Below are 144,179 nucleotides of genomic sequence, written 5' to 3'. Positions count from 1 at the left end.
GAGATGCTGTTTTCGTTTTGCTTTGATTGTTCACTTTTGTGTGTCTTGATCTAAAGGTCTGTTATGGTGGTTGATGCGTTTCTTCCTTTGATTATAGCTCTGCTGTCTTTCGGATTCTGCTTTCTGGCTTCACTTAGTGGACTAGGTCAGAATAAGGTTATCTTCTGTGCGCGCGATTTTTCCTTATGAACTGTTCCTTTTCAGATGATGACTAAATTGTTGCATAGTTCTCTTACATATTGCCTCGTATTTCTTCGCGAGGTAAAGTTGTTAGTCCGCGTTTGTTTGTGCCTCTTAGTTCTTTTATCAGCAGCGTAGCGTTATTTGTAAAAAAAAAAAAGTGTTTCAGCTGTTGATGGCGAAATGAGACTTTTACTTCACCTTTGTAAATTCCCGTAAGGCTTTTTTGTGGGTAGGACCATGTCAAAGATATTTTTTACGAGTCGGCATGCCAGTCTGGCTAAAAACGTGGGACTGAAAAATCTTGTAAGTCCCCTTCACGAGTGAGCTGGAATTGACGAGAAAATGAGGCGAGCAGACAGCGTGGCAAGAAAGAGCTGGCTTCACCTCCGTCTCTAATATGCGAATGCTTGCGAAAAAGAAAAATCTAATATCCTCATACTCAACATTGGGGATGACGCCTCCTTTCTGTGAGGATTGGGCCTAGCTAATTCTAAAGATTCGTGAGTGGAATTTTAGCAAATGTGGAAAGAGAAGTTACGCAATTCGGCGAATGCAAATTGTGATTCAGGGTACTTTCGGAAACACCAACATTATCTCGAGGATGGATTAAGACGCTCATACAATCAGCAGGAAGTGATTCGGTCTGCTGAGCAATGCTGAAACCGAAAACGGTCTGCTGCTGTTATTGGCTTCACTTGGAATTTAAAAGATTCTGATGAACAGTGAGTTGCCTTCCAGACACACCACAGGGGAGCCGCTCCGGCCAACAGTCAGCCTCGGGAAGAATTCCGTTGCGTGTGAGCTGTGCAAGGGTCTTGGGAATGCTATGACCGAGCGTGAAGGCGCAGGCCAGCAGAAAAGACGAATTATCGAAATACGGCAACATTTAATGCACCAGCAACATTCGCGTGACCAACACTGGTCCCGTGCTAAAGAGAAGAATGTGGCACTAGTTCGTACTATATATCGTGGTCAACCGCGCCACAGCGAATACATTTTTTGCTATTTTGTCTGCGTGGTTGAAGAAGGACTGGCGAAGCCCAAACTTTATAAAAGTCGCAGCAGTCTCCAAATTACGAATACGCACTACCCTTTCAGTACGTTGCCCTGCCCCGGTGTTGCAGTGGTTGGGGTTCTCGACTATTGTGCCCAGGGATGCGGCGTCGAATCCGTAGCAGAGCTCACGGGCGCATGGTTTTCGCCTCCATTGAAAAGCGGTCGCGGCCACCGCTTTTCGATGGAGGCGAAAAGTAATGCTCCCGTGAGCTGTGTGATGTCAGTGCACGTTAGGGAACCTTAAGTGATCGAAATTTCTGGACCCTCCACTTTTTATATTATTATTGCCACGCTTTAACAGGCCTCAAAATACATACATCAAAATACATCTCTGAAAAAAAAAAAAAAAAAAAATTGCCCGCCAAATGCTACGAGTATGGCTTTTAGACAATAAAATTGTCTAAGCGCAACCAAGGGCTCTAACCTTGGTAAGCAGTTCGGGACACATGTTTCAGATTTCAAAACCTCCATAAACCTGCAAATACTTTCACGAAAGTACAGGCATGCTGGCCGGACATCAATATCACGGTAATACCAGGCAATTTGGGTGCGGACGTATACAATGAATCCCCACGAGCATAACTAAATCAAAAGGACAACCATTCTCATTATCTGTAAACCCCACAAACCAAAACCCTTCAGCATGTGGACAGCTTTATTGACGCAGTTCTCCAACCCCCAAAATCGATGTGGTAAGCGCTCTGTACACCTTAGCAATGTGGTTAAAATTGCAGTTGACATCGTCTAAGAAGCAACACTTTATTCTCAACATCCTTTCTTTAGGTCGACGCCTGCTTACACCCACTCTCAATGAGAAGAAATGCGAATATACATTTTTACTGTGCTTCTTTAGCGTGCCTTTCGAATACGTGCTCCTACAAAAGTTCTGTATCTCCTGCTTATTCGAAATAGAGCAATTTAGGGCATTGCAGATAAATACATGCTGTGTTGTAATTCCACACAAACTGATTAAGATGTCCAAAACACTGTTTCGTATGGCTTAGCTTGGTGGTTTAGCATTGAGACAGTGGAACAAAACACGGAAAACTGTGCCTTCCCGAAAGTGAAAAATTTGTTTGCTTTGAAGATAGGAAAAACGCATTGTCTTTCTCATTTATGGGTGAAGACCTCTTGCATATTTAAAAATTGGAGGTGTATATGTCGTCGGTTCAAATCCCTATCACAAATTAGCCATCAAGTTGACTAGAAGATGGATGCTAATTGCAATGCGAAATGTCATGGCTCCGCCCCGAACGCTGCTCAATAAACAATTTATCCCGACGCGTATTTTGGTATTGCCTCCCGTTTAAGCCACTCACGAAGCAAGTAAGGGTCCCAGCTTAAAAAAGTAAAAATAGTTATAACCCCAGGAAGACTAGCGTGCTTTGCCTCACAATGTCTCTTTGTGTGGCAAAGCACGCTTTACAGGCAAAGTCAGGTATTTTTTCGTCTCAGACGGACCTGACTTAGCAGTTGGCCATCCACGGTTTTTAAAGCTCTACTGCTTTCATTTGCGACTTTGCATTATTCCGGTACATAGTACCTCATATGTTCCACAGATGGTGCCACGTACGCGCGCTCCGCACACTGTTTCATTTGGCGCTGAAAGCAGGGATCCTTTTCGTCATCGTGTCCAGGTACGAGAACACTATGGTGTTGCCGCAGCCGATTACGCCTAGTGTAAAGCGCATTTTCACATTTTCGTGCTGAGTCGTAACCCTCTTTGTTTTTGTCAAGTTGCAGCTGTAAAAGCATCATCGTGCTCCGCACTGAACATCGTAGTCTTCGTTAAGTTTCAGACACTCCGTTCCTTCATTTAAGTTTGGTAAATACGCCATAAACATGCGCCATCAAGCTAAAAACAGATACAGGCTGTCGAGACTACTGAACAACGATAAGCTAGATTAGCCCTTTCCTGAGAATCTTACCAAGCGTGGAAGCTAGTAAAGATAGAAGCGGCAGCAGCGGCTGCGGCCGATAGCTAAAGCCTACGAAACTTGTTTGAAATATAGTTGAACCTCTACTGCTTTATTTCAATACGTTAGCCCGATGCCGGATGTTTTTTCGTGGAATATTTTTGGGAAAAGTTTCAAGATGTGTGACACTTTTGAATTTTCATCAAGAGGTAAAATCTAGGGCTCCCTAAATTTGGAATAAGGATAGTGGCTTTCCTACGCGATAAAGTTAAATTTAACGCTTAAAAGCGCTATGCTTGAGTATCAGGCATGAATAAATTGCAAGAACAAGTTGGCTGTGGTTTACCTCTTGTTAACCCTAGTTGAATTGCGAATGCAACGGCTGCATTGCTACGCTTGTGGCCAAATGAAGAGTCGGATGCATAAGTTCGCTCATCGGTGTTGGATCACTTTTATGCCACAGCCGGTCGCACACAGAACAACCACTTGCAAAGAGGTTGTTCGTGAAGCGGCGCTGAAACTCTCGTGGCCGACTTGTGCTCGCTCACTCTTTGTGCAAAATCTGCGCTCCGACCACCTTCGACGTCTCCAAGCTCAACGATTAAACCGGCCAAAGCCCTTTTCCTTCTTTTCTCGAGACGTGCAGCGCGCTTCTTCTTCACGCCGTCTCCTGAGGGTTTCTTTGCGTCTGCCATTTGTGGCTACGGCATACGAGTGTGGAGCGAAAGCTTTGGCTGCGGGCCACCGAGCGTTGCATCGAACACAACCAGCGTTCCATTGAACGCATCAAATTTCACCGGCGGTATAGGTGGGGGTATTGGTAAAGGCGTTTATTGCATCTAAATATGGGGACACTTAAGCTCTGTCTTTTAAGCGCATGACGCGATAGCGTAGGCTACCAGCCCACATATAAAGCCCGCTTTAACCAAGCCGTATGAACGTGCCTTAGTGGCCTGTAGGAGTAACGTGAATGCCAGTGTCCTGGCAGCCTGATTCTGACATAACCGTCCTATGTGAAACGAGAGACCCAAGTTGGCAGCTCCTGCCATTCGCTGCTACGGCATACGAGCATACGCGACGAGCCGAGCTGGCTGGCGTAGTGTTACTTTCGCAACAAAAACTGTTTTGTAAATGTAAATTGTAATTATTTACTTGCAACACGAAAGGAACGACTTTTCGGAAAACGCTCATTAAATTCGCGAACACTATAACACGCTTCACTGGCTGCTCGGGACCAGAACCAGCCAGTTTAAATGGTTGGATTCGAGTAGAACAAACTACGCTAATGACACATTTTCAATTAGTAGTAATCGTGATTATCATGTGCGCAGCATTAGATTCCACCCTATTACAGCCCATGTGAAATACAAAGTGAAAATCTCTACATTGTCGTTATGATGGCAATAACATTCAGGTATTTTATTGGACGATTTTTTAACTGAGCAGCTTAATACGCCGCACTTTTCATTCTGTGTAAATAAATATTTTCCTTTTATGGAGTTTGTTTAATGCTTATTAAGAACAATTTGTTCATTAAATAGCTGAAAGTACCAACGGTTACAGTTTTTCAGCAAAGGGCATAATTTCAGACCATTCAACCGCATAAAAGCTGTGATTAGAATACAAAGCTCTCTTTGATGCGCAAACGTGTTTGAAATGAGTAAATTATAGTTAGCGGCAACATGTAGCCAAGGAACCACAAATCACGATGATCAATGAACAGGGCCGTACAAAGCCGTGACAGCCTTCTGCGGACGCATAGAAGAAACGTCTTGTGCCGCATTCAGAAAGTCGCGAATCTGACATCATCTAAATTTTACATATATAGATCGCATCTTAAAAGCCGTCTACTGTACAGCCGCATGTGCATGCAGCAATTGCAACAACTTTTGGCACCACTCACGCTGCTTTTAAGCTAAAGAAACAGCCTTCGATAAATTACGCGAAAATAGCCAGTTGCCTAGATGTTTACTAATGCCGGGTGTATTCAAAGCTCCGTAAACTCGTAAGATCTGTGTTGAAAACGCTTTCTTGATCGACAATAGCGCTAATTAGTAGAGCATAAAAAAGTTTAGATGCTATTGGAAGTTCGACAATATTCATATTTTTAAACACTTACCAGAGATTTTGCTTTATTTACTTGAGGTTTTGACGAAATAGGTTCTAAGCTAAGCGACTCAGAGGACACCACCAGGACAAAGGCCTTCAAAGTTTTCTTTTGTCAGATGACGGTTTGCTTTGTAGAAATGCGGACAATATAGCTTGGATACACTGTTATTCTCGCCGACTAAGCCTGCAGTCAGGTAGGCAGATAGACGAATTCTTGAATGTTAAACAGAGGAAGAAAAACACGAACTAATCAGCACAACCATACGTTTCTCTGCGTAACCTAAAAAATAGCTGGAAGCGAGACAAATTTCTCCGCAATAATGAACTCCGACTTCCCCCATTTGTTCAAAGGAACTCAATCGACGACGTAGCTGATAAATAAATAAAACGAAATAAACGCTCGGAAGATAGTCTAGGAAGTTATATTAGTATGTTATCTTCCTATGTCTGTTTCTAGGAACTCTCCCTGGAGCCGAAGTTTCAAAAGCCTAATGCCATAAGAGCTCACGTTTCTCTAAAATCAATTTCATTATTATATTGTTTGTTTGGTTCAGCGCGGCTCTTTATAATTCTTCTGCGTCACACAGATGTTTTGACGCCGGGAAGCGCTGGGGAGAAATAAAGTTCCGAGTCTGTGCATTGTTGATGAGAAAACCTAACATTGAGAAGACTCTGTTTACATTTATTCCGCGCGCGAGTTTAGGCAGCAAGGATATCAGCATGAGCGGGAGCGATTGGGCATAGAGAAAATGAGAAATGGGCACGCCAGCGGATGAAAATGCTATCTTATGGGGCTAGATAAGTCGTCTTTTTTTTTCCATTTCGCCCGTTTTCGTCTTGCATAGGCGGGCAATGTGTTGCAATATATCAAATTTGAACTTGCGTCCTATTTTCGCTATGAGGATTGTGAGGGCCTCAAACATTCATCACTTCAGTCAGGCTGAAAATGTTCTTTATCTTCAAAGAAAGGCAACAATTCGGCGAATTTCCAGTACGTCCCTCTATCGGGTTTTCTGGGCAGAACTTATTCTTCGCCGTTATGCCTAAAGTTGACATTTTTGAAGATATTGCGAGACCGAATATTTCGACTTTTCTAAGCAAAGGAATAGGCTACCAGAGGAGAACATGCATTTGAGCAATGTGATAGGCAGATTGAAATGAAGCTGTTAGTCTTTGGTGATCAGACTATCAGACACAACTGGTGAGCTGACTACAAGGCTTGCTTTGAAACAAGAGAGGATAGATACTAAAATTGTGGTGCCTGGAGCAGCGTTATGCTAGTTCATTCACTAACATATCTCAACCAGAAAACTCAGTTTTATTAAACGCGGTAAAAAGTACAAAACATTTAGGTCACCAAAGCGATCATTGTCAGTGAATATTGTTTGGAAAAATAATAAATCATAATGGGTGAATTATTGTTTTGGGTGATAGATTCCACCTGCAATGGTGGAAGCAATTGTTCATAGTGTGCGCTATTTACTGATCCTTTGCCTTTTTTTCAGTTATCAGGATATAAAATTTGTTTTGGTGGCATGCATGTTTCTCTCATACGCCTGTACCTATTCTATAAACTCAAATTATCTGGAAATCCGTATCGTCAAGGCACAGCTACTTTGTTATATCTGCACATTTCCGGCAGGCTGTGCACAATTTCATGCATATACCAAATCATAGTAAACATAATACCACTTCATTATCGTCGCTTCATCATAGAAAATTTCAGGTCACCGCTCGTTCGTTATTCATGCATATCTTACGATGCTTTTTCACCGGCTTTGCGTTCGCTGATAGCTCGGGGTTGTCGCTCCTTCACTGCGCAGGTAGAGTGGGACCGGCAGCCTAATCTGCATACATATAATGGCCAATAACCCCAAGATATAACAAAACAGTGTAAACAGCGTAATTTTAGCAAAATGATTTTTTTTTTGTTTTCAAATTGGTAGTAGTAACTTCGCTGAACCCAAAACAGTCATTCAAAAAAGCAGGTGGTTGAGTTGTAGTGAATGGAACAGCTGGTGTAAATATAGCGTAGGAGTGTTCTAAGCACACTGTAGAACGAGAGGAAGAAGATGGCTTACATGGTGTGAAAGAGCACTGAACACGGGTAGAGGAGGGGGGGGGGGGGGGGAGCCTCAGTTTGCAGGTCGAGCCAACGTTTCGACAAGTGTTGGCTCGACCTGCTAATAACGACCTATTTCTGTCGACTCTTAGCAGTGACCGTTTAATCTGGTCAGCTGGTTAAAAATACCGAAAAGTAAAATTTGGCAGACGCGTGACTTAGAAGACATTGCTAATATTCAGTGTTATGCACATACTTGCGATTATTTTTTTTCCCTAAAAGCTCTCTTCCACGGAAGTAACTTAGCCGTTTGTTCCTCATCTGCACATATCGCTAGCCGGCCTTAGCTTGTAATCACAGCTTCTCAAGTTTTGAAAACTTCCGCTCCAGCATTTACACATACAGCACATGCGAAAATGACACATGGGTGATGCCTTACTGTCTACAGAGTACTCTCTCCAATGCGCATCCCACTATGCTCATATTCCTAAATATAGCCTTGCACTCGTCGATATCTGCTCGGAAAATATGTCAGCACATTTTTTTAAGGCCAACCTCTATTTATTTTGTGTGCTGGTGAGTAATTTTTGGTGTTCTTGGTTGCCATATTATTCTATACTCATATTGAAGATGCGTCTTGTGTTGCCATGAAATTCTTTGCCTTAAAGTTCATATTTTTCAGCCTGATTTTCAAACTTTTCTGCGTTAACGTAATGTTTGTAAATGTTTGTATGTTTGAGCTTAATTTGTTTCAGAATAATTGCGTTTCTAATGTATTTCAAGCTGAAAATGATTTTGTCCGTTTTGCTTCTATGTCTAAAATTCTGATTTCGGCATATCAACTGAAGTGTGAAATGAAGGCGACTTTTACCCAGCACCCCCTGATCTGTAATTTCATAGGGTGGTAGTGATCATAATATTGAATCGGGCGCAGCGGTTTTAAGTACAGAGCTCGAATGGATATGATGGCCTTCATAATCAGCCGGAGTGCGCACAAATCTGGAGCTCCTCACGTATGCCACTCAACGCTCATTTTTCGTGATAATGAAGTGCTTACTTTGGTCAAGCATGTTCATATGCGGAACTGCTAACATTATACGTGTGCAGTACAGGCAACATTGGGAAGAATATTTACGGACCGAACTAGGAGACAAAAAGAAAGCAGTCTGGGTAGGGAACAAATACGTTTCACTGCAGTTCGGCTATATCATGATATAGCCGAAACCAAGAAGAGGACATTCACATAGGCAAGGTATCTAGCGCAGAGAGAGATAGAGAGCACAGGCAGAGCACAAAGCCTTTTAGATATCCAAAACGTAATTCGAGGTAGAAGATTGAGAACGCGAGGATGCTTGCAGTACTTGCAGTGACTATGAGTTCGCACGTGGCCGAGAAACGAACTATTTGCTCATAGTTCGGGGATTCTGAGGATGCTTGGTCCTGCAGTAAAATTTTTCGAGAGGGTTGAGCTGGGGGGGGGGGGGGGAAGGGACGATAACTGTGGAAGTAGTAATCAAGTTAATGATGGAGGGGACGTTATGTTGTTTATGGTTGTAAAAAGCACAGGAATATTTTGAAAATGGGTATTAGTTTGACATTGATGAATTGTTTTGAAGGCATGGTGAGTCTGAATTAACTGCATTAGTTCATATGTCGTTGGTGCAACACTTTAATTATCTTACGTATGGCGCTACACTGTCGCGATAACGGTGGCTCTTGATCGCAGTCACAAGATTTCATCGTGAATAATCTTTTTCATGTAAGCTGGAATGAGAGCTTGCAGCTTTCGTAGTATGCACGCAGCGGCGGGGCACATTCAAACGCATATTTCTTCACCTGGCGTCGAATAACTTTTTCTTCTTACCATCGTCATTTGGTGCCATGGCAGGTCACGTTCAGAATGCATAACTCTTAGCAACAATCATCATGTATAGTAATAACCACAATGCTTATGCAATTCCGGAATATTACTGAGCGAACAACCTTTTACTTCTTGACTTGCGCACCCAGACCTACCTATCTATATGAATGACACGCCTCTATATAATTTTCCATTGTTTACCAGGTTTCATCATTACATCGGCTTTTAATAAGCAAGAGCCTAGCATTGATTTTCATGATTTGATTTGCAGTTTTCACGTGTACACATATTTTGAAGAACTGAATACAGAAAAATATATATGGATACACTTCGAAAAAAGAAGTGATGACAGAAAAAATAAATTAATTTTGACGGAGTCACTCAAAAACTTTCCAAAAACTTTCACTAGGCCCACAGGTTAACTGACGCGGCTTATTTCGAGAACAGTAAACAATGCTGCCCAAAGGTTGCTTTTTTATCCTTGAAATACGTTCTAATACAGAATGGGTTCCAATGTGTTCATGTAGAGCATCCTGTAACTAAAAGCGAAACGCTTTCTAACGCTTCGTTTGAAACATTATGCAAAAGAAGCTAGCCTGGTTAAAAAACAAAACAAAAAAACTTACTGGGCGTGTTTTTAATGCGTTATGAACACCGAAAAAGTTAGGTTTATCTTGTAACCAGTTTTCGGACGCCCTAGCTTCTTCGCGGCTTGATAGAGCCAACAGCATAAAAAAAAGTGAGAGTACCTTATAGATTGACTAAATCTTTTTAGGGACGGGATAAGATAGAAGTCGCGGATGGATTTAGGTCGTCGTTTTATTTTATATAAGCGGGAGAGAATAGAACTGCAATGTGAACGACCGTCTTTTCTGTTGAGTAACGTCAAGAACTCGGAGGAAATGAATACTATCTCCTTATATAAGTTGAACAAAGTATAAAGTTTAAAACCGGAAAGCATGCCATTATATCGTGAATTAAGTCGCGCACCGAAATATGTTATATTTCTTGAGGTAATCTTTTCTGGTCGCAGGCGCACAGGGTAAACGCATTAAAGTTTAGAAATCGCATCAGACCAGGGTTTGGTAGAGGAGCATAGAGAAATCCGGGAGATTAGTCTATGAAAAAAGGGGTAGACAACCAAAGGTAGTGCTTAAATAAAATCAGACACATAAGAGATTGACCAAAGCATGAAACAGAAGCAAAGAAAGCTCACGTTCCTGAGATCTCTTTCATAAGGCTTCCATAAACTTCCATCACTGAAACTACTAAAATAGCTATCGATAACCCGATTCGCCATGAATCTAGGTGAGCTTTTATTCTTTCTTTGTGCTTTATTTTACCAATACCACAGTCCGACAAAAAAGTCGTAACTCGCATGGTATGCTCCATATATTTATGTCCGTCAGTTCTGCTTCAAATCTTTCTTCAATGAGGGTTGAAGGAAGAGTCCGTAAAAATTTAGTAAGTATTTAGAAAAGTATAAAAAACACTGTTTAAATCATCCCCAATAAAATGGGTGCCTATTGGAGACCGCCATCTTGGCTACTCATACAAAACAGGCTCTCGGACGCGGATTTTTGTTTTTTCAGTCCGAAGCGCCGGTGGCTGCTTTACAACTGGCTCACTGGAGTTCAGCAAGACGTTTGTGCAATTTCTCTATACCTCAGACGGTGGCTCGTTGAAGTGGTTTTCGACTTCTGTGCCATGTTGCAGCAATGCGCAAAATACAATGACCTATGCGTGCATGCGTGAGTACGGCGAAGGGTTGGAGGCGCGACTGGGTCCTGCAAAGTGGTTTTGCCTCATCGAAGCTAAAGCTTACCACTGGAGCTCCGGCTGCTGCGCGTGTACATTGCTTCTGCGTATGCGTAGCCTGATCACCGACTGTGCACTTTCAGAACACTTTTACAGCCGCTGTGCAATAAAAAGGGGGAGGCAAAAAAAAAAAAAAGGAGGGATGGGGGATGTGTTATGCGTGTATGGTGCGCTTTGGTAGTACAGGCGAGTTTTTCCGCTTCGGAAAGGCGGTTTTGTAAAAGGAGCAGCTGCGCAGCTGCTTTCTCTGAAGAATATAAAAAATACGCTTTGATAGTGGGTGCATTTTTTGCTTTTAAACCTCGTGCTTGAGACAATGTGACATTGTTTTTTTGTCAGGCGACAATGTTCTTCGCAAACAAACCAGAGCAGCAGTGCATGCTACCGGACTGCAAACACATTTTCTGCATGAAAATGTCCGAGAATCATTATAACATGACTAAACCTCTATGCATAAATCACTGTGTGTAATGAATTGGTGATTAAGGTTTGACGGCAAAGTACCCGCCGCGGGTAATGCTATTTTGTTTTACTACTTTATAACTTCCTGATCTCCTTTTTTTTTTTTTTTTTTTTTTATGGCCGTGGATAAAGCAAAGAAAATGACAATTTCAGTTTCTGTAACTTGCTTGATGTCTCACCATCTCATACTGTTTTTTTTTAAGACTTTTCATTACAGTCAACCGAACAAAATTCACAGAATTTGTGAGTCAGTGAAGGGGGGTCCTTTCACTGATAAGAAACAAACATCGAAACTACTGGACGCTAGTGCTGGGAACTACGAGGCGCAGTAAACAAACTAGCTTCTCATATTACATTCGGGGTGAAGGAGCAATGGCAGGTATGATGCAAATGCATGCTAAGGAAACATCTGTCATCTGTCAGTTGAGAGTAACTTGGTATTTGCGCCGTATAAGACGGGACCGTTAGAATCTGCCTTTTCTTCTTTATACAAAAAAATCAGAATAATAGTTCAGAACGATTAAGAAAAAGGAAAACTGCAATACTGTGCAAATATTTCATACCTCAACAAATTTTTGTTTGTTAGCCTCAAGTTTTCTTTCTTCAGCTACAAAACGTTACGTCAAAATATGGTTTGAAAATTTGGAAAATATTGTCTTGTTTTCTTTTTGTCTAGCAAAAGAAAATTAGCAGCGAAAGATTCTCCTAACTGTACCGACGTATCAGAAACTTTGCAGCTTTCCAAACGTCACAACCATTTTGACAGTGCAGTGAAGAGGACAAATCAAAGCTTGCCAAGGCCGCAGTGTTAGTGTTTGTGCGACTGCCAGCAAAGAAGAAAAATCATAGGCTACTAATGAGATTTGTGCTGTATACACGGTAAAGCGTTACTTGCCTACAGCATTCTAAATCTTTATGCTATCGCCTAAGTAAAGAAGCTAGCGAGACAATATTGCTCGTTTCTGAATCACCTATTGAGCAGTGGCAATTTTATTTCACGTGATGTCCACCGCATGCATGCGATGTTCGGCCGCCGTAGGCTTTTCTTTGGGGTTATGGTTTTGAGCGGAGTGGGATCACCAATCATATTTGTGGTCAGATAAGTGAAAACCCCCCGCCACCGCCCACAGACATTCTGGCGATTTTACTTGGCTTCAAACGGTGGGTGCAAAAGGTCTCGTGACAGATTTCTACCCAACCCTTTCATATATAAGGTGCTGCCCAAGTTGTCAGCATCTTCGGACTTGTCAGCACCTTCCGACTCGAACGTACTATCTGGATTCGTGACGTCACTAAACCCACCGATCAGCTACACATCCGGCGACTAAACACGAGGAAAAATAAATGAGTGCTGGAGCGCCATGGCACCTGCCACCTGCCAAAGGCGTGCTCATAATTTTCAAGGCTTCGAGATTTCAAACACTCGGTGCAAGGAAGGGCCCGGGACTTGATCACCAACTAAAACATGTCGTATACATTATCGTGATATTTCGAGGCTGCAATACTTTAAGCGGGAGTGCAAAGTTGCCTGATTTGGTAACCTGCCTAGAAATGCCCATTAGCCAGAGGCGTGCTGGTAGTTTTTCGAGGCTGGGGGGCTTCAAACTTCCGACACCATTGCCAGCGGAAATTTCTTTGTTCGACATGCTCGTTACTGACGCCCTCGCACTGAAAGCTTGCGATATGTTCAGTGTTTTTCTTCCGGTACTCCGAGATATCTTCAAATGTCATGGCAGGCTGATTTTTGCAGCGAAAGCTACACTGCGGTAGGTTTTCAAGACCTCGGGTGGCAGTAGCTACGTCGTGAAGAGGCGTAGATATGGTCTGCTTATACAAAAATCGGGCTGCCATGACATTTGAATTCACGTTACCCATATGCCACGGGCAGGAGCTGCCAACTCGGGTCGCTCCTTTCATATGGGAGGCTGATATCAGAATCAGCTTACCAGAACCGTTTCCATTCTCGTTACCCCTACGACACGCAGGCACGTCCATACGGCTTGTTTGAAGCGTGACTTTATTTGTGGGTTGGTAGCTTACGCTCTCGCGTCATACCCCTAAATGATGAGCTTAAGTGTCCACAATAATGTAACACCTTACACTGACCGAGCGTGATACGGGAATAATTTAGCAGGTAAAAGAAGCTTCCGCCTTTGCTTTCGCAATTGAAGTAGGGTTAACCAGAGCTAAACCACAACTAATATTTTTTTTTATGAGGAGACCGTAGCTACGCCTCTTCACGACGTAGCGGCTGATACCCGAGGTCTTGAAAACCTACCGCAGTGTAGCTTTCTCTACAAAAAACTGCTCACAAAGTGTCCTTTCGCAACACTTGAATTTTACAGCGTCCTGTTGGTATGGCCAAACATGCCAAATGATGAGCAACTGAAGTCACTCGTTCAAAGGTTGATGGGCCACCAAACAAGGACGAAACTGCCTCTTCTCGCCCACCACCTCGAGCCGCGAACGGTGGTACTACAATCCGTTCGCAATCACCTCAAAGACATAAGAGAAAAGCAGCGAATCTTTGCAACCGGACGGCCAAGAATATACTAAAGCTTCGCAGCTGGTGACCAGTGTCTGTTTACAACTCTATGCGCGAAACCCGGTCTCTAGCTGTGGTAGTAGGGTCCTGCAGGCACACCACGGTCGTACAATCGTACAACGTACACCCAGATAGTGGACAACAGTTGCGGTGCACCAGGGAGCATCTCAGCTCCAAGTAAATGCAACACACACCCGACCTTGAAGCGACCGTTTCTGCCGAGCCTGTATCCCAGCGTGACGAAATGGCAGATCAACAACCTGAGGGCACACTTCGTAGAAGGAACTGTCTGCGTAGACCACCACAACGTAATACAAGGCCACTAGCACCCTGATATGCGCATTTATTTTGTTTTGTTTTTGTTGATCTTGAAAGGAAGGAAGATGTAAGCAGGCGCATTGTCATGTTGACACATGCCCTTGTGGTACTGAGTGTGCACGCTTATGATTCTATCAGCCTTTATAAAAGCAGCCCCTCGTCTGATAATAAACACACTTCATTCATTGCGTCCCGGCCGTTCACAAGAATAAACACGGGACTCTTATATCCCGAGTAAGGCATGAAAACTTGTCTCGCAGGCATTTTCATATGACTTGGTTATAGCAGGACTATTTATTTATGCCGGATTGTGTTTCATAGCGTGGTGGCTTGCCACCATATGTTAATATGTGTGCGATAATACGTACACAAGACGGGGATTACTGGTTAAGGGATTAATGGTAATCCCTGAACAACGTACATGACTTTACGGGAAAGAGGATTTGCAAAGAGACGCCGCAGACGACAGCGATACGCACAGTCGCGTCATACTCGTAAACGCGAAGCTTGGGTGTCCCCCTCAATTCCATTGCCCTTCCCTTTTTCTAGTTGAGCTTTGGTTCCAGTTAGGGGGCCTTTAGCGTGTGAAGTGATTGTTGGTAGTGAAACAAGACCGGAACACAAACACAGACAAAAGCAGCTAGCCAGCCCATAATCTCCTTGGCACTGGTCTCTTCATTTTCAATTCTCGTGTGTCCCTATTCGTTTTTGTGCCCCCAAGAATAGATTATTATTATTTATATCATGATTTCAATTACGTTCCCCACAAACCTAACTTATAGCGCAAGCGCAACAATCTTACGAATCTCTTCACGCAAAAGAATAATTCAAGTATAACTCATGAGCCCCTTCAGGGAAGAGCCTTTACTAGCGCTGAGATACAACAGGCCGCGGAGGCCGTCTTATGCTCGCTGTGGCAGCTTTTTGCTGCTAACACAGCGTGCACCGCATGTTATTTCTGACCTCCGTAGGAAGCTTTGTAACTTGTGTACTTTACATATGGTGGGCTATTTGACCTAGTCAGGACTTCTGGGCAAGCTGCCAGTGGAAGGGTTACTGTGTAGACTATGTTGCAGTATGTGCGCATTCTGCGTGTTGGGCGCGTGGAGTTATGGAATGGCTTTTCCTTCGAGGTGCTTTTCGTCGCCAAAATACAGTGCAGGTTTGCTCTCGACCGCTACTTTCTTCCATGCGGAGCAGAGCCAACGACTCCCTGCTCTACATGCCTTTTTACAGCCACGTGGTACTAGAGAGGAAATGCGTGTGTTTTAGACTGGGTGTAAAGAAGTTTGTTTCCATTTCACAAGGAACGGCACCCGAGAGAGACCACGCAATGCAAGTTACTACGGTGGACAAGTAAAATTGACGATAACAGGCACTGCTTTTGTGCATACACGTGCATTCGTTTACGACTCGTGTAGTTTGAAACACTTGATCGCTTTTTATTTTCCTTAGGTCCCTCAGCAAGTCTTGCCCAATGGATCTTTATATCCAACGAACCACATTATATTGATGCTTGCGTTAAAGCTGTACACTTCGGTGGATCATGAAACGGATCAGCCTAGCCAGTTTCTACATAAGGCCATTTCCGGTGTTAGATTTTAACTTTTCGAGAATATAGAGCTTCTTTACTATTAGTTCTCACGCAATTTTCACGAGGCCTGGTAAATAACGAAGCCTATTAGCTACTAACAACCACAGTACAAGCGGCATCTGCTTGCAAGAAAGGGACGTTGCAATAAACCTAATGTGAAAGCACAGATAATTAAAATAAAATTTTTAAAAACCTCGTCTTTTCGCGTTAAAGCTAAAATTATTCAATCGGTGGTTTGGTTGTGCCTCTTGAAGCTTCTTGCCTTGCGGCTCGAAAACTGATTTTGGTGACGGAGACGTACAAAAATTCATTATTACTCGCAGTGAGGGGCTTTGGGATCAATTTGTGCTTCGTTGCGATGGGGCGTGCAACGCTGCGCAGTTGCCGTGTCCTGTTCTTCCTAATCAGAGTGCCCTCCACCTTCTAAATCTTTCCTGGACTCATCTTTTTGAAGGAACGAGATAAATAAACTTACTATTGTCATTTTATTATATTACATCCTGTTGAATATTACAAATGCAATGTCTACTTTTTGATTTGCTATGAATACATGCCCGGTTGTACTCAACTTCTGCGTGTTATTTTATTTCCTCCTATATATTAACCCCGCCCTGTAGTGGTTTCATTTGAGGTCAACAGTATCTTAAAATAAATTAATTAGTCTGCTGGTGAGCTTAAAAGGCTAATCTGATATTTTTTCAGGAAAAAAGGTTTCCATTGCAAGTTTTCGTCGCACTGTTCCTGTTGTTAATCTGCATTAGAAGCTACCATAGTGCAAAAGTGTCTCCTTGCTTACCCTAGTCTTTTAGAATTACTTTATGGTGCCTGGACACGATCAGCTGCTATTTAAAGCGGACTATCATAATTATTTCAATAAAGATTTGTTTAAGAGAAAAGAAAGCTTCGTGTTTTCCGCCTGGCCGAAACCTAGTAAACAGGAAAGGCAAATAGAAATATTATATGTATAAGCTTGGTACTGCTCCGCTTTCTCTCCACTTGTTTCCGAAATTTCAGGTGCGCACTTAAAGCATTTAAACCAGCCTAAAATTGATACGTTCACGGTTAGAAATCGCTATTGCCTTGAAAAATCAATAGTGGCGCATAGCGCATTATTAGACTACTTATAAAGCAAAATGTATGTATGTATGTATGTATGTATGTATGTATGTATGTATGTATGTATGTATGTATGTATGTATGTATGTATGTATGTATGTATGTATGTATGTATGTATGTATGTATGTATGTATGTATGTATGTATGTATGTATGTATGTATGTATGTATGTATGTATGTATGTATGTATGTATGTATGTATGTATGTATGTATGTATGTATGTATGTATGTATGTATGTATGTATGTATGTATGTATGTATGTATGTATGTATGTATGTATGTATGTATGTATGCATGCATGCATGCATGCATGCATGCATGCATGCATGCATGTATGTATGTATGTATGTATGTATGTATGTATGTATGTATGTATGTATGTATGTATGTATGTATGTATGTATGTATGTATGTATGTATGTATGTATGTATGTATGTATGTATGTATGTATGTATGTATGTATGTATGTATGTATGTATGTATGTATGTATGTATGTATGTATGTATGTATGTATGTATGTATGTATGTATGTATGTATGTATAACGCCGGGATGGCGCCGTGGTTAGGGTGCTCGAGCTCGACTACTGTGCCCAAGGATGCGGGTCGCTTTTCGGTAGAGGCGACAAGCTGGGCGCAAGTATGCGATGTCAGTGCACGCTAAAGAATCCTTGGTGTTGCCATTTCCGGAGTCCTCCACTACCGCGAGTCGTTTTCGGACATTAAACTCCAAAACAAAATAACCCCTCCCCCCCCCCCTTACACACACACGCGCGCGCGCGCACACAGGCACACACTAAACTAGCAGTGAATTTCATTTTGCTGTTTAAGGGATGCAAACATAGACGAACTATGATATTCATCATGATGAAGAACCAGAGCGCTCTAATGAAATAAATACACCTTTGCGCAGCTAGTAGCACAATGCTTGGCTAAACATGGAAAAGAAGCGAGTGTAAACGACTACAGCCAACCCATTTTCAACGCAGAAGACTTACAGCGAACGTGATGGGCACATGCATTGCTGACTAGCAATGACTTATTCACCAGGAAATGTCTGGCTATGTCTTTTGCCAATCGTTGAGGCTTCAGGGCCATTGTGCCCAGAGTTTCGTCCTTTTAGAGGAAAAAAAAATATACGAATGCATCGGGGCACACTTTTCTGTCTGAAACAGTTGTCAGCTCAGCACCTTGGGAGATTTGCGGTAATTATGCCATGAGCTCTGCGCCTTAGCACGACATTGTGAGAGGTAGAAACTTCTGGTGCTCATCAGGAAGCCCGTCATTTGATCTCCATCGCTTCATGCTTGAGCGGTAGGTAATGTTTTCCCATGGTGGCTTGCGGCCCCTGTTAATCTAAGCATGCTACGGTGCGCTTGTGAAGTTTGCTCAAGTGACTCACGTGAAGGCGTGCGCTAGCGTTCTTGAGTTCTTGAGAGGCCGGGATGGCGAAGACCGAAATTAGAGGTAGGTCTCAAGAGAGAGCTCGGAGGCGGGATGATACACTCCCAATGAAGGAGCGGTTTAGTTGCGTCGCCAGAAGCTTTCTTCTGGTGCCATTGTTTGGCGATAGTCAACGGAGCTTTGCTAGGTAGAGACACCGGTTTATGACCGTGATTCCCCCGTTTCCTTCCCAGCTTTGGGCTCTTAATAGGTATCTCGCGGTCCGCTTTCATCTCGACTATACTATTTCCAAAGATATTATTATTCCTGTTAGGGCAGTACCTCGTTGTGCTATTTAATACCCCCGTTAAGGGATGAATCGTCACAACAGGGAATAGATAATTAGCACATTGTTACAAAGCAGAGAACCAGAAGCGTGGGTGCTAATACTTCCGCGGAGTTAACTGTTGACCTTGTCCAAAAGTTGACCTTGTCCAAAAGTTTGGCATTAAAGATCAGCTTACACAAGCTGTCTCGAACGGAACCTCACGCATTTAAGAGTAGCTTCTGAACATAATTTTTTTAGAACTCGATGAGGCAACCTTCCACGGTTCTCACTATGGACACGGTACCACATGAGGTTGAACGCAGCTCCTGTTTCTGGCATGTTGTGGACTGCGTACCATAGGGGAGAAACCCCAAAGGCGGCTGTAAATGCAGCTACATGTTAAATTTACCCGGTCGTAGCCGGCAAAGGTTCGCAAAGGACACCGTTATGACCGGAACATGTGCTCTTCCGCAAGATTGATATTGTCACAAGGTGGTAACAAGGCCGATGACACGAATGAAGAGTCTGGGAGTGCACTGAAGATACTCTTTATTGGGATGACTTGCGCTCGCAAAGGAACTAAGAGATTCGGCGGCGACGATAGCAACGGTCGTGCTCGGCGGTCATCCAACAAAGAATGACCGTTTCACTCGTCAGCGCTCAATTTAAAAGCGGCGTAGAAACATCTAGATAAAACCACGTACAATGACTAGCATAACCGGGAACATTGTAGAAAGAAAAGCACGTGATTGGAATCCTTCAAGATACATCTCGAATCATCTGCCGCAACAAAGGAAATGATAAAGCAGCGTTTCGTGACAACGAGCATGAACAAACAAAAAATACAGCAGTGATCTGCGCGTTAGATTCACAGTGATAAATAAGGCCGCATGCCTGCGGCTGTCTAAAGAGAACAAATAAACATCTGAATAGTTCGCGGGAATATTGCGGAAGGCTTAGCAAAGCTTTCGCTTTAAGCGAATGCTTCACTAGCCTCGTCGAGCCAACGTCGTTGGCATGGTAAATTTTACTTCAGGTGCTGCGCGAAGACGCCGGCATCTTGTTGTTGTTGTCCTCATAAAAATGGCGCATACCCAAAAGGTGGATCGGCACTTTCTTTTCACGTACGGCACGCAGAACTCGCAACCCGCTTGCTGCTGCTTCTCCTTGGCACACCTGGCAAACGTTACGCGTACCGGGACACATCTCTATAAATATACGACACTGCCTGACTGCCACACAGACTTCAGTCCCCTCACTATCTTTTTCTTCCACCGCTGCCCACCTGGCTCTCCTCGGCAGACTTCCCCCTTCAAAATACCCTCGACAACTTCGTGTCCTCTAGAGCAGGCTGCGCTGTCTCTTCGAGGCTCGCAAACAGCCATGGAGGAGTCGCGTGCTTGAACCAGAGCTTTGGGTGCGTTTCCTTGGAGACGCTGGAAATTTAATAAAAAGAGTGCGAATGTTGTGTAGGTCTATGAGATAAAATGTGTGTGTATGGGTGCGCTGATCTTGTGCAGACAGCTGTGGTCTGGTGGAATGTTAATGCTAGCTTGCAGTTGCCTAATCTGGCCTTGAGGGTGGGGCATACTTTCTATTACCGATTATTTTAGCGAGAGAAGAGTGCATACCGGCACGTCTCCATGGTGCTTGTGCCTGCTTCAGTTTATAAGCTCAGAGCCTTAATGTGTAACCAGACGCTTTTTGTAGAAATTTGCTATGGTTCCATCACTGGGCTGTTTATTTTTGTTCAGCTTTGTACCACACTTCTATATATACAGCTTCTTTGAACTTCATCGTTTACCAAAGCAGAAGAAGCATTAAGAAATATAAGGTATCGTCACATGACACAATAAACCAAAAATTGTCGCTATATGCATATACAAATGGTTTTGTAATATTGGTGTATAACCTTGGCCATAAATATGCAAATTTGTCGGCAATCGGGACATTTAAAAAATAAAATGCTTGCGCGTCATCCGTAAAATGACAGTAACTCTGTCACATATGCGTTAAAATAGTATTCAGTTTGCACGCCACGTACCCTTTTTGGCGTTATTCTGCATGTTGTCTTATTCAGCCATCAGAACTTAGAGTCGTCTGGGGCATAAGCCGTCAGGCCCCTTATCTATATTCTCTAAGCTGTTGTATCTGCTTTTTCTTCTGTATACCGCTAAAACATCTGAGCAAAGGTCGTAACAAAAAGCTGCCGCCTCAAACATAATCACATTATATACTGCGGTAAGCACTGATTGCTGAGTTGTATTGCGGTTGAAGGCACATAAGAAACTGTGGCTATTATGCGCTGCACATGCAGCAAAGGTGAACACTGAGGCTGCTTCGCACCTTCATTTGGTATCCTATTTCATCGACGAGGAGGCCGATCAGAATTCATTTACATTTTCACAGCAGTAATTTATCCTACGTCCTGCTCGCTCTCTTCCTTGGGATATCCTGCTGGCTTTTCTTTCATTAGGCATTATTGTATTAGATCAGCCTGTCAAAAAGTTATGGATATTTCGTTCCGTGTCATAGTATATACACGTTCTAGCGCGCGATGAACTGTACATGCGGAATAGTGAAATGAAGCATTATTTCCTTTTTGCCTTTCTGCAGTCTACGTTATCCGCCCTATTTTATTTGCGAAGGAAGACTAATGGGGTTAAAAATTATCACATTTATGCACCTCTCTTGTGGTTCTGACTATATTTTCCTTTGCCGAAGTAGTCACGGAATAATACTTAACTTACCAAAATACAGAAGCGAGGACAAGAAAACCAGAAATTCTTCGTGAACAGAAATGAACCCACAGGTTAACAAGAAAGATACTAAAGGAAACACCTTGGAATTGTGTGAGCAAGCGACTCTTATCTACGCGAATAAAGTAACGTACTAAAATCACAGCAGGAGAAACAATGCAGAGACTTTAGCCTAAAAATTTAATATTATCCGATAGTGGTGTTGCACCAGATTTGTCGCCAAGCATGGTGCAGTTGGCTGGAATGCGGCTCACATTTGCTACTAATTACTTCTGAGGTTATAGTTGTTGTTGTGACATCTAAAAATAATGTTGGTGACCTCTAAACCAGCAAATAATGAAACAAGCTTGAAATGTAAAATCAATCACCCCTACTGAATATGGACTGAAATGAACACAGTTCAGTCTGGCTAGCAACCGCCCGGCTTTATAAACGATCAACATTACAGTTTTGTATGAGTTCATTAGCAAACAAATATTTTTTCTAAAAAATAAAGTATACATGTCGAGGTAAGGGACAAAATTACTTCCATGAACGGCTCTATCTTGGCTTATCTCCTGTCCTCAATATCGCTCATTCGACGTGACACATCTTTCTTCGGGAGGTTGTTACTAAGCGAAAGTAGAAAGGCGAGCAGTAATCACTGTTGGCTGAACTGCGGCGAACAAATACTTGGGCTCATTTACGGTAGCCTTTTCTGCTTTTTCTTTGCTCTAATGTTACGCTGTAATGCTTCCGCAAACAGGTTTCCGAGGTCAATGAGCAACGTTTGTTCTCACATCTAGCCGATTCCATTGTGTAAAAGTTGCAAAGCTGTGTTACTGGACAATGGGTAGAGATTGGCCCGCGCCTTCAGCGGGCAAAAGTGTGGTTCGAATCAGCTCTTGTAAGTCCACCTTCCTGTGAACGTTTTTTGGCAGAGCTGAAAAATTACCGCCGTCGAACACATAACTTCTGCCTCTTTAAATCTCCTCATGCCGATCAAGTACAGGTAGAAATCACCGTTAGCTAGTCTCTAGCATATAGGTGGTCTTATTTATTCCCTCAAGGCTCGTCTCTAGGGGTAGGATTGATAGAAAGGCTTAAAAAAAAGAAGTGAGGCAAATGAAATGAATGGAACAACACGGGTGTATTGCAGACAGACAGCGCGGTGCAAGGATGCGGATACCTACTGAGATCTGCTACGACTCACTGTTATCCTTGACCCGGTCTTTTAAAAACGCTATCCCATTTCTTAATGAAATTTCGGCAGCTCACCGCCGTGCTTAGATAAACAGGTTCTTGCCTCCGCCGGAAAGCACTGCTACCGCACAGGCTTGGCGCGATGAAGGCAAGGTGATGGTAAATTGTTCGCTATAGTTTATTGCGCTGTACCAAGTGTTTCTTGAGGTGTTAATCCGAATTCATCGCATTCAAGGCGTAAATGCTTCAAGTTTCATAGGCACAGATCTGTAAACTTGATTAAAGTGCCGAAGAATAACTTCATCGAGAGACAGTTTACGATCCTTCCTGTTACGAGGCCAGATGCTGCTGACAGCGGCGCCTAAAAGGAAAATTTGTAGGGGGAGAATTTCCCCGATGCTGGTGATCTTTTCGTGGATACATTTGCTGCTTAAGAGCTGAGTACGCAGCTAGAAAGCTGCCGTCACACCTTTTAGTTTCCTCTGATTTTGTGGTTGAGTATTGTAGATGGCTAGCATCTCGAGCATTTGTTATGCCTTCGCTAAAAAATAATTTTGCTTCTGCGAACAGTCCGGTTCAATAAGGCCTTCATTTGAAGCAAAGAAAGTGGTCGGTGTCCTATGAAGCCTTCACATTCACGAGCACATGCGTGCGAATAGAACACTAGCCACTGTTTTTGGAATAACAGCAAAGAGAAAGCAGAATAGCACGGCACTTTCCCCAGAAGTAAGAGGAAATTTGATGCCTGTGCTGAAAGTAAGCAGAAAGATGCCTCCACGAAGCATGTTTAGGTAGCATAAACGTCACTTAATGTCAAGCTAAGCCTGTCGATAACCAGCACCAGAAACCGTTACGCAGAAGACAAATCGTCAACAGGCTACTCTTGTTATGTGCAAATTTTTAAGCTTGTCTCTGCTCCAGTTTCTTGAAACATGTGCCAAACAACACGTTGTATGCTGAGTAAGCAGCGATTTGTGCTACCGTTCGTCGAATTTCTCAAAGCCAGTGCTTCTAGACTGAGAATCGTTGGTACTTCCTCTTGTATTTGCATTTGTTTTGACTACCTCCACCGCCCCTGTAATTTCAAACGCCATCAGGGTAAAAAGAATAAAAAATGAAATAAATCCAGTGATGAGACCCTGCGAAAAGAAAGCAAGAATCACGACACTGAGTTGCGGCAACGACGACATGTACCCGCGCCGTATTCCAGCGCATGTGCGGTCATATAGCGAGATGGGTAATGGTAGTTGTATCTAAAAACGCCCCGTCAGAATGCGAACTTAGGTATCGGTGTTTATTATTTTCTGACTCCTTTTCCATGAATAAACGTTTTCACCTACAAATACTACTATAGCACACCTTTATTCAAAATGCACCGCTTCTCATTTGCAGTTATTTACTGTGGGCATGTTTAGGGACAAATATGTATTCGAATATATCATCATTGCCCAATTATGTGAACTGCACTTGTACAAACACAGAACAGATAAAGCCCCGTCTGATATTAGACGTCTCTCCAACGGTGGTGACAAATGTGTCTTATGTAGTCGTGATCGCTTAAACGAAATTAAACGTTGTTGAACACTGTTATCGTCATACAGTATATCACAGTGACTTCCAAGGAAGGCAATCTGCCGTTAAAGAAAGCATGCCCAGTGACGCGCTTTACGGTACTTTCACTTCCTTCATATTTATTTTTTAGAATGTAGCGCCTAACACGTTCATATACTCCCTGAGTTTATCGGCGCGATTATTGTTTATTGTTCGGTGTGCACTAAGGCCATCGTCCTCAGCCAAAACTGAATATTTGTTCCTGTGCGGAGGCACTCAATTGTCCAGTTTCCCTCTTAAAACGTAATTGTTGAGGGCCTTCTTTCTTGCTTGCTTGATGTCTAGGCTGATTTGATACCCCACTACATTTCATCATGCCGTCGGCCTCGTCTCCCCGTCCTGTACAATGTCCGTATGAGGGCACAGTATGTAGCATATTTCATTTTTAGCCTTCTCAAAGGGCTCTCTCACGTCTATTCCACATTTTTCTTGTGTTTTCATGAGATATTGGCAATTTGCACTGTATCTTCACGAAAACACGGCCTTTCGCAGAGCCCTTGTCACTCTGTCTGCCGTAGAAGTAAGCACTCTGTAAGAGTGAGTGAGTGAGTGAGTGAGTGAGTGAGTGAGTGAGTGAGTGAGTGAGTGCATGTAAAACCTCAATGAAAAAATTGAAACGTTGTTGCCTGCTACCGTAAGTGAGGCTATGTCAAGCAGGTTAAGTTCACTTAAAATGCGCCGCCTAAATACTTGCCTTCTTGTCTTGTTTCACTTGTTAGATCGGTCGATCAGTGAGACAATCAGCCACTCGCTTCATTTTTTTTTTGTAGCTGATTAATACATGACGGGTGTATGTAGCATGTATATTTGCTAGATTGCAAAATTTTCAAGCGCCAATATGCGAGTGATTTTATTCTGTTCCGCGGAGCCTCTTTGAAGCACTTATGTCGAGCAGGTTTTATTAAATTACAGCTGCAGTCCTGAAACTTACGATTGAAGGCGGCAATGGGACTGGCTGGAGAGCAGGGCCATAGTGAGGGCAGCCACTTATCGAGTTAGGTCCGAAGTGCACCTCTCGACAGCGGCATGTCCTTCGCTGGGGACCCTAATTGGAAAATATCCCTGGCAATGTGCGCGGAATCCCAATTATTCGCTGCCTGTTTGAATCATATCGTGTGGGCCCTCACGTTCACCGACATAATTACTTACAAATTCTAATTAGATTCGACAGGCTCTCTGCCCATATTTTCTTAGTGAATTTAATATAGCGTTTTTTGCCTTAAACCAAGGAAACCGAAATCGGTATGCAGAGTACATATATCGATTCCGAATAAAATATAATATTTACGCTCGCCCATGAGCATTGCCTCTTAAGTGAGGTAGTCAAGAAACACAAATAGCTAGCAGTTTCTGAAAAGAATTCTAGATCCTAAGCTTACTACGTCCAATCCAGCGTGTTGAAAAGGTTGTATAACCTCTTTAAAACTGGGAATAACGGCTGCTTGTACCCCGGCGATCTTTGATGGTCTTCCCAAGATTCAAAATATGTACAAAACGCTTTGACAAGTAAAGCATTAGCGCCGTCACATTTCCCGGGCATTCTTTAATTGTGAGTAAAAAGAGTAACGCAAATGGTACGTAATTAGAAAAAAAAAAAAAAACTGGCTCGGTTCCTTCTTAACCCTCTCCCGCTCCGTTCTTCACAAGTTTATAGTTAATACTTGACCCTCAAAAGGATATAATAATTGTTCCATACTGCATTGTAACCATTTGGCTAGTTGTTTTGCTTACAAAATATTCTGCGGAGTGCCACACGGTGGCATACATTGTGCCATTGCGCCCAGACGTGTGCCCTGCTTTTAGAACGACACCTATAATATAACTCCAGGTGCGAACCCATAGGCGTAGTCTGAATCTGCCGATGACCTTCAAAGTCGGCCAAGGTAAAACAGTGACTTAGCTTCCTTAGCGGCGTCTTGCTTATTATAATGAGCCAGCGGTTGACACTGAATGATGGCGGGAACCAAGCTCCATCAGTTGCCCAAACTGTTCCGCGGTTCAGGACTGCTAGAAGTTCAGACGCCGAAGAAGAAGACATACATTTGCTTCTTTCCTTTCCTTGCAGGCTGGGCCATCATCATCATCATCATCATCATCATCATCATCATCATCATCATCATCATCATCATCATCATCATCATCCTGACTATACCCACTGCAGGGCGAATGCCTCTCCCATATTTCTCCACTTAACCCGGTTCTGTGCTAGCTGCATCCCCTGCGAACGTCTTAACTTCATCCGCCCACCTAACTTTCTGCTGCCCCCTGCTACGCTTTCCTTCCCTTGGAATCCAGTTTGTTACCCTAAGTGACCATCGGTCATCCTCTCTTCGCACTACATGTCCTGCCCATGTGCATTTCTTCTTCTTAATTTCCGCTAGAATGTCGGTAACTTGAGTTATTTCTCTGACCCACTCTGCACGCTTCCTATCTCTTAATGTTACCCCTACCATGCTTCGTTCCATAGCCCTCTGGGTTGCCCTCAACTTAAGGCTGGGCCACTGAGGCTGTAATGAGCTAGAATGACGACGACGTGCTTGGCCGATTCGAGGATTCCTGTGGGAGTAGTTTGCTCCGGCTTTCGCAGGACTCATTGACAAGTCGGCACGTCGGAAAATATATGTGCATCGCAGTTTTGCGGACTTGTTATCCAGTTTTGCGGAAGGGAGCATCGAAACATTGCCCTTGCCCCAAGGTCGCACGTGTAACTTTTTTTTTTGCTTATTATTAATTTGTGGCCTTTGTACTTTTTTTTCTTAATATTTGTACTTACCTATTTTCTGTATGCTCACCCTGCGAAAATCCCTTCCTGGGATTGCAGTATTAATAAATAAATAAATAAATAAATAAATAAATAAATAAATAAATAAATAAATAAATAAATAAATAAATAAATAAATAAATAAATAAATAAATAAATAAATAAATAAATAAATAAATAAATAAATAAATAAATAAATAAATAAATAAATAAATAAATAAATAAATAAATAAATAAATAAATAAATAAATAAATAAATAAATAAATAAATAAATAAATAAAACTGTGGAGGTGCGTTTCATACGGGTGTCGTTTCAGGTTAGGGATGACTTGCAGAGCCCTGATCGGGCCGTGACATAGGGGCATTTGTTCAGAACTTTACTTGTTTTGCTATGAGCTGAACGCAAGCAATAATTAATAGCTGCTGGGTTACAGAGGCTTTCGCCAGGCGACTTGCACTTGTAAAAGTTTTCCGCGGCTTCTGGTCAGAACGCTAGCTGTTTACTTTTGTTGCGTGTTTCTGTGCACACAATTCCCGCAAATGTATGTACAAAGCAAGTGGGTAACTAACTAGTTTAAAGGTGTTTTTAATAAGGATAAATTATCTGGTTTCATCAGAATAAATACTGATCCTTAGGGAATCTAACTACTCACATTTTGTGTCCGCCTAAACAACACCTGAATACAAATAGCGTAGTTGCTTATGGTTTCATTCGCAATGCTATTCGGGAAGCCGGAGGGTCAATCATTGTCTTCTAGGTTTTTAAAAGGTTAGTGGATAGAGTAATTCTAGGGAAAAAAAAGGTACCGAGGGTTCATTTGGCTTTGTTACAAAGAAGTCGGTGCTCAGCGGACAATGTTTTCAGCAGTAGCCACAAAATCAATGTCAACATATTACATTATCAAACAGAAAGCAGCTATGTGGTTCACCTGTACCTACTAGATGACTTTATAGCAATGCAAAATGCGGTTTTCTTGTTTATGATGAAATACGCGTGCTAGATGAAATGCATGAGTCCGACTTCTGACTGCGTATGTTATTGGGTGTATAAAAGGTTGTCTTGATCTTCTTGAAAGTAGAGAAGTAGAGACCAAAGAGTCTTTAAACCCTAACAGAGCATTCTTTGTTCTCCATTTTAACCTCTTTGAAGAAAAAATTTGCCGCAACTTGTACCAATGATCAGATATACAAAATACCAATTGGTTACATAGAAGATCGAACGTTAGCTGTACTACAGTACAGCTAACGCTCGATCTTCTATGTAACCAATTGATATTTTGTATATGTATTATATTTTTGGATTTTGCTCCTCGAAACCTCCTCCATGATGTATGACTTGACGTTGCAGTATAATGTTCAATTTGCACTCACAGTTAAATATTTGACGGTAAGTAGCTAATACATTAATTTAGTGTATTACAATCATACTGGTTATGAGTTATTCAATGAGATATGGGTCGATGCTGTAGCATAGGGTCAAATTTTTATTCGCAATAAACTATCTAACTGTAATTAATTGCGATGCGTAATTAGTAATGTGGCCAGTTTTCTGGTCGTAGAGGGTCAGCAAATGATGTGATGGTGCACCAATTCACCACAGTACAGCATGATAAACGAGATGTCGCTAAGGAGGCTAACTTCCAGTTTGATCTTTGTTGACATTGAAGATCATCCGGGGATACCAAGTGGTTTACGCGTTTGCACCTGAAGTATAGTAGAGCTGTCGGTCTAAAAGGAGTATACACAGGTCAGTACAATGTAGCATCGTCGTCTTGGGACGCTCCGTGTAATATTTTATAAGCAGCACAACATGCCAAAACATCTGTTGAAGCATGACCAGTTTTTAATTTAGAACAATAAATATGAAGTATGAACAATTTTGATCCCCACTTTAGGGCTAACTGCGTTTTGTAAATTTGTTATGGAGGGGGGTGGAGAGTGCTAAGAATGAACAGAATTCTACCTACGTGCCTCCTGCGTGGTCCTTTTTACTCATTTAAAGAACGCCCAAGAAATGTAACTGCGCTCAGGCTTTACTTACTAAGGTATTTTGTGAACGTTTTCAAACCTGTAAAGACGATCAGATATCAGCACGGCACGAGTAGCCACCGTTCCGAGCTTTTAAAGAGGTCAGACACCAATTTCAACAAGCAGGATGGGATATCGGAAGGTTTGTATACAGAACTTTATTAGGGAATGGTTATCTGTTGTGGCTCCTTGAATACCACACTAAATTCCGGGAAAATCAAACCGCACAAACGATGTCGATCTCGTTAGAGGACAAATTCCTAATGTGTTGGTTTGGTTTGCATGGTTTCTAGGGTTTGACGTCCCAAAGCTACTCAGGCTATGAGAGACGCCGGAGTTGAGGATTCCGGAACTTTTGACCACATTCACTGACATTGCACAGCACACGGGCATGTAGCTTTTCGCCTACATGGAAAAGCGGCTCCCGCATTCTTGGGCACGATAGTGGAGCGTCTAACTACCACGCCACCCTGCGGGGCAAATGTTCAGAGAAGCCGGATAAAAAAATAATGATAAAATAGGTCTTCGAGGTACGAAGGCTTCTGTGGTACCGTAAGACCAGTGTTGAAGGACACCAGAGGAAAGGCCATGCTCTTAACTAGCAAGCTCGTTAACTAATGCCTAAAAATTAACATTTTAACTATAACGTTTTTTCGTGAATTTAAGCAGCAGCCCCCCCCCCCCCTTTCCCTCCAAAAAAAGAAGAAATGTTTGAAAAACAGTTTATAATATTCCTTTGACCCTGCATGTTTACCTGTCTTTTTATTTCTTTTTTGCAAGGAAGAGCGCGTATCTAAGACCGCCAAGTGCGCTTGCTCACTCTGTCGTTGAGTAAGAGCTGTAAATTGCCGAGGTGGCGACACTCCCGCATCGTGATCTTCGGCCTCTTTTGTTGCTGGTTCCGACACAACATGACTGTAGGCGGTACAGAACGCCAAAAACAGCCGAGAGCGACCCCGATACATAAATCAGCATGTTGCTACGTGGGCCTGGTATCGGTTTCGCGCGTATCGCCAACGCGCCTTGCTTGGATTATAGTGTTAGTTGTTTGAGAGAAGTGGAGCTTACAACTTTGTAGAGGACTACCTACAGGTTGAACTTTAGGTGAACTGTAATCGCGTTTGCCGAACATGTTTGCATAGTTGGTTTGCGAATTATCTTTTTTTTATTTTTGGCAAGCACTTCATCAATATATTGCCTTGAGAATGGAGGGGGGGAGGGGTAATTTTAAATTGTTTGAATCTAAACAACCCTCTCCCCGCGTTACTTTGGGTATCGCGATCGGCAAAAAAAAAAAAAAAAAGAGGGTGCTTAAAATCCACTAAACAAGGTATATTAATGTTCCATGTTGAAATTACAGACTTCTAGCCTTGCCGCTAGCAATGACCATATAAGCATCTGGAATTTCGGAACGGGATTTACTTTGGCTTTCTGCGTCAGCATATTTTAGTAATCTTGGCCAAAAAGCCCGCGCTACTGAGAACCCTTAACTGTAAGGCATACCCAACAAAAGCAATCAATAGCTCCTATACTATGTAGCTTACGTTGTCTTACTGTGTTGTGCCGTGGTGCTCGCCGGTGTTCGCTGCTCCATCACAGGCGGAACAGAAAAGGTCCCTGGATAGGGCACCATGGACACAAGTCTCCGGGGCGCTGCCCACAGCGCTCGGTTTTCAAAAGCAAGCGCCTTCTGTCGTGTCATAGCCAATTGTTTTCCGTTTTTTGTTTTAGCCAGAGCACTGATGGTAACCGCGTTCTAAAAATTCTAAAAAGTGATAGGGTGATTTCTAACGAGCGGTTACAAGTCTGTAACTCCAACATTTCTGGTACCAACTATGTTTAAAGAGGAAATTATTCTCCTACCAGCTGGGTGGGCCAGAGTGGTCTCAGCTGCTGGGCTTTGGCCCGCTTTCTGCTGCACCAGCAAGTGCTCTGTATGTGTGCACCTGAACCACGTACTGTGGAATTGAGATTCTCAGCGAATTCTCGCGACATTGTGAGCATGCCGCAGCCCACGTAGCCCGTTGCCTGAGGCGGAAGCAAATCCTGAGGTGTTCGAACTAATCGCGTGGAATTCGGTCCAAATGCAGAACAAATTTCTATTCCCCTCGGTGCGAAGAGTGCACATCGCCGAGCCTCATACGCGTTTGTTTCCGATGCCAAAGAGATCGGGTCCTCGTGGAGGCCTCGAGACTTGGGAAAATTCAGCCCAAGTTCTGGGAAACTTACCGCAAGGAACTTGCGCAAACGGTTGACGAAGAAAGCGTCTTGACGACAGGACAGTCCTGTCGTCAAGACTCTTTCTTCGTCAACTTTTTGCGCATGTTTATTCCTTTTGGTAATATGAACTCGCCCAGAAAAAAGTACTTATTGAACTTAGGAAACTTACCTCGGGATAGAAAAAGAGGACAAACACGATGGTAAAGTAGTTTAATAAGGAGGCCAGTATGCCTAAAATTTGGAAACGGGTGCCTGTAGTACTTAGTACCAATGTGTTTTGTACCAAGTAATAGTTAGTGGTAGAACAAAATAGCTGAAAACGCCAGTAAATCATATATTTCAACCTCAGCGTACCTCTTTAATTTTGGCACGATAGTGGATATAACAATTATGGCACATCCAGACACCAGGACTTGCCAACCGGAGACTGTCCATCTTACATACTACGTTCGAGCGAAGCCTGTGAAAGAAAACCACCTTTGCGTAGCAGTGACCCTTCATGTTTGCCCTATTAATTTAGTATAGAGCCGGAAACACCGCAAGACAGCGGAATCCGTCTCTCTAGCACTTCCAGTATTGTCGGAATGACGGAATCTGACGTGGGCAACCGAGACCGTCCAAAGCGGCCTCTATTAGGTGATCTGTGTCAGACATCCGGATACCAGGTAAGCGCAAGGTGGTGATGGGAACGCGCCTGAAGGCTGAGGTCTGCACTTTCGGCTAGAGCAAAGTGCTCGCCTTCTACGGAGTCTTGAAACGGAGCTCTACTCAACTTGATCTTTTAAACAATTTCCACTTTCTGCCCTGTCCCCTCATAGATATCATAACGCATTCTTAACAATACGACCTATTTTCCAAATTCCCATCCCCTTTTGGCACGTCCTGTGGGAGATTATGGGAGTCTATTCGGGTTCCCTGGCGGGGAGTTGCTTAGTAGAGAAAGGTTTTATTTTTACTCTCTCCCCCCCCCCCCCCCCCCCCCCCCCCGGGTAAAAAGACGGTGTCGTCCGCTTGGACTACTGTATTTTTATCTGAATTAAGTCACTCTTTCTCTAGCTACAAGACAATAGTGGAGAGCGGAGAGTCTATGCTTAAAAGACTGGTTCATTGATTTATAGGGTTTAATGTCCGAAAACGACTCAGGCATGAGGGACGCCGTAGTAGAAGGATCCGGAAATGTCAACCAGCTGGGGTTCTTTAACGTGCACTGACATTGCACAGCACACTAGCGCCTGGCGTTCAGCCTCCATACATAATATACTCACTGTCTGCTTAATATGCCTGTTTCTCGAAAGGGACAGGAAGCCACGGATGCCGCAGGATGTGTTATCCTTCCCAATATCTGTTATCTTTCACAGAAGCGTGATTAGCGAGGTCATTGCGGTGTGTAAGTCGAGCCGGGGAGAGCCGCGTGTTACGCTTTGTTGCAAGTTAAAACTGATAACACTTCCATCGGTCCCCTATCCATAGCCTACCTTTAAAAATGCGATAATCTGGTTGGCGATTAGGACGATTCGATGTCGGTGTATTGATCCCTGAAAGGTCGAAATCGATGATAATTTTGTCATTAAAACACAGCAGGCGAAGTTTTGGTTTTATTTGACCCAATGTCATTTGCCTTCATACCGATGAGGAGGTACGAAAGCTCGGTGCATCAGCGATGACAGTTTCAGAATGCAGGGAATAGGTTTTTCATTTACGAGATAGACAGCTTAACATGACTCGCCACAAGTTCGTAGCCGATGGTGGACTCGTGCACATGTGGGAGGCGAAACAGGGGTTGAAAGGCGTCTCAAGAAGCAAAATTTGAATTGAACTCTTCGCGAAAGGTTAGCGAGACATAAAAATTAAATGAACACTACGCATTGAAACTATGCAAGCAAAATTGGGCCGCTAGTGTAGACCGCAAAAAGGTAAAATGAACCTGGCCAAACCATGGAACATTCTCCGACATTTACTAGATCCTGAAGAGCCAGGAGAGCCATAGGCTAGCAAAGGTACCGCATGCATTCGAGGGCGAGGAGGATTTTGTGAAGGTGATATATATAGGTGACACGTCACAGGACACACTCCTACACTAAACCGGGGAGCCAAGCAAAGCAAAGTACTTGACATCCCTATAACAGGAATAGAGGTCAGAGCAGAAATGGCGAAACTCTGCACAAAGTTCACCTCTGGCTGAAATGGGATAATAAACAGAATGCTTAGGAACCTGGACGACGAGCCGATTAAACAACGAACAAACCACATGTCGGATTGCTGTAAGAAAGACGATATGCGGACGTAGTGAAAGCGCCAGACGGGCAAAGCCGGGCAAAGTCGCGGCAGTCGGAAACCTCAGATCCATATAGCTAAAATCGTGCCTGGGAAACCTCAGGGAGCACGTAGTGCAGTAAAGATTATAGTTACATACTTCGACCACGGGGGCCGAATGCCCAACTCTATGATCGGATTCAGACCCAGCCCGTGCATGCTGGGCACAATGCCACAACTAAAGCCCGACATAATAGACTCGCGGTCGGAAGACTGGATGGGAACCCTAGGGCTAGATATCACAAAAGCATTTGCTAATTTCAAACACGAGGCTATCTTGCAGGCCCTTATCAGCGTAAACACCGGAAATAAGACTTTCGGGCTCGTTAATAACTTCCTGTCTAACCGCACAATTCGAATAAAATTTCAATCTGCGTAATATTTTTTTTTTGATGGAAATATTTTTTTTTTGCCCATAATTTTTTGCCCAGCAAACTGGAACAATGTGAGCAGAGGCATTTATGCGGATTGCCCTAGTAAATCACGGAGTGCTTTGAGTGTATTTCATGCGCATACATTGCCGGTACGAAAATGCTCCTTTTTGTCCAATGTTCCTTGTTATTCCTTTGTTGTTTTTTTTTTTTTGTCTTCTAGGATATATTGTACACTGTCTGTGAAATTGTGACTTTTTTTTGCCCACTCCTGTATGAGCCTGTCAGTACAGTATAAATAAAATAAATAAATTGAACCGGGAAGCAACAGTACCCCGCAGGGGTCGGTGCTTTCGCCCTTCTAGTTTAACGTAGCCCTACTGGTGCTCCCGCCGAACTCAGAATATAAATTGGACGAATTGAGTCTATACGTGGATAGAGCGTGTATACGGGGTATGGATAAACCTCTGCGTGATTCAGAAATCAAAGTTAAACTGCAGAAAGCAACTGACACAACAGCCGAAGACCGGCGAAATTGTCCCCTTTTCGCCTGTTTGCCACAGAAGTCCATAATTTTCACAATTATGCCAAAACGCTCAGGTGCAAGACACAAGGAGATATTCGTGTCTACATAGAAGGAGAAGAGATTCCGAAGTTAGAGTAGATAACGGTTGTCGGCATGACACTGCAGACTCACGGCTAAAAAGCTGAAACTATCAAAACACTAGATGATCAGGTGGTGCAGACGCCAAATCTCAACAAAAGAGTAGCGAACAAAGGACGAAAGACTGAAAGAAATGAACTTCACGAGGGTAATGCAGGCCTCAATAGGGTAGTATAAGCTAGGTCGTATATCGACTTAAAGGGGGTGAGAAAGACAAGATAGATGTGTTAATACGTATATGCATAAAGCGAGCGCTAGGACTGCCTGAGTGCACGTCGGCTGAGAGACTTGTCGCTCGGTGTGCACAACTCATGGTCAGAAACGACAGAAGCGGCGTGCGTACCTCAGATACAGAAATTCAGCGATACAAAAACAGGCCAGATGATACTCGACAGAGCTGAGATAGGACCTAGCGGGTGCTTCCCACCGAGGGTCGAACTGGACAATACGATCAGGGAGAACTTGGTAATGCCACCGTTACCAAAGAACATGCATTCAGGAAATAATGGGGCAAGGAGAGAAAACAGGCCGGATGACATTTTCAATGCTAAAACAACATGCACCCCAAACTGGTGGCGTACACAGACGCAACGTGAGAGCGAGGCCGTAAGGCGGTCGCCGCGGTTGTGGACGGATAAAGGGAAGCGATTACAGCTGCTACAATCAGAACCATAGCAGCCTAGGAGATGGAAGAAGTTGCAATAGCACTGGCTTGCGTCAGCACGAAAGCAACATTCATAATTAGCGATAACAAAATTGCCATTCTAAATTTATTTATAAAAAACGATCTCATCCCTAGCGGCGCAGAGTTTAACACAACAGAGGATTACGAGAACAATCAAGTTAATATGGACGACAGCACATGCCTCCGTACGTGGTAATGAGGCGGCACACGAGCTAGCCCGAGGTATTTACCACCGGACTGGTTCCTAACCCTTCGACCAAGGGAGCGGAGAGAATGATAAAATTTGGGAAATTGCACAACTCTACAGACTACAGCGCATGCTGATGCCATCGCCAGACTCATCGCAGGATAATAAGCAGACGATGGCCTGGATGAGATTCTAAATCTATGCATATCCAAATCCACTCCTCGTGAACACAATGTTCCCGAAAATAAGATCGGATCAGTGTTATCACTGCGGTATGAGGGAGTGCCTCGAGCACATTACCTGGAAATGGTCTTTTTTTCGCGGGAAGGGCACTGAACTTCGATAGCAAAGAAGTCTGGGAAGCCCTGTTGTAGAGTTCGGATCTCGAGTCCCAACAGAAACTCGTCCGGCTGGCCGATTAGATGCCGAGGAGAATAGACATCCTGGCCACAACCTAGAGCGGTGGTCCCCCTGGCATCTTCGAGCTTCTCTCTCTTCAGGTTTACACAGGCGAGATAGGCTGCGGCGATAGCATAGTGCTGCAATGTCTGGGTACGACGATGATGTTTGCTGCGCTACGGTGCACTAGTACTTGGCGCCATCTATTGAAAGCATGACGTATTAGGTCCAGGAAAAAGAAGGAATAACGCGAAACCCGTAAATGAACGCAGTGGAGCTAGCGCTCTACAATAATTAGATTAGTGTACAGCAACACCCCGGATGAAAACTGATTATTACGAAGGGAACCATGTCCGACTGTCAGAGATACTCGCGTAATCAAATTATCGTGTTTCGATGGTGAGTTCAAGCGTTCATATAGTACATCACTCCCTGTAAACATTGTCCGCCACTCGAGGTAGGAAGTGTGGCCGGTTAATGCCTAGTGCGTTGTGTTTACGCACTTTCCTTGAAGCGCATACGGGTTCCAATTACCGGCGACCTCGTTTCCCGCCCAACCGAGGCAGCGCGACCAGTACTTTGAGAGAAGAAACTTGCCCCAAACTAACGCCGAAGATGGGATTATTGTGGATAGAGACTCTGGGGCGCACCTACATTATAATTCTAACCAAGTATTTCATTCCGATAGCTATTTCTTTACATCACATTTCAGTGAATTTCTTTTTGCGCAAAATTAGGTAACCTTTTTCAATTACTAGATCGTCGATTTTGAATAACGGCCCAGAAAGGGGGCTACTCACTCGGATATATGCCAATGCATAAGCAAAAAAAAAAAAAAAAAAAAAAAAAAAAAAAAAAAAAAAAACGCACACACACAAAAAAAACAACAACAAAAAATATCAAAACGCAACGAATATTACTTCTCAAACTGTATTTTGTTATCGTCTGTATGCAGGGAAGGTTGTGCCTAATTGGTAAAAAAATTCAAGATAAAAATAACCAGGGGCACGGTGTAACCACAGATAGAGAAATGTTACTTTGTTACATTACCGTCGAATGAAAACCGGATACGCACAAGGATGCGGAGGTAAATCAATAAGAAGTAAGAGGCATTAAAAAAAATACTAAGGGTATGCATCCATTGTTAACATAAACAGCGCGAACAGGAAGACACAGGACTAGATAAAAGGAAGCCACAGGACAAGCGCTGTCCTGTGGCTTCCTTTTATCTAGTCCTGTGTCTTCCTGTTCGCGCTTTTTATATTAACAATGGATGTTTACCAACTCGCCCAACAAAGTATCTTACTAAGGGTATCTCTCTCTAAATGCAGAGAAAAAGAAAATGGCGCTTCAAATCATATATAACGTCTTTTAACACAAAGAAATCTTGTCAGGTAAATATCGTTGAAGCATCGCATTCCATACTTTGCATCGAGGCCCTTGCTATGAAGATTTGATCATTACACTGAGGCCACCATGGGTAATATAAAATATGCGAGTAGCAGGCGGCAAAAAATATAAATAAGCTACATGCGGGATACGAAATTCGTTAAAGAAATGTGAGGAAGGACCACTTCTACTAAAAGGAAGATCAAATATATCAAAAGTATAAGAAAGGAATAAAAAGCACATCCGGCAGGTGACGGTGAGCTGAAACCAATGAGGCAGATTTCATTATGAGCTCTGGAGTAATGTATGAATATGAACAAATTGATGGGAAGAATTGGAGATGGCTCCGATTTCTACCTATGAGAAAACCTCCCTGCCATTTTTTTTATAACATTGGAAAGAAACCAACTTTGCGGATATTGCATGTGACCAACGCAGCACTTTATTTTGAGGCCGGTGCCCACGATAACAGCGTTTCACTACGGTATAATGTCTTGTTCTGCTCTTGCTTCATACAGAGAACATTGTTTGGGTTACTCTCAGTTCTTCCTTGACGATATTCAATCACCAAGGCGTTGTGGACTGGTGTACATGCATGCCCGGCTCGTTTCTTCGTAATGCGTGGAGAAATATTACGGGCAATGGCTGCGATAGGCCTCATGCCTGATTATCTTTCGTGATTTCCAGCCCTTTGGGTATTATTTATATCTCTCTTTTCCCTACAGCACAACTTTGCTGTTATTAATACATATGCTCCCCCATGACGTAGGATATTTTGGTGTGGAGCGTAATTTGCCATTTTTGAACGCTCAACTACGGTTAGTTTCGCATTATTATGAATACTGCTGCTAATATAATTTCAACGCTAATCCGCACCTTTTAATACCAAACACTTAAGCTAGAAATTGAGCCTCTTTTTTTCTCAGCAAATCTGAAACATATAATGTTACACTCAATGCATGCTTTCCTGCTAGGAAAACTCTGCGTTAATTGTTATAGGCGTTCAGGGGCATTTATTTCATTTGCAAAGAATAGCAACTGCAGGGCAATTATTTCAAGAATTAAAGCTTGCTAGTCACCATCTAAGATTAAGCGTACCTTTCTTCGGACAGATGAATAGATTATTCAAATAGGACAGGTGTGATGAATTATGATTTTCTAACACTTTGAATGCGTTAGTTTCGCTAGTGTTCTCGCCCTCTCATCGCCTAGCTCATACAGTACCAAAATCAAGGATCCTACTTTGCGATTCTTCGTTGAATAAGGTGCGGTTCAATTTTTTAAACACGAGATTGTAAGCATGCTCTTGGGTAGATATAAAGAAATGCTGAAATCGTCAAGCTAAAAGAAGATACACTCGGCCAGTCTACTGCGCTTGAGGAAGCAGTCTTCAAAAACAGCGGAAAAGTTCGGCTAAGAAACTACACTAGCAATTAAGGTAGGATTATCGCTTGGCTCATATAGGTGTTTGGAAACCTCACGTTTCAAGAAAGTTTACTTTAGAAAACGCACATTCGCCTTAGAGCTGTAGATTTCATGGGATCTAGTGTATTGTGAAACATTTGCAGGTATGGTAACACATGTTCATATATCAAAGTTTCGTTATCATTACTTCGTTTACATACGGAGACCTTATAACCGGCACAGTTTGCGCAATGCGTGGGGCAACGTCCGAACTGTGCCGAATTAGGATCGATGGTTTTCTCTCTTTAGAAGTTGAGGATGGCAAAATGTGTGCACGCGCGCACTACGACTGAGTCTGCTAGTTTTTTACGCTGAGAAATATAATAAATGATCAGAAAATAGCGAGAGCGATGCTGATGCCAAGAGAAGTTGCGTTCTTGTAATGATATCCTTTTTTTTTTTTTCACTGCTTGTCCTGTAGCAGAACAGCGTTGTAAAAGACATTTCTGTATTAAAAATATGGTTGTAGCATACCTTTACAGCAGTGAGCAAGGAATGGTCTCTCTTTTTTTTTTCTTTCGAAATAATAATTTTTTGTATTGGTCCCTCAGTGGTTTCAGCTGCACGGATTGACCTTCACTGTGCTCAACTGTATCACAAACGTGCCCATACAATTCTACAGTCTTAGCTGAGTTTTCTTCAGAATTATTTCTATGTCTACAATACGCAAGGTACCTTGCCGTGTTTATTCGCTAGCCGAAAGCTTTAATCAGTAAGAGGTCACTGTTTGATATGCAGCAGATACTAACGCATCTTGTCCGGCATGAAAGTCAAAAACGCCTGTCTATTCAGAAGTCGGTCGAACAGACGTCGCATGGAGCTTCAATTAACATAAAATTTTATAGCACAGCGTTGGTCCATAAAATTATTTAAGTTAGCTTGCCATTATGCATGCATAGAGAAATATAACAGGAGTGGATAAGCCTCCGCTTATTGAATAATATAGGCAGATCTAAAGCTGCGAGAAATATCAAAAAGAGCTTACAATTCGCTCACAAATAGCACATCTTTTTTTGCACGTCGGCATCTAACTTCAAAAATAAAGACCATCTGAACCTAGAAGAAAACTGATAAACAAACAACAAATAGGTTGTCACTTTGGACAATTCTGCGCGAATTTCAGTACCTACAAACTTGTGAATGCACGGCTATCTCTCCAGTTATTCATATCCTTGTTTTATTTCAACATAATGTCCTCCTCAGTGGGCTTAGTAGACGAGTGGGCAATACATTGGATTGAAATACATTGCAAAAAAAGGACACTGAACACTAGACCCACATATTGTTAAAAATATGAAAAACAATGAAATGCCTTTTTAGCAAGTTAAAATTTATCAAGGGATGCCTCTGCAGTAATAGATGGATGCAATTCATGCCATCCTCGTGCATATTGCGGAAAGTAGGAGTAAAAGAAAGAATTCTCGTGACATAAAAATTCGTCTAATCTATTCGGGTGATTCTTTTGAGTCTGGAGAGTAGATTTAAACTTTATAAAATCTGAATAATTTAGCTTGAATGAGTTATAGAGTAGTTGGAGTTGCACTTTCGCTCGACTAGGCACAATATGAAGGCATGCATGTTGTAAAAAGTTCAGCGGGTGAGTCGGTACGTTCGCAACAGTTGTAAAGAAGACGAACAGCTTTCCTCTGCACCATTTCGATCGTGAATATGTTACTTCTACGGGGAAACCAGATTATGTATTCCAGAATCGACCAAATAAGTGTGACGTAAGCTAGGTGTTTAGTTTCCAAGGTTGAGGGTTGCAAAGTTCTCCTGAGAAAAACAGGTCGTGCATTGCTTGTCTGGTTATTTTTTGGGCATGCACATTCTAAGTCAAGTTGGAAAAAGTGATTACTCCATGATGACGATGCTCGGTCTCATTTGGAATGGTCGTGTTGTTTGAAAGTAAGAATAATCTATTTGTTTCTTCTAAAACACACATTGGAGCAGTTTTTTTTTAATTGCTTGACTTCTGTCTGTCATTACACTACTGCCAAACTTTCATCAATGTATTGTTAAGTTTGATTTGATCATCAGTATTTTTGATATTATATTAAAGTACGCAGACAGCTGCAAATAGACTGATTTAACGTTAACTTCATGAACGATATTATTTATATAGAGCAAAAAAGGAGTGGAGCAAGGACAGTGCCCTGAGGCACACCGGAAAAAGCTGGAACGAAATTGGAAGAACGGTCCCGAGGCTGTACAAATTGCTTCTTATTGGACAAAGCTTTCCTTAGCCACAGCGTCACCAGTCCATCTCCGGGTGCATTATTAAGCTTGAAAATCTGTTATGTGATACCCGATCAATGACTTTTGATAAATACAGAAAAAGTATATCCATTTGAGACTGGTTATTAAGAGCTTGTAAATAATCGTGAGTTGTCTTTACTAGTTGGGTAACTGTTGGTAAACCATGTCGGAATACATGCTGATCTGGGTGAAAGATATTGTTGGATCCAACAAACCTTGTAATAAATTTCAGGAAAATATGCTGAAGCACTTTACAACACGTACAAGTTTAGGAAATAGGCCGTTAATTTGCTGGGGACGAAACTGCAGCTGATTCATGAACTGGAATTAGACGTAAGAGAATTTACACGTAAGAATTAACCAAGATTTGCATATGATTTCTTAGTTTGTCTTAGCTTCTTGATTCTACGCTTTAGGTTTGTTATAGCCGCGGTGCGGAAGAAAATACTCAATGCAGTCTCTCGATTGGCTGGAGACGTACCCTAGCTTCGACCATGGTGAAAGTTCCTCATGGAATGGACTATAAGGAGGGCTCGTAGGGTGCCTTGTCGAGCTCGTGTCTGGAGGCCCAGGGGGGCCCCGTCCCAGGAAACCCGGGCAGCGGCGACGGCAATGGAATCTCAGAATAAGGGTTGCCACAAAAGAGGTTAGCTGCAGTTCAAACTAACAATTCTGTGTACCCAAAGCGGCGTCTCACTAATGAATCTAGCGGAATCACTGCACATCACGTAGCTCGGAACCCAGATACCTGGTTATTCTCATGCAAAGGAAAGCTGTGTTAATACAATCAAAACCTCGTCGCTGGATCTGCCGTTCATGGTGCGAACACATATAGTATTTTCTCAACTTATCTACCGAGAAAATAAGGTAGCTAAGATGTCTTGCCATTCTGCAAGGAGATAACCAGTAAACTTGAGCAGTTCGTGGGCTACAGTTGATGGAAATATAAGTTCCTTCGGAGCCAGTTTTGGAAGTGGGTAAATTAATCATGCCCTTTTTCTACACGAAGTATTCAAAAGAGTAGGGAATTTTGATCAACAGATATGAAAAGTTTAAACTGATCAAGGCTCCCGAGTAAACTGTTGTTATTATTTGAAAAAGAGGGCCCGCCGAAAGCGCGCATCCCCATTCTTCTATTTATTTTAGTATAATGGTCCTGGTGTGCGGTCATTACTTGCCCTATGTTGACGGAAGTTTCGATAATTTCTTGAACTTCACTATTCCAAACTGCTTTTAGTTCTCGACGCAACTGAACCTTACTTTAATGGCATTCACATATATATTTCAGATTGACCATTCGTTTGCCTCTTTCATAGATCAGGCTTTATTAATGGTAAAAATTCGGTGTAAAAGCTGTCGATATATCACAATAAGTATTGTTTGCTATGGCTGACCTGGAAACGTCATGTAGAGAACTGTACTGTTTTCATCAGCCTTAAGCAGGTGCGTCGCTAAGTTCATCTCGCCTTGCTTTATTACTTTCAACATCAGGGTTTCGTACCACCGTACAATTCGCTTCTCAGAAATGCTGGAAAGAAATCCATGCAGCTGGCACTTTTAAACAATTTGTTCCCTGATGTCATATGTGCAACAGCTCGGTGAAAATTTCGAAGCAGGGATTTGTTCAGAATTTCTCCACCTGCTAAGGACATAATCAGTGTATTACACACTACCAATCACAACAATATTCTTACTTTCTTGACGCTTAAGATAGGCTTAAGATGTTTTTCGACACACTCATGAATTCCATCATCCGATGACACAGTTTTACAAGACAGGAATGGCATGGTTGCATTTTTTTTACTGCGCATTAGATGTTATTGGTGACTGAATCAACTAAAATGTAAAAACGTTGACACCTTATGTGGAAGGCTTTACTAAAAATTTCCAGAAAATTTGAAGGCAAAAGCCACCAAGGCGATGAAGAAGGTGAGTTGGTATTTCATTGCTACGTTTCTTAAATTTTAATGCGTGACAAAAAGAATTAAACGGGGCAACAACTGAATGGAGTGCAACTTACAATCTTTTCATGCTCTCATACGTGTTTCCATTCATCAAATTTAAGCCACGCATCAAATTTAAGAAGAGCAATTATGTAAAATTGTGACTCATAAGGCTCAGTTTTAGGAACATTTTTTCTTGCAGCGGATAAGTTCGTCACGACCAGGTAATACCGAAGTCTTCGGTCATAGGTTCACCTATGTTGCTGATAACCAGAACCTAAAGAGAAGAAATGAAAGGATATAAAAGAACACAAATGAGGCAGCACTTATGTTCCTTGACGTTCATTTGAATTCGCAGAGTAAGATTTAGGGCCAATTCGGATGCCGTGCTATAGTTTCGGAAGCCGTAAAGACTACACACATCAATTTTAGATTTATCACCTGTAACGATGCACAAAGCACTAGAATGAATGCGTCATCACCAGGTATTTGAACTGAACGCTAAATAATTCACATTTTCATTTCTTTTATCTAATACTGTCAGTATCAGTTTCATCAACCGAATGGTGGCTGTAACATTTAAGGTGTGTTAAGGCCACGTGCTCTAGAAAAAAGTTGCAATATAACCGCTGATATATTAATTGTCATTAAAGCTTCTGAAACAGGTTTGTAGTGCAGTGAATTAAAACTGAATATCAAGAATTTTGTGGAAGGTTTTTGATAATTGACGGGATCTAACAACGCCTTCCACTTCACAGCTACCATTTGGTTTTTCAAAGCCCAAACCCAAATTTCAACAAGAGAAAACTCAATCGTCAGATATTTAGAGCTTGTAAAAGAACAACAGGAGATGATGCACATGTATACAAAATCTAATGCAACCTTTGAAATAAAATACATAGATAAAATGTGGTACCATGCTCCTTTAAATACTGCCATGTGACTACGCTTTGAAAAATAGTTCTTGCAAATTATCCGTGGAAATAGGTGCAATAAAAAACGTGGTAGCATATAGTGACACATTATGACGCTTACGAGAACTAACCTGTGCACCGTACTGTGTTAGGGGCCCCTACACTACAGTGCTTTGTGTTTCTTTGATGTCCTAGCGGCTCGTACAGTTACATTAGTTTGAGCAACAACACCACCCGCCCCCTTATTCAGTTAGTTTGTGGTGCGTATTCATCCTAACTGATAAAAAAAAAAAAAAAAAAAAAAAAAAAAAAAACCTTAGGTGCGCTGAAACGAGGGCCTTTGTCTGCATAGGGGCAGTCCTTTTGATCTGGAAAATGTTCATCCTCGCCAACACCTACACAGCTCGCTCAGTACGGTCGTCAAAAGTTCATACTTTAAAAATATCTGTAAACTATAGCTACAGTTTATGCCCAAACGTCAGAGCAAAATGACGCTGCACAACTCAAGCTGACTAAACGCTCTTGCATTCACTCAATCATGAGGACTTGAATAGGTGACTTATTGCACATAGATTTCTACTATTGTAAGCAGGTAGATAATTTGTGAAATCAAATTGTGAATCCTTCTAAATTCGATAAGTTATCGGAGTTGACTTACCTCAAAGGGGGCAATGTAGGTGAAATCTAGTAACCGTCCTCCGACGATGCAGACTGAGTCTGGTCGATCCGCCACACCAAATATGATGGCCTCACCCAGTGTCAGTTTCTCGGGACAACCTCTCTTCACATGACTAATCGAAAGCAGGTCCTGTAACGCAGATAGTTTACTTCAATGTTAATACCTAATATTACGGAACAGCGTAAGAGAGCACGACCGCCCGAGAACCAGGCATCATAACAAAGAAATGCCCTGATTGATAAACACACCAATGACGTTGCAGGCCCGTACGTAATTATTCAACCTTGCGGAGAGTTTGCTAACAGAAAAATTATCACAGATTAGAGAAACCCTACGAGCGAGATATCGATCCACTCTTTTTTCGTTCATAATCCTTGTGCACTACGCCGTTACCACTTAAGAGCGTTCGTTGAGCAACAACACATCAAATTACAGCAAAGGTAAGCTGACCTTAGGACCACTAATTGGCACTACTAATTAGCAGTGCTAATTAAGACAATTAGCCACAAAATGCAATTTTTCATACTGCATTATAGTCACATCAACTCGTATGGATACTTAAACGTCTCCTAATCCTGAGTACATGTTCTCGCGCTAGTTGTGCAGCTCTTCAGGCGTGCTTGTGTGGGTTCTTATCGTGAAACTTTGCCCTGTTTGAAGGAGCTCGGCTCCGAGAAATATCTTTTTAATTGCGAAAGCAATACTACGCCAGGTCTAACCGCTCATCGCGTGGTACGTGGCTTGCTCTTCGAGGATGAGAAGACGACGAAGAAGAAAATGAAGAAGAAGACGACGATGAAGAAGACGAGGAAGAAAAAGAAGACGATGATGACAAAGACAACGAAGAAGAAGAAGAACGCTTGGTCACCCGCATCTAATGCTTTCGCTCCATATTCAGTTCAGCAGCGTTGAACCCTTTTCATTTTTCTCTTTCAGCTTCACAGAGTTGAGTATCCGAGGAAGTAACAGCGTAGAGCTGAACGTAAAGATGCCCAGAGCTTGCCTCTTTTTAATGAGAGCGGAAATAAAGCGCAGCTCAGTCTCAAGATAACTTTAAAACTCGGGCCAGGAATAGCTGGCGTGGCAGGCCGGAAGATAAATGTGTATTTCGTCGGGCCTGAAAAAGCTAAGTTTTTAAGATCTCACAGCCATCCAGGGCTCTCAAGCTGTGGGTCTGTGTGGGGCTCGGACACGCACATAGATGGGCGTGAATCAGGAGCCTTGGACATCGTAGCCGTGGGAAGTACACTGTAGGTTAAATACATTGCACTAGGACACTATAATTCGAAAAAACACTATTGCGACCGAGGTGAAGATTTTGCCGCACAAAACTAACCAATGGGGCTTTTTGATCTCTAAGTACCTGAGATTTCGTTGGAGGCTCAGACATCCCAAGTGACCCCTGCATTTGGAAGCTTATCACGAAAGGTCTTCCCATTATAGGTATGCCGTACAAAAAATTCCCAATCACTGCATGGAAATAGCATTCTGCGGCTCACCTTCGCCAGCGTGAATTCGTACAGACTGTACATTTCCTTCTGTACGGTATCTGCAGAGGAAAGTACGCCATCGTATACGCAAAACTACAAGTCACACTGCGCAAAAATATATGCAAATATGTGTACTCGAAAAAAAAACATTTACCCAAGGATTCTCCATCGTCCCAATACAATCCACCTTCTGCCTTTCCTCGGGGATCTGATGCCACTAAGAGCGATATGTTCCCCTTGCGACTGAAATGCAATAAAACATTTTTAGACATTGTGCGGTTCCTTAACACTCCATGGAGCTTTTTCAACTGAAAGACAAGGAAATTGCAGCAATACTGTGCAAGACAGGGAGCCCGTAAGTTCAGACCTATAGGGTATGATGGGACAACGCTAATGTCTCCCGCGTACGTTTCACCTTCCGGATTCTCTTTCCCGAGTTGGCAGCTCCTACTACCTCGCCCATGTGGTTTCGTGAGTTCACACATTCCAAAGACCAATTGGCGGGTGGTCATGTTACCTGTCTACAATATGCCACCAGCTGAGAGGTGTTTCTCATTTTTCGCTCGGGACTACGCCGGCAATGACGACGCCGACCTCTGATTTTCTGGAAAACGGGCTTTTAAGCTGTCGCATAAATAATGTATGTGGCCTTAACTAGGCGTTTTAACAGTGCGTGCATGTGTGCGTATATTTGCATACCATGCGTGTTGCATGTATTGGTGCCACTGGTTTTACGAGCAAAATAGTGAAGGCCAAAGTAATTTTGTTTTAATTATTTATAGGATCGTTTATAGAGAGTATGAGTCTGAAACTGGCAAAAATATGCGTCAAGTGTTCTGGGAGCCATGCCATACTCGTTTTTCTATTGTTCTCAAAAGCACTTAGAGCCAATCTCTTTACCAAAAGCCTGAAGCTAAGCATGTTCTGGCAGAAGCGGCACTTCTTTTTTACACTGACCTTTCCGTGGTGGTGGCTGCCGGTTCTTGCATAGGCACGATATGTCCTCCGCGAACCAGTATGCTTGCCTTATTCAGCGGCGCTGGGAAGCTCCGGTAACCACCTTTATCCTGCTTGTATGATTGGCCGTTGTAAAAGTCGTACCACGTGCCACTCGGGACGTAGGCCTTCACTTGTTTCTGCGCCTACGTATAAAGACAATCACCTTGACGCCAACTGCTTATTGGACCCAGTTCGCCGCATGGTGAATTGGTTCTTACTAATTGGTATTGACAAAATATTTTTTTGCGGAACGACGTCATGGCCCCAGGAGAAAAAAAGAGCGGGATGAAACAAAGAATTTCGGGCAAGCTTTCCGAGTCCCACACGATAAAAAAACTTGGAGTGAAAATTTAGCGATGAAACATTTCTTTTTCCAAGACAACACTGCACGAATAGTTTGAGGTTCGCAGTCGTGTAGGAATGCCGATTAATCAAGGTTATAATTCTAGAGGGATCCGGAGGAGTTACCCAGTGATCGCTGCGAGTATTATGAACGTTGTGTGTGTAACCAGTATTTGAAAAGATGAACCAGATATATTCTCGCCGGGAGCCGGGAATATAGCTATAAGGAATGAAGGTGGTCAATGATGCAAGATTCAGCAAAATTCCTGGATTTCGAAGGGGTTTGGTGTTGAAGCGGAGAAGCACCGGGTTGCTTTGCATCTTAAGCACTTTGTGGCAACACGAAATTGGGTCAGTGCGGTCAAACTTATCTCTGTTCGCAAATTCCACATACAGTGTCCCCGTCAAGCGGCTACCTCTGGAACCTTTGGGTGCTCGCCCTTTGGACACGCACCAGCAAAAATGTGTCTTCGCTCCTGCCACCCCCATGCATCCTCCAGAAGCTGTACTATCCACGGACGCCCTGTTTCTAGAAAATGTTCACCACCGAGCCTCCAACCTACAAAATTTTTCACCATCCTAAAGCTCAGGGCGGCATCACATTCTGAGATGCATTGACAAGACGATCAGTGACAAAGTGAAACTTGCAAACAGCACAGGTAATATATATTTAACGCCTCCCATTGTATGATCTTTAGTGACGTTTTTCTTACGTCTATCTAAGGCTAAGTTTTTTTGCGCCTTAAAACAGTAATCTGGCTTCACTCACCTCGTACAGAGCCGGGGAAAACAGTAGTGCCGATCCCCACATGAACTGCTCGTCAATGTCGTACGTGTTGGGGTCCTCCGGAAATCTGAACGTGTTCAAGGATGCGCAAAATTAAAAAAAAAAAAAACACTACTTCTTTCCGCGCTTCCATCAACTCACTGAGTAATTCGGCAAATATTACGTATGCTGTAGTGAAAGTAAGGACGGTCAAATATTATCTAGTTTTGCTAAGATGCCTATCATGTCTGATAGCAAAGCATGGACTGCAAGTAATAGTAAAGGCTGAACTTTTATTTCAAGAAAGCCATTGAAGGCTTAAGAACACAACGAGAAGGAAGTGAAAACCTTTTTAGAAGGGATACTATGTTAAAAACTCGAGAATTGTCCGTTCGTCCGCTCATTTCGAGAAGAATTATTGCCAAGATGAGGAAAACAAGAGTTGGAAAGAGTATACTGTTTAAAGACACAGACTTCATGGCCGAAGTTTTCCTGTGACATTTATTTTAGGACCATTGTCGTGTATATTAAGAATTTACCAGGTGTGTTTCATTATTCTAACTCTATTTTGTAGGCGGATTATGCTTTGATGTTTTAGTCTAACAAAACGACTCCTTGTCTGTGCGTAAACATTGCACTGACTTCAGCAAAATCAGTACTTGGTGTTTGATAGCCTGCTGCGTATCAGGCATGCCAAAAAAAAAACATTTCTAATGTGTCAACCGCGTCAAATCGCAATTACTATTCCTTTATCGTGATCACCTAACTGTCACGTCATATCTGTTTTCGACGGCACTAACATTCTCGGTTTCATCCCTAACGATCATCTGAGATTTCACGCTGATGCGCGATATCTTCTTTAAAAACGTTTATTTAGTAATCATATTATTATCGAAGCGCGATATCACTTTTAACCACATATAATTCTATCATTGTACTCTGGCCATATTCACAGCCACTTCTTTGTGGCTTTTCATCATGGGGTAAAATGTATTCTACGCAATTGGGCCACCACCAGCGCCTTCAAATCTAAGAGCTCCGAATTGCAAGATCCAGTCGATTTCGCTCTTTTTCTGCGACACTGTGCATTATCCTAAATATATTCCCGATTCAGCATCTATTCAGTTATAAATTCACACCCACTATGTTCTATCTCATTCAGCAACAAATAATGTTGATGGCTTCAGCATCAGTTATTTCCCCACATGAATAATACTAGCTCGCTGAATGCCTCAATCTTTTTTTTTAGGATACGCAATAAAGACAGAAAGTTCAATGTTTTGTTTGCCGGAATATTGTTACTATATGATATACTTCCTGAATTCAAGCCTACTGAGTTACTTCAGCCATTTCATCTTGTTTTGAAAAATCAATTCCTCGTTCAGTTGGGATGCCCACTTTAAGTCATGCTTAGCACCACATTTTCTTTATTGTACTCCTCTGTAGATTCTTAGATAGCCTTGCCCTAGCAGCTTTTATTGTTACTGTACTGTAGAATTGTAGCGCACCTCTTCTGCCACATATTCTGAATTTATTGAGATCCAGAATTTCATATGCATTTCGTAAACATGCTTAAATGTATGCTTTCCGCGTAGTTCAATTTTTGCGTAAGTTATGCATTTAATTATTTGGAATGCAACATCTTCTTCGTTCTCTGGCATTACTTCAGTAATCGCCATTCTGCTAATTGCATATATTCTACTAAAACCACTAAGCATGTAGTAGGAGGCCCCAGATAGTTTCATACCTTTGCTACCAACGTGTAATGTGCTATATACTATGCGCTAAATTTGTGTACAGCAAGTGTGATAAAATTAAGCGTGAATTTCGTATTTCAACAAGAGTTCAGGACAAATAAATGGCGCTCTTTTGTCTATCGGTAAACTGGATGAGTGTAAAAAACCTAAGTCGCCACGCGATTCAAACTGCACTGACGTAAGCGCACCCATTCTTAGGTGCGAAAGCTGCATCCATCCACAGCAAAAACGCAAAACTGTGTACCCACTCAAAGAAGAGTGCCCTGGCCACTGTTTCGCCGTATACGTGGCTCCTGAAGAAAAGCGTGTAAAGGTAGGGCAGCAGAGCGTAGCGGATGGTCAGAGCAGACCTGGCAGCGTCCACGACTTCGGCTCCCATAGTGTACGGGTCTTGGTCCTGCGGTATCCATTTTCATGCAGTGAGGTTTGAACAAGTGCTTCCTGGCAGTCATATTTGCCAGTGTAGTAAGATAGGCATAAGCATAAGTACGTAACAAATCAATAAGGTTCCGGACCCGCTCTTCCGCACAAGTTACCTTGCAGAAGTGGCCAGCCGATCTCATCTCTCCTCCGCTGACATATTTCTATGCCCTATCACTGACACAAAAAGAAAAGCCAAGAATCCTCAGAAATACATTGAAACTGACGAATCCCTTTCCCGCAGTAGCCATGGATGCAGCTAAGATCACTGTAATGAATAGTATTTATTTATTTCGTATAACTAAATGGACCGAAGGTGTTGCAGAGGGCAGTGGTAAATAAATATAAAAAGTTGAAAAAAAAAAGAAAACCCGGGTAACTCATACACACAGTGCCAACAAAACAATATATACATAGTTGCGACGAAGAAAAGCTCAATACATCGGTAAAGAACGCGAAAAAAATAATAAAATAGAATACGAACACCAAAACGAATAAATTCGCAGAAATAATTGAGAAAGGTTGCAGGTAACCACTAAGAGTATGTACTAGAATGCCACGGTTCGTAGAAGCATATAATACGCAACTAATTACGATGGCAGAATGAAACTAATTAAATTAAAAATATTCAAAACGAACTGAACTAGTTGATGTTATGGTGTATCGTAATATAATAATAACAAAACTCAGCAGCGTCATTTGCAGTTACAATACTGGGTGATAGGTGGTGCCACTCTGACGATGTTTTTGGAATGAAAGAATTTGTGCAGGATGTTGTGCAGCAAGCAGGAACTCCAATTTTATGTGAGGGATCAAAGCGAGATGAAACAAATATTGGTGTTGTGATCAATTGATCCTTACGAGTGAAATACAAGCTTTAAAGTTTTAAAAATAGACACAGGCGTGATACTTCTCTGCTCAGAGCAAGTGGGGTTAATAAAAAACTATTTTATTATTTCTGTAACGCTGGACGAATGATCATAGTTACGCACAGTAAAACGCGCTGTGCTGTTCTCCACACTGAAAGGACGTCAATAAGCGTGTAAGTGAGACGGTTTCATACAGTGTTAGCGTATTCTAGATTTAGGCAGACAAACAACTTGTACAGAAGAGGCTTAACAGGGGCCGGCCCTAAGTAAAAATCCGGTTAAGGTATCTAAGCATGCGGTTAGCAGAAACTATGATGGAGCTGACGTGTGCGTTCCAAGTTAGATTTGATGTTATAATGGCGCTTAGATATTTGTAAGATTTCACAGGCGTCAGCAAGGAAGAAATAATAGTGTAAACAACGGGACCTGAATTTTTGGCGGCGCGAAAAGCGTTTTACTTAGAATTTAATAGCGTTAAGCGTCATTTGTCATTGCGAGTACAAGTTAGAGCTAGTGTTTGTTAGGGCCTTTCTGCAGTAATAAAACGTCATATCTTTTTTTTTTATTTCGCAGTAAGTAGCACATTTTTCCTGAAAGGATTGTACTGAAGATTTTACGCTGTTAGACAAGCTTTTGTTCTACACAAGGAACAGCAAAGAACCAATGGCAGAACCTTGTAGGACGCCGGAGATCACAGGAATCGATTACAAGTTAAAGCTATTTGCTTGTACAGACTGCAGCTGGTTTGACGTAAAGCCCTAGATCCAGCCTAATACATTATGGTCAGTATTTACTTTACTGAGCTTGTAAAGAAGTAAGTTGCGCGCCATAGTGGCAAATGGTTTACAGAAGTCTAAATAAATGCAGTCAGCCTCATTGCCACGATGAAGTATGACGTTAATATTGCCTGTAATGTTTACTGTGTAATGTAATGTAATGTAATGTTGCCTGTAATATTTATAGAAATAGTCTTTAAAATTATTTTTTTTGTACAGTTCAGAAAAGACGATGACTCAAGAAAATCCGCTAGTTGAGACAAGATGATGTGTCCCATTATCTCATAAGAAATACTGGTTAATGATATTGGTCGACAGTTGAACGAAATACGTTTGCCACCTGATTTGTGCAGTGAAATCCTTTTACTTAATTTCTAGTCATCTGGGAGCTCACCGTTTTGTAGGGAGCGCTGAAAGAATTTTCATAGTATTACGGCAGAATGCAGAATATAGTTTGATGTATTCCGGAATTTTACTGCTGTTATTATCCAGGCAGTAAGAAAGGGATAGTTATATGTCATAACTAATATTTATAATGCCTTTAAAAATCGAAATACGTGGGATTCTCTGAAATGTGATACGGCCATCATAATTGGGCAGTGATGAGAAGAGCGAACATCTCAGCTAAGGTTTAATCCAGTACGTTAGCACTGTGGCTAATAGGATATGTTTCTAACCATTCCTAAGAATGGGCTACGTCAGCATTACCGATCCTGCACCGTCTCTCCAACTCACGCTTTCAACACACCGGACACTGCACCCCTACTCCGAAAACCCTCCGCGCGATAGGGAGTAAGGCCTCTCTCTTTCCCTTTCCAGACTACCATTCACTGCAAATCCAAAAAATGCCGTCCGCGAGTATAGGTAGCGGTATAGTTAGCGAGCATAGATAGCTGTATAGTTAGCGAGTATAGACAGGTAGTATAATTAGCGAGTATAGAAAGGTAGGTATTAGTGTGATGCCTTGAAGGGATGACGCGCGTACGAACTATATAGCGCCAGCGACAATCTTTCCAAAAACCAGCTGATTTTTTTATATCTTGGCAATACTAAACTAACGCTAACGGGCAGCGCCATATCATTAGAAACTAGAGAGGAAATTCTGGAGAAACTGAGAATGAGCACAAGCATACCTTGCTGTTGAGGTTGTTGTGGTTCCTTGAAAATGGATAGAACGCTCCAACAACCTGCCATCGGGCGCACAGTTCTACTGTAGTGTTGTCCCTGAAGCCACAAATGTCAGCACCGGCAAGGGGAATGCCGTACAAACCAAAATTGAGGACATCTGTGAAAAATAAAAACAAAGATGTTGAGTGTGTTACTGCGAAGACAGACTATTGCGTTTATAAGCTTTCATTTTCTTATTTCTAGCTCCATAACCTTCAACATGTCTAATGAATGAGTCATTCGGTGCAAATGCAACGGGAAGCGCCCGGTAAAGGCGAGAGGACTGAACGTATTTTTGCGCAGGAATTCTGGTGAACATCACATTGACTCTGCTGCTCCCATTACGTAGGCCACAACAGTGGAACATTGATGATTGCGAAAGTGGTAGGTTGACGGGTGCGATCCCATCACTGCCTCTGAACCCTTTGGCATTCACATTCTCACAAGAGAGCTTTACATTTTCACCTTGTAATGCTCGCAACCTGAGTTCAAATTCAGACGGGAATCTGCATTGCAGAGTATACAGTTTATTAGCACAAAACGTTGACACGGTGTTTCGTCCATGAAACATGATAAATAGCGGTAATATTACGTGTATTAATAGGCTACTCGTTTTCTGTATTATAGGACAACCGTTGCAAGAGTAGCGACGGAGTAAAGCTGACGCCACGACTTGTTCGAACGTACTATTGGGCAGAAGGAAATAGCCTATACGTACTAGGGATGCTGAGCCTGAGGTCTTCCCAGCTAGACAGGATGTCACCGGACCAGTGACCCGACCAGACGCCCTGGCCCGCAGAGGTGGACCGGGAAATTATGAACGGGCGCTTCTGGCGGATCTCAGCCAAGGCTCTGAAAAATCAAGTAACAACTTAAGCAAGATTATCTATATGAAGCGAGACACTACCATATACTTGCCTCACCGCCATACGCGCTACTACCAGGAACAAATGAACAGCTGTCCATAGTAGGACCGACGAAAAAGAGAAGGGTAGAAAAGTGTATAAATGGGGTAACAGCTGGGTTCAAGAATTGTTTGTAAAAATATTGCTTGCCAGCCAACTGCTAACAATCCCCATGCTTAAAACATGGTTGAGCCCTCACTGGTCGGCATCGTCGACTTCACTGAGTGAGAGAGACCCGCACACTACCACCTCTGTCACTGAATCGATTTTTTTTAATGCACTGGTATCTGTATTTAATTTCTTGAAAGCAGCAACGTGTAGTAAACGTCTTGTCATGGCGATTATCCGTTGTGAAAACGTGCCATTGTTTTGAAACAACAAAACCAACACCTCAAAAGAACGTCATGTTCGGTGGTCAACTCACCGGTAAGTGGCTCTGGCCTCCAGCTGGGAGTAGACGCTGTGCACGTTGTAGTGCGTCGAGATATAGTGCTGGTCGCTCATGCACAGCGTGTGAATGGAGAGCGGGTCGCGTCCTGGCACGTACGGCGGCTGCTCAGCTCTCTGTCTGGGCGGGCATCCGTGCTTGTGGCCATTATAGAAGTTAGACGGCTCGTTCATGTCCTGCGGATTGTGCACACAAGCACTATGCGCCTGAAGGCTTGAGTATTTGGTGCAAAACTGTGTCCAAAAAAACAACAACAACAAAAGACGCGTCTGCCAACATTACCAGAGTTGCTTAGCGGCTAAATTCTGCGAGGCACACGCAATGCCACTCACTTTAGCTTTGACGCTAGTGTTCTGAGTGGCCGTTCTCTGACGTGGCTAGCAATAAGGAACTGTTTATTTCATCCACAGGGCATGGTACGTTATTATTCTCGAACTACGTTGGTCTGTTTTCTCACGCTGCTTGCTTTTTGTTTATTTCCTTCTTTGTATCAAAATTAACATCGTTTTTGCTCATGTTCTTTGCTGAAGGTGCAGTATATATTCCATAAAAGAAATGTAGCAGCTTAAGATAGAACAATTCTTACTCTGCCTATTATCAAGCTTCCAGAAAAGTGTGCCTCAATTCTATTTGTCCTCAATACTATTGCGTAACGGGCACCGGCAAGCTTACGTCCATAATAGTTGTTTTGTCTTGGGATTCAGGAGCAGTAGCCTTCTCTTGTGGGCTAGGTGTTGTGCTGAAGAAGCACCACCGGCACATGAGAATATTGAGTGAAGCTGCATTAAGTGGCTGAAACCAAAAGCCAAATGCCTAGATGAGATTGCAAAGTTTTCTTGCGTGCCTTGGTTCCTTTTCTTTCTCCACATGACATAGCGCCACATGCAGTTCGAGGCTTTTAGCACCCCAACTGATTTCGCTCCGCACCTTTTTGAATTATCGCCATAGCCTTCCCTCTCATTGTCTGAATGGTTTACACTGACGTCCAGTTCGGAAGTTTGCCACCTTTTACCTGACTATGTAGCAGTGAGAGGTGGGACCTAAGCAATCATGAGTGAAGAGGTTACCTCCCCTACCCTTCCGATCTTCTTTCATATTTTTGTGAAATTTTTTCGCTTCATTGGGTCATACCAGAAAGCTGTCGCCTTACTGTCCACAGAGCGTATTTGGATGCAACCAACTTAAGGTTATAATTTCTATTTTACAAAATATTCACACGGCCAAAACGTACTATCGCACTCTTTGCTGTGACAACTTACAGTTTTGAAAATGACCATCAGCACAACATCTAAACGTTTTGGTTCAGCTTAGTTTGGTTTGTGGTGTTTAACGTCTCAAAGCGACTCAAGGCTATGAGAGACGCCGTAGTGGAAGATTTTGAAAATTTCGACCATCTGGTGTTCTTTAACGTGCACTGACATCACACAATTCACGGGAGCCTTGCTCTTCGTCTCCATCGAAAAGCGGCCACTGCGGCCGGGATTCGACCCCGCATCCTTGGGCGCAGCCGTCGGGCCCCCTAACCACTGCACCACCGCGGCGGGGCACATCTAGAAGGAACTGGACGGCAATATGCATTACAGTATTCTCCTCTCCAACGTTGCGTCTTTCGAATTCCTCACAATTTGAACAGGTGGCATCGAAACTGTCTACACCGAATCCGCTTGAATGTGTCATACACAAACTACTTCCTACATAAAATAGGCATAGCGAGCAGGCCTCTGTGCTCTACATGTGATGTGTGTGAAAATTTTGAACATTTGGTAACCACCTGTCAACGGTTTACTGCACATCGCAGGACACTGCGCAATAATTTAAGCTTACCTAAAGAAACAACCTTGCGCCTTGAACATGTCCTGGGTCCTTGGTGCGACGGATCGTCTGCTGCGCGAGCTACCAAGGCCTTACTAACTTTTCTGAAGGAGACAGGGTTGATCAATACCCATTAAAACACATCTGGGTGTGATTATGTGCGTGTGAAAGTTAACTTTTCTTAAGGACACAGGGTTGATCAATACCCTTTAAAACTCGTCTGTGTGTGATTATGTGCGTGTGAAAGTGTGCGACACCGATTCTCTTTTTTTCTCATTTATTTCTCCTTCCCCTCCCACACTCTGTCATCCTCATCCCTCAACCCTCATCAGGAGTAGCATGCTAGGCTTACCACCAGGCAGACATCTCCTGTTGCCATTAAAGTATCTCTCTCTCTCTCTCTCTCCAACGTTGAGAATAGACTATGGCATCAACGCTTTGTGTTAAGGCCTTGTTAAATTGCTCACACCGCATGATGAGATAACTCATTGCTCAGCTTTCCACGAGCACTGATTCTTCATGCAAAACTCTATTACTCACGATCCAAGCTCCATCGAAGGGCACCGTGTCATGAAACATTTGGAACTGCTTCTTCCAGTAGTCGGTCGCGTTCGGATGCGTGAAGTCGGGGAACACGGTGCTGACTTTGTTCCACACCTGCGGAGCAGTGAGCAGGGCGGTAACTCTATGCGAAACGTGATTCTTTATTCACCGCATGTTCCGGCTCACAGTTGGGCGAACCCAGGGGCTTAGAGGAATCGTATTTTAGTTTTAGCACAAACGTTGCGTATGGTTCGTGACATTGACTAAAAGTGGTCGGTGTCGCGAACAATGCGCGGGCAATTGAGACTGCCTCGTCGCTTCCCTGCACATACCGATTTTTATTTCAGGTCCAAAATTGAAAAAGAAAAATGCATATATAGCTAACTTTGGATGAATTCCAGGCCTTGGGCTAAGGCAAAGACCACGTAAAACGCAGAAAGCTTCAATGCGTTCGCTAATTACATAAATATGTGAATAACGTTTTAGTTTTTCATTTAGTGGCTATGTTGAATTTGCAGAATTGGAGCACATCCTCCAAATAGTATGACCGCGAAAAAAGATTTTCTTAAAACATTCCAACGGGCTTTACCAGGCCCAGAAATGTGATCTTGATAGGCTATTTTACCCAATAACACTGCACCATGGGTGCATCTGGAGTACATCGCTCGGCTAATTGCATGCTTTAAGCCGGGCAGCAGGCGCAATGACTGCGCGCATTGGGTACCGACGCTGCGGCTATCAGCAAGACTGCGGTCGAAATGAAATTGACAACTACCGCCACGTGCCTGTCTGGCTCTCAGGCGATGCCAGAAGAGTGACAAAATCTCTGGCTGGAGCGATTTACGTCAAAGGTGCTGTGGTATTGTGTCAGACTGCCTATCAAGGGGACATTTGAAAGCCTCGTAATTCAAGCTAGAATTTTGTAAATAAAATCGTTTATCACGGCAGCACTATATATTTGCATGACGAGCACTAATTTTGCAAATAAAACATACACCGTAAAATAAAAATAAAGAAGCTAATTGTAGTGTTTAGTTAATTTCAAATGAAGCAGTTTACCTGTTACCTGGTGTCCGCTGCCGCCTCTAAAAAATCACCAAGGCTAAAATAAATCTAAAGCCGGCTACCTTTGTGTAAAAATTTAAGTTTCTCAAAAAAGACGCGTGGTATATTATCAGTGCGGTAGGCCCAAGCATCCCCTCTGGCATGCTACAACTTCATAGCATTATTGCATATTTTGAAGTTACAGTACTCTTGCTCTCCGTCTTCTTGGCAGTGGGAGCTGCATTTATAAAGGGGAGCAATGCAAGAACTCTCACGCACCGAAATAGCAGTGAACATTATTCCTGCGCTCCGAACCGCTGCCTTCCGTAGAGAATTCTGTAGGTCTGCAACGTGCAAGAACTTCTTCAAAAAATACCCATTTCCCTATTCCTATTGGCATTCAAATTAATGATAGCCACACTATGTCACCGTCAAGACCTTTAACCCGAACGCTCGACAGCTTGGTCTGAATTGACACCAGCACCGCGAAGCCTTTTTCGCTGGAGCTGAGACGATTCCTTAGTATCCTTGATGTGGCTGATGATAGCTGGAGAGCAGTTGGACATGACTTCTATTTCGCCATCGGAATGACAGCCTTGATGAGCCTATGTCACTGCGTTTAATTGTGGCTGCGGCAAGCACATGGGCCCCAAGAAGGAGGAGGAGGAATATGAGGAGGAAAGGCAGGGAGGTTTACCGGTAAAGGAACTGGTTTGCTACCCTGCATGGGGGAGAGGGGTAGGTGGGTATAAAAGTTGTGGGTGAGAGAGGGATGGGTGATGACAGTACAGTCACATCACAGACATGTCACATCACATCACGTCACAGTCATATCACGTAACGTAACATAACAAGAAGTAAACGTTACTGTCTACTTGTGAGTGCTAGTGCGTGTTTGAGTGTGCCTTTCAAGATTGACATCAAATATTGAGAACCAGCTAAAAAAAAAAGAAAAAAGAAAAAAGAAAACTTCTGGTCCTCAGCAAGCTGCAGAACACTAACCAGTATATTTATGGTTAAACTTCCCAAACACCCCGAACCCGAGTTTGTTCTAAGTTTCCAACTCTTTTTTTAAAGTGGCAGTTGTGAGGCGAAATTTGCAAGCCGCAAGAGCAGTTGCACGCCATGTCGGGTTTGATGGCATAAGCAAACTGCAGCGCGTTTTCTGTGCGCTCATGTTTGACCGCATGCCATGAGCGCAACGCAACGACACGGGTCCGTCATTAACGCAATCATTCACATGGCAAAAGACATAGACAACTCAAGTCAGACTGCACTCCAGCTGTGGTCAGCAGCTTCAAACATACCGAAGGATTGTCTCGGCTCCAGCGGCCAACACATATGACGCTGGCATCAGTTCAGACCATGCTGTCGAGCATTTGAGTTAAGGGTGTTGTCGGCGGTATAGTGTCTTCCAGCATCGTCATAGTTCATTGTACCTCACTTGTGCGCATTTAACAGCCATTCTAATTTCATTTGCTGCCCGTGTGCTTTTGTCTCATACTTGTTAGCACCAACTGCAGCCTAGGCCGAGAGCGCAGCGCGAGATCGCTCTTGCGAAATTTCATTTCGCAGAAAAGTGAGTCAGCAAAGCAATGAATCTAAGATCACTCGCACTCACCTTGGCGTACACAATTCCACCGGTAACGTTTTTCACAAAAATATTCATCTTGAGCCCATCGTCAAATGGCGGGTAGGAACCAGGCTTCTCGCTTCCGCTCACGCCCGGGTCCTAGAGGCAAAACCAAAAGAGCAGTAACTCATCATAAATATAACACCCGAGCCCTCACAGTTAAGCAAGAGTTATCGAGTATAAAGGCAGTCCTGAAAAGATTACATCTTCTTAGACATCAGTAGCACTGTAACGAGGCATGCGCTCCTCTGAGTTGAAAAATCTTTACAGAACGTTGCTTCCGTGCGAAAGAACTAGCTAATTTGGAAGCCCCATTTGGTATATGGCGGCTTTGTTTTCTGGAGGCAAGGTAGTCTTTTTTGATCTTTTGTAGACGCCTGAGAGCTTCGCATTCAGTAATGGAGTGCGGCAAGATTTTCCAAGAAAAACCTAAAGAAACGCTATTCTAGGTGCACACTGATATAAAATGCATGTCCTTATCACGAAGGAGAGCATTAACCTCGAAATCGAAGAATGTAAAAAGCCTAAAAATTATGGAAGAAAACAAAGACAGTACGTACAAATATCATGACATAGTGACGTCCTCCCTCATGGACGTCAGCGACAAAGTCAGGCAGCCCGGCAAACGTCTCTTTGTCGTAAGTGAAATCATTCCAGCTGTCCATGTAGTCAATGTCGTTCCACTGCACATCCTGTTCAAGGCGCGTTGAAAAGGTGAACCCCTTATTATGAAGATTTCATTGCTTCGTCACTGCACTTTTCTTTTTTGTCTTCCTATCATTTATTCTTGAACCAATTTTTAAATAATGTTAGAAATATGCGAAGCGTGTGACCCTTACTTGCAATATGTTATCCTTACTGAAGCATAATATGTTAGAAATATGCAAAGCGCGTGACCAATTACTTACAATATGCTACCCTTACTAAAGCATAAGCAGGTCATGTCACATGTTGCTGGACTGACAATAAAGAAGCTAGGTTGTCAATTGAATATATGAGCTGAGCGCATCAGTGCGAACGCATATTCTGCTTTTCCAAGTCTGGTCACAGGGGTGCTGTTATTCGCAAAATGGATTTTAATAGTCGAGGCACTAATTGAATCAATTATTTGCGAACGACCTACTTATAAGCGGATTTTGATGTGGTGTGTGGCACGAAACGCTTCTTACCAGAGGTATGCCGGCTCGGATGTTGTTTTGCATCACCTCTCGAGTCCTGTTGAGCGAGCCGTATCCGTACCGGCACAGGTGGAAGCCGAGGCCCCAGTAGGGCGGCATGGCCGGGAAGCCCACCACGCGCTGGTACTGCTGCACCACGTGACTAGGAGTAGGGCCCGTAAAAACAAAGAAGTCTAGCTGGCCGCCCAGAGCCCGAAAGGTAGCCGCCGGCGTCGGCTGGAGCAGAACCTCTGACAAAACAAATATGCTTGCTTCAGGAATAGGCGGTCACGAGGTGTGTGTTGCGAACGTTCGAAGTTTAGAGCATTTTATATCATTCCCCTAATTAGGCAACTGCGCTCATGGAATATATTTGAGTTTTTTATGTTGTTTCTTAGAACTTGTCGAGTGGGCCGGAGAGCTATGGAGGGGGGGGGGGGGGGGGTGGAGGAGGGGGAAGGAGGGGCTTAAGGCGCAAAGCGGCGCTTTTTAGTATTGAGGCGTCGTTATTCACAGTCTGAGCAGGTGCCAGAGTACCGGAACTATATTGAAAATGCGAAGTATATATACAATATACAGACAGACTGTGCTGAATGCCAAAGCCAAAGTCTGCGGAATATTTACTGAACGAGTCGAAGCTGAACAGTGATCGCCCAAGAAAAAGCCAGTCGCAGACAGCTTGAAATGGTCGCAAACTCGTCTTAGGGATCAGCATAATAAATGACAATAAAGTGACCAATGCCCCTTACAATAAAAAATAATCAATAAACTCATTCCAACGCTCAAATCAGGCTTTAGAGGCTTCTTGCAGGGTTTTACACGGAGGTGAATAAATTAGTGAGCGCGTTCAAAAACTTTCTACGCCTAGTCGTATATCAATTAACTGGCTCAAAAATCCCCCTCCCCCTCCCCCCACAGTGCGCGTGCTTTTATTTTTTGTTCTCCCTTTCACTCATTGCGGTGGGAACGTGGCCAAGAGTGTATATCGTTACAGTGCGGATCCCGTAGCTATATAGGTACATACTTGGAAGATGCGGTGGTTGAAATGCCTGAAAACGTGAGAAGTAATTTTTTTCCCGAAACATGGAGGTTTTAGAAGAAAAGCTTGCAGCGAAACTTTGAAGCGTAACTCTCCCCGCAGAAAAGAAAATAGTACGGTCCAGATTTGCGGAAATGAAAAATAAATTTCAAGCTTAGCTTGTTTTTTAACGCGTCTCTCGTTTTATTTATTTGTTTACGTCTGGAACCTCATTGCGCGGAGAACGTTAGCGATTGGAGTGAGAATCGCCTACTTAAAACGACCACCATGCCGTCGCCGGTTAAAACAGGTACGGCGCACACTTCCATTCTTTTTTTTTTCTTTTTTGTTTTTTATTTTTACGCTGACAGCTTGGCTTTGCATTGAATTGACCTTAATTGGCTGCTTAGGCGATGATGCCGATGGTGCTTGTGCGGCTGTTGATGGAAAAATTATTCTTGCGCGGTCAAATGCAGCTAATCGGGAGCAAGGTAGTGGTTGCATAATCAGAAAGTTCAGTCGAAGATCGATAGTCTCCTAGGTGAATCGGGAGGGTTGCCAGGTATGGTTAAAGAGACACTTTTTTTTTTGTTTATTCAAAACTGATGAGGGCACATACCGATAAAATTGCTGTTGTGGAGGAATACGCCGTGGCTGGGCCCGCCATTTTCCACTACGATGTAGAAAGGATGAGCTCCGTACAGGTTTACATTGGCCTGAATTGTATACGTGAAATAAAAAAAAATGGTGAAGTTTCAAGGAATAGGGAAAGACATTTTACAAGATGCTAAGTCACCAGTGTGTGCCATAGTGGTGACTAGCCTTTATCAACGCGGGTACACCCAAATCGCAAAACTTCGAAATAGCAAGACGTTATTCGTAACGACAAATAAGGAAAAGAAATGTTCTACCTGACCTTCCCATTTCTACTGCTGAGGCAACTGTCTACCGCGCAACACCTGCTGCGTTGAAATTAGAAGTATTCCCAACAAATAAATACGTTGGTTATCTTTGGTTACGAGGTCGAACGACCCAAAGGGACTCAGGCTACGAGGGACGCCACGGTGGAGGACTCTGAATGATTTCGATCATCTCTTGTTTTCTCTCTCTCTCTCTCTCTCTCTTTTTTTAAGAGGAAGTGAAATGATGCAGCACACGGCCGCCTTGCGATTCGCCTCCATCCAAACGTAACATTTGAGAGCGAGATCGTCTCCGTGTCACTCGACGCGGTAGCCAAGCACTCTAACCGCTGGGCCACCGCGCCGATGCTTAGCAAATAAACCAAGCAAAAAAAAAAATCTTTGATCAGGCATGCGTTACAGGCAGATAGCCTCGAAGGGTTCCTGCTGTTTATTTCCTTCAATATAAACGTCACTACAATGTAGCGTCACGGCTAGGGGCCTATGACTCACGTCCGAATCACGTGCACATCTAAACATCCGGCCTTCGCTAATTTAGTTACTGGGTCGACGCTTCGTTCATTAATCGCAGGCAGTAGAACCTCTTCGCCACATAACGTCACTTTCCTCCCAGAGTTTGTTAACATGGTTCATTCTTTCTATATCTACTTCCCGATTAATACGAATCGATGTAGTCATTGCTCAAATGCGCTTTCATGAATACAAACATACTGTTGTAAGGAAAAGCTTGCGGGTTTTTCCGGAATATTAAGTCTAAAAAAATAATCGTGGTCCGATGTTTGAACCTAGAAATACCACTTGTACCGAGCATTCATTGCTTGTTAGGAACATTTTGCGGCTATTTCCATGCGGAAGCTAATGCGCAATTAATCCGTAAATTGAAATCTACTCCAGCTTAACGGGTTCTCCTAACTTCTCTGAGCTAATACGAAGAGTTATGAGAATTGTCCTTCCCGAATGTTTCAGAAGTACAGGCCAAGAAGCAGCAAAACGGGACACACGCTCGCCTGCAGGAAGAGAAAGCGGACACTTCGCGATTTTCGTGTCCCCTTTCATTTGTGTGTCTCCTGCTTTGCTATTTCCCAGCTGTCGGTACGGGTCAGGTTTCTATTTTAGACCCTACCCTAGGTGCGCCGTCCCTGGTGAACAGGAAGTACCGCTTCCAGTCGAAGCTTCGTCGCAGGGGCTCCCATTGTTCTCCCAGCCCGTACACGACGTCTGTTGAAATCAGTGTTGACAACTGGAGGAAGTATTCCGTGAACACCAGGCGCGACAGGTCGGCGTTAAACCTACAAGAAACGCAGTAGAAATATTTGCTTCTAACAAAATCAGTGCTCCCAGGGTGAGTTCCGGGCAGCAAAATGAAATTGAAAAAGTTCGGGCACAATAGAGAGATTTAGTATACTGTCATCCGCTATCCGCCACCGTGACCGTCTACCACATGCGGGCGTCACGCCCGCGCTGATTGGTCCCGACGCGGCAGGTCTATGTGCCGACTTCCAGCATGTGGCACCATCTATCGGCGTAGAGTGGATCTGGGCATGCGCACTGGAACACGCGGTTGGGGATCACGGTAACGGGTCACGGATTGCGGTAGAATAAAGCTCTTTATTATGCCAAATAAACTTGAGCAAGAGATTAGAAGCTTCAGAAAGTGCGTCTTTCAGGACTAGTAGGTGTTTGTTGTGGGTATATGAAAGGTATAATGCCCGGCATATGTTGTACAGTTTCTGTTTTCTCACTATTTTTTTTTTGTGTGTATGAAGAACCGATGAGGAAAGCGACAAGCATTTCTCTGCGACATCTCATGCGTAATCCATCAGCCACCGACATGAAACACGCGTTGTCTCACAAATAAAGATACCCGGAAATTGTCTTCTATGTGGGTGCAAAAATGCCAAAGGGAACAAGTGGGTTTACAATACGTGCTTGAAGCGCGTATTGTAAACCCACTTGTTCCCTGGCTGCCGCTCTTCGCGAAGCGCTACCGCCAGTCAGCGTACAGGGGAACTTACAAAGTTGTGTTGCACTCGTCCCAACGATGGACAAGGAGGCCGCCATTGCTCGTAGCCACGACGAAGTAATCAGTTTTCCCTGTGAATCTTTTCGATGGTATATCTGGCAGCGGCGGAACGTAGCGCTGCCTTGTGGCATCGGTGATCTGGAGTGGAATGAAAACGGCCGGGTGCAGTCTTTAACGTTCCCCCCCCCCCCCCCCCCAAATTTCTTTGCCAAGACCCTATACATTCAGCCTTATTATCGCTCATCGTTAAAATGCGACCATCTCATGCGGCACCGGCAGATCATGGTCGACTTTAGGTCTTTAATTTAAAAAGAAAATGATTTAATCTTCCTAGACATACATGCTCATCGGGGATTGCTAAGCTAAACTTTTCGTGACGGACAAGTAGTAAGTGGACACCGAAAGAATATAAAAAGGGTTAAGTCGCTGACAGTCAGTAATTCAGAATTTTGTGAAATGATTTTTAGCTCTTGCTGGTTGACATATTATAGAACAAAATTTTGAGTAATAAAATGAACTTCGGAAATACACTTTAAGACTATGAAATGCTCTCAACCTATCACTTGGTTTCATTACGAATTACTATGCAACTAAGAAATTTGAAATTTTTGAATTTTACCGAAGAGCCAAGGGCACTGATGAAAAAAAAGTTGCTTAAAAGAGAGATTTAGCAACAATATAAAAAAATTACATTTTGCCCAAGAATGAAGGAGCCTTAAACAAAGAGGTGCTTGTACGGGAAGTTTGACAACCACATAAACATCTCCGTTATTCCTTTATCGTAGAGAAGAGGGTGAATAAATGAGGCTTGCCGTGATTCTAACGGTTTCTCGATCGTAGTAAGTGACGTCAACGTCGACTGATTGCACATCGACGTCGATGCCCGACGGTGTTTTCCTGGCCAGCTTTATTAGGGCGCCGTAGTCGTGATAGTCAATCAGTTCCACGCTGTAACCAGTGTGGCGCTTGGGGTAGAAGCAGGCAGGTACGTCCGCGCTTTCTGCCGCGTCGCTTCCGTGACTCTTCCAGCAGCATCCCCGCTCAAGGCACGCCGCCTCGGTGGCGCCTCTCTCCGGATGGCAGTCGAAGCGATCTTCGACTCGCTTCAAGTCACACTGCGTCCCAAGAGCTGTGACGAAATCCATCATTAAATTGTGGTTTTTTCGCCAGTGAAACAGTAAAGAATTAGCACTGCTGTGTTAACCATGTAACCGCCAAGCTGCGATACAAGATTTTTCAACTGATATGTGTCACATACTCTGTCACCCCCCCCCCCCCCCCCCCTCCACTTCACCCGAATCTATCAATGTTAAATGTCTTAGTTTCTAGTTTACTGGCAGATAGCAAAATATGCATAGCACCAATCATAGATTTGTTTCCTAATGCCTACTAATGCAATTAAGTGGGCTTATTATAGTGAAGTACACCACGCCACTCTACATAAGCGCATTTATTAAATTTTTCTAGTGTATGCAACGCTAGGAGGCCGTGGAAGAAGAGTTACCACATTAACTGATGCATTAAAATCGTAAAAATAATACAGCAGAAACAGCAAGCCTGATGACGTAAAGATGTAAATATATGTCGTGCCGCACGCATTAAATTATAGAACAAACCTAGATTAAATTATTCCAAATCAACCAACCAACCAACCCGATCTATACTTTTATTGTATAATGCACCACAAGAAATATTATTGACGATATAAGAAAGAAACGGTGCTGCAAAGGGATGCTGGAGAATAGACACATGTTTCTGCCTTCTCTACTTCTTTTGCGCTGTTTCAATTTAAAATCGTTGGCATAAACCCAGTAGCTCTCATTAGACCTCTTCTACAAAACAATGATGTGATGTTAAGTATGATGTTCAGTAATAGTGAGGCCACTTAAAAGCACTTACCATTTAATCCGTTTTCAGAGACACTGTCGTCTTGTTGATCAGCCGGAATAGTCGTCGATAACAGCGCTTCGCTTCCCGGCCAACTCAGCGTTGAACTGAGAAAGCGGACATCTTGACTCAAAACTGATCATTTTGACCTACTGCATGTTGAGTACTGGCACTATCAGGTCCCATACGACTATTCACATTCGTGCACTATCAAGTCATATGTGGATGCCATGTCAGGGGCTCTAGTGATTACCCTATGACCTATTAAAGCTCTGGCTCTCGACAACGCCTTGAGCGATTCCAAAATTTGGAAGCAAGCTAGTTTGGTCCATTTAGGTGTTAGCAAGTGTATATAATCCTGATCGCTGAATTGCTAAGTGACTTGGTCTGTGACACTGCGCACCAAAGCACCAAAGAAAAATAAAACATAGAAGCTCACGAGATGAATTGATAGCAGAAGGCCGAGTTAATTTTGTCAGATGTGGGTTCGTTAATACTTTCTCATTCTTCACAAAGTCGTCACGCCAATCTGAGGTGAAGAGCCCGAGGAGTGTTCCCCAGGCTGTCTCTTCCAATAGCACTCTACATACCACTGCTTCAGCAAGCAGTACTTCTTTACTAATAGTACAGCTACCACAGAGTTCTTATATCGGCTACATACCTTTATACTTGCTGCCGCTACTTCTGCTATTGCGGTCACTACTATTACACATTCATTACTTCTGGAGCTGCTACTGCGTTTACCACTGCCATTAATATTACTAATAAATGCTTCTCGCCTACTAAGAGGACGAGATGCTCAACATTAGAGTTAATTTAAGAAACAGTTCTGAAGTCAGCCTAGAACCATTACTGCTTGAGAACAACATGGCTATAACCATCAGCAACTCTACTGCGACCCGCGTTATCAGGTTTCTAGCGAGGCATGGTTTAAATAACGTACATATAAAATATGCATGCAAAACCCCCTCTCACCACATCAGCAGAAAACAGCGGAATGGTAGCATGTCAAAATGCGCTCCCTGGAGTTGACTGGACAGGAAAAAAACTCGGCCATGCCTTCCACACTACAGTGCTGTTATCGCTTCGGAGAGCCATATGCTTATCGTTGTTGTTGGCCAAGTGTTCAAGTGCTTCGGCTACATGGCGCAAGTTGTCGGGGCCGATATGCCCACTCTTCTGGGAAAAGAAGCCGAACACGACACAAACCGCGTTCCCACTATTTGGCATGGGTCGATGTTATCGCGACCTAATGCTGCAACGAGGTCTCTTTCCGCACCTGCTCCTCTTATTACTGCTACAACAAGCAATACTTATTTACTAATAGTACAGCCACCATACGATTTCCATATCAGCTACCTAGTTTTATTCATGCTGCCGCCACTGCTTTTCCTGCTATTGCATTCACTACTACTACCCAATCGCTGCTTCTAGAACTATTACTACTATTGACTGATAGCTCCGCTAATAGTTCCTTTTTATTTCGCTAGATTCGAAATGGCTGCAGTCATCAGCAGTAGTACTGGTCAGAAAAACAATAAGAGGATCTATGAATAAATCAAATTAAATTAGTGAAGCCTCAAGAGCAACAGCTTTGTTAGTTTTATCGCAGTGTATGTATACGCTGAGTCGATAATAAGGAGTAATTATTCAATAATTGCCAAAGCTACACCCCTGTATGAGGGAGTGCTGACGGCAGCGCTGTTCATTTTTTCTTGTAGACAGCCGTGGCATAAATAAATATAGAAATTTTTATTTTAATGAATTCCCACGGAATCGACATCCTTTTCGGGGCTTGTGGATTTGTTAAGACTCGCCTGAGAAGGCAGCCACCTAATATAATAATATCTGTCATGCGCTAGACACGAGCTAACTGAGAGTCATAACTACTATCATAATTTGCGTGAGCAATACTTGCTGTCAGACTTTTTTTTTTTTCCATGCTATTCAGACTGACAGCAGAAAAAGTGGAGCACAAGAAGAAGGACGACCGGATTAAGTTTTTTTTTTTTTTTTTTTTTTGCCGTCCTTCTTTTTCTTGTGCCCGTTTTTTTTTTTTTTTTTCAGCGTGGAATTCTGGAATCATGATACTTGCGCGTCGTTGCGGTAATGTGAGATTCTCTGAATGCGCGCAACTTGCACTAAGAACGTCGGTATGTGCACAAGGGGGCACAAAAACGACACAATTTCATGAGCCAGATTATTTGACATGTCTAGACCTAAACACTGCGTCAAAAAACTATTCGTTGACTGCGCGGGCGTCTCAGGGTGCCCAAGAAATGACGAATGGGCCAGCCAGCAGCTACCAGATTCCGAAAAATAGTCTGCACCTGAGAGTCGCCAACAAAGTCACGTTTATACGCAGCTGACGTCAACTGCAGCTGCTGCAGTGGAAACCGGAAACACATGAGTGCGGCCGAGCACCGCGAACCCGTCCTAGGACGAATGAACACAAAAGAGCGAGCGATCACAGTCACTATAGAAAACGAAGTTGCTGGTAAACATCAAAAAAAAAAAAATTGAAAATTGTTGCTCTTTTCCCTCATGAGAATGTATATCGCAAGTTAAAACCTTCATTCTTTCTCAGTTAAGGTCCATTTCTTCCCTACCTCACGCCTAAATCCGTCTCTGAGCTTTATACTCCAATAATTACGAGTGCGCTCATTTTGTAATCCGCTGGGGTTTGATAACATCGACATGAGTGTAGTTTAAAACTACTGGTATATAATCTGCCGAGAAGCAGTTTGCTTTATGCCCAGAATACTAGGACCAAACTGCTGCATATCTAGAAACAAAAATTAAAAAAGAAAAGAAATATTATTTCGTTGGGTTTGTACTTGATGGAGAAAGAAATATCAACTTCACGCACCTGCTTTTCGTTGTTTTCGCGGAAGCGACTTTCAGTGTAACCCTCATTTTCTTAGGCCACGATGTCCAAGTGCAGCTCCTCAGAGAAGCTTCGATGGGTTACGCTCACCACGATATGGTTGTCCTGCGAGTCAAACGTTATTCGTGCTTAAACAGCTTAGGGTGTCATATAACTCCATATGATAGGGCTGTATTTTATCCTTAGCATGTTACCATCATCAGCAACATTGTCGTTGCCTCCGATAAGGTCGTAGAAGTTGTCTTTGCACGTGAAAGTCGCAGTGGTCCCAGAACTTGTTATTCAGCTGTGAGAAAGCTCAGTGGACATGTGACAAACAGTTCTGCAGTTGTAACTCGACATAAAGTTCTCTGCGAATGTTCTTGCCGCGCTTTGTACTACTGGCGGTGATTCCCACTGTTAAAGTGTAATCGCTACATTGCAGCTTGATTTGGGCGTAATTTACATCGTGAACCGCGCATCAAGAGACGCCTTCTGTCTTTTGATGCGCGGACACAAGGTGCTGTAGCTCCCTGTGCTTGTGATTTTTTGTGTTTCTGTGTCCCGTCCCTTGTGCTGTTCCTTCACCATGCAAAACCAGCTAGCCTGCCAACTCGCTCTTATTATAATTGCATCAAGAGAACTGTGTGTAACGGGTTGGGCGATAAGCAGGTACTTTGATCGTGCGCCGAGCTCAAAACGGAGAAAACGGGGACAAAAGCGAGGACTAAGTAGACGTTTTAAGCGCTACCGCTTACCACTAACGTCTACCGCTACCGCGTGAGCGTCAGTACGCATGTACAGGTCACCCTGAGGGCACAGAGGGCGCCACTTGCCCGTCATATGTCTGCGCATTTGGCACGCAGCAGCCTATCAGCGCGTGCGCCGCTGACGGCGTCTGGTAGCAGTAGAAGATAGCGGTAAGCGGTTGCACTGTGGTAAATGTCTCTACTGACAGGAGAAAGGGCGGACGTCAGCGCCGCTAATAACGCCAGAAAGCTCGATAATGCGCGCGTAATGGGATAACGTGACGGCGAACAGACTTCCTTGAATTGATGTAGAACAGGAGACAGTTGGTAGGCTTCCTTAATTACATTTGGTCAGAGATAGAAGAGGCAAACCACAGAAGGATAAGCAAACATGTAGCTAAACCTTGGGGTAAACTTAAAGCTTAGACTGCAATTTACAAGAGTGCCTTAGGTTTGAGTGTAAAGCGTGCGCGTATTTTTTCTAATAAACGGTGCTGCAGGTTAAGTGATGTGTCTGTTCTCTTCCTTAAAGTCAGTGAAGTCTGTGTAATGATGTCTGTAGCTTCATGGGCATGCTGATGTAGTTAGTTGTTTAGTAGAACAACACGACATATAATGGAGGATACCATACTTAAGTCGACCAGCATGAACTGGTAATTGTACAATCCCCGTTGCACACAGTCTGCCACAGAAAAGCAGATTAATTAATAACTTGTATTTAGGAACATATAATATTTTCTTCCTAAATTTGTGTGTCACATTTTAGCTGCGCATTGAAAATGACTCAGCGCAATCACTGGCATGCCTGAGTTGCACTATCTAAAAATCGAATTTAACACCTACGCAAATTTTCCCAATATGTACGCATTTACATATTATCCTGTGAAATCTGCTCAAACAGACTCTATATGTCGTGCATAAAGTAGGGGTTATTATATCTCGATGTCGACCCACAAAGTGTAAGAATGACCAAATAGGTTTTCTTCGAAACAAAACCGAATATAACTGTGCAGTTAGCAACCGAATCGAATAGACTGAAACAGTGAAATGAGTGAATCGAATGAGGCTTAAATTATTTGTGTTATCATTCGCTGCTAGCGCAAATACTCGCCAAAAAAGAATATTCCTGTGAAACTGAGAGTTCCTTCCGGCGGCGCGGTAAATGATGCAATTAGAGAAGTAGCAGTCTAGAAATATAATACTGATGCCCAATAGTGAACACGCAGCACTAGATCATAGCCATGTGAGCATAGTATATTACGCATGAGAAAAGTGCATTTTGTTGCTGGTGGCGTAAGCGTAGGAACTAATGCCATGTGCCACTTTCTGTGAGGGAGGAGAATTCGAGCCTTCGAGTTCGGGAATGCCAGTAAGGGTTGCTAAATCTGGCTCCATCTTGCTGCCATATAAGACCATATATGCCATTATTATGACGTATATGGTCAAGGTTACTCTATAAATTCCATCGCACGGATAGACCGCGTTGCCTAGCCCGATCGCTGCGGTATGCGTGTGGCGATGAGGTGGTAGCTGTTTTCGAAAATGTCGAAAACACTACGGCACGCCCACTCCGAACTTCCCGTAGATGACTAAAAAAACTTGGAAAGAAATTCCATTCGTTTCAAAAGTTTCGAAGTTTGCTGTTTGATTGTCGTACAGAATCGAATATATTTGATTCTATGTCCAAAAAGTTTTCTCTTATAAGTGACACTCGGTTCACTCCTTTTTAGAGCAATCAAATGGGGAAGAACTTGATGTCTCTGTATCCCGACGCTTTGCTGTCCACATCTGGTAACCACACAAGTCCTGGAAGTGTTAACAAACGGTGCAGTTTGCACGACAGCTTCCCGAGTGGCAGGGCTTTCTACACTAAAACTCTGTGTATACTCAGGAATTTCGATTTTTTTGGTGCACTCTATTGAATTCCTACAGCTTTCTTAAGTAGTTGCTACGAGCTCAAAAAACATCCTATATTGACGCGAGTTTTAGGTGTAGAAGAAGAAAGACCACATGCGGTAGAGGTAGACGATGTGCTCCTAGTACCTGCTGTTTTGGTGGGTACGTGCCATTTTTGAAGACGCCAACAACAGCAATAATCTGCTATCTACGGCCTTTTCTGGTGGGACTCATGGTCGAGGCTACGTCTTTCTGATCGGGGTGGCAACAAACTCAAACTCAGGCGACTAACCGCGGAGGTGGCAGCTTGGGCGCTAATGAACCGGTGTGAAATGCTTGTTTGATCTCGTAGAGTATGCAGGCCGGAAAACGTGCCCGGCACCGCCACCAGATAAGTAACAATTGTTGCACTGAAGTACTAAATGGATAACACAGAAGTGCAAAAGTGCAGAGAACTACTGCAGAAGCTGAACGATTCTTGTTCTCCTTGGCCTTTTTAAGCATGTTAAACATAGAACATACTCACATGGGGGGGTATTGGCCAAGGTCTAGCAGCATTATACATGGAAATTTCCACGGGCGATTAGAAAAAAAAAATGCAGCGGTAAGCAGGAATTTCGAAAAACAAATGCATAGAGGGAAACTGACAGTAGAGCATCGAAAGTAAAGTAACAAACATAATATATAATGTAAAAGGAATGCCTCGAAGATAATTATATGAATTAGTCATTCAACCTACTTGCCGCCGCTATGTAATCATGGAGAATCCCGCATATTGAACCCAATGCAAATCATTAGGCGCTTGTGCCGAATGCTAGTAACACTGATGAGTAACCCTAGCAGAGACATGGCAGAGACATGGGGAGGCTTTCAGTGAACGGCCTCCTGCGAATATTTCATTAAAGCACCATCAACTCACTAGCATCCAGGCTCACGTATGCGGGAACAGAACCTACCAGTTGTTACTGCGTGGCACAAGCATTTAGAGAAGGATGAAGGCGTCGTATCCCCCCACTCCTCGTTACCGTATTTCCTTTTGCCTTCGTTAATGAAAATGTCCGTATTGTTTTTTTAAATCGTATATAAAACACATTTTAAACGCATTTAAAACGGAACAATATATTAGGCTTACATTTTGTAAATCGAATTAAGATAAGCGCCGTTTCATACTAGAAGTCCATAAAAGGGCTGCAATGATTAGGGCGCTCTACTTCTGTGCCTAAGGATGTGGGATCGAATGCCGGCCGCGGCGGCCGCTTTTAGGTGGAGGCGGGAAGGAAGACGCCTAGTGCTGTGCGATGTCAGCGCGCATTAAAGAACTCCAGGTGGTCGAAATTTCTGGAGCCTTCCACTATGGCGTTTCTCTTAGCATGAGTCGCCTCGGGACGTTAAACGCCAAAACAAGCCACACTAGAAATTGTGGACTTATTGCAAGTCCATTCCCAGCAGCAAGATTGGCTATGATTGATATGATCGAACAACATTTTAGTTGCATTAGTGAAAACGAAAACAAAATAGACTTCCAAGATTTCTTTAGATGCAAAAATAAATTAATGGAAAAATGAAAATAAAATATCTATCCACTTCTAGTAGAGATAGCATAGGTACGGTGTAAAACTTACTCTTTTACGTACTCCCCATACGCTCTTCCGGCATCGTACGTATTAAGAAGCCCGTAGAATCGCGCGGAGAGATCACCACACAGCGAGCAAGTTGCAACTCCCTCGGGCGTGGGAGACTGGGGAATTTGTACGAGAAGATGGGGAAGGTACAATAGGAAACGAGATATGAATATGAAGGTGTGAATAAAAATATTGATAGCATAATCCTAAAATGAACTAAAGAGGCCAATGAAAGGGAATATTACAGAGCTAAGGTGCCTGGTCGACGCGAAAGTCCGGTAATAGGCTCGTAGATAAGCCGCGTACCCTTGCGGATTTGTGCCGAAATCCGAAAATGACGATAGACTGTAAGAACTTTACAGAAGTAAATAGAAGTGTTGTTACATCTGCGGCTAGGATGGAAGAAGCTTTGCGATATCACGGTACCCTGGTGCAGGAAAAGACAACGTTATTTCGAAGACTGCATTTGTTTTCTATTCTTTTGTTCAATATGTACATTCATTTTTTCCTGCCATTCTATCATTTGACACCACGATTAACTGCCCCAGGTTCCTACTTATCCGAGAAGGGCTTGTCGAGATATTGCCACGAGCATTGCAATCTTATTTTTTTTTATAGCTGCCAACTACTGCTGAGATGCGCCCTCATAATTTTGTTTGAAGCAAGCAGAACGATCTTGTGCGCTTTGCTGGTTCACGCTCAGCGTCGCTGAGAGGCGTCTTTATTGCTTTCGTTTTGTCTCAATGTGCGTCGAGATCGAATGATTGCAGCCATGCCGTACCGCTTCCACATAGGTGAGGAGCGTTTTAGTTTCCTTTACACGATTTATCTAGATGATTCTTATACGAGCTAAAATTCTGCAGTGTCGAATGCAGCCGGCATTCGTAGTTCGACCACCAGCACGCATGCTTGCTGCTGTCGCCGCCACTGATTTTCGTAGTTATTTTACGGAGGGATCTCAGCCCAATATAGAGTTTATTAAAAAGAAGCTGAGGAGTGTTTTCTTATTTTACATTTGGATGGGATACAAAGATTTGAATGTACAAAGTTTTGTAGGTGAAGCATGCCAAATGGTTTTGGCGGCAGCATTTAAGATGATGACGTAATCACTGATTATAAGTTGTCTTCTTCTCAATACACCGGAGCATTGCAGACAAACTAGTAGTGATGCCAGTATTGCTGTATTTTAGAGCGCAGCCAGCTCTTTGGCGCCCGTTCCTGCGTTTCACGTCGTCGTCGCCGTCGGCTTTGTCCCTCGTAACTAGCTCTGCAGCCTGGGCAACGCGCGCTCCTGCCGCCACCGTTCGCCGTTGCGTGTTACTTATTCGACGATTACATCGGTAATTCAAATGCTAGCACAAAAAGACTTTACATTTGTTACCTCCAAGCTTAATACACTCGTCCCCTTTAATTTTGTCGAATTCTGAAGTCTCTTCAGATGCCGTTTAATGTGTCCCTCCCTCTCTTCAATTTTGCCGTCGACATTGCCACCTCCAATCAACATTTTTTTTTATCCATAGTAATTGGACTGGTGTAACGGGCTGTAAGATAACTCAGGAGACCACATACTTTAAAGGGTTCTGATTTCATTTTGTAAACTACAAGTGACATAGCAGTGTTATTTGGTTTCGGCTCCAAGAAATATCTCTGTCTTCTACCTGACCTTGTCGTTTTTGCGGTAGCCTGCAATAAGTTACCCATTCTCAGATTTTCTGCACAAGTGCATTTTTGCAAAATGAAGCTCGTTATGAACGCGCATTTTCGCATATCGTAAGGTTGCACCATGTCTGTTGGTACAGCGCCGGGTTTTATCTCTACGCTTGTTGTATTAGTGGAAAGGCGCTCATGCGCTCATCACCACCGACCAAGGATCTTGTCCGATCTCTTGTTTGTACCGGTGCTTTCACACTAAAAACATCATCGCAGAGGATTGGAGACGATCGGGCTCAACCCCGGTTAACTGGACAGTAGCTGAGCGCTTTAACCCCTGATCCTCCGAGGCGAGTGCTTTTGCTCGATATTGCCAGGTTGAAGTAGGGTAAGCCAAGAACCCTCGACCTCCGCTATCAAGCGCGCCGTTGCGCCGGACCTGATTGCGGAGGCCATGGTTAAACTTCCACCTTTTTATCGTGGTGGCTCCCAGATAACGCCACAGAGCTGAAACGGCAGCTTCCCGTGCTTTCGCACTATATTGATTGATTTACTAGATATAAAACTTCGCATTTTTTAAAATTATTCTCAGAAACGCTGCCCATCGGCTTTTGTTTACAGGAAACATACCTACTGATGCAAGCACACGGCTACATTTCTAAACGAGATTTCGCTATGCGTGGAGTAATTTGTTTCCATGAATATGTCTATCGCATCTGGTATCCTACGATATGCGATGCTTGGCTCACAATTATTGTCCGACACTGATAACTACTCGCTGGAAAACCAAGACGCACAGAAAGATTTTAGTAACTATAGAGAACATTAGCTGATGCATCACAATATGTCTATAGATGTGTCATACGATATTCTTGCGTTAACTCACACGTCTTGTTCGAAAACATGCACTTACAAAGCAAGAAATTAGGAAAGTTCTTAAATGGACTGTCTCGCTACGCACTGGAAGACTATGACATTCCCTTCAATATCTTTGTTAAAGTGTTTTACAATTTTCCAACAATGCCTGGCAATAAAAGTGACGCTGGGCTTTTGACAATAAAAGAGCCGCTTAAATGGCTCCGTTGAGGCTCAGCGTTTACATGTGGAAGATGTTGCATAAAAAAAAGTAAATCTTACTGGGGTTTTATATTCTCTTTAAGTATTTCGCCGTCGAAGAACAGACGAAGTCGGCCTTAGACGAAGCATTACATAAGCGCTGATCATTGGTTCTGATATGGAAAGCGAATTAGCTATTTGGCTACTCATATTTGCTGCTACGTTCTAAACATTGTTGTTGCCAACGAATATAAACAAGAAAAAATAATTGATCGTCTAAACAGGTAATACTGGGCCGGGCAGAGTATGTTTTTCAGCAACATCTGCATGCGAGAATAAATGCCAGTGAAATGTCGATGCGGGCGCACAACTAAGAAATATTTTTCATTAAAAGGCAGTTTGGTTTGAGCAATAAGGTAGGCACAGTAAGAAGGACATATTTTTGTTTATACCGGGAAAGTTCTCAGGATAAAAATAACTGAATAGGATTGACAGAATCCTTTGAAGAACACGACGATGTGAAACTTCCCTAGCGATAACCTGCATTTTTGAATCGGGCATGAAATAGATGTAATGAAATGCATAACCGTAGAGGCGGCGATAGGAATCCGCTCGTTCCAAATATATCCGCCCGCGCCAAATGCACTCTATTGTCCCGCGAGAGGAGGAACAATGGATGCAAAAGGGCCTCAACGCATCAATTTATTGGTGCCACAATGCGAACCACTCCTCCGCCTTTACCCAGATGCCTGTACGGCGCACCCACTCGACGCCAACGCAGCTTCGCGCGTTTTATCCGCGAAAGGGGCTTTAAACGGTGACCATTCAATTGACGCACTTCTTTAGGAAACTTTGCCTCAGTGGCATATGCTGTAAGCTAATACCCGAGCCCTTTGTTCCGACTAGCTTTGCGCGCTACCGTGTCTTGAAATCTAGTGAACGAAGTTCGACTTACAAAGACCACTCCACGGAAAGAAGTTAGGACAAAACCGGCCGCTCAAATGCAAATGAGAACTGCATGCAGGGGCTTTTACGCATTACTCCGAAACTGTATAATTTTTATATCGAATAAAACAAAGTGCTTGGCTAAAAGCAGACGCTGAGTGCAGTAGTAACAGCAGAGGTTGTGCGCACCGTGAAATATTTTTATTGTTGATCTTATAAAATATTGATTTTCATGCCGTGGTAGCTGTAGGCTTGACGAAATGATGCCACATCGCTGACCCCCCTCTATGGGTGTTCATGACTATTACGCCGCAGGAAACGACTAAGCTACGTCGTAAAGATAAGCCGGCGTCTCGAACTCATATTGGTGTACTCCCAGGAACTTGTACTGCATATACAGACGCATCGATCATAGAAAATGGCGGAAGAACAGCAGCTACCAGCCCGACGCACGAAGAGCTAAACGTACATAATGAATACGAAACGGAACATCCGGACCTGCTTGTGCTGGAACAGTATGCAATACGCGACGCTATGAAGGTCGGGTCGTAAATAAGAGTCCATAACAGAAGCCCACGTCTATACAGGCTCCTTAGCCGACATAACACAACTGAAATGATTAACAAAGGCAATAAGTATTACTTAGGAGATCCATGCACTTAATAAGGAAACAAAGATGCGCATCCAGATACACTGGAAACAAGGTAATGCTGAGAACGCTGTGCAGAGAAAAGTTGACGACCTCACACACCAAGACTGGGGTTAGAATACGAAGATAAACGCTCAATTGCTTTAGAAATACCTTCAGAGTTGATAAATACAAAAGGCATGGGTGAGGCTGCAACAAAATTGGAAGGTGAACTAGGAATATATACAGGTTCTTCGTCCTCAAAAACACTACAGAAGAAAGAGTAGAACTGTTCACAAATTTCAGTTTTATTCGTGTGTTCATCGGACGCAATATCGGGCAGCTGCTTTGTCGGAGCAGTCAAAATCACTTTCAAAATTTTTTCAGATTAAGCTTAAGAAATTTAGCAGATCGATGTTGAAGCAGTTGTCTTTTGCATCTTTGATTTTTTATTGTAAGTTTTTGAGAACATGTGATATTCGGTCCAAGCACTTTCCGTGTTTGAGCGCGTGGCTTTCTCGTACAGGCGTTTTCTTTTCTTTTTTTTTTTTTGTTGAGGAAACGTTTTGTGTCCTTCGTAAACCAATCTTCATCGCTTTTTTTCCGTGATCAGTTGTTTTTTGTTGTTGTAATGTATCTCTTCTGCAGCCATTTAAGCTCATCACAAAACTGTTCCCAGTTGGCCGATGCAGATCAATCAGGGTGTAATGATATTGAACACTCAGTGCACAACTCGGTGGCCACTGATACAGTCTAGTACATTGATGCATGATTGTTCAGGATGCGTTGTAGCAACTAGATCAAGAATCAATCGCCACATTTCGGAATCAGAACCAGTTGCGACAATTCCAAAATGAAAATAAATGCAGAAAATCTGTTGCATCGTGCGTGCGGCCCGTATTATATGGAGACTTAGTGGCCCAATCTATGCCGGAGAAATTGAAGTCATTGTTTAAAACGATATGAAAGTTTCAAAAATTCGATTGAACTGCCGTTAGACGTTTTAGAGCTAATCTGCAAACACTTGGATACAATGTGGTATCCAACATCAAGGATCAGCATGCCATGCTGCAAATAACCTGCTACCCGTAAAGTATCAAGCCTGCTATTACTGGGTATATGCTAAGTACGAATATGTTTTCTGGTTGCTATTTTAACGCCACCGCCTTTTAGCTCTGTTCTGTCGTTGTGGCAAACGCGACACAGATTTGTAATTTGCAGTTCATAATTATTAATTTCAGAAGTAATCCAGGCTTCTGTTGCAATAATTGCGTCAGCAGAACAGGTATGGATGAAGTCCGGAAGGTAGTCCTTCTTCCTTAATATGCTGCGGAAGTTAGCAGAGTGTTGTATTTCCGTGCTGTACTTCCGTCAGGCCTGACTGTTTGAAGATAGTAGTTGGCAAACTTTACCACGGGACGTGTCATAACGGTAGTGTGTGTATCTCAAGATGTTTGTCAAACCTCACTTTCATTTCTCTTCAGGTTGTCGGTGTGCTTTCGCGAAATCCCGGACTGTCTGCACATGGTAGTTGGCAAACATTAACACTGGACGTGTGATAATGGTACTGTGTGTCTCCCAAGGTAAGTCTGTCAAATCTCACTTTCCATTTCCCTTCAGGTTGTCGGTTTGCTTTCGAGAAATCCCGAAGTTGCTTGTGGGCATTCTGTATGCGCTGTGAAAATCATCCTCAATCCATAATTTTGGCTCCTTCAAGTCTTTAAACTTGTAAGCGTTGTCAAGATTGCTGGGATCTGTCTTAAACCTCAGAAACTTAACGATGATTGGGTGGTTATAGCCGTCTTTTCATGAGACTGACCGGTGGGCTTGTTCAATGTCTGCGATTTCTACACCTAGATGCTTTTTGCTGAAGTTAACCACGACAGATTCTAAGGTTTCTTGCTATTTTTCTAGAAAGCCTTTGAATAATAAATTTTTGAGTAGTATGTGGTTATTCATGTCTTTATGAGATCGACCACTCCAACCTGTAAAGCATGCTTTTGCGATATTCGACAGGTCTGTTTTGATGGTTTCAACTGATTCCGTAAAGTTGGATATGACCACACTGCTGTCAGCTTGCGCAACTAATGTTGCTTCTATTTTAGACAGTGATTTCTAAATATCCAAGATGCTTGCGGAAACGTTTTTTTCTTTTGCTGAGAACTGCCTTGTGAAACTTCCCGCATGATAGTGCTGCATCCATCAAGGCTACCCGAACGTCACCGTACTTCTCAAGGCCCGAGTTTGGTTCTACGTCACCGCAGCAAATCAAAAGCTGAGCCACATAAAACATCACTATAATAAGTCGAGTTTTTGGACAGCATCTGCTCCGCAGAAATAGCACTTCCACGAAATTGCCGTGCTGCTGCCTGTTTCTAAGGTGACCGCTGCGCAAAACTACCTGTGCGGATGCGGTATGAAACAACATGAATGCACATTCTTTGTCACACATAAGGCGCCAATCATAAGATCCCACGCAGCATTCGGATTTGCGGTAAAAAGGAGTGAATAATAATAAGGCCGTTATTAGCAACAACCAGTAACCTACAACAGCGAAAAGCACACCTTAGTGCTATGCTATATGGCCACAAATTCCAACGTTGCAACGACCGCACAGACTTTTATAGCACAGTCCAGCCACCGGATGTAGTTGAAAGCCGAGTTGATCACGGTCATCCGATAGTGACGTCACACCTTAGTGCTATGCTATATGGCAGCAAATTCCAACGTTGCAACGACCGCACAGACTTTTATAGCACAGTCCAGCCACCGGATGTAGTTGAAAGCCGAGTTGATCACGGTCATCCGATAGTGACGTCACACCTTAGTGCTATGCTATATGGCCGCAAATTCCAACGTTGCAACGACCGCACAGACTTTTATAGCACAGTCCAGCCACCGGATGTAGTTGAAAGCCGAGTTGATCACGGTCATCCGATAGTGACGTCACACCTTAGTGCTATGCTATATGGCCGCAAATTCCAACGTTGCAACGACCGCACAGACTTTTATAGCACAGTCCAGCCACCGGATGTAGTTGAAAGCCGAGTTGATCACGGTCATCCGATAGTGACGTCACACCTTAGTGCTATGCTATATGGCCGCAAATTCCAACGTTGCAACGACCGCACAGACTTTTATAGCACAGTCCAGCCACCGGATGTAGTTGAAGGCCGAGTTGATCATGGTCATCCGATAGTGACGTCAAGATGCTTTGATACCGTGCAGCGTCCCACGATGACTGTAGTAAACCCACGAGTCGCGGCGATAGGAAGGTTCCACCATGGTACGACCATGTGTGTAACAGCAGGCCACGCAAGAGACACGGCAGCCGCAACGGTAAATCGTCCCCTACAACAGCGAAGGGAACACCTTATTGCGATGCTTTGTGGCTGCAAATTCCCCTCCCTGACAGGAGGAGGTATCCCTTGAAGGATAAGGGCTGGGGCGGCCCTTACCCCGTCGGTCACGTGCCGATGGGGCTTTCAAGACATAGGATCGACAAACCTTCCTGAAGTGTTCTAGACCGGCAGCGGAGGTGGAAGTTTGCCAGCGGCTGTGGACTTGTGCAGGGACGAGGGCGTCAATGAAACGGATTTTCCAGGAAGTTGGATGGTCGGCAAAGAGGGAGTAGGATTTCTCGAAGTGGCAAACGGACAACCCTAAGAGCAAGAGCCTTCTCCGGTTTCTGAAAGAAAAGGCTTTACATGATTTTCTATAGTGTACCTCGTAGCACGTAGCGAAATTAAAAAAAAAAAAAGGAATGCTTCCAGTCTTATAACTACAATAAGTATTGAATGGCTGTATATATGCATGAGTCGGTGTTAAGGTGAGCATAAATTAGGTTTAGCGCTGCCAACCTGTCAATTAGCTGCTGGCGATAAAATAGTCGAACAAATCTTAAATAGACCATCATGGCGTCACACAGAAAATTTTCACTTTTGTTTGCTTTCCTATGGCGCAGCCTCCGATGCCGAATTTCATTCTTGCAGTTCGGATCGCAGTGGAGTACGATGTCTAGACAGCGATATCCATCAGTGCCGCAAAGAACTCGTCTCGTGTTAGGAACCCGCCAGCGAGCAAAGGGGAACAATTGGCTTCTTAAATCGCATCTTTTATTTTCGTGCTTGGCTACAAGCGTATCTGCGGCAACGTGTGATTCAGGTGCAACCAACCCGACGTCGTGATTTACGAGCGCGTAAAAGCAACGGACTGTCATCTCGCTGTAATGCTACAGGCTTGCCTTTTCCCCTGATTTGCAAGACCTATGAACTCGGAACAAACCGAAACACAGCGGTCATCACGCAGATTGAAGTCTAGAACGCCAGTTGTTAGACGAATTTCAGTAGCACTTGCTTTTATACCTATTTCTGGTGAGTGTCGATGACGTAGATCGCTCACCATCAGTGGCCTCACATTGAATTTCATGTGCAGCGAGTAACGATTGTTACTTCGCATTGTTCCCGGAAAATGTGGGTGTGCGTGTCTTGTGCGCCTAACTTCGGCCGACTACACGTAACTACGAGTGTCTGTGCTTTAGTGTGAGGCAGAATCGTAGAATACAACCAGCGATTGGAAGCTGTTAAACACCAGCGTAGCGACTATACCAAGGCCTCTTATTCTAAGGTGTGCCCAAAGGAAAGCATGCTGTCATGAAGCTCTGCCCACTGCTTTAGTTTGATTGTAATGCGGAGAAAGGTGTTTATTTTTCACGGCGCAGAATGCATACAAGGCCCGTTTATAAATGGGGCAGGCGGTAAACCTGCATAATGTGCGTTATAATTACAGCGACCGATCCTCATTGTACCTTTTGGGCAGGCGGAATGTTTCACATACCAAGAAGAAGAGAAATAATCAATCAACATGAACTTATATTTTATGCCGTGCTTAAACGCTTAAAAGCCTCAATGCTGTACGGTATCATAGAAGTCTATACATAGGATGATGAGGCCAGTACGTGTCCCGAACGATTAGAGCGTGGTGGGTGGCCGACGTATCTGGGCAATGGCTATATTCATTGTGACAGAGGTGCACACGACCGTGTGCTACTCTCTGCCGCTGTCTTCACTCCTCGCTTTCTGAAAAAGAAGTGCAAAATTAATGACCTTTTATTTCCACTGGCCGTGCAGCCAGAGTAAACCTGACCGGCAGCGTAATGACATTTTTAGTTACCTGCCCCGCGCAGTCAGCGCCATGATCACGACAGCCGTGTACACAAACGGCTGGTGGTTCTCACGGCAACTTCTCGTTTAGCGCAACCGTGGCTCATCCCATGTAATCATTTCTTTTCACTGCGGCGAAAGCCTCAACAGCACTCGTGGAGACATGCGAGTTGAGATGATTCAGGAGACAGCTTGTAATTAACATGGACATTACGCAGTCAACACTAACATGATTCTCTTTATGAAATACAAAATAGTGATGCAAAATGGCCATGCAGTTTATTCGGGCGCAAGTATTTATGCAGCCATCTCTGCTCAAGTTTGCTCGTGGGATGCTTGCATGTCTAGTTGCCATAGCAACTGTGATGCCAGCCGCCTCACTTGTTGCCGCAGCAGTTGTGACGGCGGCCTTTTTCGAGCCACCAACTCGACAACGGCATAACAATAACTCCTTCCAGTGCCAGCGCCCCCTCCCCTTCTCCTGCTTGCGCCGCAGTTGATCGCGCGGAATCACTGACTTCATGTGGCGCCAGAGTTCCCGCTTTTTATCACTATTGTAGCACCACACCTGTACAGGTGCACCAAAAGTAAAAGGTAGCAAGCGAGCGATGGCTGAACTGGCTAAACCTGCATGCCGTCGCACTCTATCAAAAAAGCGCCGCAGCGAGCGAGGGTACGTCGACGAATCCGGCTGACGCCTCTCGAGCTATGGTGCTCACCTTATCTTCGGCAACAGCCAAGCCACGCTGCTGTCATATTTGTTCGCCTGGACAACGCCTCCAGTGCCATGCAAGCCATTACTTTTTCAAGCGTTCGTCTGTGTCAAGCTAAATTTTGATCGTACTTGCCAAAGCAATACACGAGCCTTTATGTTCTTTAGCGCACAAACTCGCCGTCAGGTTAACCACGGCGGTCTCGTGGACGAGAATTGTGCAATACCTGACGGAGCAGAAAGTGCGCGTCGCCGATGGCCAATTTTTCTGCACGCATGGGCAAACAATAAACCCTTTCATGGAGCATTTAAAGCACCCCTAGCGAGTACCGGTGGCATTAGCGTGCATTTGCTCGTGTTCTAGCGATATGGCGGGTATCAAGTAAACGAGATGGGCCAGCCGGATGTGCCTGCGTACCCTTGCTCTCTGCTCCGCGTATGCGAACAGACCGCTTTGGCATGTAGTTTTAACTTGTTCGGCCACCGCTCGCGGCCTTCGTTTTACTTTTGGGGCACCTGTACTTCCACTTGTGTATCGTGAAATTGAGTCATTTACCACTTTGCCAAACTCTGCGCCAGTGCCATAATGATCGGCCACCATTTCTGGTGCTCTGCAAAACGAGAAAAACGTCGCGGTAAGTTCTGTTTACGTGTGTTTCTATGGGTCGCCCTCCCAACTCGCACCCCCATACGTTTCGCAGTGTTTTAAAAGTATTTCACCTCGGTAATAGGATTTAATATTTTCACGATCTGTGCTGGGATGTTCATGGTTACTCTGTACCGAATGACGACATCACAGGTGCACTGTGAAGTGAGAAAACTGGTTTGGAATTTTTCGGTTCCATGTATTCCTATGGACGCTAACCCTACTTTTCACCCCCAGTCGGCTGCGGCACCGTGAGCGCCCCCCTTGTTTGTAAGCACGGTGTTGGTCTATACCCACTGCAGGATGAATCTATCTCCGTATTCCTCCAATTAAGCCGGTCCTGTGCTAGCTGCATCTACTTGACCCCTCCGAACTTTTTAACTTCCTGCCACCCCATGCTGCACTTTCCTTCCCCTAGAATCCAATTTGCTACCATTAGCGATTATTGGCTATCCCTTCTTCGCCCTACATGCACTGCCCAAGCCCGTTTCTTCTTCTTGATTTTCACTAGAATATCACTAACTCGAGTTAATTATTCTACCACTCTGCACGCTTCCTAACGCTTAACGTTACACCTAGCAGTTTTCGTTCCATAGCGATCTTCGTTGTCTGAACTTAAATAGAACCTTTTTCATTATCCACCACGCTTAGGCCCCATAGGGGAGTACAGCTATTATACAACAATTTTATGCTTTCATCTTGATCGATGTCTGTAACCGGCTAATCCCTGATACCTTAATTCGTACATGTGTTATCTGACACACCTTTTTAGCATGCCATTGTGAGTTACCACATCATATAGGGAACCACTTATTAAAGATATAAAGCCCCGCTTTATCCAAGTCACGCGAAAGTGTCTCGATCTAGGAGCAGCGCTTCCGACTCTGGATCCAGGGGTCCCAGAGGGCGTGACTCCCATCTCAAAAAAGCTACTCGCTTTTGCATCCCCTGCCATGTCATGTGATCTCGTGATGCCACGGAACCTGCCTATCACTGCCCGACCATGTCGCCAGACAATTAACTAGCATCTGCTTGAGCCATGCTAGATGCGCTTTAGCTTACTAAGTCCACTATGGCAGATTTTGTTTTGATAAACTGGACCTTCTGCACTATGTCTTTAAAACCACGTCATTAACCTTGAGCTCCAGTTACTTCAAATATCACTTCTGTAGCGCGTAATTCCCATTCTTACATGCGCCAAATGGCCGCCACCCTCGTAGAAATGTGATAAACACCTTTCGGCTCTGTGCCATCGTTTCTCATAGAGCATAACGATGAAGACAGCTTTATTAGAAACAGAAGAAAAGAAAACAAAAATATTACTTAAAGGAACCACATTTTTAATTTTCATTGCGGCTCCTTTAATTGTCCGGAATTCGAAAGCGCTGCTCGCGACGAAAGGGCGGTATGTGCCCATGAATAATTGGAATTCCACGTTCGTCATATGAAAATCTTTATTTTCACCCGTGGTTCTTCAGACTGGAACATGCCTTAATGAAGAGAGAAATTTATACGTTCTTTGTTAACAGCAGCGTCCCGCTGATGTTACTTTGAACGAAATTAATTTCGGCTTTTGCCGGTCACTCTAAAGAGTGGCGCGTATTTTATTTTTCTTTCCATAACATTTAGAACGCACTAACGGCATCTGGATTAGTTTACGCGATTATATTTCGTTTCATTACGTTCGCATTCATGGCAGTCCATTGAGTCTCCAGGTTCACTTTTATTGAATAGGTGGCCCCCGCTAAGCAAAAACAAACCCAACAGCCTCAAGCATTGAGGGATTGATGAAAGTAATTGTAAACTTGTTTCACATTCCTTCAAATTGTTTTAGACCACAAGTAAAACTTGTGTTGAATGAAAGTAGTGCGATGACCTAAAGTTCAAAGGTCTTAGTAATCCGCCTTTTGCGCGAGTTTTCTGCGCATGCGCGAAGCCCCAGCGGCGACTGATGAAAACACACTGAGAGGCGTCGACGGCGCTTCTCGTCGCCGCACTCATAGCCAACGCACGGGGGCTGGAGGCGCGGTACGTTCACAGCCTCGGTAAAACGATGCCAACCACCTGTGCCGCTTACGGCTGCCACTCTCGAGGCGTGCCGGGATGCAAGACGCGTTTTGTTAGGTTTCCTTCGGCGAGCCGCGACCTGCAACGGCGTGAAGCTTGGATTAGGGCAACCAAGCGTCAAGACGTGAATGGGCGACCTTGGCAGCCGACTGCGTGCTCTCGACTGTGCGAAAAACACTTCGTTACAGGTATGTATGCATCTAAAGGAAATGTGCATGATGAAAAGTATCTACCGGAGTTTTCACCAAGCCTGTAACCCACCAGTGATAGCCGCAATGAGCATTTGTTCGGCGCGTCTGATGGCGATGTATTTTGTCGTTTGTTTTATTTATGTGCGAAGGGGCCGGGTAGCGCAGATATCACAGGCGGCTGTGTGCGCTAGACCGTAATATTTAGCATGTTTTATTGCGACTGCCGCCTGACTAAGAAGAAAAAAAGGGTGTTTGTTGTGATGCACCGCCGTTAGCGAGCCGAGTGGTTGAGCTGGTCATGAGGCTCGCGAACGGCAGTGCATTAAAACGCCGTATTTTTTTTTTCTTGTTAGTGAGGTGGAAGTCACGATAAAAACATGCTAAATATTACGGCCTAGCGCACACAGCCGCCTGTGATATCTAAGGTACCTAGCCCTTTCGCACATAAAGATAAGAAGGGACAAAATACATCGCCTTCAGGCCTTGGTGCAACTGAAGCAATCACGCACCGAAGAAATCCTCATTGCAGCTATCACTGGTGCGCTACAGCCTGGGTGAAAACTCCAGTAGGTACTTTTCATCATGCCTATTTCGCTTAGATGCATGCATACCTGTAGTATCTGTGCTTTTGCCGCTCGGAGCATATGACGCACTTGCACGACGCACAGTATTTTTTTTTTTTTTAATTAAAGGCTCGCCTTCGTGCACGCCAAAGCATCCGGACTTTGTTCCTTTAATGTACGCAATCAGATGCACTTCGTTAGGGAGCTTGATAATCGTCGTCTTCGTCCAACCGTTTGCAACGGCAAGGAAACCGTCCGGCACAATAAATGAGTCTCCTGGAGGGTTCATGCTCGTTCACTTGCAGAGTGGATCGCTCTGGACGTAGAACAGGGTTGGTTCCTGACCGAGATGCGCATCCGATATGTAGGAGATTCACATGTGTCACCAAGTTGTTGATTCCGCAGAAATCGCGGCGGAGGCAGAAATGAACGTTGGAGATCCTTTCACAACAGAATGACCATTCTCTGCGCACCGAGAACCTTTTCACCACTGCGACCACATCCGTTCTGACTTCTGAGGCCAGAAACCGGCTACAGCTCTGAATCATCCATTGCCAGAAAAATGCAGCGCGTTTCCTGCAGGTGTACATTCCGGCCGGGACAATGCCCTTTTCACGGGGTGTGCATATGTGACTCTCTGCCGATCTTCGTGGATGAAATCCTATAGCTACACGGTTGTAGATGACGCGAGGAGGAAGCGACGCCCATTGCACCATGCCGGCGCCGCGGTGACCGCATTGTGCTCGGTAACTCAAGACACCCCGCGCATATGCGCCGCTCAAAGTCACAGGAGACGATTCCACCTAGCTCTGCAGCATCAACAAACCCCTGGCTGCTTTGCCCTTTGAGATCCCTCTCTCTCTCTGCCCCCACGCTCTCCTGTCTGCCGAAAACCTGCACGCTGAGAGCGTCTCATTCTGTCACGTCGAACACGGCCCGCGCTACACGCTCTTACAATACGAAGATAGTATATGCGTACGTGCGTTATGAGTGGATTGTGAAAACGCTCCATCTCCCCCATACTGCGTGAACATGATATGCTGCAACCACTGTCACTACTTTCCGCTCCGAGGCCAAAAAAGGAGGGAAGCTTTCGCTTTCTACCAGCGTTGGCGTGGCCATTTCGTATGGTGCGCTCTCGCGTCGTCTGCTACACTGCCGCTCAATGTGTTTCCCGCCCGCTCCCGCATGACGGCGCCACATCCTCGCGCAAAAGGCGGATTGGCTCTTTGGAGGCAGCATAATTATATGCGACGATTGTAGTAGGTATCACAGGCATGTGCTAGGCGCCATTAAAAACAAAAGCTTTCTAATATAACTAAAAAAAGGAGCCAAGCACTCGTAGGTATGTCGTATTTTTCTGAGCGTCGACGATAGCTAATATCATCGTTTGACCTAACCTTTCAAGCCGAATAGTGCCTCTCAGCATTTTGTTTTCTTTTGCCCGACAGGCAGCCAAAGTTTTCTTTGTGCTTTTTTAACATCGCGTATTGTTTTTTATTATAGTAAAACATTGACTTCACGCTTGTTGCATTTTAGTTAGGTTTAGTGCAGTGGAGCTTTTTCGCTCTAATTACAATCATGTCTTGAGTATCGGAGATAAGGAAACATTATTTGTGCAAGTGAAAGCGTACTGGCGTCTACTACCACTTTACATGTACTACGGCTGGTAGTTTCAATTATATAACGCGTGAAAAATGTTAGAAGGAAATAGCGTGCTCCGTGTACTTTTGTCCGCACCCGTACATGCATGATGCCCACTCTCAATAATCATAGTATAACCCCTCAAAGAATGCGCGCTATGGGAATAACATAGAGAGTTTTCGCTTTGCTTTATAGCTGCTTATCTCTCAAAGCTACTCAGTACTTCTATTTTCTATTAACATTCCGGTGAAGCCGCTTGGGCGGAGGTGGTCAAAAAATTCATTTAGGATTAGTCACAACCATTCATCATGGGCGGATTCCTCTTTAAAGGTCCTCGATGGTGGACGTGATTGAGTACACCTGCTTGATCAGCAATTGCTGGTCGCTCGGCATGAGTCCCGCTGGGAAGCCTTCAAAGAGGATAAAGCAACATGGGATATGTGTATTTGGTTCACTGATTGGTACGGGCGCTCCTAGACAGAGTCATGGAGTATCAGTATGAATAAGATGGCTTATTTGTTTTCTATGTATTGTCATCACACTATGCAGACGTTTGCATCATGGAGGAAAAATTTCGAAATAATTTATGCGATAAGCGTGGGAATAACTGCATTAGGCATTTTGAGGGCACCTCTAACGGTTTGAGTAAACGTGCAGAGAACCGAGACGGAACCGAGATGGAAGCCGAAATGTGCGATGCGACGCTACGCTCACTGAAGCGCAAAATGAGATATATCCTTCTGTGCGGCAGACCGGAGCCCCTATGAACCAAGTGGGCTCAAATTTGATATATGTACGCGTTTTGTTAGCGAAATTCGCCGTGGCATAACAGCATCGCCGAGCCTTTCTCCCTGCAGTCACCAGTGGTCACGTCCACTTAGGAGCGTCGTCTGTGTTACAGAAAATACTTGAGCCCGAAAGTCACTTTTTTTGGTGATTTTATTGATTGTATACTCGAGTTCTCATGTCTGAAACATTTACTGTCTGTTAAGCGGCGCGCCCTTCACTCTAGTTGTTGCGAAACCTCAGAGTACGCTTCGACGAGTGCGCTCAGCGGGTAGAATTTGCAAGGCAGCCTCTAATTGATGCTGCCGCCTCAAAAGGATTTCATAAAGTTTGCAAATCAAGCGCTGGATCGCTATGCTGAGCACTGAGAAAAGATTCAGGAATCATATTAGTCCGACTACTTCCTTGCCGATGGTTTAATGCTCTAAACGAAGTATTTCGTGCGGAAGAAGCTGCTTGTAGGAATGAAATATTGTACGGCGAGGCCACCCCAAAATAATAAAAAGTAATGTGCCATTGTTCGTGCCTTAAGTATAACGGGCTTTGTAGGAATGAAATTAGTTTGGGCTGTGTAAAATAAATTTCCCTGCCCTCACCGTCTTGCAAAACAACGGACAGTGAGAATAAAAACGTCTTGCAAATAAGTCAATAATCTCGGTGGCGCAGTGGTTACGGCGCTCGACTACTGTTCCCAAGGATGCGGGATCGAATCCCGGCCTCGGCGGCCGCTTTTCGATGGAGGCGAAAAGCAAGGCGCCCGTGTGCTGTGCGATGTCAGTGCACGTTAAAGAACCCCAGGTGGTCGAAATTTCCGGAGTCCTCCACTACGGCTTCTCTCATAGCCTGAGTCGCTTTGGGACGTTAAACCTCACAAACCAACCAACCAATCATGAAAAGAAGCAATGTTCAAATGCTTAAATATCTAGCAGTCGGATGCCTTGCGATAATACGTGCAAATTGAAACAATATAGCCCTTTTTAATTTAAAACACTGGGAGTGGGAGTGGAGGGGGAAGACCTGAGCTCCACCTTTAATACGTGACTCAGTACCCTTTACATATCGTCTTTAGTGTATGTGCCCTCTTTGGTATTCGCCTAATGACAACCTCGACATCGTGAGAAAAGGTCGATGGCGCTACTTGCAGTGCCTCCTTTGAAACGCGTTTGCCGCTGCGTGTTCGTGAGTTGGACTCGACTATCGTGTAGGCTGGGTTACATATTCTTTGTGCAAGGTATTTACTAAGGCGCTCAACATATAGGCAGCCAAAAACCTGTCATGGTGATAAGGTATGCTTTTCGCTTACTCGGAATAAACCAGATAAAAATGCTTACAAACGCTTCACCTGAAAGAGCCAAGTTTCTGCAATCCGGAGATAAGGGGTTCACTCATTTGCTTCCAAAACGGCAGTTACTGAATGCCTTAAGCCGTACCCGTAGAGAACGAAGCTTCGAGAAGTGTTCAGCCGATAGTGAGCACACCTTATTCAGCCTTAAGCTCCTGGATGAATTCCTTTGTTCCTATTTTGCAAATCGTCTTTTCTGTTTGATAGACGTCGCTTCCAAAGGTATGGTCTAGGTTTTCATCGCTGGCGAGCTACAGTCTTTTACTTCCAAAAACCGGAAAAATGTTTTTTTAGTTTTCGTCGTCTATGCCCGCAGTTTTATGTTGGAGTCTTTTTAATCTTAATCATAATTCTTTTAACTATATGTTCGATTATTTAAAGCGGGATTTTGTTTTTACAATTCCAGGTTCTGTGCCCGTTGGCGTTAACTCTCAGGATATTACTGAGCTAGTTTTCTTTTTTTTTTTTTGCACTGTGCTGTTACATTTTCTTAGCAAATAGTGAAATTCACTTGCTATTTTCCGCCCATAATTATACTCGAACTAACCATTCAGAATCGTATTACATTGTATATGATTAACCAATGGCGCGCTCAATCCTTGACAGACAATTTCGGCATCAGACAAGTTTGTAATAACAAATCTGCTTTGTATTAGTTCAAGATTTGAAGCTTCTCATTCTTTGTGCAGGTCTACTCTATTGTTGTTTTTTGTTTTTGGAACCATTTATTTTATGAAATCTTGTTTATTTTTCATTAGGACATGTACTGCTACATATTTTTGTCCTTTCCTTAACTCCTATTTAGACTGCCAAGTTATTGCCGATATTTTTTTTTTGAGGTATTTCAAGGGATTTAAATAATTCATTGTTGGATAATGGGAAATTCTTTCTTGTGGTTCTTTTGATATTCGTGTAAATCTGTGCAAATATATATTACATTTCGGAAGTGCTTGTCTATTTTCTGCTCTCTGATTAGTGAAATCATATTAGAAAACTCGTACAGAATATTGTTCTGGGACATAGAATTCTTGCAAAACACAAAGCAACACAAAAATAAATTTGAAGGGAAGTATCAGTGCGCTAGCTAAACCTTCCACAAAATGCCTTAGACAGACAAAGACAAGTAATCCCGCCAAAACATTGCCTGGCGCACTGATGTTCCCTGTAAACACTTGGTCACTTTGTTTTGTGTTCCATTAGAGGGCCCGTGTTGCTGCACTGCTTAGATTGGCAGTATTTGTGTAATTGAAATTCAGAAGAGGCATGCTTCTTCTTCTAAATTTTCCCGCAGGCTCAGTATTTAAAATAAAATCAGCAGGTGGAGATACCCTCATAAAAAAAAAAAAAACTTTATTATGCGTGTTGTGTATACAATTAAGTAACGGCTTGCTATTTGTTTATTTATTTAAAATACCCTCAGGGTACAGATGTATGTACGTTACGGAGGTGAGGGGCGCATACAGGATATATATATATGTATATATATATATATATATATATATATATATATATATATATAAACAGAAGCGTAACACAATAAGCGTACAAATCTTTGAAAAACAAAGCACATAATAAAGAACAACGAGGTACATGTGTAATTTAGGAAGACGGCATAGGTATAAAAAAATAACAAAATATAAAAATATAATAAGCAACACAGTATACAATGAAGATAAGCAAATAACCATACAATAAGTTTTAGTGCTAGGCAAGAAAGAAAGTTTGCAGCGCAGATTTAAATTTTTCTTCTTCAGTTATATCTGTTAGGGATGCAGACAGGTTATTCCAATCATTTCATCGAAAATACTGAACCTCACAAATACATGATGAAGCATTATCACAGATACTGTCCCAGAGAATTCGTGCTAAGTCTCAATGTTGACAAATCACATATTTTAGCAGCAACTTTTGGTCCACAAATGTCTACCCCAACACTAAGTTTATAAAATTTTTCTTAAAAATGCATGAGCCTATGCATACTTGCACAACTGCAATATATATGCAAGTAATGCAGTTTGTTAAAGAGCATTAAATAAGAACCATGCTGTATACCAGTAAAGACTACTGTAAATTATCACTCTGATATTCACTACGGAAGGTAGCTTACATTTTGTCATAGAACGAACTAGCTCCAGGCTGCTAGGACTTGTCGCAGCAGCAAACCTACTGATATGAGTGCTGTTATTACAACTATAAGCAAAAAATTTAGCACGAATGCTACTAGTGAAACACAAAAAAATGACAGCTTAGCCGGGGAAAGCTGAATACTAGAGCAGGTTAATTTCGCAACAAAGAAGTGATTATAACCTTCTAATAAACCTTGCTTTAGTTCCTTAGCGCTAAAGTTCAGTTGAGTCGTTCAGTCGTGTCCGACTCTTCGTGACCCTATGGACCACATCACGCCACGCTTTCCGATCTCTCACTATCTTCCTAACGTCACATAACTTCATCTGCAGCGCCTCGAGGATGCCATCTAACCACCGCGTTCGCTGACTACCCCTTCTCCGGTGACCCTCAACCTTTCCCAACATCACATCTTTTTCCAGCGACTCCTCTTGTCTCATCACATGACCAAAGTAGCTGAGCTACTTTAGAATTAGACCCTCCAATGAGCAGTCAGGGTTTATGGTCGACAATATCGACTGATTTAATCTTCTGGCAGTCCAAGGAACTCTCAAGAGTCTCCACCAGCACCACAATTCAAACGTGTCAATTCTTCGGCGGTCAGCCTTCTTCACAGTCCAACTCTCACATCCATACATCACAACTGGAAAGACCATAGCACGGGTTATACGGATCTTGGTTGGCAGTCTAATGTCTCTGCTCTTTACTAAGCGGTCAAAGCTAGCCATGGCTCTCTTTCCCAGAAGCAGGCGTCTCCTAATTTCATGGCTGCAGTCTCCTTCCGGTGTAATCTTGGAGCTCAAGAAGAGAAAATCTGTCACAGCTTCCACTTCTTGTCCCTTTATGCTCCAGGACTTGATTGGGCAAGACGCCATGATCTTTGTCTTTTTAATGTTCAGGTTAAGCCCAAACTTCTCACTCTCCTCTTGTACGCGCATCAGGTTTCTTGAGTTCCGCTAGCTTTCTGCCATTAAAGTGGTATCATCCGCGTATCTAAGGTTGTTGATACGTTTTCAAGCAATCTTCATTCCAGCTGAAGACTCGTCCAAACCGGCCTTCCTCATGATGCACTCAGTATATTAGTTAAATAGGCAGGGCGACAGTATGCAGCTTTGTCTCACTCTTTTCTCAATCGGAAACAAATCAGTAAGATCATGCCCAGTTCTGACTGTGGCCTCTTGCCCTTCATACAGGTTCCTGAGGAGACAGATGAGGTGAATTGGAACTCCCATCTCTTGGAGAGCTTGCCATAATCTGCTGTGATCTACGCAGTCAAACGCTTTCCCATAATCAATAAAGCAGAAGTAGATGGGTTTCTGGAACTCTCTTGCTTTTTCCATGATCCAGCGAAGGTTGGCAATCTGGTCTCTAGTTCCACTGCCCTTGCGAAACCCAGCTTGCACGTCCGGAAGCTCCTGATCCACATACTGCTGCAGCCTACCTTGGAGGAATTTCAACATCACCTTGCTCTAGATATACTATGCTGTAAAGTTACAATTTCAGTTTTCATTTATGTGCTACTAAAAGTACAAAAGGAACATTCAGGTTCATTCATGAAAAGTTGTGCGGACCACCCAAACAAACCCTTCAGTTTCACACTTGGTAACACTGTCAGTCAATGCATGTTTTTTTTTGTGTGTGTGACATACGCAACAAGACCAGATGGTCGCCATTAAGGTCTCTGCAAGACACAGAGAGACGAAGGAATTGTACAGATGCAAAACAACTGAAAGCTTGCGAGTATTACATTGTTTGCCACAATGGAAAGCCATCGAGCATATAGCTGCGAGAGGAGTTTGGTTACACAACTAGCCCAAAGCTGTTTTCAGGAACGAAAGTTTGAAACACTGCTGTGCTATTAGCTGAAGCATTCTTACTGTCTTCTTATCTATGAAAACATCACAGCCTTTCCCTATTGATATCGTCCTATACACGAAGAAAATTCTTTTCAGCCTGAAGAAAATGGCCACGTATCAGTCTGATGTACAATATTTACAAGTGCTGCCTACAAGGCGGCTGCTACTGCATAGAGCGCAGGGGCATTTTTTCATCTTTTTGTCAAGCTCTTCCATCTCCTTCAATGCTGTGGCAACTGAATGTCGGAACTTGGGGAACTCTGCTCACTGCAACTGCACTAAGGAACCAACACAGCACATCATCACAAGCCCCATGAAAGGTGCATTAGATGTGCTATGCATAAGTTGCATTGAAATCTGTGCAACGCTTGCATCAAGCAAATCTAATGATAACAAAACTATGTTCAATGAGGAATAATTAGGTTATAGAATCTGGTTGACAGGTGAAATGTATAACTACAGCAATGCACCTTATTAAGTAACTGATGCCATGAAGCGATGTTAGCTTATAGCGCACTTTTTGCCTGCCACATTGGCTCAGTGATTAAGGCACTCAGCTACTTATATAGATGAACTGGGTCCAAGTCTGGCTCCAGCGGCATTTTTTCAATGGAGGAGAAATGCAAAGGAGATCTGGGTGCGTTGTGATATCAGTGCACATGAAAGATTCGCAGCTGGTTGCAATTATTCCAGAATCCTACACCACAATTTTTCTTTCTCTGTTTTCACTCTACTCTTCACGGTGTTGTTCGAGTGTCCCCCGAGAAGAGAGAGTTACTGCACCATCCCCATTCTTCAAAATTCCTTCCCAATTTTTCGACTTTCTTTACGGCTTTGATATGAGGAGATATGGAGGTGACTCGGCATTGCGTTAATACCACTGGTTTTTTTTTTTTCTTTTTTAGCGAGCAGCTTGTGAAGAGGCAACAGTACCAGTGGAATTAGCGTTTGGCCCATTATAGTGTATAAATGAATAAAGCTAAATCGATGCATCACAGTGTGATACCAGTTAACAGATTACATATCAAGCACCATGACTGGTGACATCTGTCATCACTTTCAAAAACATGCAAAAAGAAAAGAAATTTCAAATGCGTGGACCTCGCCATAAAATGTCTTCATCTACACTTGTATGGTTGGCTCGAGAACTCTGCTCAAGGCACTGAAAATGAAATAGCAAATGCCAACGAATCCAAAAAAAAAAGTTAACCTCCACACAACGCCCTTTGTAGAAATGGTAACATGGACTCTTCACTTCAGACTCTCCAGTGTCGGATATTTTGAACCCCGCTCAAGGCTATTATGATCAATATTACTCTTCTTGAAAAATATTAATTAGAGTCTAGGAAAACAAATGGCGCAGATATATATATAACCCCGGTATGTCGGAAACGAAATGTGCCCCACCCGGATCCAAAGACAACACTCACAACGTCTCCAGCGAACTCTGTTGGGATGCTGAAAACAAAGGAAGGGTGCCACATTGACCCTGTCTGAGGAGACGTGAGATTACGAACATACTCCTGCTAGCAACTTACCGCAACGTACCACTGTCTTCCCGAAAAATCTGTCAAAAGCAAAAAAAAAAAAAAAAATAAGAATATGGCCCAAGACGCTAGTGACAAAACCGTATCCCGACAAACCTCTTGCTTTTTTTACTACATGTTCTGAAGCACTCTCGAAATTTTAAGGTGAATTCCTGTCTAGGCTCATGGTACGAAATCCCGTGCGCGTGAGTTGTGCGCGAGATCTGTAAACGTCTCCTATTAGGAGGCGTTGGATCTGTGCGCGAGATTCCGCGAGATGTGTTCTCCTTGTCTAACGTTCTTGCCATCTGCAATCTCACACTTGAACGCGCGCCTAGGAATGCCACGTGACAGTAGCTATGAGCTATGATGCACCGTTCAAACTAACACTGACCGGCGAAAGCTACAGCGTCTTTCCGTTCCAGTAAACCAATTATAATTATATGTAGCACTGCGACCAACGCCAATAAGAGGCAAACGATGCGAAGCAAATGATAGGAGAGAAAGGGTAGGCTTTCGCCATTCACCCCTTAATAGACATCTAAGAGACCTTCTAACTTTATTTCCTATGCGGTTTGTATAATTGATTCAGGTTATATTAGCAAGGACTTGGGCCCTTTTTGATTCCCGGTACATTTGAAGAAATTTGCCGTGCTAGGACAAAAAGTAGTGTAAAAAAATATACGCATCAGAGTCGACAAATAAAGTAGTTTTTTTTTTTTTGGTTAAGCTCGTTTAGAAGACTAAGTAAGCATTGCTGCAGCCCCTTAAATTGTTTTGCTGCACCTTCCTTTGGCGCAAAATTATAAGAGGTTTGCGGTGGATTTCATTTCTTCTTAAATTTTTCTTGTCTGCTCTTGTATATCAGGTGAGTGCATCGTCGTTAGGCAGTTACTCCCCACGTGACGAGTAACAAAATTCAGGCTCAAGAAAGCGCATTTCTCTTCTGTAACAGAACTCCAAAATGTTTCACGAACTATGAAATGCCATCATCATCATCATCATCATCATCATCATCATCATCATCATCATCATCATCATCATCATCATCATCATCCGGATAATAATACTTGCCCGGCAAAGGCCTACCCAATATTTTTCCATTTACCCAGTCCGAAGTCAGCTGCACCAATTTGACTCTCCCAAAGGTCCTAATATCTTCCACCGACATAAACTTTCCGGCGCCCCCTGCTGCCTTTCCCTTCGCTTGGAATTCAGTTCGCTACCCTTATCGACCATCGGGTATCTTGCCATCACACATCATGCTCATTTCTTCTGCCTGATTTTGATTAGAATGTCATTAACTAGAATTTGTTCCCTGATCCACACTAAACGCTCCGTGTCCCTTAACATTGCACCAAACATTCCTCGCTCCCACCATTTCAAGTTCCATACCTCTCTCCGTTCCCTCCTAATTAACTAGAAGCCTTTTTCTTTTTTTGCATCCATGTAGTGTGCACTTTCGGTTCAAACGCTAGCGAGCCAAACTAAGGTAGATAGCTGTGTTCCGTATTACCGAATGCAATGCAAGCTCTTTCCCCAGTAGAACTGTCTTTTTTTTTTTTTTTTCTGGAATGCATACATTTTCTCAATTTTAATATAACTACCAGAAAGCCACCTAGAATCGTGACCTCAAGAGGATCATTATTTTCCCGCACGACACGAACTGCAGAGTTTCTCCCAGAATTAAATCTCTGTCTATTATCAGTCTGGGTGCGCGCTAATATATAATTTCAAATTCATGATGCCGTACTTAGTAAGGATAGTAGCGAAGGTCAGTATAGCAGTTTTGACATGCAGATGCGTTGCTCCTGTTAACGCTTACAGACTAGTTGTTTTAATTTACAATATAAGGATACACAGGCTTGCCATTATTTATATGTTGTTATGTTTTCTTAATGTGAGAGCAGCGGGAAAAGCTTTCAATGTTAAGATGTTTAACGGCACTGAATGAGCGTGAATATTAGAATAGTGAGTATCTGCTGCAACTTGCAAAGACGTAAAAGAAATATTCCGGATGGCGGCTGCCTACAAAATAATACTGTCTAAACCTCTTCACAGCAGGTCTTGTGTTTGCATCTCCCGTTTTTTAAAACACTTTTGATAATCCATCTACCTCCTTAGGTTGTATGCCCCTCTATTGTTTATTACCTTTTCTTTACTTAGTGTTGGGTCTCAGTATAGTAGTATGTAATATCATCGCCCCTTTTATTAAACCTTAATCTTCCGGTCCGATCAAGGGGAAAGTCCACTGAAAGTATTTCGTTAGTGCAGCTAAGTAAACTGCATGTACCTCGGCTTGGACCTTCAGCCGCACAAAGCACCGCAATAGCCCCGCCACCTTCTGCCACACAAGGTGGTGGGCAGAGCGGGTTTAATTTCTTCGGGAGCGCTCACGTCTTCGCATGTGCGTGGGTTACAAAGGGCACGTCGTCCCACCCCTGGGGAACAGCGGAGTGGGACCGTTAAATGAGTTTTTGAGAAGACTCTGTTGCGGTTCTTTCCAAAAGGCGAGGCTCAGGTCTGCCTGAGTCCTTCTGAAATATAATTACGTGTTTTCTTTGTTTTTTTTTTTAATTCACTCTTGAAGTGTATTTTGACAATATACCCCTGCAAGTGTTAGAAACACTGCGCGCTTTAGTAAAACCAGCTCGCGCAAAGGCAAGTGAATTACGAAATTTTGAGCCGCTGCGGAGATAATAGTTGTAGGCGGACACGAGAGATTCAGGTCGATTCCGTGATGGGAGAACATGCTATACGCGTGACAGTGTTTCAAAGAATACGTTTATGTGGTTGGGTGTACGACAATATTTTCTCCCTCTGTGTTGATTACAAACCATGTATGAAACCGGGTTTATGCCCATTCTTGTAGCAAATACTTTATAAATGCTACGTTTGATATATGAATTTTTTGTTGTATTTTTGTCTTTACGCGCATATGTACTGTATACCGGGCAATATACTGGCTGAGTTTCGCACTATATACTGTCATCAGTTCAAATCCTGTGTGCTTCGCTTTTTCTATCCTTGTTCAGTTAACCAAAGCCTAGTCTAATGAATCAGGGGTTTATTTCTGCGGCTTACTATCCAACATGGGGCTTCACTCTTATGTATCCCTCTGAGATTAAGACGGAGGGGTTTTCGTTGACCACAGCATAGGCTGCCGTAGCCACAAAGCGTTGCATTCACCTACTGACCTACAAAGATCAGTGAAGTGTGTGACGTGTGTATTCACTTCAGTTTGTATTAACCTATCTTGGCGGTCCGTATAAATAAATAGGCTGAGGACGCTATGTAGGTGTAAGTAGGCATTCTTCGTCTCAAAGAGCCGCAATCTGTCAGATCTCCCATTAGGCGCTTATCGTTGCAAAATTTAAAAGAAATTTCGGCCGATTTAGCATTAAGTCAAATGTGAACTGCGCACTGCAGTTTTCACATCGCTCTCGGATGGAGTATGCTAATTAGCACGCGCAGTCTTAATCTACCTGATCATGTGAAATAACAATGGACATACATATAAAGCCCCGCTTTAAAGAAACCGTACTGTCGCGACTGCATGGCTTAGAAGTAGAATGTCTGACCAGTGATTTGGCCTCTTTTTGCATTTCTTCCAAAAAATAGGACCGACTTAAGCGCTACTTAGTGAGGAAAACCGAGTGGCTCGATTTCAACAAATGCTTTAGGAGGCGTTTAATCATAATGAGTGCGATATATTTCGCTATGACTGCTACCAAAGGTTTTCCTGCACGAAAAGGTAGCTGTGTTGCTTTTTATATCCAAAATGGAAGTCCTGAAGCTCCTTCACAATTAATGACACCTGTAAAAACTACAAAGCGATGCTCCATGTATGTGGCGCGCTTGCAATGAAGTTCTCCCCCAAGTCGGAAGCGCCACTTTTGCATGCCTAAAAATGCGGCCGGAATACGAAAACTGAAAGTAAACAAATCAGTTGTCACGGCTGTAACCCACAAATGACGCCAATGTCAACCACCCAAGCGTCCACTTCGTGCATCTGCTTGTCGTTGCGGCGCGCACATGCTGTAGAAATGGGCCGCATTCCATTCAACAGTGGCAATCACACGCGCATTGTTCATTAAATCGCTCGCTCTGTTGCCTGCTATTGCGGGTTTGGTAACTAACGACACTAGCTAGAATCATGATTGTGTTAATTTGTGATTGATAGCCGTCTTTGCGACTTAAACATTGATGGATTACTTCGTGGGCTTTTGAGCAGAACAGAATCAGGCTATATACACCCCGGAAAGTATATATATACGCATTATATTGAAGAACATACATCAACTGGTTGAAAGGTTTTCGCATTTTTCGTGTGGAAGCAGGTATGCATTAATGCCACTTTGCCTGCATATTGCATTTACAGTGTAATTTATACCTGCAGAGAACAAATAGTTAAATGAAAACCATGTAATTCTGGCTTTCATTCCTTGCGCCTCATTATTTTATGAGGCGATGAGCCCCCTGGGTAGCATTCTGTACGCTGTGAACCAAATTATATGTGATGGAACATGACTGTTGTGTTCTAGATATCTCCAAGCGCACCTGCCTAATCAGTGGCCAGGTAACGTAAGCCACGCGCTCTCATCGAGATTCACAAGTAGAGGACTTGCAAGCAATCACGTGTTTTCTTGGGAGCGCACACTACAGGAATTAAGACGAAATAAACACTGCAGTTACTAAACTCCCGAAGACTGCATAAAGTAGCAGACTCGGCAGTTAAGTGAGAACGAAACCGCTTTACCGGTCGCATGGTAACCGCGCAGGGCGTGAAGACCGTCGAGACCTTGCGGCTTTGAATTGGCTGCGTACAGAAGCCACGCGCGGCCTTATATGCGCAGAATACGATGAAAATGATTCAGCGCTCTTTCTTGCCCGTAGCCTTACTCTTTGCCGTCTGTTTCGCATTGTTTGTTTTTGGTTTAGTTTACGGGGCTTAATGTCTTAAAGCTACTCAGGCTATGAGAGACGCCGTAGTGCATGGCTCCAGAAATTTAGACCTCCTGAGGTTCTTTAACGTGAACTGAAATCGCACAGTACACACGGGTGCTTGGCTTTTTGCCTCCATCGAAAAGGGGCTGCCGCGGCCTGGATTCAAACCCGCTTCCTTGGGCACAGAAGTCGAGCGCCGGAATCGCTGCACCACCGCGGCGGGCATTTCGTTCTGTTTGATTATGGAACTTTTTGCACTGTGTTATGCGCTCACCGCGAGGCTGTCCTCGTATTTCAATGTCACTTCGTAGCAGTTTTCTGCCAGTTCTAGTGGCGAATTTAGAGTGGTGATCATCAGTGGGGGGTAAAATAAATTTTTTATGCATCTAGCGAACACTGACATTCACGTATAATTTCAAATGTGCCTACAGGTCAAAGGCAACCGGTTGGCGGTCTAACTAAACGTGGCGTTTCGTAATGGTTTTGTTCTGTGTCCACGCCTTAACTTACCAGCCATATCAGAGGCGGTGGTTCTCGCAAACAAATTAGATATGGAATCGCTGTGTAGGGTGGTGAAAGTAACTTCGCTTTATGAATTTTGTGGAAATTACAAGTTTGATGCCGGGGTATTTGCTGAAGGGTAACGAAAAAAGGTCAGTGGACAGGACACGAATTGTTATGACTAAAAATTGGCAGTGTTCAAGGTTATAACAGTGGGAAGGAATTACAACATGGCCGTTGCCACTCTGATTAAACATACGTCGCAGCCCAATAGTCAGAAGGCTGAAAAAAATTGGCTTGACTGAAAAAAAAAAAAAGCACAGTGAACCGTATGTCTTTTCAACGGAGACATCAAGATTATTTCTCCAGCCACGCTCAAAACTTTACCGCTTTAAAGAAGTGTAACCATGTTGCTCGTTTTTTTTTCTTTTTTTTTTCTTTTTTTTTTACCGTGCCAAGTCCTCAAATATGATACTTTTTGTTTTACCTTTGTGTTACCTTTTGTTTTACCTTTTGTATAATGCATATTGCCTTGTTGGACCAAGATCGCCTTTCTGTTGGCACTTACTTGACCTGTGTTATTCTAGTGTATGTGATGTCCCACTCCTGCGACCGCCTCAAATGTGAGGCCAGCAGTATGTTCAAATAAATAAATAAAATAAGTAACAAATTGTTGTCGTCATAATGTTATCCTTTTGTTATCTTGAAATATTCCTCAATATCAATATCGTGCTCCAATATGCAGCGCGGAAGCGAATGAGAATTGTCTTACCATACACAGCGCAGCAGCCGACGTGATTGATGCGTGTTGTTCTCTGATGCTCATGCTTGTTGAAGTGATGCTCATGATCATCATGATGTTCATGATGATCATGAACGTTGGCAGCCGGCTGAAACTCACGATGGCATTTCGTCTGCGCTGCACGATACCCATGACACAGTAATCGGTGTGCGCTGCAAGAAAGGTAAAATCCTTATTGGTCAACATGGTCCCTACGTCATGACCACATGACTTCGCTTGAGAATTTCAGACAACATACATTCGAATAAAGCTCCGAATAAAATATCATAATAAAATAAAAAATACTTCCGAATAAAACAAATAAGAAAGCGTCCCAATGACACCGAAATTATGGGAGAGGTTCCTCTAAAGGGGTATTTAAGAAAATAGAACTAATTGAATGAAGTAAATTTGTCGTCATTGGTGTTTAAAACCGGGCATTCGGATGTCAGGCAGGCACGCGATGCATAGGTCACGAGTGGTCGTTGGTACCAAGCCTATTAAATGGGGCACTTAGGGAACGGGTTGACTTGAGTATTACTTACTAACATGTATTGGTATGTGTACTGATGATAGCGCAATATTAAAAAAAATGTTTAAAATAATAAACAATAAAAGCTTAAAAAATGATTACCGGAATGAAAAGCCGGTGTTAAAGGCGTTGTCGCGTATAATCTTAACGCAAAGCTTAGGTGTCCTCCTAATTTTTTTCCCCTGTCCTACCACGGCTATCTTAACCTGCCCAAAGCTGATTAGCATTTGATATCCCGCCAAAGTGGCTTTGTAATTATCTTGTCCAATGGTGCAACACTATTCAGTAATATCGTGCTCTTTTCATATTTTCTGTCATTGCGATACACTTTACATTAAATATATCTTAGCTTAGCGTCAAGTAAATGTTACGCTTCACAACACGGAAATCGACCCTGTGAGATCGAACAAGGAACACCGGTGGTACAACCCGATATCGAGCCGCCCTCCCGTCAGTCAATGTTTTTTGCTGCTACTGTTCCATCGATTTTCTTCTGGCCTACCTTTAATAGGAGCCAGCAGTTACTTCTCACTTTTCTGGTGGTGTGCATTTTTAAATTCTTTCAAATAACCAGAGGCCCTCCAACATTAGTACCCGATTGGTGCGTCCTCCGCTCTTCTCAAAGTTTTTCTTCGGCAGCCTCAAATATTTTACTTTCCCAAGACACTTGGGTTTACGTTTATTCGATAAAGAAAACAACGCACGTTCAAGGCTGAAGTTTCTGTGAAGTAAAAGTAAAAGTATCATGCGCACTTATCGACAATTCTACGCCTTTCTTGCACCTGCATATTTCCCCTTCATGGGTGATAGAAAGCGACTGCTCACAGGGGCCACATTTATCTCGGAAATGCGGGTGCGGAATTTTGAGCTGGTTCCTTTTGCTGTAGAGTCTTTAGCTTTTTATTAACGAGGCTATTATCGGGCCGTGACTGTTCTTATGTGTCCTTGAATGTTTACGGAAAGATCATCGTCTCTACTATGTATTTTGTTTTTCTATCGGCAAGATATTCGCAATTTACTGTTAATGTGCCATTTTGAGTCTTGGGGAAGTAAAAGTGTCAGGAGAAGAGGCGAATTGGTAAAGTGAAGTTTCAATAAACACATAAAAAATAAGACACACGAAATGAAAGGCTCTAAAAGAGAAACCTTTCGTCTAAAAGAAAACTAGATTTTATCCCTAAGGGACGTCTTCTTTATTTTTATTTCAACATTAATAATAAACATGCACTCTACGTTTGATGAAAAGGAGAGAACAGTTGCTTGAAACGGGGTAAAAATATAAACACGTGGTTTGGCTTAAAGAGTAAAGGCTGAGAGCGACTCAGGATTCCGAAGAGACGCCGTAAATTTCGACCACCTAGGGTTATTTAACGTGCGCTAACATCGTACAAGAGGTGCAGCGGTGGCGTAGCGGTAGAACATCCGCCTCCCATGCAAGAGGACCGGGGCTCAAATCCCGGTGCCGCGCAATTCTCCACCGGATGAAAAAAAAAAAAAAAAATCCGCGTGTCGATGGAATTGCATATACAGGTTTGGGGTGCGACCTGATGCCGATGAACACCTCCGGCAACGCACTCCCTCACCAGAACAGGAGTTGGCCACCCTGGTGCAGTAATTGGCCACAACCTCCTATGATAAGCTCCATAAAACCCCGGCCCTCAGTCACCAGCGGCTGCGGAACAACTGACCACGGCGGCGGTCAGACCTGTGACGCAGCAGGGGGTGCTAAGAAAGCCTGGCTCCGCTGGACAGGCCGCCATTGGAAACTGACCCTGGCAACGTTTAATGCTAGAACCCTAGCTAGTGAAGCTAGTTTAGCAGTGCTGTTAGAGGAACTAGAGGGCATGGAATGGGATGTCATAGGGCTTAGTGAGGTTAGGAGGCCGAATGAGGCATATACTGTACTGAAGGAAGGGCATGTACTCTGTTTTCGAGGTTTACCAGAGAGGCGACAACTAGGAGTAGGTTTCCTTGTCAATAAGTATATAGCGGATAATATAGATGAATTCTATAGTATTAATGTGAGGGTTGCAGGCATCGTAATTAGGCTTAATAAGCGGTATAAACTGAAGGTTGTACAGGCCTATGCACCTACATGTAGTTATGATGACCAGGCAGTTGAAAGCTTCTATGAAGATGTAGAATCGGCAATGCGAAAAGTAAAGACGCAGTATACTGTACTAATGGGCGACTTCAATGCCAAGGTAGGGAAAAAACAGGCAGGAGGCAAGGCAGTAGGTGACTATGGCATTGGTTCTAGGAATAGCAGGGGGGAGTTACTAGTTGAGTTTGCAGAGCGCAATAACTTACGAATCATGAATACCTTCTTCAGCAAACGGAAGAACCGAAAATGGACATGGAAAAGTCCTAACGGAGAGACTAAAAATGAAATCGACTTCATAATGTGTTCAACCCCCGCCATTGTGCAGGATGTACAGGTAATCGGGAAAGTTCGATGTAGTGACCACAGGATGGTGAGGTCCCGAATTAGCCTAAATCTGAAGAAGGAACGCAATAGATTAGTAAGAAAGAAATCCATCAACGAATTAGCGGTGAGGGGGAGGGCAGAAGAGTTCAGGATCTCGCTACAGAATAGGTATTCAGCTCTAATTGAGGATGGCGACATTACCCTAGAGGCAAGGAATAATAATTTCAGAGATATCATTACTGAGTGCGCGGTAGAAGTAGGCGGTAGGATAGTTAGAGAGGATACCGGTAAGCTGTCTAAGGAGACGAAAGATTTGATTAAGAAACGGCAGAGTATGAAAGCTTCCAATCCAACAGATCAGATCGAATTTGCCGAGATATCAAAGCTAATCAATAAGCGCAAGGTGGCCGATATAAGGAAGTATAACATGGAGAAAATTGAGCATGCTGTAAAGAACGGGGGAAGCCTTAAAGCGGTAAAGAAGAAATTGGGCATAGGCAAAAACCAGATGTATGCGATAAGGGACAAGGCGGGCAACGTCATCACTAATATGGAAAAGATAGTCAAAGTAGCCGAGGAGTTCTATACAGATCTCTACAGTAGCCAAAGTAGTCAGGACCGTAATGAGATTGGCGATAGGGAAAAACAGTCAGACGTTCCACCAGTGACGAAGGACGAGGTCAAGAAAGCACTAGAAACTATGAAAAGAGGGAAATCAGCTGGAGAGGATCGGATAACTACAGATTTGCTGAAGGACGGGGGGGATATCGTGCTAGAAAAACTGGCCACCCTGTATACGCAGTGCCTGGTGTCATCGACGGTACCGGAAGCATGGAAGAATGCAAACATTATCCTCATTCACAAGAAAGGGGACTCTAAGGACCTTAAAAATTACAGACCAATCAGCTTACTGTCTGTTACGTATAAGGTATTTACTAAGGTAATCGCTAATAGAATCAGGACAACCTTAGACTGCAATCAAGCAAAGGATCAAGCAGGGTTTCGGAAACGGTACTCTACTATCGATCATATCCATGCCATCAATCAGGTGATAGAAAAATGCTCGGAATATAATCAGCCCTTATACATAGCATTCATTGATTACGAAAAAGCATTTGACTCAGTTGAAACCTCGGCGGTGATGCAGGCATTGCGAAATCAGGGGGTAGACGAGCCGTACGTGAAAGTGCTGGAAGATATATATAGTGGCTGCACAGCAACCATAGTTCTGCATAAAGAAAGTAACAAAATTCCCATAAAGAAAGGTGTTAGGCAAGGAGACACAATCTCCCCAGTACTATTCACAGCTTGTTTAGAGGAAGTATTCAGAGACTTGGAATGGGAGCAGTTAGGGATAAGGGTAGATGGAGAATACCTCAGTAATCTGCGATTTGCTGATGACATTGCCTTGCTAAGCAACTCGGGAGATGAACTGCAAATAAGGATTGATGACCTAGACAGGAAAAGTAGAAAGGTAGGCTTGAAAATCAATATGCAGAAGACTAAGGTAATGTTCAACAGCCTCGGGAAGGAACAGGAGTTTACATTAGGTAGCGAAATACTGGAAGTAGTAGGCGAATGTAACTACTTAGGACAGGTAGTAACCGCAGATCCGGACCATGAAAAGGAAATAACAAGAAGAATAAGATTGGGATGGAGCGCATTTGGCAAGCACTCGCAGATTATGACTAGCAGCTTACCGGTATCGCTCAAGAGGAAAGTATACAACAGTTGCATCTTGCCTGTACTCACCTATGGGGCTGAAACGTGGAGGCTAACCAAGAGAGTTCTACTTAAGTTGAGGACAACCCAGAGGGCTATGGAACGAAAAATGGTAGGGGTAACATTAAGAGATAGAAAGCGTGCAGAGTGGGTCAGAGAAATAACGCAAGTTAACGACATTCTAGTGGAAATTAAGAAGAAGAAATGGACATGGGCAGGGCATGTAGTGCGAAGAGAGGATAACCGATGGTCGCTGAGGGTAACAAACTGGATTCCAAGGGAAGGAAAGCATAGCAGGGGGCGGCAGAAAGTTAGGTGGGCGGATGAGATTAAGAAGTTCGCAGGGGTCAAGTGGATGCAGCTAGCACAGAACCGGGTTAAGTGGAGAGATATGGGAGAGGCCTTCGCCCTGCAGTGGGTATAATCAGGCTGATGATGATGATGATGATGATGAACATCGTACAGCACACGGGCGCCTTGCTTTTTGCTTCCATCGAAAAGTGGCTGTCACGGCCGGCTTTGAAGCGCCACAAGAACAGTGCCTCCCTCTTTAATTCTAGCATGCCTGAAAGTTACGTCCACAGAATGATGCGCAGGTTCAGCAGCGCTGCATATATTATTCTAGTGGGCTGTCTTCTGGCCTCAGCCAAGCTGCGGCGGCGCCACAGTATAACGTAAACACATGCAACCACAGCAACCACAGCAACCACAAGTTGCTCAAGTGCACCGCGTCGGCGCTGAACTCCTAGGCGGCCTCGACCTGAAAACACCCTATACACAAAACGGCATATTACCCGCGCGACACAACACTTGAAAAACACATGCTACAGTGTTTCCGGCAATCCACAGTTAGGGCATCGATAATTGGGCACCACACCCCATGAAGCGAGGCGTTGTCTAGTTCGAAGGACGGCCCAATGCCTCTTCCACTTGAACTCGCGCACCTCCCGAGGTAGTGAGCTAATAGCCCACTGCCTGCATTTCTGCACCGCGGTGGGCTATCTATCCCCCACAATAAGGCAGGATGCAATCACCAGTTCACTAAGGCGTGCTGGCGTGGTTTAAAAAAGTTTGCATCTGGAAACTCAGCACCAATCAGCTGTTTAAACCCAGGCGCGGGTCGGTAGAACGGCAGTGGCTTCTCGGCTACCGTTCCTGTATGCCTGCCCTGGGAGAACGCTCGGTGTGCGTGCTCAGCCAGTAGAGCAGCTGCGAATGCCCCGGGTGGGAGATCAACATTCCCACCAACTTTGCACTGCGGGCCCTGGATACTCGCATGCCATTTGGCAATCCGATACCTCCTTTTTATGCATGCAGCTCTAATAGCCTGCGGGCTAAAGTGCTGTTTTCCCAACACATGAGGAGGTAATGAGAACAGACGTCAGTCGTACTGCAGTGCGTCACGGCACAGCAGCAATGCGTTGCACGTAAAACTCAAAGGTCAGTGCTTGGCTTTTAATGACCGCCACCTTTGCCGGCAGAGGCAGGTGGAAGCTGGCTGCTCTTGCAAGTTCATTTGCGGTCAGTGGAACAACATCGCCCATGTGTGCGTGGAAACTCCACACTGCTCAAAATGCACACGTACCGCATGCACAAAGGAAATGGTTACCGGCAAAACCTTACTGAATGAATAAAAGCTCAAAGCATGGCTCTTATTAGCGTTGAGCTGTGCTCCGGTCAAACTTCAATACTCAGCAAATATCTAAACAAAAAACTTGTAATCTACGACTGTAGAGAATAAAGATTGAAAAGTCATCCGCATACGACAATACTTCCACACTCTCGTGACCGGTCATTGAAAAACCCCGCACGAGAAGGTGTGAGGCAACAGATCGCTGGAGCGGGTCCAGTGAGAGCACATAGAGTGCCGATGACGAGATACACCTCTGGAGCACACCTCGCGATGCAGGAAAACTGCACAATGCTAGGCAATGTAGTAGCATCTCACGTGCAAGGCCTGAATAGAGCAGAGCGATGCGAAACACAAACTTCTCGCGGAAACTATAGCACCGAAGTAATGCGAAAAGATACGTGTATTATACTCTATAGAATGCCTTAGCCGGGTCGAGAGAGACAAAGAGCTCGCTCACCCGTTTCTTGTGCGCGTACGCGAATAAATCCGTGTGAAGGTCAATGAAACGAAGACAGAATGCTTAGGTACAGGCCACGGCTGGTGCAGGCAAAAGAGGTCTTGCAAAAGAGGGCGCAAGCGTCTGACAAGTGTCGATGCGACCGTCTTGTAGTCGCAGTTAAATAAAGTGATAGGAGGCCAATAATCTGGACGTGAGGGCGTTGTACCGTCCTTCAGAATAAGCACTGCTCTGCTTCCACAAAGCGACTGGGGTTTAAGGCCGTCAAGAAGAAATGTACTTGCAAGCTTCATTTATGAGGCACCAAGAATAAAAAAAAAACATCTGCAGGTAAAGCCACACAGGTATGTATAGCCATCTGGGCCAGGTGCGGAAGTGTGCTTCATGACTTTCTGCAGACCTAGTACCTGATCACTCGCAACTGGGGCCCATAGCATTTCACCTGCCTCTTCCAGACTAACGAAAAACTTTCACAGAAGTGAAGAACTTTTTCTTCAAAATCAGCGCGTTTGCCGTAATCATGCGATTTGAAAAGTTTCGGAAAGAGTCTCAAAGTGCCCTGCAAATGTCCGCATGTTGTGATGATGTCGTATCATCATCACCTTAGCAACGTGAACGGCGTTCAATTCGGTGGGCGAGGCTGCGGTTGTGCATATAGTCTGCACCGTCTTCCACAGGCAAACGCAGGGTAGCGGCAGTACTGGATGCCCGTGACATCTCCTCAACGACACGGTCGTATAGCGGAGGCTAAGAATCTGCAGGTATTCTCTCATTGCGAAGGTTGGAGTGCCGCCCTTTTCCATAATGCTCATTCAGCGCAAGAAATCATTAAGATCAGACGTGCGGCGCGTTCGCCTGTTTTTCCCAGCTTTCATTAGAACAGAACGCGATTGAACTTTCAGATCATCCCATATATCTGGAGTTAAGTGATCTACCTGAGAAACTGACTATCAATGCTATTTCAATAGCTGAAGCCTGGCAGTATCACCCAACAAACAAACATCCATACACAATATTTCCTGTCTATTGGCACGACCTGGTGTGCAGCTCGGGGTAGCCGCGAAAAGAAAGTGATTGCTGAGGCCACGTGTTTCAGACGGAATCTGCAATACCTCGCATGAGAAGACGTTGGCACTAAGAGTGTGAGTGAGTGAGTGAGTGAGTGAACTTTATTAATTGCTCGGAGATCTTTTTCTTCGCCTCTTCAACCGAGGCTGACGAGCGGTTGGCGCCCCCAGTCCAGGGCACCACTGGCTTTCGCCAGTTTGCGAGCTCTTGTGACCAGGTAGAGCTGAGCCTCCGGGTCAGAGCTGGCCAGCAAAGCCTCCCACTGTCTTTTATTTGGGTTTTCATTTTTTTGCAGTTCATGTGAGCTGCATTCCCATGTTATGTGGTACAGGGTAGGGGTCTTCCCGCACCACGGGCACTCGTCTCTGAATGTCGTGGGATGCATCATGTGTAATATGTGTAAATTAATGAAGGTGCCCGTCCGTAGCCGCTTCAGATCTATGGCCTCCTCGTTGCTGAGCTTTTTATGCGGCTCCGGATATACTTTCCGCAAGCCTCTGTAGTGTTGTAGTATTGTGGTGTAGTCAGGGTCAAGCGGAATCAGGTCCTCTGTCCCGAGACTGTTGGGCGCACGGTAGGTTGCATGTCCTCGTGCTACCCTGTCTGCGTACAAATTCCCCGTGATCCATGCATGCCCCGGAATCCACACTAGTGTTTGAGTGTATTGTTTTGTTGGCTCGCTTGTGGAAGAAAGGATTTGGTGCGCTACCTTAGATAATTTACCCCGTTGAAAATTTCTGCATGCGGATTGAGAGTCTGACAGTATCGTCAGACTCTCTCCCGTTTCTCTTCCTTGCCTAATGGCCAGTGCGATAGCCACTTCCTCTGCCTCCGTGACTGTACAGTTTTGGATCGAGGCGCTAACTACCTCCCGGCCTTCGCAGTCTGTGAACGTGGCTATCGCCCTCTTTGCGTTGGTTTCGTATAAGGCTGCGTCGGTGAACCTTGACGTGTCTTGTTGGCCGAATGTTTTTTCATAATACTCTGCCCTTGCCTGCCTTCTTCCCGGGTGTAGGCGGGGGTCCATGTTTCTTGGTATGGGCTGAACTCGGTACCAATTTCTGACTTCCCGCGATACCTCTCTTGTCTTGTTATAAGCCTGCAGGTGTGTGCTATACCCCAGTCTTTCCAACACTCGTCTTCCCGTCCTCGTTTGTAGAAGTCTGTTTAGCTGTGACTTGATTTGGGCTTCTGCTAATTCTTGTATTGTATTGTGCAGACCCGGAGCTGCTAGTTTGTGGTTCGGTGTGTTCTTGGGGAGCTTAAGTGCGGTCTTGATAGCCATTTTGATGATGGCGTCCGCTCTGTCTTCCTCTCCTTTGGTCATATTGTAGTAGGGTAGAGCATACGCTACTCTGCTAATAACGAGGCTCCGGACCAGTTTGAGTGTGTCGGGCTCCTTCATCCCCATCTTTTTGCTGGTCACCCGTGCTATCATTCGGGCCACCTGCTGGGTCGAGGTCTTGAGAAGATTAAGTGTGTGTTGACACCTTTGATTCGATTGGAGCCACATCCCCAGGATCCTCACGGTTGTCTTTTCGGGTACTGTCTCCCCTTGCAGCCGGATCTCGAGCTTGTGGCCTTGATCTGTGGGAGCAGAGCGGTTGCCCTTCCCTCGCCAGAATCTGATCAATTCTGATTTTCTTGATGAGCACTCCAAGCCCCTTTGCTTTAGATATTCTTCAATGACAGATGCTGCTTCTTGCAATTTCGCTTCCTTCTCCCCGAGTGATCCTGTGGTCGTCCAGATGGTGACGTCATCAGCATACATAGCGTGCTGTATGCCCTCCACCTTCTCGAGGCGCCTGGCCAGGCCAATCATTGCCACGTTGAACAGCGTGGGCGAAATGACTGCTCCTTGAGGTGTCCCTTTGTTGGGCGGGGAGAAGGTCTCTGTTTCTATATTGCCGATCTTGATTTCGGCCGTCCGGTTACTCAGAAAGCTCCTAACGTACTCGTAGACTCTGGTTCCACAATTCGTGTCTGTCAGACCATCTAGGATCGCCTTGTGACTAACATTATCAAATGCACCTTTAATGTCCAGTGCCAAAACTACGTGTTCTGCCGAGCGTGGGATACCTGTCAAGACCTCTTCTTTGATCTGCAGGAGAACGTCCTGGGCTGATAGCTTTTCTCTGAAGCCAAACATGGTGTCCGGCATCTGAGCGCTATCCTCTAAGTAATTTTTCAGTCTATTATTGACAACCCTCTCGAAAATCTTTCCCAGGCACGAAGTTAAAGAAATGGGCCGCAAATTCTCTATTGCCAATTTTTTCCCGGGTTTCTGGATCATGATGACCACCGAGTGTTTCCACTGCGCTGGCACCGTTCCTGCTTCCCAATGCTTGTTCATGAAATGCGCCAGTGCCTTGATATTGCTGTTGCTCATGTTCCGAATTATGCCATTAGTGATCTTGTCGTCACCAGCCGCTGTGTTTCGAGTGGCACTTGCTATTGCCGTCCGGACTTCTTCCTCCGTGATCGGGTCGTCCAATTTCGGATTTGGGTCTCCTTTGTAATCTTCTGCGTATGGATATGGATCCTCTAGGTCTACTCCGTAGCATTTGTCGTGGACGGCCTTGATCACATCTTCCTTCGTGCCTGGGAATGTGTGTAGCAACCGCTCCAGCGACTTCTGCCCCTCTCGCTTGGTTTTGGTGGGGTCCATGATGGCTTTTAGAATTCGTCATGCCTTGGAAGTGCTGAGTGTCCCCTGCAGAGAGTCGCAGAATTTGCCCCAGTTGGCTCTCGTCAGTTGTTCAGCGTACTCCGCCGCCTTCTTTGTGATCTCCACGATTTTCATCCTAAGCTTTCGATTGTGCCTCTGTTTCTTCCATCTTCTTAACAGTCCCCTCCTCGCTTCCCACAGGTGGAGTAGATGGGCGTCTATTTCTGGTGTCTCATTTGTGCGTGTCAGTTCTTGCGTAAATCTCTGCTTGTTTTTCCGCAGCGCCCCGCACCAGTTGTCAAGATCCTCAATCTCGCCTTGGTCCTCCTCCTGCGCTTCTCTGAACTTGTGCCAGTTGGTAATCCTGGCTGCGCCAACCTGACGCCTGATCTTGTAGGTGTGGATGGTCGTGCTCACTATATAGTGATCACTGCCCAGATCGTTAAGCGTGTTTATCCACTCAACATCGCCACAGTTCTTGACCATCGTAAGGTCCGGGGTAGTGTCCTTGCTCACACTGTTGCCCGTTCTCGTGGGCACTCCCGGATCCGTTACCAGTGTTAATTCATGTCTGTTTATTAGCTCTCTAATAATGCGGCCTCTCTTGTCCTGTCGCGTGTATCCCCAGGCCAGGTCTTTTGCATTAAAGTCGCCTAATATAATTAGCTGATTTCCTCTTACCAAGTTTAATGTTTCTCCGAGAAGCCTGTCGAAGTCGATCTTTCGTTGGGAGGGGGGGCTGTATACATTTAGGATAAAAGTGCCCTGTTTTTTGTCACTTTTTTGGACCACCTCCACAAGGATATGGGGTGTTTCAATCCCTTTAAATTGGTCATGCCGAATTGTTGTAATGGTCTTCCCCACCATTGTCGTCACCTTCCAGCTGTCGTCATCGGCAGCAAAGACCTCGTACCCGCTAATTGAAGGGGAACTGCCAACCTCCTGTAGGGCTATCACAGCCGGTGGTTCCGCTTGTGAGGCCAGCAGCTGTGACAGCATCCCTTTCTTGCGTCTGATGCTTCTACAATTCCACTGCCAAATCTCTAGGCGGTCTTGCTTCGCCTTCTGGTGTCTAGTCATGATCGGTCTCAGATTGCAAGCTGGTCAGTCCGGGCCTGTGATATGGCTTCTCAGCCCTTTCTCTTACTGTGGTGGCTGTTGTTTGCTTCCTAATCAGTTTGGTCATCTCGATTTGCATCGCCTGAAACTTTTGTTCTATATAGCCTGTAACTTGTTCCATGGCTTTCTTTGTGATTTGCTCAATGTGGGAGCAGCTGTGCTAGCTTTTCCTCTACTATTCTTCCTACGTCTTCGGCAGTCAAAGGGGGTGTCTGATTTACCGATGGTGTGGATTTTTCGAACTTGTTTTGTGTAATGTTAATTTGGTTCTGCATCTGATCTAATCGTTGCTTAATCATTGCGTTCTCCTTTCTTATTCCTTTTAGCTCGGCTAGAATTTCTGTTCTTTCCTCATCTAGCTGTTTCTGGGAGGGCAATGCTGGCCAGCTCACCTGATCAAGGTCTTTTTTCTTCTCTTCTTTCTTCTTCTCCCAGGCACCTGGCTTTCTTTTCTTCGCTGGCTTCTTGGGTTCCGCGTTGGCCTCCGACCTGGACTGGGACCTGGACCGCTCACGCGATGTTTCCTCCTCCCCGTACGAACTGAACCACCTCTGATGCTTCTTCATTGTGCCACTCGTTTCTGGGCGGCTCTGACGTGACTTTGGATGTCCCTTTGTCTTTGTGATCTCCTTGAGCTTGCTTCGGCAGCCGGTGGCTCCAGTCTCATGTGCTCCTCTACAGAGAGCGCATTGGGGTTCGCACTCGTGACTTTCCTCCGGATCTTGCTTGTTGCATCTTCTGCATGCCCTGATAGACGGGTTCGGGCATACGTCTGTTCGGTGTCCAGGCTTTCGGCAGGTGTTGCAAAATTGCTTCGTTGGCTTGTACGGATCGCATGGGATCTCTCCCCCATAGTAGTACACCCACTTCGGTACGATTGGCCCCTCAAAGACAATGAGGGCCGACTTGGACTTGCCCATTGCTCTGGCCGCGATAATTTTCACGCCCTGGGTCCTGACGAACAGGTTCTCCATTAATTCCTTCTCCGTTGCCCCCGGGGTTGATGCCGTGGGCCACCCCTTTGAGGTACTCTTCCGGTGTAGTCATAAAAGCGTTGACCGGATGGTCTTTTCCCTCGAAATTCAAGCTTCGGATGCTCATCATGCGCTCCGCCATCTGTATGTCTGGGGTGCTGGTGACGATGATGTTGGATCCCGGTCGGAGGCGGACCAACAAGTCTTTCAGACGAAAATTCTGTGGATCTCCGCAGGCTTGCGCTATAGCCTTGGCTGCTTGGGGTGTTGTCAAGTTCTTCACTACCAGACCCTGATGGGGTCTGAAGATCACCTTAGCGTCAATCATCGGCAGTGGTTTCGCGCGCCTGAATCGCCACTCCGCCTCTCCGCCTTTAAAACGGTTCGAATTTCGCGCTCCCTCCTCCGCGCTGGGCCGGCGTCCTCTCGGAACAGGCGCGTCAGCTACGTCGTGACGTTGGCTGGAATCTTCCACGGTGGCGCTGCCTCCGCAGCCTCCCCGGCTGCTCTCCGCGCCGCTCGCCATCTTGGATTCATGTACCGCCGCAGCGGCCATCTTGGCTGGTGGCGCCGTCGTCGCCGTCTCGCCCACTTGAGTGTTTGCTGTCGTATTCTCGGTAATCTTGGCCTGACGCTCCCGTTTTTTTTGCTTTTTTCTGCCATAGTCTCGAAACTATGGTTGTCCACTCGCCTTGAAAGGTGTTGTCCGTGGTATTCGTATCGGTGGTCTCGATGGTGTTGGCAGCCGGCGGTCCGCCTGTTTCCCCGTCGGGTGGAGGCAGGTTCGGGCACGGTGTGGTGTCCATCGATAGATCTTGGCCTTGGGTGCCGTCCATTCTCGAGCGAAATGTTGGCCCGGGTGGACCTCCTTTGTCTAGATCCTCGCCCCCGCGGTGGCTGCCGCCAGCCGCAGGGCGCTCTCGGTCCCACTCGCTCCTCCGCTGCCGCGCTAAGCCTAACGCCGGCGTAGTCGATGGAATTGCTGCAATAATCGAAAAATCGGTGGTCCGCTCACCAAAAAGTTGGTACTGTCAGACTCCTGTCATCTTCCGATCTTCGATTGATAATTTGAAGGTGGTCCGATGGAAGTTGGCACCGCAATAGGCTCTTTTGTCGGGAGCCGAAGTGGACGCGTCCGCCCTGTCCGGCGTCAGTCAGGAAGAGCTTTTCCTGGCACTAAGACTGGTAATGATGTATTCGCGATCTAGACTTATCGCACTTTGGCCTCTCATGCATACAGCCGCAATGCCCAGTAGTCTGACATATCAAGCTGCCTTACCAGGTTACCATCCTCTTTGACGTGATAGTTCATAGCATCGTGCCCTGGTTCCCTAACATCACGAATCGTGTCCAAAACATAATTAAAATCTCCCAAAAGGACATGTGGCACAGGTTCTAAAAAGCCTGGCGCGACAGAACCGTAAGCTTTGTTAGTCAGGAGCGCGTTATTGGCGCATACACATTTACAAACAGAATTTTCCGGCCATCCCAAAAATATCCTCAATTAAATCTCGCCATCGCACCCAAAGGTGACTTTCGCTTCCGCTCGTAAGGATGGCGTAAGGAAAACTACACCCGCAATGCAACAACGCAGGTCGGTCAATGTGAAACGGGAACGGAAAGAAAGAATGTCTGTAAGGTTACGAAAGCTACACTCTTGCAAAAACAAAACATCGGTGTTACACAAACGCGCAAAGTGCGATACTGAGCGTTGTTTGTCGGGAGCACGAAAACCTTGAACAATAAAAGAAGAAAACCGAAACGCCGTCATCATGGGAAAAAGAAAGAGGTAAGCCAATACCTACCATGTCGGTGAAAAAAGCAGAATAGGAAGAATTTCAATTTTCCACAAATAAATTTCAGGGCAACATGTATTGCAAAAATTTGCTTATATTCCCCTGAAACGCGCACAATATTGCGGGAGAAATTAGTCGAGATGTTTGCGGGTGAATATAGTCGTTGGTTAAGTTAAATAGATGCTCCTATTATCTGAATGTTGCAGACTTCGGCCTATCTGGTTATGATCAAGACACTGAGTACGCCTCTGTGAGTAAATTGAGTGTGTTAATTTCTTTAAAGTGGGCTGAGGCGATGAGTAGAATCGCGCCCATGTCTAGATAGTCATAGGCGTGGTCACTTATTTGTGCTGGGAAACTGGGCCTGGGCTACTTATATAAGCTTACCTCTCGTTTTTTAAAACGAAAAGCACGCATTTTACAGTAATATTGATCTCATGTTAAACTCACTAAGGTGAACGTTTCTCTAAACGCAGTCTTTCATTTTTTCTAATTTTGAAGTTTTATCATTTAGCTTCAAAAAAAAAAAGTTTTATCCTAAAAGAAAGCATCCGAAAGTCAAGAAATACAAAAATTCGGAAAACGGTCGAGGTTTTCGAGACACATAACGAGGGGATTAAAGGGAGGGATACATCAAGGTGGTCTCAATTATCCTGCGTCCTTTGTCTATGTCATCTGGCGTAGTGTACACGCCACTTCAATGTGTTAAACGTCGCGCTCCGTACTGTATCGCACCGTACGTCACCGCACCATACCATACCATACCATACCATACCATACCATACCATACCATACCATACCATACCATACCATACCATACCATACCATACCGTACGGTACCGTACCGCGCCCGTACCGTACCATACCATACCATACCATACCATACCATACCATACCATACCATACCATACCATACCATACCATACCATACTATACCATACCATACCATACCATACCATACCATACCATACCATACAATACCATACCATACCATACCATACAATACCTATATACTATACCATACCTATATACCATACCATACCATACCATACCATACCATACCATACCATACCATACCATACCATACCATACCATACCATACCATACCATACCATACCATACCGCACCATACCTTGCCAGAATGATAGCTTTGCCTCAAAGGAGAACGTTTAACAGCAAAGCACCCTTTACAGGCCAAAAGGATTCTAGCAGAATAATCTGTCAGCGAAATGCGATGTGCAAATGAACATAATATTTGATTTTGCTCTCATTTCGGGGCTAGGGTTTCAGGGCTAAGCTTCAGCCAAAGATCGGCATATGCTATTACTGTGGAACTTGCTGGTGGAGCACTAACAATTTTGGAAATGTTATTGCAACTTATGGAGACAATGCGATAAAAGTACGTTACGATCCATTGTGCACGCATGGAAGTTGAAGAGGATGACGACATGCAATGCACAGTGCGATAGGGTGTCTGCTGCCCAATTCTCAGCCGATCCCCCTGTTTGGGTAGGTGCCATATGTTATTTGGTAAACGACAACAACAAAAATATACGGTGGTGTCAAAAAATGCGAATTATGGGATGTGGCGGTAGCTACGAGGGTCCGTAGTTGCTTCCAATGCGATATTTCTAGATTCGAATCCGCTTTGCACGTCCCCCCCCCCCCGCCTCCTTAACTCTACTGGGCTTCATATAAAGAACGGGGAAATTGTTCAAAATTGGTTTGTAATGTTTCCGAACTACAGCAAGATACATATCCAATTTGGACCACACATTGCCGTCTTTAAAGACAGCTGAGCTTTGTTCGCAAGCACCTTCATTTCACGAAGTACTAAGTTTTATGATTTATTCGCGAAATAAAGAAAAATTCACTAGTTGTTAGGGAGGAGAATGTTATTTCTTCTAGTCTTAGAGATTTTCAGAATATCACATATTCTTGGCAAAGCAGCTAGAATTCCAGGAGTCAGCTGCACTGAGTATATCGTTCAGCCAAGAATAAAATTCGCACGAGATGCATGCCCCATAGCTCTTCATACTCTAGTTGTGCGACAAGATCTGTGTGCTTGATTGTTTCCTTAGATTTTCAACAACTCAGCTGCAAATAACACACTGAAAACGATGAGCTTCCTCACATGCTGGCTGTTTTGAATACATTTAAAGTAGGTACTCAGTTTTAGAGTACGCGTTATTAAGGATTGTCACCTACAAATCGTGCTCCCCAGAAACGACAGTGCTTTGTACTATGTTGTTTTCTAAAGCATCTTTTGAAAGAGAACACCGAGTACACCGCTCGTCACGGTTGAAAAGTGCTCCACTTTAAACTGCTCAAGTTATAAACACGTCGTTCCTACCATGCCAACTTGAAGCTATGCGCGATATCGTTCCTAGATTTGCTGCCACGCTCCGAAGAAAATTTTCGCTGAGCTTTAGGAATCGCTCCAAGTAAAGCAAGGTGATCCTCAACGCATTCTCAACGAGAACTCTGATGCGCTGCCACTCAGTTTCGCATAAGCGGCCATGGGGTAAAGAGGCTCATTTGAATATTGTCGGCACTCATCGGTCGAGAAGCAATAGTACGAGCAGTGCTCAGGACGTCATTTCTAAGATGGGCTTGAAAATGCTGGCGATAGGCATCCTTGTTTGTCGCAAGTGGAATATCTCGGGTGCTGGTGTGAACAAATGGAGTGCAAATCCTTCTAAAATATCTGCCTTTGGAGCTTTTGGAACTTCCCATCGTATATTTTAAGGCCTCACTTTGTGCCGATATGAGCACAAAATACAGGCATTTTTTAAAGGAACGAGAAAGGCCCACTTTATCCACTTCAAGATGTCTTAAAGGAATGTGCCCGATATTTTACAGAAAACACCTCTTACGAGGACGGCACCTCTGCGATTTTAGGGACGAAATGATTTAATAACCACTTTAAGGCACTTAAATTGCAGCCTTAGGGTGTCGTTTTAGAAACTTTTTTGCAGTGTTCTTATGTTCATGAGGTTTTACCATTACATTGTAATGTGGAGCTTATAGCTATAAAACTGAACCTAGCTTCCTTGTTCAGCGCTTTTGTAGTCGTAAGTGTTAGATTTATAACAGCGCATTATTCTTGCATTCATGGTGATGCAGCAATTCATACTGAAGCTGGTATGAAGACGCGTTTGCAAAATGTGCCATTTTTAAGTGTTCTGCAAGTGTGTATTAAAGCACTTGTTGTCCGATTGGGGCTCTCCAAGGCGACGCGTCGCAATACAATAGAGCGTTTAGGTGTCGATGGAGGCATATGATCCCATTTGTTTTTCAATCATGCCTTTTGCAGCTGGGGAACGGGTATAAAAATTGAGCTTTTTCGGTATCGACGTTTCGATGAGCGCACGGAGCGGTGCCTAGCGGCACCGAGTAAACAATACCATCGAGTAAACAATACCACAAGAAAGAATGCAAGATGCCTTAAAGCAGTTCTTATGCAGTGCGAAAGTTAGTTTAACCTAATTCTACACATTTTCTAACGATGCAAGCTGCGTGATTACGTACTTGTTTTTCTAACAGCGGCTCTGTGTTTGCAGCTCAATAACTAGAAATATGCACTAGAAAGCATCGTTAACCTGTGTTATAGGGCCACTTTTCTCTGACTAGTGCGTACAAACTGCGCAGTCCTTAAAATTAATTGCTTTTTTATGAGGCAGATGTTGTTTTGATAAAACCTAAAAACTGCCATTAACTTTTCAGAGGTTTCGAACGAAGAAAAACAACAATCACGTCTAAATGTACGCTCAACGCACCCTTGCGGACAGATAGATTGCCGGGTGTTCGCGATTTTATAACTTTTACTCCAAAATACAAATTGGCTTTAAGCAATTCGCGGTTTTATTTATTTATTCGTTTGTTTATTTTTACATAATGCAGCTGCGTGCGGAACTACAGCAGGATTTGGGGGAGAGGGAATATTTCAAAATCACTAAAAGTGCCGATTAATCATGCATTGCAAATAAAATAAACGAGCAAGCAAGCAACGAAAGCAGAAACAAGCGAATGAATGAGTGGTGTGGATGAAGACAACACACATCCCTTTTCAGTAATCAATAACGAACCAGTGCCCAAAATATTCAATAAGTTGGCAGTCCCTATGCCATAAAATTTAGCGAAGGTTGAATAAAACTCTCCTTACCAAGAAAAAACCAGATTCCGGTTATATATTACGGATTATTCGTTTTGTGTTTCATTTTCATCGCTCGCCTACAGCGTCAAGAGAACAATGTGATTTAAAGCTGAATCCATAACTGAGACAACTGGGTCTGAAACGCAGCTGGACAGTCCTGAGTTTCATAAATCTTACCCTGAGTTAAAGAAATCACGCAGGATCACTGGAATCTGTAACGCTGTTTCAGCGACGCTATAAGCTCAGCATCGATGCCCGTATGGGTTCTCCTTAAGATTTCTGGTTACTGTCTTTGTTATTCTATTGGTTTTTGCTTTCCCCTCTCACACTTCCTGCCTCTACTTTGATAAAAGACGCTTATCAAATATTTGCATAAGGTTTTAGCCATTTGTTTTTGCTGCACCCACCTCGTGTGTCTGTAGGCACTCAGCGGTGGGATTTGTTTTCATGTCGTTTGCCTCGATATTGATGTCTTTTGTACTATTTGGATCTTCCATTCACATTTTATTTTGAGCTTTGCCGCTAAAGAAGCTGTTTTCTGCCTCCGTTTAATTTTTGTTCGCCACACTCTGCCTCCGGAAAAGTTGTGGGATGTTGGCAACGAATACGGCCAAAAACTTGATAAAAGCTTAATCTACGCCGCTCAGACAAGCGGCGTAGCCCTATAGCGGCTTCGAGCAGTGCAAAGTTCCCGCTCTTTAGCAATAAGGGGTGTCTGCGATGTCCGTGGAACAGGGGGTAAGCATCCAACTTTGCAGCCGGTGTGGAACCGTTCGGGCAGGTGCTGGGTGTTCTCTCTTTTTGAAAGCTCCTTCGGCACTTGACCGAAGAGATAAGGACAGTCTCATCCCTTATCCTCTTGAAGAATACCTCTTTTTACCACTTTAAAGTATAGGGAATGGGCACAGAGGAATAATGGTACGAGTGCAATTTCCTAATGATGCTAAAATGTGGAGAATGGAGTGGGCTTAAAAAGGAAGCCTGTTCAGGGGTTGATGAGTTTGAAGCTTCGCGTCTGCGGGTTGTTCACATTTTATGCTGAACATTATTAACATCGTCTTTCGTTCAGTGCATCTGCATACTTATCTTCGTTTTCGTCTTGAGTGTATGGATCTCCTGAGTTACACGTAGTTTCTTTCTCAATGTTCTGATGTGTTTAATGACAGTTTAGGAGTCTGTATGCAGGGAGTTTATAGTCACACTTTCAGAGTTTTAACACAAATACAAAGAACATCACAGAACAGTTTTTGTACCTATATTTTGCCAGATGGACGTAAAATGTGATGATAATTGTCATCTTAATATCAGTGGTTAACTAAACGTAATTTACCCTTTTATTCGATGCAGTAAGCACACATGTTTATATTAAGGCGAAAGATTTACTTTGCTCATGGAGAAAATCTCAAGTGAGGGAGGTCTGTGCGAGATATTACGCGGAATTAATTCTGTATAACCTTTAAGAAAAAATCCTCCTCCTTTGGGAATCGGACTCCTACCACGCCGATCACTAGTCGAGCGCGTTAACTTACTACGCCAAGCCAGGCAAGTGAGAGGCATGTCTTAGTTCTCTTTGCTCGATGCGGCAGCTGTTCGAAGTTCGTTCGGGCATTATGAATCAACTCTTTTATTGGGTTGTTGGGCCAGCTTATGGCGTGTCCCCTTTAGGAGGCTTATGTATACACGCTGTGAGAGCACTCGAACGCCATGCTTCTTGTACATCATTGTCAAGCATGCGTCGCGTCGTGGCCAGCATGCTTCTGCAGCGTTTTGCATATCGGTACCTTCTCTATGACATCTGCCGAGCAATGCAGGGTGGTTAAAGTATAGATAGGAAGCGTCTTGCGGAAAGCGAGCGCTTTGCGCATTGTACGTCACGACAGAAGACTACTCGCACTTGCCGACAGCGTGCTAGACCAGTAGCGTTTCATGCTGAGGTGTACACTTGATTGAGGGAGAGGCAGTAATTTATTTTCCTCTGTTAAGGGACTGCTCCAATACTGGCATGGGACTGACACGATCTGTAAAGGGGAAAACACAATTCTGCGTTCGCATTTTTTCTATAGAGGGCCAACGTGGGTACTTCAAGGGCAGCCCCAGTTTCAAATGACCTGATTATAACCTCAGGCAGTAATATTATGTACTAACTTTTTATGTGAACCTGGGTGGAAGCAGCCCAGCGGAATTTTCTCTGCGAGCACTGGAGCAATATTGACTAAGTAGACAACCTACACTAAGCCTCCGGCGCTCCTAGTGTAGGCAGCACCTATTAGCCAAGAAATTCGAGTTTAGAAAAAGTCAATTTCAACATTTAACATGTGTACACGAATGGACGCCTTTAAAAAGGCCCTGCATATCTTCTGAACCATTGCGAAGTGGGCTTGGCAGTCCAAGCACGACGATCGCCTCACCGCACGCCACTGTTCTTTGCTCAGCTGCTAGTGTTGGTCTATTGTTGCTGCGGTGCAGACAATTGGGCTACCGGAGATGCATCTGGGCTCGGTGCTGCAGGACGACATGGCTAAAATGTAGCGGCGCCACCCTAATGCCTTGACTTCGATGCTCGGTTTATAACTCGCCCAACAGCTCTTTCTACCGCAGCGATGCCCCTCATCGATACAGCCCCCGCCGGCTGCGCAGTCTCAGATAATGACCATGTACCTCCGGCTTGTCTTCTCTACGTTACCAGCCCTCAATAAATCACAGCAACATTGCTACGGCCTTCAGTGGGCCTCGCAGCAAGGCACTACGACATCGCCTCACAGTACACCACTGTTTCTTTTTTTTTGTGCAGGTTTTTTATTAGCTGAGCGCATGCTCTATCGTGGTTTTTGAGGGCTGCCAGGTCCACACGCAGCATTTGTGCACGTGCAATCTCAGCACCCAGGACTCATTAGTAGTTTCTCTGCTAGCGACGACCAATTGCTTTGTTAGAATCTCTGAACGAACTAAAAACAGAACTGGCAAGATATTAGATGAATTCAGAGATATTCGTGAAAACCAGAATGGAAGGTTATCCAATAGTGAAAACAATGCAAGGCCAATAGACCATTTGCAGAGAGCTGTTCCAATCTGCCCAATAGATGCCGCCACTAAGATGGCAGTCATTCCTGGCCTTCGAAATGGATCGGTGCGCAGTACGGACTGCTGCTGAGCGGCTTGTGTAGAAACAGCGACTTTTTAAACACTGTTGCTTTGATACGGATGCCATCTGTCTTGTCGAAGTAATCAGCTGGGGAGTATAGAGCTAATAACCCTGTGGTTTATTGGAGGATAAATAAACGACGATTTCTACATATGGCGCACATAATGGTCTAGGCCACCGTTTTTTTCATAGGTGTATCACGAGGTCACGTTTCTTGCTGCAAGAAGAGAGCGCTTGTGAGTTGTAAGGAAAGGACTGGGATTAACGTTGCTTGCCAACTCATTTCAGCGCCAGCAGTTGCAGCGGAAACGCAAGAACGATATTTTCACTGGAATTATATTTTGCGTCTTTGTACTGCTACCGCGTTACAATCCGAGTATGTTAAAAAGTATCTTGTCGTCGATATTAATATCTACGTAGTCATAAAGAGTTAATTGTGCAGAGAGGGAAGATCAATGTGTGCGTGTCTGAGAACCTGCTTACTTTAGTTAAGCACGGATACAATACATCTAATAATTGATGCTTTTAGCAACCTAGTGCGCGGATTATTAGTAAAATATACCATGACAAGCTTCTTTCTATATTTCCTCTTTTTCGGGTTAGCCACGTCTGCGGGTGGTGAATCCGGTGCAAATTTCAGTCTTAATTGGCCCTCTCCTTTTCTTAACTCAAGTATTTTCTTAATTGCCTAGGAATATTTCAATTTCGTCAAATATACTATTATTTGCCGACAATTACTTTATTTACCACTCATTAATATCACTGCTAATATTATTCGTGACTGAAACAGTCTGCCCAGGAGGGCAATCCCTTATGCAAACAGAGCCGGACCATTTCAAGAAAGTCATTAGGTCAATGTTTTATTAACATCAGGTTTTCATCCCACCCCTTATGTAAAGCCATCACCTAAAGGTCCTTAGGTAGCTGAAATAAATCATATGTATGAAGAGCCGGCGGCTGTACAACGCAGCCTGGCAAGGTAGCACAATATTCCCTGCGCAGTATCTGATAACTACGCATATCTCCCGATGTGCAAGGGCGTAAAATGTGCCGATTTGAGTAATCAGGTAAAGATGCATATACTAATCGTCTTTGGTCTTAGGTCATGGGCGCGTGTAATACACATTACGGAAACGAAAAACGTATGCATAATAAGATGAATGCACGCTGGCGCTATGAGCCCCGCTGCGGCCTAGGTGGAACCCATGTGCTTTTTTGTTTGAAGACTTCAATTATGGCTTTAGATGGTTTTTCCGCACATATAGCCCACATTTATATTGTGTCTATCCTGAAGTACGAACAAGAGGCCGATGTAGGCAGCACGTGGACATGCCCGTTTTTTAGCCCTGCAAAGGTCGACATGAAACCCTACGGAGAGTTTTTGTGGGCAGCTCCATTTGGATTTCATGCATATTTCACGCATGAAGGTCTTATTCATATTGAACACGTCCTCACAGGCTCTACAAGAGGCCACTGCTGAAAGCATGTGGGCCCGTCAGTTGTCTAAGCCCGCTAGGGCCGATATGAGACCACGAGCGGTTTTCTGTTGATAGATTACTGCACTGAGGCTGCAAAGTGGCTACTAAAACAGAACACAGAGGTTTAATGAAGTGAAAAACATCAGAAAAAAAAAAGAAAACACAGGGGCCGTCATTACTGGTTTGTTTGGCGGAAGACTACTCAGGCCTTCGAATTCACTAGACGCTAAACGCAGAGGTTTGGATATTCTTGTGTCGCCATCGTCTGTTCATTTCGCAAGTAAATTTCTTGTGAATCGTGGAAAAACGGCTGATATGATTACAACGTGCTTTGTGTTGTGTAGGTTAGCTAAGTATGATGGCGCGAAGACGCAATTTATCCGGCAAGAAGAGCATGTTCTAGTACCGGATGAGCATAATTAAGCCATGACTAGACGAAAATTCAGTTTTATGGCAAACAAGGAGAAAAGAAGTTGCCGTTTAGATTTGCAAGATCCATTGCTCCGCCAGAAAAATTCTAAATAGGCTAGCTTCACGTCAAGGTCGCAATGATGCCGCATTGTAAGCTTTCTTCCCACATGGACAAAAGCTACTCTCTTTTGGAAGGGCTTGGTCCGACGAAACGTGTCCATACACTCTTCGTGCGACGCAGCCAAACGTAAGTTTCGTTGTAGGGTATATTCTGCTGGCTCTTTACAACGCTGCAGGCTTCGTTGGCTCGGCGCATCAAATCACTACAGATGAAGCCACAGCTAGGGAATAAAAATCCATGCTGACAGCGCTGATAGCAGCGCCGTGAAATTTCGTGTTCCTGTGGAAAGCACGTCTGGATCGATGACGGTAGCGGTTCTCGGTTGAGAAATCAGAGTTTTTTGTGTGCCTGAAGGAGATGGTACGGTTGCGTCACGCCCCTGTTTTCTTAACTTAACAGCTTAACCATCCACGCTTCGAATGCCGCAGGCCCTCTACGCGATAGTTTCGCTCATAGATGTTTTAAAGGTAGCAGTAAAAAAAGTTGTAAGTGCGGTAAGGTACAGCTTATCATATATCCTGTTTATTTTGAGACAGGTGGCTGCGTTTCTCTCGTTTTCTCAAGATGCCGGCTGCCGGGAAGTGAAAAAGAATAAAAGTGATAGGGTGTTTTTATTTTAGTTATTTCTGCCCGCCACGCTGTAGATCGTTATTGTGAGGACCGTCTTAAGAACTACTGTCTTTTTTTTACTTAGTCTTTTTCGCCTTATAGTAGGCAGTTATCGAAGATCCGCCTTGAGGGCTGCTTGTTAGCAGCAAGTTATGGAAGCATCACACTTTATACACACCCCTGATGGCAGCTGCGTGTTTGTTGAGTATTGCCTTTCATTTATTCTTCTGACTGTGCATGACTATTGCAAGTTATTCACTGGAGATCCCCGTGATTGAGGAAAAAGCCGGAATATACTACGCAAAAGTACACTGGAAGCGTAGGTATGACCGTGCACTGTGTAAAAATATATTCTCGTACGCTGTATAAAAGCCAGCAGCGAAGGGCAGCCAGCTTTGTAGCACTTCTGAACAAAGTATTCTTTGGTGAACTTGCTAAGGCGAATAAAATTCTAGCCATAAACGGATCCAGAACCGACATCAAGATTTGATGCAAAATTCAAACAAGCTAGTCCGTTTTGGTACTGTTCTCAAGAAAATGCCTCGTGATCGTGAAAACAGGAACACAGTGAACGAAAAGCGGTAATACAACCTTGTCACTTCCTACATTATATGTATATAAATGACTAATCTGAACGCGTAGCAAGTATGGTGATGCAAAATAAGCGTGTTCAAATCGAATGTCTTTCTGTTACGTGATGAATTTTGCCCAGTCTATTGCCAGTACTTAGAGTAGGGGTGTCATATGTGTTCTAATAATTGTGTTCTATCTGCTAGATATAGAATAATCAAGCTTCGTAGAAGTAGTATGGTCAAAAACCAGAAGCATGAAGTGAATGGCACTTCACTATAAACCAGTATATTCTGACCCTCGCAAGCAGACATTTGGCAGACTCCTGCATGGATGGTATATAGGAGTGTCCCCTTTGAAACGGAGTGGTGGCAGTTGCAAGTGAAGTTACTACCAAATCGAAGAAAATTGGCCATTTTAGTTTGTAAATCTCGTCCACACATTGCAGTTTTCGGGCACACGATCTTAAGATGAGTCCAAGCCGAGTAGAAATATTCGCGTCTGCTCAGAAGTGGCACTATGTAAGGAGGCCGGAAAATAAAGGAAAAAGAGACAGATGAGTTTCCCGCAGATGAAAGACAACAAAGAACAACATCAAATACAAATTGAAGCTGAAAAATTCCGGTGCCCTTTGTAAGAAACAAAAGTCACAACAGCGAGAGCATAGGAAAAAGCCACGTCACGAACGGGGGCTCATAGATAAGACCTCTGCACGGACTTTCAGAAATGCTAAATGAAGGAGAGAGTGGGAGGAACTTTGCTATAGCTGGTAGATAGGGAAAGAGGAAGACATCCATATTGCGTTGAAAAGATGCGGGACGGCTTTTGATTCTGCCAGGCCCTTTTAGAATGTACAGACTGCATTAGCATCCTCTTTGGATCGGAGCTGTATTTAGGAAAACGGTGCAGCGTATTCCGTATTATAAGCTAGCATGGAATCGTCCCTTATAAAAACTCCAAGAAGGCTGCGTTCCGTGCAAAGTATGGAACTATTTGTTATTATTGACATCTGTGTGTGTTTTTATTATATTTTTGCACTTCTTTAGTTAATTTCAGAGACCTTGAGTGTATATTTCCTATAAACAGGAAGAGTTCTCTGGAAAGCTTTTATTGCGTAAGCCATACTATGCCAGATTTCAGCCCGTCGCGTTAACCCGGCCGGTAACCACACGTTTGACCTTTAGAGCGACCGCAGATTGGGCCCCTCTTCAAGCCGTCGGGTAAACCCGGTCGGTAGCCACGCCGCGTCGCAGAAGAAGAAGTAAAAGAAGTAAAATAAGAAGGAAAAGAAGAAGAAGGAGGAGAAGAAAAGAAGAAGAAGAAAAAGGAAAAGAGAAGAAAAAAGAAAAAGAAGAAGGGAAAGGAAAAAGAAGAAGAGGAAGAAGGAAGAACAGAAAGAGAAGCTACGTCGGCTTCGTTTACGTAACCTAACGGGTTTAACTAAAGCTAAACCCCAGGATTTTTTTTTTTTTTTTAGCCGACGTGAATGCTCGTTTCGGCTCGATATCTCGAAATGTAGAACTGTGAACTCCTCACCCTCATCCGTCATGGTTTTCGAAAGTCTTTATGCGATTTGTTTGAAACCCTCAGTTTATTACTGCCTTGATTTGTTGCTTAGTTTTTATTTAAGAAGTGCGCTGTATCTGTATTACACTGAATCAGGAAGTATGCTTAGTTTGCGCAAAGGAGAATCCAATATGGACCTGGTCGAATCAGCTCACAAGATCAAGGAAACTCGTGCGCACCTTTGCATTCCTGGTGAATGCCATGCAGCAAGCCGTTCAGAGCGAGAAACCTGTGGTGTTGACGAACCATTAGCACAGAAAGAGCACAGAAAGAAAAGGTCAGGTGAAGGGGTTACAACATTCAAAACACACAGGTCGCGGTGTTACTCTGTGAGGGTCGGCCGAGAATGATGCAGAGCTTTTCACTGATTAGCAGCCAGTGTTGGCTAACGTGAAGAAAGCTCCCCAGCAGACAGGCGAAAAAAGAGAGCGTCCGGACCAATGAGAACTACCTGACGAATTTCAACAATACTAACCTTAGTGTTAGTAACGAATACAGAGCTGCCCGACCTTCAATCTTGAATGCATTAGGAACGACTCGAAGAAAGGTAAGATCGAGGAGGTTTTCTGCGGGTCAAAAAGCGCTGTGACATCACAATTATCCACGAGACGTAAAAAAATGGATCGTTGATATTTTAGTGGATGATTCGTCGGGAACTATTAGCACCTGCTACAATATATGGCGCGTCAGGAGAAACGGTGTCTGGTGCGACTAGAACGCTGGCGGTGGCTGAGAAAACCAGTAGGTGATGTTAGAGCGAGCATTGTACCAACCACGGTAGATTAAGGGGGTGTTGCAATGCTGGTAGTAGCTCGCAGTAAGGCTCGCTTTTTTCTGGCATAATCAGAGAGCGCACGTGAAGCAGGATCTGAGCAGGTCAGTCCTGTTAATGCTAATTATGGCTTTAGCAAATAAGGAAAGAGTGGCTTACCAAGCAGGCATCTCACTATATCCACACCTTCATTGTTTTTTCTTTAGTCATGTAACAGAGCCTTCTTTTTCAAACACGCATGGCAGAAATGCATGGCAGTGAAAGACATGGATTTGGAGGTACAGTACGGTGGCAGCCTCAGTAGAAAAGAAAAAAAAAATATTGACAGCAGCTCTGTCAATGGTTGTAGGAGACTACAAAGTTTGTTGAAAGTAATCGCATCTATCAATAACATTGCATGAATCGCTATTGTCGAATACTTGGTGCAAATTGGTATTGTCAGCAGTCATTGGCAGTGGTACTTCTTACTGCGGTTTTTAAAGAATTGGCTATATTTAAATCTAGATATGTCAAGTTCAGCACAAATAGTGTTTTAACAACACTGATAGTCAATTTTTAGATTGCACTGAAATATTTTTCCCTCTATATAAGACAAAACCATTTCTTTGTCTTCATCTTCGCAATTTTTTTATTTCTTTCGCACTAACACCTCCGGATGATGCCGATAGCTAGAGTTTTTGACGTTTTTTGTTTACTGCTATTATATTGTTGAAATACAAATATTGATCTCCAGCCACCGGCTGCACCGAATCCAGAGCCATCATTCTGCAGCCTTTCCTTGTTATTCGCCGGAGAAAAAAAGTTATTGGCAAGGATTTTAATAGAGGGGGCGGGAAGGCAGCAACATTGCGGACAATTTTTTTGCAAGCCAAAAAAAAAAAAAAAAAAACGTCTGCGAAGTGTACGCCTACTTCCCAACTTACGCGAGACCTGAATTCCAGAATCCATCTCTGCATACCTATGCACCAATGCTTTTGTTCATCTAGGAAACATTCGGCATTAAAATTCCGCTCGCATTTGTCTTCAGTAAGCCCTCGAGCTATCTGTAGAACATGCTAAAAGCTCTCCCATATACTATTCGTTGCTCCCTCCCCTTCTCCCTCACCGAATGAAATACAGTATCCCGTTTCAAGTTCTGAAGCGTGATCAAAGCCTTTCTAAGCAGCTTTCATCGGAGTGAAGACGGTGTTTTGCTAACAGTGCCGCTACCCCGTTAGAAAGCAGACCTCTATAGATAACGAGACTCTTTGGTACCGCCTGTAGTGATGCACCACCGAGAAGAGTGTAGTTTGTTGCGCTCCGCTGTAGGAATCTGCTTCCATTTTTCTTCTGTACATGGCGCCATCTTTGTTTCACGCATCATTACCTCAGGCGAAGGAGGAGAAAGGAAGAAAGGCTGTAGTTTCATTCACTGTACTCCACGGTGCTTCCGAAAAGAGAGCTTTCTATCCTTGAAGGTATGAGTAATGAGATTTCTTTCTCTTTTTTTTTTTTTTTTTTTTTTTACGTTCCGATGACATCGTCAAATACCGCGATGTCGGAGTGCGAGAAGAACTGCAAGGCATTCGTTGATCTATGTGCGTGCGCACAGTTAGTTTATACTTGCACTCTTACTGTTCAACAAGTGCAGCTGGCTGCAAGTAACTAATTTTAGTTCATTGGATAGCCATTCATGTGAAGCACTATAAAATCACGTTGCATTGGTGTTCTGCACCGCAGGGAAATAAACAATGGTGACAAGGTGAAGCTAGTCCAAAATAAACATTATATTAACTGTATTACAATAGGGATATCTACTGCGATACGCGGCCGAAACCTGCAAGCTAGAACAAAGGGCTTTCTTCCATCTTTTCTTATGAGATAGATTAGGCTGGTCAACGCTACACGACGTGTTAATACGAGTTGTAAGTTAGAGCGTTTGGCATTACTGCACCGAACTGATGTGTTTGCAGTCACTGAGATTTGGTTGCCACCCGATGTTGCGAAAGCCGATCTGTTTCCTTCGTACAATGTGCTTCGTAATGACAGACAGACTGGGGCGACAGTGTGTTTTACTACTAATTAGGAAGAAGTATATATATATATATATATATATATATATATATATATATATATATATATCGACACAAATGTATAGGCTTGAAGTACGGCGCTGGAGCACCTAAGCTCCGCGTCTGTTGTTGCTATGCAACAGTCGTGTAGTCGCATGGTATAACTCCATTTTCGCTGGTGTGGTATGGTATACATACGTTGTTACTATGTGACGGGCAAGCTGGGTTTCCATTTTGATACAATGGCTCACATGACCTTGGACAGTGGAAAACATGAGAAATTAACAAGTAGCGCTAACGCTCTAAATGTTCCCACTTTCTTTACGACTAATTCTAATCGAATACATTGCATCTTCATTGCGAATAAATTTCTGGAGATGTCTGAGTGATCTAAAAGGGCTGCTAAAGGTGTACACTTGAATGGAAACAGGCGCGCCGAGCCTCAACAAGTTAGAGAAATGAATCACAGCATCGGAAGTGCCGGGGACCTTTCTTGGACTAGTGGAAATGGTGGCGCATCCTATGAGACAGGGCGGGGGGAAGTGGAGGGGGAAGGGTGACAATCGTGTTCGGACTGCTGCAACAGTTCCTGTAGCAGGGCGCGGAATTTGGATTCAGTCAAGGTTAAACTCGTCTCTAAAAACGCGTACTTGATACAGGAGCGCGCAATGGCCTGCACAGGACGTGACGAAGAGGCAATGCGTCAGCACCGGTATGCATGTCACTAGAAGGGATTCGACTCCTTCTAACACCGCGCCGCTTGTTCCTTGGGCATCCGAGACGCTTTGCATTGGAGTCCCACGCAGCAGTCCAGACGATGAGTAGGGTTTTGCCGATGCCGGAAACAAAAAATACCGTAGGCACGCTCTCTCTCGCGCGCGCTCTCTGTTTCCTCAATCCTCGTTCGTTTCTTTCACTTTGAGAAGCGAAAGTTGGGTTTGAGCCTCCGTGCCTTTAATCCTGGAAACCTGTGTCTAGCTAGGCCAGAGGAATCGTTCGGCCGTTCTATTCTTCTTTCTTTTTTCTTTTTTTTTTTGCAGCGATACCTACACTACACTAGTCAAAGCCGAGTTTCACGTGGTCAGTCGCAGCCAGAACTACTCATGCACTATTACCGTAGCAACCAGCTGCGCCGCCCGCTGCCCGGGTGCTCCATGAGTGATCAAGTTGACGGGTAGCGCGTGGACTGCGCGCGGCATCGTCGTCGACTGCGAGAAGCTGCTTCAGACCACCCCGAAATCGTTGCTTGGTGTGAAGAGGCCCGTCAGCGTAAGGATGAAACTCGAAGGGCTTAGCCTGAAGAGTAGACAAAACGTCTAGCAAAACGGCGACGTCACCGACGCGGAGAAATAGATACGTCTAGCTAGTGCCGAAACCCTACGGGAACAAGAAGAATGTCGGGAAGAATCAGAAGGCGCGAAGAAAATGCACCGAATGACCGAACGCACCATTCGGCTGCCAGGAAGCATATCTGCAACGAGAACGTTTGAATTTCACTTTGTAAATAACGAGTTTTGCTCTCCATCTTCCGTCTGCGAAAGGCTATGGCATCGACGGGATGTGACAACAGTGAATGCATCCGTGTACCCAACTTTAGAGCCAGCTTTCACCGAATTTCGAAACGCTACAAGCACCTAATGTTTGCACTTCGTCTAAGGGTTGTCTTGCTAAACAGCGAATTCCCATTTACGGGGTTAGCTACGGGTGCCAAAACCACCCGGTTTACCAGTGCTCAATGATATCTCTCGTAGCTCTCGCTACGTATATACTGGCCTAGCCGAGCTAAGCCGCCGACATTTTTTAAGAGAAGGGGGTGGGGGGGGGGGGGGGGGATAACAGGGATTCTGTGTACCCGCAAATCGCTCCGCGGACTCCGCGGTGTCCGTGAACCCCAATTTGAAACGATGAGTTAGAGAACCATTTATTAAAGTTTTCACGTGTTTTTATCACAGAAATAAAAAGCGTTTCAGAGCTAATTGGTCTGTCGCATGATAGAAATCAACCATAGTATTGCAAAAGAAGAAAAAATTCCATGTCTCCAATTAAACACCAACAAATATCTGGTCCTGATATGGCACTTAATGAACTGCTTAAACACTACTGTGAGAAATAATCAAAGTTCTTGGCTATTACTTTTTATTCGTCACTGTACGAAGTAATATGCAACTGGCTGCTAGAGAGAGTGGGAGCAATCTGTAAAGCAGGTAATAAGCTCTTTGTGGATAACCACTATTCTATTGCAATCATTTGCACGGCTTGTAAACATCATGATAGCATGGTATTTATTGCCTGTGTTTAAATGCAGGAAAGAGCTATATGCATTCTTTACAAATTAATCAGCCTGTAGTCGAACAAGTCCAGTTGAAGTATAGAACACAGCACCACACACGAAAAACACGCTTTGTCTGAGATGTACAGGAGAGGCGTCATCCTGTTCACATAGATAGTGGTCATAGGTGAAGCTCGAAATTGAAGATGCCTTCCTCAGTACAATATATGTGGTCCTTTTGCTAGCGAGGAGTATAGTGGGGTATAAAATCTTATGCACCTGTTAAGGGATATAAGAGACTCTCGAATGATGGAGTATGGTTTTGTTTTTTGCACTTAAATTAAGGAACAAAAATGGGAATAAACTGCGAAAGGCACAATAATTAGGCTTTAATACGAGATTTTTACCTCATAATATAAATACTAATGCGGGGACTCTGCTGTATTGTTCACTAATTGCGAACCATCTTCGCCTTAAGCCCAAATATGGGTTTGCATGAAGAACTCACTTCTAAATTTTATTTCTCTCCATGAATCTTAAGTCCGGTTTAATGTTATTTTTACCGGCATTGACATTTTGCCTTCAGGCATTCATTCTCGCCCAAAATTTCTCTGAAGGCTGTCCCTAACTTCGCTGCTCGGTTTTGCAACAGCAGCGCTTTTAGCTTTCTGACAGCGAAGGGTAGAAACTGGCCAAAGGAGCAGATCTGTTTAAGCGTCACATGACCGGCCCTATCTAGTGTCGAGCTATCAAATATATAATTTTTTTTTTCAGCATATACCGTCGCTACTAGTTATTCAAAACTTAGTTAAATCAGTACTGTAGCAGGTAAACCCTATAATAATTTACTCAGCTAGAGTTTTTAGCCAGCACAGCCTCATGCCCCAAGTATACTGTTGCAAAGGTTCGCTCTAAGGATCATAAAACGAATGAAGTGCTGCTAAAGATAAAGCTAACAACATAGCAGTGTCCTCAGAAAGGAGCGGCAAGGCGAACTCTCATTAGGCTGGGTTATAAGTGCGTTGCCACTTCACCACGCTAACGAGCAAGGACCCAGATCAGGGCGAATAAGTATACTCGCCCAGCAAATAAGGCGGCCTCTTACGCTGGGTTGACTGTTCACTGACGAGCGTTATTGCAAGCTTCCGTGCCAGTCACAAAGGCGCTTTGGGAAGGGGGCCTCCTCTTTGTGCTCTGGTCGCCTCATTAGAAGCTCGTCGTACGAGCACTCAGTACGGGAAGTGGGCAAGGAACCTCCAGTGCCGGAAACCTCGATGGCGCATGCAGCAGCTCGCATCACTGAAGCCACGTGGTAGAGTTTCACGCGGTGGTTTGGAGGCACGTTTCAAAGTTTTGTCAGAAACGGCCGCCGGGATGGATGGAATTAAAACTGGGTGAAACTTTGGCGACCTGCGTTATAGTCTATATAAAATGTAATATATGCAGGAAGAGGATGACAAGAACAGAGGTAGCTGAAATTCGACCGCAGTTGAGCACAGCAACTTCTTACAGAGTGCTGGAAATGACTAAAGACATACACAGTTAAGGTAGAGTACAAGAAGGTACTACGACTTTGATTATACCTTACGTAATGAAGCTGGCGGACTGAAGTTGTCCTGTCAAAACAGGTCGCTTTAAAGCTGATGACTGACAGAAACATCATCATCAGAAATAACAGATGCGCCTTGTATGTTCTACGGTACTGTGCTCAGGATTTACTCATGTATTTCTGACTCAAATTGAAAGGAAATAATTATTGGGTGCAAAGAGAGGGGAGAGGAGAGAAATATCATGCATTTGAAGAGTAGAAGGTTAGCATAGAGAAAGCTTCACAGCCTAGCAACTTAGGCAGGGCGTTAAAGTATGGTACAAGGTTGATTCCTAAAAGAAACCCTAAAGAAATATGTTGGAATTGGTCACGAGGCTGGAAGGATAGATATACCTCGATAGTTTTCCACATTGCTTTTAACATCGTTTTATACAACGGAATAACAATTGCTGCTCTCAATTCGTCAGGGACAACTTGAGTAATAATGATAGTATTTATAATACATAACAGAACAGCCTTTAAAGAATCAAACTCTATGCTTATTGACAACCTTTCCTTTCCGAACCCGCTATTGATGTTAAGTAATGGGTCTGATGGGACCAATATCTTTCTGGCAGATTAAATTCCCCCCCCCCCCCTTCCCTTTTGCTGGTTGATCAAACAGATACAATTGATAATTTCTACCGATTCTTTGAATTTGTAGAGGATATTAATGTGACTAACTTGGGGTCGATAGAACAAACATACAGCCACCGTGTTTCCGTTTTGCAATATAATTTGTAGTCACACTGCTTCAATTTCACCAATGCCAATATCTATATCGCTGGAATAATTGCTTTTACTAATAAAATTAAAACGTCTCCGCCCCGACCGTCACAGTCTTTTCGGTGGTATGCATACCCAACAGAAAATACCTCTCTCAGCTATTCAGCACCCAAACATGATGGTGAGCCTGAAATTACAGGAGGCTTCAACATGTGAACTAAATTCGAAAATTCATCAATTTTTTTTAACACTTGGGAAGTTAAGAAATGGAAGTGTATATTGGGTTTGTTGGTTGCTGTCAGTTGTTCTTGACGACCCGCCAGAGCATTTCGTTTTAAACGTATACTACTTTCTTCAGATATAGTGCGTCACACTTCAAGTGTACTTTTATCAGCGGCCTTCTTTTGCTCTTTGGCATATTCCCAAAAATACGTTTCTTTCCTTCTCTCAATTTAAGAGTATTTCACAGAAATTCAACAGCTTCGCCTTTAAACTTCTTAGAAGTTATAAGTACATCCCGCTTTTGTTTGTATGTCGCGAAGCATGCAATCATTGGTCGCATTTTTTTCCTTCGCAGTACTTCCCAAGGCGATGAGCCCTTTCTATCTGGAAGTGATCAACGCCTAAGCCTTGCAGATTTCCACGACGCCCTTTTGTGCCGCACCAGATGCTTCATGTTAATTTGTCATCAATACCGCCCCCCCCCCCCCAAAAAAAAAAAAAAGAAGAAAGAAAAAGATTGCATCGTTTGTAACTGTTTTAGATGTCGTAGACATAAGTGATCAACGACTGAAGCTCGGACTGGTGCCGTTGTCGACTCATAATATTTATGCCATCTGCATGGAAGTGAACAGGAGCAAAAAAAAAAAATTACATGGGTTCAACGCTGCTGAACCGAGTGTGGAGAGAAAGCTTTGGCTGCGGGCGACCGAGCGTCGCATCGAACGCAACCAGCACTCCGTTGAACGCATCAAAGTTCATCGGTGTTTTAGGTAGTGTTGGTAAAGGCGTTTATTGCACCTAAATATGGGGGACACTTAAGCTCCGCATTTAAGGGTATGACGTGATAGCGTAGGCTACAAGCACACATATAAAGCCCCGCTTTAACCAAGCCATATGAATGTGCCTTAGTGGCATATAGAGGTAACGTGAATGCCAGGGTCATGGCAGGCTTATTCTTACATAACCACCCCTTTGTGAAATGAGATACCAAAGTTTGGCAGCTCTTGGCAGGGTACCACGGTGCCACGGTAACACTGTGCCACGGTGCCAAGGTAACATGGTGACGGCTTGAAAACCTAGCAAAGTGTTGCTTTCGCTATAAAACACGGGAGATGGAACCGGCAAAGTGAACTACAGAAATTGGTGCAACTGATCTGCGTAAAATATCAAGACATGCGTAAACGACTCCGCTATTATAGAGCCAGTTCTACGCCCCAGAGTTGAACTGAAGCTTCGCGCCTCTTGCCCGTGTAGATCTCGTTGGCAGCTCAGGGTTTGTTGGCTGTAATCTCGTAGCGTCCAAAGGCGGCAGCGCTTCACTGTCCACAGTTAATGTCTTATTTAAGATTCCAAGTTGTGCAGAAAAGTGACGATGCATTTTCTACCGTCGTAACTCCAGTTAGCTGACTGATTGGCACAAGAATATTGACATGACGCGTTGCAAGAAATCACTTACGCGAATAGCAAGGAGTGCGTTACAGGCGCTCCTTTAAAGAATCTATAAATGACCTGCTAATAATACATTAAGAATAGAGGGTCGTAAAAGATTGCCATTATTCAAATGATTCTCGTCAAAGGCAGTTTCAATGGAGGACTCACTGGTTTGCAATGAAAAGATGTTATACACTGGCTGATGAGAGAGAAAGCTGCATTTAATTTTTCTTTCGTTATGCACCGTGCTACTGGAGCCATATTGTTATTGAATGCAGCGCCTAAGTGAATAATTTCTGCTATCTATTAACACAGATGAACTCTATTTTCGCCTCAGTGTTCTTTCCAGAATGCACAAAACAGTCTTTCTCTAGTAAGCTACGGCACTACTGTGCCAATTGAGGCAAATAAGTATTTCATAAATACACTGCTCCTCGCTTATCTTAAACGATAATTTGAAGTGCCATTATCCATCCTGAAAATTGCAGCCAAATTTTGGAGGAAGCAGTGTTGACACACGTACGTACATACGTGTGGTCATCCCTGCAAACAAATGGGTGGAAAAACAAAAAAAGAAAAAATTCTTCAGTTTTCAAGTAAGGTTAGCTGGATGAAAAAAAGATATCAGTGCTCTAATTCATCTAAGCCAGGATAGACAAAGCGAAAACAGTAGTAGTCGTGTATGAAACCTAATCGTTTCTCTGTTGCTCTTGTCGCACCTTCTTCGCCACCTTGCGTTGTCCTCTGGCTGTTCGGGAGTTTCCATCGCTAGTTTAGCTAAGTTTTATTTTTGCTACGTGCTGCTTCATCGCGGTGAGCGATGTCTAAAGGATGAGTATATTCGGCTTGTAGGCGAGCGTAGCGAGTGCTCGTACTGAGCATATTTGCCTCGTACATGTCATAGCACTACGTAGACTCGCCGCCGATCGCAGCGTATAAATACGCTTTCGCAAGCGGACGGCTGTCCATTGCTTATTCCCCCCCCCCCCCCTCCTTGCGGCACAGCAGCTGAAGAGCACCTCACATGCACAGCGAGGCGCATAGCTAAGCGATGACGTCACGCGTGGCGCTCAGTGGAGGCCGGCGATATGTACCGCTACGAGTTATGTTTGACAGGTGTGTGAACAGTAATCAGGTGTGCTATTGTAGTAGACGAAACAAAGCAGCAGCAGCAGTAGAATGGAGCACGCGAAGAGGAGTGGAGGACTAGCAGGCCGCGCGTCGCGTGGCTGAAGGTCGGCGGAAGGTCAAGCTGTGAAGTACGTGAAATGCGGGGTAGCTAGTGCAGTGAAGCTTTCGTTTCTAAACATGAGACGATTCGAGTATGTTCCCACGAGAAATGAGGGACGACGCAAGAGCATGCTGCGTTTACTTTATCTGTTGTAGGCCGTCATTGCACCCGCCACTGCTTCGGTGGTGGACGACGGTTGTTGTTGCGGCGCGCGTCTTTCTCTCGCTCTTCTTTTTTCTCTCTTTTCTATTTTCTCTTTTGTCCGCATGAGGCAGCGGAGGTGGCTCAGCTACAGAGCCAGTAGCAGGCCCGTTCATTTTCTTTTCCTTCTTCCTACAGTCACAACAACAACAGCGCTGGCAAGGTGGTGTTGGCTGACATCGCACAGCACACGGTTATCAGTTCAGTACGTTTGGAGATCCGTACTTAACATTTCCATCAAGGCTATGCGCACCTGGCATTTATTTTGACGAATGATCAGAAAAAAAAGCAAAGGTGAAAGGAAGGCGACATTGCTATATATTGTCGGAATGTTGAGTCTTGTAAGAGCCGTTGAATACCGGTCCACCCTGGTTCGCAGGTGACAGGTTGGATTGGACATAGCTTAGAAATCCGGAAGCGAGGAAACTGAAATAATTTTAGTTGTCATCATATTTAACGAAACAGCCCGCAGTAATTCCTTGATATTCCGCTTAGCGTTTTCCTATGCTTTGTTTTTCTTCTGATCGAGAATTTCCTAGGAATCCCCTCATCACAGTGAATATTGTCCCGCGGCATCGATACAGGTTTCAGTAAGGGTAAACATGCCACTCTGACGGCCAACGGACAGCTCGAAGCAGACGCGGACATTGACGTTATTGCAGATAGTTTAAAAGAATCGATTAAAATCAACGCGTAACAGGCATACTGAATTTCTGGTTTTCAGGCACAAGAAAGAAAGAATGAAGCCCGTTTGGGTGCCTCCAATAACCTTGGCATCTGTCCAGCGTTACTGCCACAGCGTTTCGTAATTAAGGAGCGCGAGCCACTTTAGCGCACCCTTGCTATTTGTTTGTTGCTCTGCCTGTCAGTTCTAACCCTTCGTGCTCTCGATAATTCCAAGAAATTGGTGCTGGCGCAGTCAGTCAGCTCTGTCACTCTCTCTCTGTCTAGCTAAGATACGCCTCTCAATGAAAAGGCAAGCTTAAGGCAAGAGTGCACGAACGGAATGAGTGGAAGCAAAATAAAGCATTCCTTTGAAACATCGCTCTCACTAGCACGCTTAGAGTAAGATAGTCATTAAAGTTATCGGGGGCTCAAAGTAAATCACTAATTCATGTGCATTTGATTACGGACTCAATGAGATTCCATCTTTTTTTCCGTTGGGGTCGAAATAAACACCCCAGAAAGTTTCTTTTCCTCAATGTCAGCAGGACAATAAGGAAGCAGGGGAGGTGGCGGCTTGGGAAGAGAGGGGGGACAAACGCTGGCGTGGATTGTGGGCGGGGGAAAGTGCCTTTTTTGCACCCTACTGCCGACGCCAATGCCTAAACTATATAAAATCTTCGTACACCACGTACCCACCACAAGCTGCAACAATCATAAAAATATGGGGGCACTTCAATTCGGTTTAAGTGTATGAGGCGATAGCACAGGCATGGCCGCTCGATGGAAGCGCAGGCTACTTGCGCACATATAAAGTATCGCTCTAGCCAAGCCGTAAGAACGTTCCTGGGTGCCTAGGGATAACTTGAATGCAATGGTTCTGGCAGACCGATTCTGATATCACCCTCTAATATGAATGAAGATGCCTGAGTTCGCAGCTGCTGCCCAACGTAATGTCAGGCAACCCTACGTCGAGTTATATGCTCGGCCATGTCAGGTGCCAGCTGTCATGTTCGTCATTTTTAGCTCAACAGATTTTCTGTGCACAGGGTCTTTAGCGGTCCATGAATAGAAGACTCTCATCCACCACAATACGTCCACTTTAACCTTTCAAATGTCTTCCCACCCGAGAAGTCCTGGCAGCACTAGAATGAGAAGCGGCGTCGGGATAAAATTCATTCATGCTTTAAGAGAGGGCGACCAATAATAAAGGTGCTTTTTAAAAGGTCAAATGTTTATGAAAAGAAACCTTGCTACAGGGTTAACTTAATCATAAGACAGTGGAGCTAAGGCTGGCGCTTGGCAAGGGGTATAATGTCTTAATTAGTGCGCTAATTAAATTTGCTTCTGTGGGGCACGTTGTAATAGCGGTATTGAAGCTCGTCCTCTAAAGAGTATGTAGAAGAAAAAAATGCCCTTAGGAAATTTGTAGTGCGCCTTTGAGAGGTAGCTTGAAATGTGCACCGTAAAACAGCAGTACCACGGGCCTGACGTAGACCGCTTTATCCAGCTTTTTTTTTTTTTTTTAAACACTACTGGCAGCATTCATGGCTCAGGAGAGCCCGCGGCGATTCATTGTCAGTGTCTCTTCGTACGCAGTCTTCGTTGATTGCCTTCGCTTCAATGCCCCATGCGCGTAGTCATTGTGTTTGTAATTTAGCCTCAGAACGACGAGGAGGAGCGGTCTACGCCAAATGCGCACACTGCCTTTGTTGTACGGTGTAAAAGCTCCTTCCAGGCTCACATTTGTCCACATCGTAAATGCGGGCTACAAACGTTTTTAGGGTAGTTATTTTTCTGGAACACTTTATTCAGAGCACGATCGAGTCCGAACTCCGTAAATGTAACATGCGCAATAAAAATTTATTACCGCAGTTTTTATTAGCTAACTAGTTCAGACTAATGTGTCTGTACATTTCTTGTAGAACAGGATAACAATCTTGATGCCCTAGACTTCTCGGAGGAAAAACGCAATGCTTCTGGTCATATCCACGAAGTAATTAGATATTCTTTGAAACGCGCTGGCTTGGAAAACTTGTCTTTGATGAAAACACAACAAGCGTTTTTACTGCTGCGTCACGTTACTCTCGCTTCTTTTACTCCTTTTTATTTAGATGTTTTATTTTTATCACTAAAAAGCACGTACCTTCGCTGCATTTTGCCGCTGGCGTCTTTATTCGTCTTTCTGCGCCGCAAGCCTGAGAGCAGCTCCTGCAATATGTTCTTGCAAGGAGGGATATATAAACAGACGGAATCCCACTTTCAAACGTGCATGCCTGCACACAGGGTTGCTCCAGCTTCTTTTTTTATTTCTTGCTTTTGACGATTCGAATGCCAGTTCTTACCCCTGGCGATCCTCCCAGAATTCATCTATCACGCATGTCATAGGGATGCATGTCTCCCGGAGTATATACTTTTTTCTACTGTTCTTCTGCTTCCCTTCCTTCATGTACTCTTCCTTCTTGTTCTTGGTCTGTGTCCGTTTTTACGCATCCGCTAAAATCATCGGTGCTTTCTGTAACAAAGCACTGCAGAACGGGTGTGTCTTCAGCGCATAGTAAAAAGGAAAAATATAAAATGCTACGACATCTTACCTGCAGCCACTTCCTCACTCCTCATTTTGTGATGAAAAACGAGTAACGAATATTTATTTTTTAGAGGATGAGATGAGTGGCGTAAATTCCAGTCATTATAAGTGAGCTTTTATTCTGTACATGGTTCCTTCCTGCTCCTTATCGGCGCATTTTTGTTCAGTTCCATGTCTCTGTTTCACCGAGGGTGGAGTGGAGTGTAGTCTATCCCTCTTCATACCACTAGCTCCATTTAAATCTGCACTACTGTTGGACCGCATGACGTGTGGGCAAAAATACCTGTTGCGATTAGGTTTGTTATATTAAGAATCTTCCCATGGTTGCTCAGTTAGTAGAGCTCTTTACTCCTAATCTAGAAGCTGCGAGTTCGGTACCGACCACGGCTGGGCGGTTAGACGAAAGCGAAGTGCAATGCTGTTGGTTACCCTGTGATTTAGCACATGTTAAGCAAGTAAAATAACCCCATGTTGCCGAACTATTTCCAGTCCTTTGCTATGGCGTCCCTCGCAGCCGATGCCGCTTTGGAGCGTCGAACCGCATAAATAAAACCAAAACCAAGAGGAAATCTAAGCGAACGAAAATTTAGGAATTTAGGAAAGTTTAGTCGGAATCTATAGACAGTAGCGTAATTTTTTTCATCTAAGTGCTCCGATGGGCAGCTACAATATTGCAACTGTTCAAAATCTGCTTTCTGAGAATTGGGCACAATACCTTATTTTTCGCTATTCTGTTGTGTTTTTTCTCGGTGATAAGACCAATACTGCCTGCAGTATGTGCTTACTGCGGCAGAATAAGTACTAAATGTTTCCTCCTCCATGTTTGTCTTTAATTTGAGATGCGCTATATGAATATTTCTCCACAGTTCTTGCTCCTACAAACCCATTATTTTGCCTAGTGCAGTGCGTTATAACGCACTAAGATGTCACTTATAGGTGACGTCTCATGTCGAATACTCTAAAAAACATCCGAGGCAAAAAACAAAAAAACAAAACAAAAGGCTCATTATTAAATAAGTCGGTAGAGCAAAATATGAGCATTTCTCTTCACGAAGTTCAGTTTTGCTGTCGGAAGATTTTCATAGAGGCATGTTTGTATATGTGCACAGTTAGAGCCTACTCAGTAGTTCACACCTAACCGTCATTAAAATGGCGTTCCATCCTTTTCCCGT

General features: G+C 43.9%; 1 protein-coding gene across 1 annotated transcript; it reads right to left on the bottom strand.

The window, feature by feature from the left end:
* Positions 1–42,502: 42,502 nt before the first annotated feature.
* On the bottom strand, positions 42,503–116,223 carry LOC146191294 (lysosomal alpha-glucosidase-like). The gene is made up of 23 exons (XM_084600306.1): positions 116,109–116,223; positions 102,808–102,989; positions 96,600–96,628; positions 96,469–96,519; positions 66,569–66,663; positions 65,482–65,798; positions 64,662–64,807; positions 63,770–63,935; positions 62,346–62,442; positions 60,721–60,959; positions 60,112–60,243; positions 59,540–59,650; positions 56,872–56,988; positions 54,496–54,695; positions 53,885–54,018; positions 53,133–53,284; positions 50,183–50,331; positions 48,181–48,265; positions 47,028–47,212; positions 46,225–46,313; positions 46,080–46,129; positions 44,560–44,709; positions 42,503–43,264 (listed from the first exon to the last, which is right to left on the bottom strand). The coding sequence occupies exons 1-23, from the start codon at positions 116,221–116,223 to the stop codon at positions 43,202–43,204; spliced, it is 3,054 nt and encodes a 1,017-aa protein (XP_084456432.1). The 3' UTR covers positions 42,503–43,201.
* Between the last annotated feature and the right edge of the window lie 27,956 nt (positions 116,224–144,179).

The sequence above is a fragment of the Amblyomma maculatum genome, chromosome 4 (genome assembly GCF_055883805.1).
Source record: "Amblyomma maculatum isolate TAMU_Amacu chromosome 4, ASM5588380v1, whole genome shotgun sequence".
Taxonomy (NCBI): domain Eukaryota; kingdom Metazoa; phylum Arthropoda; class Arachnida; order Ixodida; family Ixodidae; genus Amblyomma; species Amblyomma maculatum.
Note: the sequence above shows the minus strand (reverse complement) of the source record. Positions and strands in the feature narration are given on the sequence as shown.

Excerpts from the sequence above, each read along its gene's own strand:
- LOC146191294 (XM_084600306.1), bottom strand. The coding sequence starts at position 116,223 with ATGGACACCACACCGTGCCCGAACCTGCCTCCACCCGACGGGGAAACA. Across the intron at positions 56,989-59,539 it reads GTGGAATTGTGTACGCCAAG|GTGTGGAACAAAGTCAGCAC; the intron begins GTGAGTGCGAGT and ends ACTGCTCCGCAG. Across the intron at positions 48,266-50,182 it reads GCCAGGGCACTCTTCTTTGA|ATTTCCGGAGGACCCCAACA; the intron begins GTGGGTACACAG and ends GAACACGTTCAG.